The 144,179-nt window shown below is 41.5% G+C and overlaps 2 protein-coding genes across 3 annotated transcripts; both read right to left on the bottom strand.

Moving 5' to 3' along the window:
* Nucleotides 1-6,922: 6,922 nt before the first annotated feature.
* Nucleotides 6,923-16,757, bottom strand: CHRNA1 (cholinergic receptor nicotinic alpha 1 subunit). 2 transcript variants are annotated; one of them, XM_069861789.1, is made up of 9 exons: nt 16,609-16,757; nt 14,586-14,731; nt 14,392-14,436; nt 13,873-13,982; nt 13,441-13,636; nt 12,592-12,829; nt 11,260-11,483; nt 9,712-9,951; nt 6,923-7,792 (listed from the first exon to the last, which is right to left on the bottom strand). In XM_069861789.1, exons 1-9 carry the CDS (start codon nt 16,670-16,672, stop codon nt 7,661-7,663), a joined length of 1,395 nt encoding a protein of 464 aa, XP_069717890.1. In that variant the 5' UTR covers nt 16,673-16,757; the 3' UTR covers nt 6,923-7,660. The 2 variants fall into 2 exon arrangements, with proteins under 2 accessions (XP_069717890.1, XP_069717891.1); XM_069861790.1 differs by lacking the exon at nt 14,586-14,731.
* Nucleotides 16,758-31,683: 14,926 nt separating this feature from the next.
* Nucleotides 31,684-138,185, bottom strand: CHN1 (chimerin 1). Its single transcript, XM_069861098.1, has 13 exons — nt 138,119-138,185; nt 113,263-113,301; nt 110,262-110,317; nt 102,631-102,662; nt 101,638-101,751; nt 84,051-84,339; nt 63,956-64,033; nt 49,363-49,447; nt 37,760-37,933; nt 36,982-37,059; nt 35,643-35,780; nt 34,192-34,297; nt 31,684-32,605 (listed from the first exon to the last, which is right to left on the bottom strand). The coding sequence occupies exons 1-13, from the start codon at nt 138,135-138,137 to the stop codon at nt 32,434-32,436; spliced, it is 1,380 nt and encodes a 459-aa protein (XP_069717199.1). The 5' UTR covers nt 138,138-138,185; the 3' UTR covers nt 31,684-32,433.
* Nucleotides 138,186-144,179: the final 5,994 nt, after the last annotated feature.

Below are 144,179 nucleotides of genomic sequence, written 5' to 3'. Positions count from 1 at the left end.
AAACTATACGTTGGACAGGCAGATGCCAAGGGCAAGTACCTGCTAAGCTTGAGGTCAGAGGATCCTGAAGACACTGAAGAGTGAGGCAGAAAGACACACCTAACGCTTGAGGAATGAAAAGCAGCACTTTTCTGGAAGCACAGTAACAGGGACTGAAGAGATACAATCTTATATTTTTAGGATATTTGCTCTTCCCCTAGCTAAACAGTTCTTTAAACAGCATTTGTGCATTTATAAAAAGCTTTTCCTCTCCATTTCTAACCTTCCTCTGTCCTCTCAATTCTCCCTCATGCTCTCTTCCTGCATCTCCCTTTCCGCTTCTGTCCTCCCCTCACGTGCTCCTGTTGCATGGAGGGCAGAAGTGCTCTGGAACAGCTGTATTTCCTCCTCCCATGTTCCTTCCCCTCGCCCGCTCTGGCAGAGGGGAAAGTACACACCAGCTCAGCGTGTTTCATGGCACTCTGCGCTGCCAGAGCTGGTCCCACCACGGCCCCACTGCCATCCCTCCTGCCTTTACTGAAGGCAGGGCTCCCAAGCAGGGCACGCTGCGGGTAGTAACACACAGGGGCCAAACAGACTCAGAAGGCAGCTACTTTTTCAAATGGCCTCTTTGGCCTTCGCACTGTGCTCCCAAATTGGGCTTGGAGTAGCTAAAGGACAGAAGAAATGAGACAAAAGACGAAAGAGAGCAAAAAAGGCTGTGAAAGAAGAGCAAAACACACTGCCCATCCTCTGGGGTCAAGACAACTGGGAAGAGCTGCTTACTTCAGCCCTCTCCCTGAGGAAGCACTTCAGGAATAAAGGAGCAATGTAGAAGTACCTCATGTGGGTTGCTACACAAGCACACCTCGGTGCCAACGAGTGCTGCATCGCTCGTGTTTTAAATAAGAAGCCTGAGCAGGGTGCGTGGAAGCAGCCACAGCACATCAACTCGCAGAAACAGGACCCAGTCCTGCACTGGAAACGTTTATTAGAAGATGAAGCACAGTCGTTAAAGTAGCAGAGGCAAATAGGCACATAAGCGAAAAGCAGGACTGTTGAAGCTCCCAAACTTTACTCCTTCAAAAGGCCCCCCCAGGAGGCAGCTCGGAGGGCAGAGACCCGCTTCCCTCGCCTCCACCAAAAGGCTAACTACAAGGTTCCCCTCCACACCGGCCACGGGTGAAAGCGCTCGGGGGAGGAGGGCAGCGACCCAGACACCCGCAGGGCGAGGGGACAGAGGCGAAGGCCGCCGGGCAGCCCTCGCGGGAGCGGGGAGAGGCACCCCTCGAGGCACAAGAGCGGCCCCGGGGGGGCGATGCCAGCCCCGCGGCTCCGGGAGGCAGGAGGAGCGCGTCGCAGACCCGAGACGGAGCGGCCCGGAAGAAAAGAGAGAGAAAGAGGCACGAAGCGAGGCACGAAGCGAGCCTCGACCCGGCGCCGCCCCGGCCCCCCCTTACCGCGCTCCGGGCGGGGATGCGACTGCCGCGGGCGCCGGGACACGCTGGGCCGGGCGGGTCTTTATAGCGGCAGGAAGCGGCGCGGGGGCCGCACATGCGGAGCGGGGCGCGGGCGGGGCCGGCCCCGGGCGGGGCCCCGCACCCCCCCCTCCCGGCGGCGGCTCCGGCGTTCGAGGGAGGGGACGGCGGGACCCGAACCGTCGGCCCCGGTCGCGCTGCCAGGGGCTCAGCGGGCTCCCCGCTCAGGGGCCGGCAGCTCCGCTCGCTGCACACCCTTGCGCCGCCGGCAGGGGGCGCGAGCCCCAAGGGCTGTGGGGGCGTCCCTTGCCCCCGCCCCGAGGCGCGATTGGGGCGCGGAGCTCGTGAGGCGCTTCGCCTTCCCCACGTGCCTCCGGCGGGCTCGGTGGCGGTGTGCAGGGCACACACAGTGGAGCACAAATATAATTAAACAGTGGGAAAGGCGTGCTTGCTTTTCCCCTCTTCAAGTCTGCGGTACGCCTAGGTATGGCAAGGTTAATTACCCCTCTCTACGTGATCCCCCCAAAAGCATTTGTGTGTCTTGCCTCAGTTACCTCGCGTGGAGGTTGCTTTGCCAGACAAACAGTAGGTTCTGCTTCTGTTTTCCCCTCTTGGCTTGACTAAGTTTACTAGAAACAAAATTTCTATTCCTGTTTTTGGGACCAGCGCTGACATCTTGAATGGAAAAATGCCCCAAGTATACGTAACGGAGTAGCCTGGGCCGACAGGAGCGAGGTTTGAAGGGCGAGCCGTGTTTCGAGTGCCTGTTTGATCTGATACATTCGTACCACATGCTCTTATCTCTGTAGGATTTCACATTCGGATGTGTGTTTACTCCACGCATGGACACGATCCAGCCCAGAACCTGTGTGACACTGTTGTATAAGATACATGAATGTTAGAGATGGGTTTACTGAAAAATATGTTCTTGATTTACTTGTAGAAACACATCCTGGCAAGGTCAAAGACTGAATAATTTGTGTGCTGAGCTAGCGTGCTACAGCTTACTTTCATGTTTTGACCAGGGGATGACCAGTTGCCAAAGACAGAACCTCATGATGAGACATGCTGTCCTGACAGCGATGGCATTACCCTCTCAGTGCAGGGTTTCACACTTTGCCAGGTTTTTTATGTAGGTCATTTATCTGTCTATGGAGTGCTTGGAGCACTATGAGATGGACACAAAAACAGGTACAATTTTTTTCTCTACTCTCTTCTGACCCATGCACACAACCTAGATTAGCCTGGAGGCAAAAATTATGGAGCTCACAAATGGAAAAACTGCAGGTACTCTGTGTTTATTGTCTTTACAGACTTGTACCTCCCTAAAGAGGGTCACAAATCCACATGAGGCTCCTAAGCATGGCACACTGAATTTAGGTCATTGGTTACCTGAAAAGTCACGTAGAGGCAAACATCTTCCTCTTGACTAGGCACTGGAGAAATACCATGTGGTGTGTTTATTCCAGTCTCCATATGGGATAAATAACAAACTCTGATACAGATCTGCTCGACTGTTAAAAGTTGGGAAGACGTGCTGTAGTGGGAGAACTGTGCTGGGATGACAGGAAACAATGTCAGCCTTTGCCAGGAAAGAGTTCACCCTTTATGGGAAATCCACGGAGTGATCCATCATCACCTTGTGGCGGTGACCTATAAACTACATTGAATTCTTGCCTGCTGGTCAGTCTGGCTTGTTGCATGGTAACAAGTGAAATTATCCTTATTGTAGATAAACCACCTACAACCAACAGGACTCAGCAGGACTCTTGGAATGAGCATGGAAATGGTTGCTTACAGGTCGGCTGCTTTCCATGTCTTTGCCAGTCTTTAATTCTTTATCAGGCACTGAAGTTTTGATTGTTTTAGAGAATCTTTTGCAAAGCAGTGTGTGATTGTTCTGCCTGTAGTTGGGGGTTGATTTCTAGGAAGGGAGAAAGTGCTCCAAAGCTTTGTTAGAAGTGAATGTCTGCACAGTAATCTGAGGTGAGCTTGGGAGACGGTACCAATTTACAATTTTTCAGGAAGAAAAAGAGGGAAGGAATTAACACCCAGGAGGTTGTTAACACACCTGGGGGCGTAAAGGTGGTGCCTGTCTTTGTCTAGCATTAGTAAACATATGAAAATGTGAGATTTTGCGACTGTGTCCAAGCACAGCAACCTTCTGAAGTGTTCAAAGTTAAAAGTATTTTTGATGTGCTAAACTATTAGTTACTTTAAAAGCGACATCTTGTATGCCACCATACTATAAAACAAAGGGAGGTAATATGCTTCCTTTCTCCAACAGCAGCACAGTGTTTATACTCTTGGGCGGTCCTGTGTTACAAGGACTCTCTTGCCCTGCTGTCCCTACCCAGCTGTGGTTTGCTTCAGCTGTGGAAAGAGGAACTGTGGAGTCAGCATGATGATGAAACTCACACGGCTTTCGCACCTCTCTGGAGAGATGGCCACAGCAAGGAGGTTGGCAGCAATTTGTATCACAGAGGAAAAAAATGAGGACTGAAATTGTCTTATGGTTGCCTGAAACAATATCCTAGTCTCTTAAAAATGCTCAAACTGAAGAAAACTTCAGTACCCAAGCATGATTTACTGGTGAACAGTTGCCCCTGGCATATGCGAGCTCATGATCAACCGTTTAGAACTTAGCAAATGTCATTTTTCTGCTTGTTCTGTTGATCACCTCAACTATGCTTTACAAAGCTGAGATATAGCTGGCTGAATAGACATAATAAAGCCATCAACTTTACCTCATTTGCCTTGTGACAATGGAGACCATGAGCTTGTTCTGATTACAGATTCATGCAGAGGCGAAATTGCTCCCTTGGAGCTGGTATAGAGTAATGGACTTTTCAAAATTCACATAAGCTCCTCAGAAGGGTCAGGTTTCCTGAACAACATAAGTGCCATAGGGGAAAAAGATTTGGGGGTGGCTGTATCTCTGAGAGCAAGATATCCATCCACAGGACAAAGTAGCTGAAGGGCAGCAAAAGGGATGGGAAAGGGCAAGTTAATTGCCAAATTATTTAAAACTTGAAAAGAGAATCAGACTGAAGAAGATGATGTTCCAGAGAGCTATTCTATCACTAGTGTGTTATAAACAAGCTCAAGTGAGCAAAAGCAGCTTTAATAGTAAGATAGCGGTTAAAAAGGGGACATGTTAACTGCTCGGAGTGCCATCACTGTCAAAGCGACACCATCACACCCAGATGCTCCTGGTCTGCCTTCATTTAAATGAGGTCTGCTTACTTCAGCACCTGTTTCATGTTTTGCTTATCATGATAATTGTTAGTCAAAGCTCAGAGCCAAAATTTGCCTGTTGGAGGCCATGAGGCAGCAGAGGTGCATGTGTGGGTTGCAAGAGTATTACCCAGGACCAGCTCCCTGGGGATGCTGGTGCTACCTGTGTAGGCAGAGGAGAGTTTCCTGATAAAACTGCAGGGAAAGACTACAGTGCTGTAAATGAGAAATCATTAGACAATAGGTACTTACACACTGACAGCAAATTGGCTTTGACAGTGACTGAGACAGCATATTTACAACCTCCAAAGCTACTATTTTAGCAGGTGTACAGATGTGCTGACATATTAAAAGGACAGTAGCAGATGAGAAGAAATAGTTTGTGTGTAGGTAAGAGTAATTTCTTTCAGCAGATGGATACTGGTAACAGGGGATGTTAATGGTATGTAGGAAAAATATATCACAAACGTGAGCTAGGAAGAGAGAATAAAGAAGACTGGAACAGTCTGAGTATCCAAAGCAATGCAAAAAAAAGATGCAGATGAACTGTCTTCTGAAATGTGCTAGTTGATATTTGGAGGACCATCTATTTGGAGAGTCAGAGTACAATGCCTGGATTCTGCAGCCTAAGAAGGGAAGTTGTTAGCATTTATTTTTGCCTAGTGTCACATCTTTTGAGATGTGAGTCTCAAGTCTCATCAAGTCTCAAGAGTGCTAGGAAGGCAGATTTGCTGTGCCAGTAAGATAGATCAGACTATCACAAATTAAAAAAAAAAATCAAATAAATATTTTCAAAACTTTTTCTGAGGAAGTAGAAGAAAAACACTGCAACGTGGTACCTAATTGTGTATGAAGAGAGCTGGAGCTGGAAAAGCGAGCTGGCAGGTATGTATCTGTCCACACACACACAGAGGCACACAAATAGGTGGAATTTGGAAGCTGAGACCCAGATCTGCCTTGAGGAAGCCGGGGAAGCTGAGCAAAGATACTGCGGGTGCTCACCATGAATCTTGTTAGTTCATGTTTATTTTTAATGCTAAGATTCAACCATATGCTTCTCTAAGAGGATTATTCTGGCAGTTTTAGTGCCAATCACAGTCTCCCAAATTAAGTCCCAGGCACTGATGTGCTGCAGCTTAGCTCATTGTGAGCCAGAGAACTGCACGACTCTCTCCAAGGGCTGAGAGCTGAGAACTTACATTGAAGATAAACAGAGCTGCAGCAAGTACTCCATCTCTCAGCAGAGATGTTGCACAGCATACATCCCTTACAGGGTTAATGATCATCCAGGGAGGCAAAGATTACCATCATCTAAACTGTTAGGGCTGAGCAAAGTGTTACAAGTGATTGGCTGCCCCAGACAAAGCTTTGCTTAGGGCTGCAGCTCACCAAAACGTTGTCCAGCCAACAGTATGCAATGCTGGAAGTAATGCAAAAGTGCCTGATTTTCTCTATAGAGCATTTAAAATGCCTGTCCTCTGCAGACATGACACACTCCTGTAGAGCATAACATAATACAAATTACTTTATTAAACTCACAGCAAGTTATTTACAGCTGTTAGTAAAACAGTCCTTGGCTTGGACAACCAGCTGGGAAAGATGACTTGTATCAGTTGCCCCACCTCTCCTTATTTATTTTTGAGAAAAACAGGCTGCACTCCTGGTATTTCTGCTCTGTTTTACTGAAACACATATAGGTTTGTTGCTTATGTTGAATATTTACTGAAACCCAGATGCCTGTGGGCAAAAGCAGTACTACTTTGTTTTAACCACTAGAGTGAGCTGCTGACCAACATTTGAATGAAGCCTGGGTAATTATTTGTGTTGCTCAGAGTAGGTTGTGTCCTGTCATTTTGTCATGCATAAGAAAAACTGAGATCCACGCTTTTCCTGGGAATGATCTTTGTAATGCTGTGTCTGACTTCAATGCTCATGTTCTATTTCAGCAGCACAGGAGACAGTTTTCGGGGAACAGAGAGGACCATGTTTAAGGTGTCATACTGAGTGCCCCCACATTTGAAGTTTCCCCCCACACTAGCCAAAATGGAGAGTGGAAACCAGTCTTCCTGGAGCAGAGCAGGCTGAGCACAGAGGTTACCTTATGTATACCATCCTTTCATCTCTGGCTTAAACTTCTCACTTCGAATGCAACTGCAGAATAGCTTGTTGACAACTGAAAATCTTCAGCGTTAATACATAGTAAATGTGGGGCTTCTTTTAATAAGTATTAGCAGGTAAATATAAGGGGGCAGCAAGCCTCACAGGGATGTCTGATGGTCACAGATCATGGTTTGATGATTAAACAGGGCAAAAAAAATTTCCTCTCCCTTTTCCATAGGACTTAATAGCAAATAATGCCCATGGGACCCAGCTAGTTGAGACCAGATGCTTCCTACAGTAGGGAACATTCCCTCCTCTTAGCTGCATCAAGAATTCCCACAGGTAGTCTCACATATGACAGTCAGTTATTTCATATAACTGCGTGAAAATCACGTGCTTAAGAATGGAGTTTGAGATATTTCTGCTAGTGTTACAAGAGGAGTCATTTGTGATTCTGCCAATACAAAAACCACAGAGCAGATATTGAAACCAGCTTGAATGCTAAAGTTGGATACAGATTTACAGCTCAGCTAAAGCTTATTACGCTGCTATTGATTTCACTGGAATTGTAGCTGTGGGTTATAAAGTCAGACAGTCTTATTAATGCATTAACATTTTTAATAAATGGTGAATGGGTCAAAACCTGGTTGGCAGCCTTCAGTATACCAAGTGTTTCTTTTTGGCCATGAAATGCCATGAAGCAGCAGCTCAGAAGTGCTAAGTATGGAGCCTTCCATTTTATTATCCCTGCTCTTTCCCAGCAGGAACAGATTCCTGTCTATGAAACTTTCGGAAGCTGGCCAGGTTTTGATGGTTAAGATGCTTTCAGATGCTGACCAGGGTAGCAAATAGTTTCCAGTTGATGTTCATCCTTGCTGATTTAATTCAATAAGGCGACCAGCAAATACAGCTAATGTTCCTATAATACAAACTAGCATAAATATGCCAAGAAGAACATGATCGAGCACCATCGCAACAAACTTCCACTCTTCTGCAGCCTGGGAAAGAAACAAAGGAGATGGTAAAATCTCTGCATAGGCACATTTGTTCTGGGCATTCCTATAATTTACTGTCTTGAACAAGCGAAAGACTCTTTCCTAAGTTCCAATATTATTGTGGAAAAAGCAGATCAGTGCTTGAGAAAGCCTAAGCTACCTGGACATGCAAGTTTCAAGACTAAAAAACCCTGGAAATGTGGTGGAAGATTTCATTTGAAATACTGTTGAAAAGCTTAATTTCTAGTCAAATGGTAACTTTTGAAAAAGAGTTTAAAACATAGAAAGCAAAACACTTAGTTTGACCCAACTGCCTTCTATTTTTCTATAGCTTTTTCTTTTCTTGGGATACCTGAGCAATTGGCATTAATTTAGGCCTAGTTCCTGCTTTGCATGCTTAGTTATCCTCTAAGGTTTGGGAAAACTTTCTCAGTATCCCCCTTCATCCTTTTTCCAGTTGTAAGATACCATGAACCACTTGATCTGTGACTGTGTTTTTACTGGCTGTGTTTGTGGGAATCCAGGACTGTAAGGTAGAGCAGTGTGAGGTGCTAAGTGCAGCAAGGTCAGGATTTTCACCCTGTATCTCTGCCTTATGGAGTGACTCATACTGGCCTAGGGCACTCTCTACTTCTGCCTTGGTAGCCCCACGAGTAGGAGAGGCTGTTGTAAATTCTCTAGAGAACAGTAATTAAACAATACTGTTTTGAGGTGGTGCATAAGTGCATAAGTGAATGCCATGAATTGGCAGCCTTCAGAAGCCACACCTTCAGTATGGTGAGCTTGTCTTCTGAACCCCCCTGCAAGTGGTATCAGTGGTGCCCAGATGACACAAGCAGCTGGGCTCCACTTCCGAAGGGAACACTTGCTGGTAACCTGAAGACCCTCCTTGTAAGCCTAGGAGGAAGTGAAGCCCAGAGAGGCGCTGAAGCCACGCCAGCCCTGCTGAAGGTAACACTTTATCTGCAGAAAGGCATAGGAGTCATGGGGAACATGAGACTACAGCCAGAGCCATTCCACATGCTCCAGGAATTTGGTCACAGGAACAAACACCATGGTGTAAATCCTGTCCATGGGAAGGAGGGGCTTTTTTTGCCAGAGCATGGGCCAAATTATTGTCTTGGAGAACTCTCATCCTGTCTCCAGGCTAGCCTGAAGCTCAGCAGGTAAAGTCTATCATAATTTAGAAAGGTGAAGTATTGTGACTGAATTACACATGCAAAAGATGTGTGGGTTATGATAACCAAAGTAAAAGAAGGGGTTAATTGCAATGACTATGCTAGAAGAGGCAGAGCTAGGTTTTCCTGGGGAGCACTGCCATGTGTGACTCTACATGTATTTATCCTTCCTTTGGCTGGCAGTGTGGAAAAAGTCAGTAATCAGAGTAGCTTATGACATGCTTCACTTGCAGAGACTACTTGTAGCATTCAGGAATAAACAAAAAACTTATCAAAACTGACATTATAATTTTAAGTGACATTTAACTCTTCTCAGATAAAACTATTAGCCTTTTGGAACTTGGCTTGCTTCCTGGCTTTTCAAAAGTGACAGAAGCCTGCTTACTGCAGGGGGAAGATGCCTGAGCAGGAGACAGGAGGAATGTGTTTTGGAACTTACTTGCAGTTCTCAAAACTGCTTTGCTGCTCACAGGTCCTCCATCTCTATGGCTTGACATACCACATTAAGAAAACCTTAGCACTGACGCTTCTTTGCCCCTTTTCTTTTTCTGGGGCCAAGATTCAATTGTCATCTGCAACAACTATCTGTCGCTCCTTGTTCACTGCACCAAGGGGAGAAAATTGTCCCCTGCTAAAGCCAAACCAGAGCTTGGAGTGTTTTTGTGAGGTGGGGATATTTTGTCAAAAAAACAAGCTGTAGTAATTTGAAAGCAAGAAATGAATCATGCACAAAAAATGCCTTACATTACTGGCTTCTTGGTCTGATTTCATCGTTTCCGCAATATATTTGATTCCCTCTATAGCATTTTTCACATCTGGATTTTTGGTAAGCGGGGAGTAGAAGTTGACAGGCACAGATCCTGGCTTCCCAGAAATTTCAGAAATATCAATATCTTCTGCAAAAATATTTTTGTCTTGTTTATCCCTGGATGGTCGTTTCATTGTAGAGAAAAACATGATGTTTGGGATTGTGTCAATAAAGATCTGAAAACAAAGAGGGAGAAGATGACAGTTGCTGGTCTGCGGGGCTGTGTTACAGATGCAGCTGTGTTCTGAACAAAGGCAGGCCTCTCCAGTCCTAAATTGCTTCCTGCGCTGTATCAGCTGCAGATTCCCTCTTAGAGTATGTCACAGCCCATGCGCCTCAGCCACACTGGGGCTTTTGTCAGCCTCATGTCCTGTGGCAGATAAAGTCACCCGCAGGCCTGTCACACATCTTCTGGAAACCATTTCCCCCTTCCATGTAGCAAACATCTCTATATAAAGGGGGGGTACGACATTCTCGATCTAGTATGTCAGCTAGTGTGAGCTGACAGAGCTCTTTCGGCCTCATCTAATTTGGAACACATTGCTTACAAATCTGGCTTGAAGAATGGACTACAAAGGAACTCCTTTGGCTATTTACATTTGACTTTGCTATCACAAATGTTTATAATACATGCATATAAGGTTTACAATAATTTCCTTTGCAGTAACAGAGGCTTGTTGCCAAAGCAATTTTAAGGACATGCAGTGTTTGCCTTTTGAAATTTCCCTTCTGCAGGGACTGTTTGTGCTGCAGAGTGAATCTGATTTAAGCTGTAGCCTTAAAACTATAACTAGGAATACACAGAACAGTCTCCTACTTACGTCATGGTTTAATATGAACCCAGGCTAGCTTAAAAAAGGCAAGAATAAGTGAATGGATTCTCTTTGATACTGTCTCCCTGGCAAAGAACTTGTAATGACAAACATTCAATTTTTTCTACATCTTATAGTTACCATTTAGACTACTGTGCATGGATCTCCTTGCTTCCCAAGTACTGTAAAGCAACTGTATTTACTGGGAAAGTACAGAGAAGATCATAGCTTTTCCTGAACTGCCTTTTGCAAAACAGGATGCTGAACACAAGTATCCCCAGTGGCCTTTGTGCTCTGCACTCACACAGGCTGGCAAACTTGGCCACTGGCTGGTAACAGTGCTTTGCAGTCAGATGGAGAATTAGACCAGGAAACATAATTTGAGCCCAGCTGGACATCTTCTTTTCCCTGTACCTTCAGCTGCTTGTGTTTTGCCTCATCTGTTCCCTACAAGACTAAACCAGTGGACGATTTTGTTAGAAAAACAAGCCCTTTAGCAGTCTTGCTAAGTAGTAAACACAGCTAAGTAGTAAATGCTGGCTCTTGTGCCCAGAGAGATTTAACATGATGCATTTGCTTTCCCGATTCTTGTTGACTTTTATTAGAAAACCTGCCAATAAAATATGGAGTGCTCAGTGGAAACCAGGAAACATGCAAAGCCATAGAGCTCACCTTCCTGACCCAGTGTGGCATGGTGTGAGTGCTTGGGGAGCGGTGGTGGGTGTTGATGACGATGACTGTGATAATGATTGAAGCGATGACAAACACCATTGTAAACAACATATATTTGCCTATCAGAGGCACTGCGCTGGAGGTGGAGGGAATCAGCTCCACAATGACCAGAAGGAACACAGTCAAAGACAGCAGGACAGAGATGCTGAGAGTCATTTTCTCACCTGCAGCCCAGAAAAAAAAAAACCAACAAAACCCAAACAAAATCATTGTTGCTTCTATCATTCAGCACAGAGAGTATTTCAGCTAGGATGTGGCTGATGGTTATTCACACAAGCTCATGTGTGTGCCTCTGGAGTGCTAACATCTCTCCTAACATCCAAAGAGATAACTAAACTGGCCAGACCTGAGAGCCTAACATAGCATCAGCTCCAGGTTAAAATGAGAATCACTAGGCTGAGGTATGGGTGATGGATATGGAAAGCTTACTTGCCAGGAGCACTTCATGGGCTGTGCATTTTGAAAGACGAAGTATATGCACCTGACTAATGCTTGCTGCACAGCCTCCTGGGGGTTCACTTGCCTTACTCTCTGGCAGGCTCATGCTGGGCTGAGTGGGCAGAAAAAAATCACATCTGACACCAGAGGTCAGTTTCTATTTGAGATCTTCCAGTATGTAGGATGTCAAAACTGAACCACAAAACATGATTCATGCATCTTTTTTCTATCCAGTTCAACTATCTATAAAGTTTTCCACTGGAAAATATTACCTCAAGTATTTCATAGAAGGGCCTTAATGAAATTAAGCAGTATAAAAAGCTGACACAAGGTAAAAGGAATGAAGCAGAGGAAATGGTTGCAGACAAGAGCTGCTCAGGGATAAAGGAGACCAGAACAGGCCATGATTATTCTTTTTGTCTCACAAGGTGATCTGTGTGAACAGACAACAAACTCTTTGCTCTAACATGGTGCAGAAGGCCTCAGTCAGCTGATTGTGTTCTCACTTACTGTGTGATGTACTAACACACTGACTACCTACCTATGGCAAAACACAAAAATCAACTCGATAAAACTGTGTTTTGCAGAATTTAACTGGATAGGTAATCAGGGATTTTTGTGTGAAATCAGCCCAATTCATTCATGTAAATAGTTTCAGCTTTCAGTGCTTACCCTTTATTTGCAGAATTTTTAGGGCTATTATCTTCAGCTGAAGTGTCCAGCTTTACTAAGCACTGCCCTTCAAGTTGACTGGTAATTTAAAATACTCAGAATTTCACAGAAACTTATCAGAAGAGCGAATTCTGTAGCAGTAGAATGAATAAATTTAAGTACCTGAGTCTGTGGGTAGGTAAAAAACGAACCCAGTTAAAAAGGAGAAGAGCAGGCAGGGAATGATGACATTCATGATGAAGTAGAGAGGCAGGCGCTGCATGAGGAAGTGGTAGGTGATATCCAGATATGGGGTGTCAGGGCAGCAAGCGTAGTAAACCCAGTGCTTCCAGCCGCGATAGTCCTTCATCACCCACTCTCCACTCTCCATGAAGTTACTCAGATCTGGACGGTCGCTCTCCTGTCAGCAAAAAAAAATACAGATTCTTAGTATTAGTTGCTCTGAACAAAATCAAAACTTGGCAGTCGCTCAGGAACAGGATTCCCAATGAGGCACTTCATGAACTTTTGTGAGCAAACTACTCTTGCCTGTGTTATTTTGTCTTAGAATATCATCCTCAACACAGCATTCAACTAAATATTTACAGAAACTGTCAAGGATAGCAGACTAAAGAGATTAAATATTTACAGATGGGAGACATACCTGAGAGGACAGGGAAAGAGTCCTTGGAAATGGGAAGCCATGAACAGAGTTAGAACACCCCTCAAAAAATAAGAAAACAAACAAAAGCAGAACAGACAACACCATAAGGAGTGCTGTGAAGCTGTTAGAAGATAAATGGGTTGGAGACTGTTAAGGCACAGGAATTATGCATACACATTATGCATATACATTAGCAGCCAAACTAGGAAATTCTGTGCTAGATCTACAAAGAGTGCTTTTATATTTTACAGGTAGTGCCTGCTTGTTTTGCAGCTGAAACAAGGTTATGTTCCACCCTAAGATTGAAATTTCCCTAAAAATATATCCAGATCTTTACTGCTTTTCACAATCACAAACTCCTTGCTTACCGGGTTAATAACAACCATCGTGCCATCATATGTCCAAGTTCCCAACTTCATACTGCAATTCTGCTGGTCAAATGGGAAGTATGTAACTATAATTTCACAGTAACTTTTAAAAATAGCTGGTGGCGTCCAGGTGATCAGGCCTGTGTGCTCCAGAAGCACTTTGGTGTATTTAACTATGGCAAAATCACCATCTGCGCTGCAAAAGGAAAAAGACATTAACAGCAATATGGGCAGCATAATTAACATAGTCACAAAAGGATTCTTCTAGATATGGATCATCTGGTTCCCCCAGTGCCATTGCACCTGCTTCTGGAGAAGCTTGCTCTGAGGCAGCTACCCACTGGCCCAGATGTTGTGGGAAAACAACCCCACCGTAGTGGTGCCATTGGGGCAGAGCAACCCCTCCCTCCCCAGGCAGCTGGAACCCCTTACTTGTTGTAAAGAACAAGGTCTGGCCGCCAGATATCATCTGAGGGGATGCGGATTTTTTTCACGCCGCCATAGTCGTCTGGATTCCACTTGAGGTTGACGTCTATCCATTGCTAAAGAGGGATTATTTCAGCCATTGAGATCCTCTTCCAGCACTTCTGGGGTTAGTTTTGGTATGGCCTAGAGACATGCATCTCCCTTGCTTTAGGACATGCAGCTAAGCATAAACATATGCTGGTGGGACTCCCAGCTACTTTTTTACATTAGCTTACATTTTGGTTGGAGAAGCTTATAAAAATATATAGAAAAGATAAATATACTAGAAGTCTACAGTTTGAAATACAAAGCAAAATGCCTTTCTTAAGGCTCTTAGTGTCTAGCACAGTCTGCTGAAATCCCATAAAGAAGAAATGCTCTGCTAGCTGATCTACTTGCCCCTGAAAGTATAACAGGGTAGTTCATTCCTATCTGTGTCCAGTACATTTATTTTACTTAGATGGAACACTTAACATTTAGAGTTACCTGTTTCAGGCGTACATTGGTTGTCACAATCTGATTTACTTCATCCTTTGAAAAAAAAAAAAAGGAAAGAAAAGAAGGCAGTAGCAGCAAACATGAGGATTAAAGGAGAAAAAGTGCTTCCTTATCAAAACGACACTGTTTGGCACTAACATGTAAGCCAGCGGTTCAACATGAGCCACACATTCATACCATACCACACTAATAAGCTGAATGAGCTGCAGCCCAACGGTGACGACAACGGCATCCCGATGGTCCTCCACTGGGCGCACCACCTTGTTGTAGTCCTTGAACAAGTCCTCAACAAGGCGACTCTCATCTTCGTAGCACAGGGCCAGCCCAGCTGCAGAACAGCAAGGATGGCATCAGGGACAGGGAAAAGGCTATAGCACTCTCAGTTCAAGGTAGACATGAAGGAAATACTGTCAACAGCAAGCAGCCAGTTTTGGGTTAACACCGAGTCCTCTATGTGACTCCTCATTTCAGGTGTGCATTATGTGCATTGCAAACACTATTAGGAGGGGTAACCACCCATCTGATCTGAAGGTCAGTTTAAGATTAAGGCAATGACAGCCTTCAACTGGGGAATGAACAAAACCAAACAGCCATGATGGTGGACATCAGTCTGAGCATTAGGAGTCTCCTCCAGGCTCTCCCAGCCTGCAGATATGCTTATGTGCAATACTTGTGGACAGCTAAGTCCAGAAAACACTCATAATCAGGAACTTCTAACGTTGTCTTCTCTACCTTCAGTTCCATGGACTTGCATGCAACAGCAATGTTAAAGGACAAGGCCAAGCACAACAGGCATTGAGGTGAAAGCACCATCCAGACTCCTTGCATCTGGAGCCTAACGAGAAGAAGAGCTCCTCTCCATGATGGGAGTTGCTCAGGTTGTGTTCATGGTTGGAGAGAAGGAAACCATTAACCAAGAGTTATCATATTTCCCTCTCCTGGCAGAAGGTCTCAATCTGTTCTTGAAGAGCTCTGCCCACAGACTACTCAGCACGTCTCGGCAATGCTGCCCAAAAAAACCCTCGTAAGAAGAGCATCACAAGTCAGAATGGCAGTTAGCAGATTTGTTTCAGTGCAGGTTTAGCAGTTCATGTGCATAGAATTGTACTCCCAAGGGATGAGGGCTCAGATTCCCACCTCAGAAAAACAGATGAACCCCATTTCCAGATAGCTCGTTGCGGAGCAAGCAGGCACATCATGTGCTCAGATCGTACTCACTTCACTGTTACAGAGCAGTAAAGCAAATGGAAGAGGGGTTTGTGGAACAGAACAGCTCAGCAAGCATTTTTGGCAGGTGCATCCTTGCCTTCCCTTCTCTTAGTTTGAATCCTGGGCCATTGAAGTCAACAGGAATTTTGCTGCTGACTCCAACCCAAGCCAGGATGTCCCCTTGTTTCCTAACTGACTTTTCATCAGCTCCTTTTATATAGTTGAACAGAGATGCCTAGGATTCTGTCTTGGCCTTGTCCTATCATGAGATACTTGGATGCCATTGAGAAAAGCTGTCTGCTGCAGACAAGCACTGCTTGCTTCCCCTGCCAGCAGGCTGGGCTGGAGTGGGCAGGAGTCATCTTTCAATTTTTAAATGAAGATCATAACATCATAGCTAGTCAAGCTCTTTGCTATGCTTTATTAATCCAATTAAAATCCTTCACCTTGCTACCTTCTGATGTAGCTGGGTAGGAATTTAGTATACTGTTTGAATTTGATGAAAAGTTTTTAGGATCATGGAATATTTATTCTTTTAAGGGCTAGTTAATTTTTAAGAATTATCCTGATACAACACATGTAGCTGCAAATCAATTCTGCTTCCTTGCCACTAGTCCCACAACATAATGAAATTTCTCTTAATGAATTTTTACATTTCAAGCCATGTTTACTAGATCCTTTCACACATTTTTGAAATACACATAGCACCAGAATGAATAGGAGCATGGCAAAAAGATGACAGAGAGAAAAGCAATTAAGCCCAAAAATTCCTCATTTCAAAATAACTTGTGTCTGAAATTACAAATATCAGACCTGTTACCAATGCACCCCAAAGCTCTCATTTAAATGATTTTCTGTGTGCGTAAAACCTTATCAGCAGGACAAGCACTTCCCAGAACAGACATTCACTCATATGGATGTATATGCAAAGCCCTGGTCCTGCACACTCAGGTAGGAGCCAACCCCCATGCAAGGCAATGGCTGGAACACCTTTACCTGTGCAGACGAGGAGGAGTACATGATGGACCTTCATCATCTCAACTTCTTGCTGCACAGTCATACAAATGGAAGCACACACAAAGCGCCTTTAAGGTCGCTTCAAAGGAGGGCTGTGCTGCCTCCTGCCAGGGCGCTGGTGAAATATAACCATTGAGGTATTGATTTACAGCACCTGTTTTTGGGAATGACAGCTGAGGGCCACTGCGCTGCCTGGTTAGAAATGGGAGCTCAATGTCAAGTATCTTCTGCAGTTTACAAAAGGTCATTTTTTCTAATTGGTAATGTGATCTGTGCCTTAGTAAACAGCTAAATATTCAAATATTTATAAGAAGTAATTATTTGTAGTGTAACTGACTATCTCAGTGAGATCTCAGAAACTTTCAAGCTGGAGACCCAAAGCTGTGCATCACCTTTTGTAAATAGAGCAATTTGCTGGATTTGGGATTTTGTTTCTCTGAGGGAAAACAGATCACAGTCATTCATTCCTGATGCACCCTCACCAGTGTACAGACCGTGCTGGGATGAGGCTGTTCCCCTTTGCTTCACAGATGGATGAGAAATCTTTGAAGAAGTGAACAAATATGTTTGAGAGAGATCCATCTCCTTAAATCTACCGGGACTTTCAGAAAGTATTTGGTAGAGCTTCCCCACCCCTTGAAAACTGTTAACTAATCTACTAAGTAACTTGAAGTAAGAGGGTAAAACCCTCCCAAAAATATCTATAGACTTACTGAATTTTCAAAGGCAAATGGTAGGAATACAATTGGTTTCTATAGCAGGGCAGATCCAGTGGATTCCTGCAAGGTATGCTAGTGTTTGCTCATTATTGTCATAAATCACCTGGAAAAGTGGTGGAAGTGAGGTGTTTGATAAGAATGCTCAGTTATTCAGGCTATTCATATATATGTATATCTATATTATATATATACACATCTATATTATATACAGATATACATATATATATACATATATATCTATATATATATAATATAGATACACATGTGCGTGTATATATATATAAAAATATGATGACCTCCTCTGAACTCACCAATATCACTCAGAGACAAAATCTTGAGACAAATAGTTCTGTGAAGTGCTCAACAGCATGAGGGAAGCAAGTCCATCTGTTCCTAGGAAAGGAGATGAAGTAAACAGGAAAGATGCTGCTATAAATCCATGGTGTCCAGAGCGCTCTTTGCAGTTCTGATCATCTGATTTCAAAAAGTAGACTTGGAAAAGGCCCGTGAAAAAGTTACAACAACATCCACAGTACAAACTGGCTTCTATACCTGGAAGAGATAGATAGTACGAATGTTCAGTCTGGAAGAGAAGCCAGAGAGAGAAAGAGTTTTTGTTAGGTCTGTAAAATCCCAAACATTCTGGCAGTCAGATTTGGATTCATTTGCTGTCCCAGTGCAAAAAAGTAGAGGGCATCAAGGGAGACTTAGAGTTGGCAGGTTTAACCAAGAGACTCCTTCACACAGCATGGCTGAAGCGGAACTCAATGCCACAGGAGGGTCTGGTTGTCAGAAGTTTGTGCGTATTCAGAAAAACTAGTTTGATAAATTAATCTTATGCTATTAAATAATGAAAAAAAAATTTCAACAAAACCCAAGAAGTCTGTCACAGAAGTTCCAGAGTCACAAGTCACAGGAGCCTGGGTTAGTGTTCTGGGGCAATATTGGCTAATGCTCAAGCTATTCCTGCGCTTACCCCTAGGCACCTGCTGTCTGGAGACAGGACACTGCACGAAGTGGCTTGCCACAACCATTCTTACATGCTGCTCCAAATGCCCTTCTTCAGAAAACATTTCCCAGAAAATCCCTTCTTAGCTTTGCCTCTGGGTGATACCAGATGTATTTTTTATTTCTTCTGGATACCCGTTGTGCAGTCTGCCAGCTGGTTTGGGGTTTCACACTAGATGCCTTTACTATGAATGGATTTTTATTTTTTTTTTAAAAATCACTCCCTCTCACCTACCACCTCCACTAACTCAACATTCAGCCTCCACATTTACATTTATCTTCCAGTAAAATCTCTCCATCTACCTAACTCTGGCCCTGTCCCTGGCCCGTGCCTTGGCCAGCAGCTCCCATTGTTGCAGCTATCTTATTTCAAACAAACTGCTGGTTGCTTCCAACCTTTATCCCAGGCCGGGCAGCTGCTGTGCTCAGAAGAGATACAATTGCACGCAGGCATTGCAGGAACGCTGACAATGCTCCTCCGGATCCTCTTGGGGTCTCTCAAAGCATTTCTGCCCACCCAAGCCAGGACTGACAGGTTAACTCCTAAACAGATGGGGGAGAGTGTTACCATGCTCTTTGGTAACTCGAATGCCTGTCCTCCCATAAAATAATAATGGAAAAAAGGTCTAGCTGCTTGGATTTGCAGGGTGTAGAATCTATTGGAGCCCCAGAAATGCTGCAGCCGTAAAGGTGGGTGATTTTCTTCCAGCTGGGCTGGGCTGGGAGCAGCCCCCTGACCTGGGAGCCAGCTCCACCTCACTGACTGGGAGACAGAGCTCCTGCTGGAAGAGGCAACAGCAGCTATTTGCAGAAGAGCTTTGGGGAGAGACAGCCTGGCAGCAAGGAATGTTCACTGGCAGAAACACAAGACTATTTCTCTCTCAAAAAAGTCAAGGCGACCTGAGCTCATGTGGTTAAATACAGACAGGGAAGTGAATGCTACTTTTTGTTAACTGGGGAATGTGACCAGTAGTGATCAAAGTGAAGAAGCAAGAGGAAGGCACAAGCTATATTGAGTACCTGAGTTTGATCTGTTGCTAAGAAGGTGGGTTGTGGTTTTTGCTTTGCTTTTTTGCCTTCAGAGTATTCAGAGATTTTTTTTAACAGATGTTCTGTTCTCACACAGAAATTCTCTTTTCATGCCTATCTCAACTCCAAAGTTTCTGGCCTGGTTTGTGAGGTCCCCTCTAGACCTCAGATGAATCTACTTCCCACCATGATAATTGCAGACCAGGTCTCATTCGTATTGATTGCAAAGAAGCAAAACTCATTGCTAGCTGTATTTAGGAAATTGCTCTTTTCATTCACGTACCAGGAACAAGCGCTGAGAGGGCTTGTGCCCTCTCCAGCATGAAGGAAGTCAGCTGCAAACAAGTACTACCTCGGATAAGTCTTTTTGGCAGGGTGATACTATAGAGTCAGGTTACAAGTAAGCAGAAAACCTAGTGCTTTTGACAGAGCGCGGAATACAAGATTTGCACTTTGTCACAGAATTGCATGCAAAATGGAATACTCCACTAAAAAGTGCAGATACAGGAGGCTCCAATGACTGCGGGGCCTGCATGGGGGAAGGGAGGCAGAAGGGAAATTAAAAAAGAATAGAGAAAAGATAGATATTATGTCAGGGAAATTAAGGGTACAGAAGCTGAAAAATAATAGCAGTGTTTATTTAGGCATTTTTTAGCTTCCAAATGCAGTATATGCACATTTTCATGCATTTTGATATCAGAAAAATGGCATTGCTGGTGACAGTAGATTATGGCAGTACTGTATAAGAGAAGGCATATGGTTAGACAAGTAATTTGTGAATTACCATGTGTTTGTTACCAGATTGCCCCTAGTTACAGACGGTATGTCACGCATTTCCCGCTGGAAGGCATCTCACAGGAGTCTGGCAGCTCAAGCCCATTGCCACCAGATGGCAACAGATGGCTGGGAAAGATGCAGTGGGCACCGACGGGCACTTGAGCGAGAGCCATGGCAAACAATTCACAGCAAGAGCAAAACAGAGGGAGTAAATATTTTCACGAAGAAGTGCATTCAAGGAGTTAACGACAATCTTGAGATGCTAACAGACTGTACTTCTCCTGTTTATTCCACTGCCCATAAGAATATGCCGAGCATCAATATACACAGCAGTACATACTGATGGAGAGGATTTAATTCCACATATTAAGAAATTCAGAGTTGTAGTTTTCCATACTGGGATGCACCTCAGCCATCCTGTAAATATACTTTATCCTCTTGAATAGCAGTTTGTAGCAGATTTGTTTCCAGCACATCTTCCCTTTGTTTTCTCTCACACAGACCAAAGTAAGTAAAAATGCCAAACCCTCACTCAAAACTGCTGATCTGCGTTTCTCTGATCTCTGCAGTTACACGGCTTGCATACCATAGCATAGACATGGTGGATATTTTTCTAATCAGAAGGATACTTCTGAAGAAAGGACTTGAATCTGGAAAGAAGGAGAAGAGCAACAAAAAGGTCCACAGTAGAACAGAGAAACCACAGTCACAAAACGTGGTTAGATCAGTGACACAAGTGTTAACTTATGGCAGATGAGGAGAAACACTGCATCCCTGTAAACAAGCATCTGCCCTCATGGTCACACTGCTCAGACAAATATGACGCTGGCAACAGAGACTCATTTACCCAGCCTGAGCAGGCAGGTGTGGCAGCAAGAATGGAGACCAGCAATAAATGAAAACACAGTCCAGTAAGATGATGGGTGACCAGCTACAAAGTGCGAGATGAATAGGTAAGATGATTGCTTTTCTGTTATGGAAACTCCAGGAAACCAATCCTGGAGCTAAATAAAGTAGTGGTAAATTCAACTCTAGCTATCATCTCTGACCAGGTTGTTTCTAGAGCTCCTATCTGAGTACTAGCACTTATCTCTGGGACCTATATGAGTCGTGCTGGACAGCTAAAGAAGACAGCAAAATAGGACAAGTCCATTAGACGTTAAGGTTTACTCTGCCGTGCTCCTGTGTGCTGCTCTGTCAGGACTGCAGCTTGCATGAGCTATGCTAGAGTGGTGACAGCAAAGGAACAGTTTTGCTCTCCATCTCCTCATGAAGACTTCCCTGCACAGCAGGACTCCTCAGATACTCTGCTTCTGTGGTCAGGAAAATCTCACTCATTCTTGGATGTAGATGTGACACCTGTGTTTAATAAAAACTCTGCCCTTTCCCAGCAGCATAAGTCACCATCTGGAAAATACACTCAGCCTGGTACAGGCCAGTACTGCTACCTGTTCTGAACTTTTTCTGCAACCACCAGGCATGAGTTCTCTCTCTGCGCGTGCAGAAAAATCTCCACAAAACACAAAAGTCTGGCACCTCATCGTAAAACTGGGCAGAGAATGTGGCCCAAATGTCAAAAAACTGGGATCCAGAAGGGCACTGGCAGTTCTACCACATCCTGACAGTGGAGACATCCAAGGCAATGTTTAAACAAGTATTGGGTACCTGACTGCTCTCCTGGAAGTGTCTGCCCCTGGAGATGATATTATATCATCGCTTTACATTTTAGGTATGTTTTCTGATGCTCGTTCACATTTGTAAATATGTAGTTGAGTTAATCAGTTAAGCCTGACTTCTGGAAATGCATGTATATCATGTCATACTGCTACCCCACTTCATATAGTGGCTTTAATGAGTGAGACCGCAGACAGCATTTGGCCTGGAGCGTATTTCTGGATGCTCACATTTACATATTTAAATGCATACATCTGTTTTTAAATGCAGATGATTCTCTATTGGAATAACTGCAGTGCAGACTGTTCATGTTTAGCCTTACACAAAAGCAAACTTCTTGTTCAGCTCCTGTGAGGTCCAACACATTTTGGTCAGTATTCTATAGTTCAGAGTTGTCCTGAAGACACAGCCAGTGGAAAGAAGAACTGGCCATGTGAGAAGAATGATGTAGTGCTTAAAAGTGCCTGCACTATTAACTACCTCTCTTATCCAGTTCAAGGAAAAAAAAAAAAAAGACAAAAAGCACATTTTAGCGCTTAACTGACACTGGCTCTTCTCTGCTGGCCTATGAGGTTATATTGACAACAAGCCTTTTGCAATGTCATTGCTCACAAATACAAAGGCATCTAACTCCTGGAACATGGAACACCCACAGAACATTACTCACACAGCCCCAGCTATGGGATAAGAGCACAAACATCCAGCTGGAGGTCACCTGCTCCCCATGGAGTGCTTGTACCACAGTGAGAAGCAGGCGTGCTTAACTATCCCACTTCACACCTGTAGTAAGTGCTACTAGGGTAAACTTTTGCCACCTTGAGAATGCCTGTCTGACCCTGCGAGAGCCCCAGGATATCTAGTTTTGTGGTGCTGGTATTAGTTGGATAAACACGTAGAAACAAGTTTATTTGATTTTTAATTCTGCAACTAGGCTGTGTGGCAGAGCACTCTCTCCCTTCACACACAGTGCTTCCCCTCCCTAAGCCTTTGCTGGTCCCAGAAAACACTTAACACAGATCTCTGCAAAGCATCCCCTTCACCTAGAGCTGCAGTGGTTGCCTTTAAAAAGCGAACACTTACCTTACTGTGCTGTCTGAACCACAACAGTGTTTTAGAGCAGGAAATACCGTCCTCTGTGCATGCTGTCCATTAGCTCCCAGGGACAGGTTTCTGCTCTTGCACACGGATTTGTTGATGTGTGCTTTACCCAGGACTGACCTCATGGCAAAAAATGCACTTTTATTGCTTACGTTGGGATCTTTGCCAGCACACACAGGATTTTATTGGTAATTAATGGAAAACACTGACTTCTGTGGTTCCTGGTGTGTAGCTCTCACCTGTCACACAAAGTTTATTTTGCCTCCTTGGCAGACTGCAAGATCTTTGCCATGTTCCTCTTGTGTTGGACAACAGGGAACTTAGAAGCTTGTGTTTATAACTGACAAAACAGAAAACCAAAAACATAGCCTCAATTCAAGAAACACCTTTGAAGTGATAACTAAAATATTTTTTAAACCCCACTTTTGGAGTATATTTTGCAGTGCATGGTGGCTCTGGGTTCCTGCAGGAGGGTAGGGGGTCTGCAGTGGTGAGGCACATTTGGGTTGGACTGAAGGCCAGAGAAAAGTCAGGAGGTGGTTCCTATTCCTCTGACGGCCCACACTAACTTTGTAGTTGGGAATGCATATAAAGCTAAATTCCAGGTTTCCCTGCTCGCTGATATTTGGAGTTTGATAACAGTTCAATCCACCACATTGAAAACAGTTGAGGGAATATTGCAGCGAGGGGAGCAATGTAGATCTAGCACAAGTAGTGCAGGAGTGAAAGCAGTACAAGTAACAGCCGCGTAAAAGAAACCGGCACTGAAACAAAAAGAGTTCCAGCTTACCTATTCTCAATGATGTCTAGTTTTCAGATCAGCCTAGTTGTGCAGTTCATCCTCCCAGCAGACAATGGCCACATCAACACTGACTTGTCACACAACCCTCGAGTTTGCTTTTTGTTTTCAAGCAGACGAACTGTGTTCACACACAGCAGCTTAGAGCATGCTGAAGTGCAGCATGGCAAGTGGATTTGTGGTGCCAGCAGCCTTTTGCGTCCAGATAATAGGCGTCATTCTGCAGTGTCCAGCCAGTCCATACTGCCTTCACTACAAAGGCAGAGAAAACTCCACATGACCATTTCACTTGGTCAGTTTTCCCAGCTGCTTTAGGCAATTAATTCTGAAAACTACATGATATCTTTCCTTTCTTCCCTTTATGCACCCTCTGCACTTGCAGGTCACTGATGGTGTAGTGGGATGGGTACTGGGAAGGATGCTGTATTGACTACTGGCTCTCTAGAAAGGCTACAGCAGCAGCAAGAGCTTTATTTCTCTGACTGCTTCTGGTGTAGTCCTGTGCCAGCATAATGAGGAAAAAAAGAAAAAAAAAATCAATCAACATGCCACTGTCGGTACACAGGCCATTGGTGCCATCCCACAGAGACAGGTGGAGAGAAGACAGTGTTTGCATTCCTCGATTCTTCTTAGTTATCTCTGAGTAAATATAAGCGGACTAAACAGAACCAAGGAGGTTGAGAGGAAGTTTAGGGCATTTAACTCTTTTTATGATGTGGAGGATACAGTTTCCATGTACATTGCAAACATTCACCATCAGACAAACTACTTTCCATCCTGTTACAAAATTAACACACCTACAAGAAATGGGCAGGTGGAGGTAGGTGCTGCACTGGCACCGCGCTAGCTTCTTTCAGACCACTAAGGGAGACAGCAATGGGTGGTGCCACTATACCCCACCACTTCTGATCCCTGCTTACCGGCAGCAAACGCCACTTGGGAAGCTCTCAGACTGCACTGTTAGGTGAAGCAAAGTGTTCAGTTTGTTACTTTCACCTTCTAAAGTGTATTTGCCTCTTCATTTGTGGTACTGAAAGGAGTCTTCGACTGAAGTCAAGGAAGCTTTAGGAGTGGGGTTTCACTAGGTCAAGGCTCACTGTTGAAGCCTCATAACAGAAGGAGACTCGGATGTTGGTGCACTGGTAGATCAGTTTTCTCTTCTTAATTAACAGTAGTAGCAAACTGACATGATGGGTTAGGAGTGAGGCTAAATCTGATACCAGAGCTGCAGATGGAAAACGGAACATTGGTGGGTTTTTTCCTCTCAGCAGAGTGAGAGAAGGAGAATGTCAGATCCCTCTAAATGCTGGGAGAGATTTCCAACCCAAGGGTGAGAAGAGACCATAGAACAAGCCAGCCTATGCTTTCCACAACACTATCTCCAGCTCCTCCTTTGCCCTTCTCCACCACCAATATCCTCACCAGGCAACACCAAGTCACTTTTTTTCAGTAACTTCACTTTAGACCAACCATTTTTGATTATATTATGTAGAGAGAACTTCAACGTAAGCCATAGGCAGACCACAACTCTTTCTCCAGCAAGGGGGCACGAAGAAAGTTGTAGAGACTCAGCATCACACCATACTTGAAAATAAATGAAGGAGGGGAAAGCATTTGGTTTGCAGCAGGTGGAGTATTTTTATCAGATTGAAAACCAATGTATCCACTGTATTGTAACACATTTGGATATTATGTGTGGGTTGGGGAACTACTTGCAGAAGTTCACAGTTTTCTGTGAAGTTCGCAAGTCTACTTGCACCTCACCTGGGAACAGCTTGTGACAGGTGCTACAACTCCCCCATGTATGTTTGATTCCTGGACTGTGCCTACTTTTAATAAAGGTGTTCAGATGGGCTTTGGACCTATTTTTTTGTGAAGTATCTTGTGCTGCACTGTGCTGGTGTTGTCTAACCCACCTTGCAGCAAGTGTGTCTCAGTGTGTTAAAATACAGTACCTGCATTTCAGTAAATTACTGGAAGATGCCATGTTAGACTTATTGCATGCTACAAACAACATATGTCCAGTATCATGATGCTGGAGAACATCAATGAGGCTACAAGGACAAAAAGCAATTAAAGGCATCTGTCCCCTCCCTTTTTGAGAACAGGGTAGTGCTGGGGATGAGCAGTGAGCTACAGCATCCTGTTGTGCTAAGTTCTTCTGTGTTTAGTGAGTGATCCATCAAGTAAAATTTAGGATACACCACCATATGAATATTAATCTACTAAATGAGTATTTTTAATAGTTTGAATAATCCTGTTTGCACTACTGACACAATTGATAATAAGGCATAGAAGAAAGTGGCAAAGAGAAAAAAACTTAGCATTGAAACTCTAGGCTTGACAGCAGGAAACAGAAATTACAGGCAACATAGTGCTTGAAAATGAATCTTGGTTGGCTGCCAAATCTATTTTTCAAAACAATGCCTAATTGCCTCAGGAAATACATTAATCAAAGGGTCCCAGAGGCCTAAGAACCATTTGCTCTAATCCACTGAGGCAGAGTAGTGATAAAGACCTGCATAATACAAGGAGCTACACATGTCCTTGAGACAAAATATTTGTATGAGAAATAGGCAAAGATACCGAACTAAAATCTCTTGAACAAATTCCTTGAGCAATTTATTGACACTACCCTAGGGAGAGATCAAATAAGAAAAAAAATGGTACTCTGACCCAAGGAAGCCAGCAATAGGAATTAGAGAAGTTCATGAACTGTGCTGTCCAAATTGATAAACAGAAGGCGATGTCAGGAAGAGTGTCTCTGTGGTGGAGCCCAGATCATGCAGAGAGCAAATGAGGCCAGCATGAAGAAATAATCAGTCTGTGCAAGGGCTCTGCATAACAGCATAATTTGAAATGCCCATGACCAGAGACAGAAGAAAAACATGCCAAGGAACTGAGGAAGAGTTGGATCACTTGGTGTGTACACATAGGGCTTCCTCCTCTGCATATGAACCTAGTGTTCTTGATTCTGTTGGCGATAGAGCTTGCAGTGCTAACCCCCTGCTGCAGAGAGGCGACCCTGGGGAGATTTGCTGGGGGTGCAATAACAAGCCCCACACCCTGCTCTCTGGCACGTGTCTGCTGCTGTTTGCTTACACACTTGCTATAGCGCATGAACAAAGCAGAAGGCACTCTTGCCTTGTATGGTTTGCTCAGCAATCAATTTAAACCACAACACACCTCCTAACTTTCCTTCTCTTGCATTACATAAGCTTTCTAGAGCTGATGCAGTCGCTAAGCAGTAATTTTGCATGACTAAAAAAGAAATCCATGATTGCTAGGTTCACTTAATGTTTTTTTTTTTCCCTTATTGCTGTATAATTATAGCTATAATAAAAACATTGCAGAACATTCATCAGCATGCAAAAATTAGGTCAGGAATAGAGCAAGTATATCATATACATACATTTTAGAAACCTTTAGTTATTTCTTTGCCATTGGAGGGGGAAGGGCGGGAAAAAGTTTGGTATTGCATATAATCATGACAGGTCTTTTCCATCCTGTTTGCTGATCTGGCACAAACAGAAGTTTGCATTCTTGTTTTGGAAGGCAGCGTGCTTTGCCCATCACAGAGCTCTTCTCGAGCTTTGCCACAGCTCCCTATTTACGGCTGCAGCACACAGCATTTTGCCTTCTGTCCTGAAGTCTGAAATAGGGATGGCAAAGCATCCATCCCTCTGGCAGGCAGGTGGAGGCAGCCCGCACCCCAGGAAGGAGCCCTGCACCCAGGCTGCAGATGTGGGGGGCACGTGTGCTGCTCTTCCGAGGGGCACACCTGTCCCACACACCATTGTAGAAGGTCCAACGCACTGAGCTGCCTCGCACCACTGTGGGTCTGCCAGGACGGAGGCCTGGACCAAAAGGTGCTGTGCCCATCCTGCCTCCAGCTGGGATATCCTTCCCCCTGGAGGCCGGGCCCAGCTGATATGAGGTCAAGTAAACCTGTGCTAAACCACCGAGCTAATTCACTGCTGGGACATTTTCCTAAAATTGCTGCAAGATTTTTTTCCCTTTTCCCCTTTTCATCCTAAAGCTCCTAATTATGCTCCAAGCACAGTTCTAAATATTCTCCAATAGTTCTGATATTTAACTTTTACCAGACATATGTTTTTGACAGTTATTCACTACCTCCATAATTTTGATAATTACGCCTTCCTTTATCCACATTGATGACTGAGGGACGGCCAACTGCCTTTTGATAAGATGTTGCCAGTGAGGTGGCTCCGGTGTCTGCACAGCCGCACGTTGCGATGTGCACATGTACCCAGCAGTGCTGGAGACAATAAGGTCAACCCCTGAACTGCAGATAACATGCATTCATCACGGTAATTATTTGTTTAGAGAACAAATCAGCTTAGTGAAAACCTTTACTTTTCAGAGACCTAATGTTATTTATTCTATTGCCATTTAACTAACACAAATGCTAAAAATCCTACTTTTCTCTATTTAATTAAGAATTTGAATAAATGTAACTTAAATAAATAATTGTTTATATGCTCATGCAACGTATCCTCCTAGTTAGCAAAAAGAAGTGTCAAATTTACTACAAAACCAACATTTTTTTTTCTGTACTACCTTCTTTAACGGTTGCCACTCAGGAAAGATCAGAGTTCCATTAGCACAATAAGAAAAACAAAAGCAAGAGTATAATGGAGACTTCACACACTTAATTAAAAATCACAATTAAATTAAAAAGATTTAAGAAAATAGTCACTAGATACAGATTCCAGGTGTTTGAAGTCAAGTAGATATTTCATTGACTTTTGGGGTCCTCCATCCCACTTTCCTGTCCCTAACATGGCACACGACCTTTGTACTTGGCTCCAAGACACTCGTGCTCTGCAGGGGCAGTTTTGTCCTTGGGAAAGCAGAGTGATTATCAGACGCTGTCAGCCTTAATTATTTTAATGTTGAGATTATTTGGTGTTAAACACATACTGAAGTTTTATCATCACTTGGCACGCAGTTTCCTTCACATCTCATCAGAACGTGAGGCTCAGGGAAAATAAAGTGTGCTTATTATGGCAGGGACTCAGCTGCCCAACCTCCGAGCTCCCACGCCTGCCAGCTGCAGCAGCTCCTCGTGAGGGAGCTCTCAGGGAGTGGGGTGCACAGGCATTAAGGAGAAGTTACATTTCTTTAGCTGGGTTTTTGGGGGTGTATTTTTTTTGGCGGCGGGTGTGTGTGTGCGTGTGCCAGGGGCTATTTTTGTTTGCTGGGTTTTTTTTTTTTTTTGGTTCTGTTTTGCCTTTCTTTGTTTTTTATTTTGTTTTTTTTAATTGGTCAGCAAACTGACTGCTCTTCTCTCAGAAGTGGCTCCCCATTAGGTTTTCTCCTTTCCTGCAGGAACTTTCATGATCATAGTCACTTGTTAAACTCTGCTGGAAAAAAGATCTCTCCAGCAGGAGACCAGTGCTCTGTGGCAGTTAACAAACCTCATTGGCCCTGCACACAAGGGAAAGACTGACTATGCCCGGAGTGAATCTAGGCTTGCTGTTCTTGATGGTTTTTCTCTGACTCTGATCTAGCTTTGCATCTATCATCGCTGCTTCTGATGGAAGTATCTGTACAGTGGGGAGAGCAACTGTTACTGTCAGCAGCACCCACCTACTGGTGCACTGGGACAGAGGAACAGGACGTTTCATGCAAGAAGAAAATATAATTATTCTAATTACTCCTGTTTACAACATGCTTCCTACCATACACTGTAGAAGTGGAACTTTAAGCACCTGGCTCAGGTTTGCTTGCATAGCAATGAGGAACAGCAGACAGTTTTGCTCAGGTGAGCTGAGTGCTCCCTTGGCTCCCTAGGGCTGCCCAAGCACACAGGGCGCCACCACTACAGCCAGAGCTGCTGAGGCAGAGCTACACCTTTATCTGGCTCTTCCCCATACCGGCTGCTGAGAGATGCTTTGAGAAAATGGTGGTTTTGCCGCGGCTGACTGTGGTGGCATTAGGAAGGAAATGCAGTTATATTTGGAAGCTTGTTGGAACAAGGTAGTAGTAAACATATGTGGCTGCTGGAAAGTGCAAGGCAGATGTGACTAGAGAGCATATGGGCCACTGCTTTGGGGCTGGGGGGAAAGACAGTGGGTCAGAGACACACAGTTTTCCAGCTGTCAGTTCATCAGGATATATACTGATAACACACACTAATTAATATAGGAGTTACAGCAGCAAGTCACTTTTAGTATTACAAAATGCTTAATAAAAATTAAAAAAGATAATACTTTAGATTCTCTGAAAATCTCCCCCAGCTCCAGCAGCCAACCCCCACGAGCTGTGCTCCCCGCATGCTTACCAGTGTGAATCCCCGGCTTCACCCTTTTTCTTCCAGGGATCCTTCATTCCCTATTTAAAGGTAAACTGTAGGGGAGAGCTTCCTTTTCCCCTCTCCCCTCCTGTGAGGGCATGCAAGGAAAGGAGTATGGTGCAGGGAGGCACCTTATTGCTGACAGGAAAGGAGCACAATCAGCTGCAACTGCTCAGGGATTCCTCCTCTCCTCTGGATGTTGTCAGTTGCTTGAGAGGAGGGAAAAGATGAAACCTCCAAACTGCCAAAGCAGCCTCACCTGGCTGCTATCGTTTGGGGCTGCCATTAGGGAAGGTGCCCAACCAAAGCACCTTCCTACTCCTTGTATCTCATTATGCCCTCCCTGCAGGTCACTCACTCACTTTCTTATTTTTCTGTTATTGCTAGCCCTTCACACCAGGACTTTTGCCAGTCCTTGTCTTGCCAAGGGCAGCTACACTCATCTGGGACCTGCTGTTTCCCTCTTACATCTCTCGTCCATCTCTGTTTACTCCAGTTCCTCCCCTCTGACTTGTGTCACAGGTTTCTGCTTTCCTTGACAGACATTTCCACTGTTGATCAAAAGAGTCTCCAAAGCATTCCTGCAAAGTTTGGAATTGAATCAGTGTGCCATTTGCAATTGATCTTCTCGGATGTTAGTATTTTCCCATGCGTGAAACAATGAAGAATGAGAACCAGGTGGGTGATGTAGACCGTTTGATCACAGGTAATGCCACTGCCTTGTCTGCTGCTCTTGGCGGCAGCAGTGCTGCCAGAAACCCTAACAGGAGAGGGAATGTTTAGAATTAGGACAATTACAGCACAGAAAATGGTAACGATACTAAACCAAACTCTCTGGCAATACCAATTTTTCTTGGTCAGAAATTGCAGTAACTGAATTAACTGGGACTGCAAACCATCCCAGTGTGAAACAACACATGCACCCACCTAGGGGTAGCTCCTCTACTGGGGGGATGTTTCTGTCGTGCTAGGAAGTGCTCCTGAAGACAGATCATCAATGGATGGAGCGTCTCCATCCGAGGGGCTGCAGCAAGGCTGATGAGAAATGTTTTTTTATACATTGCTTTATCAAACAAATAAATTGTTTATAACTTTGGTCATTTTCCCTTCACAGCTAAACACCAGTAGGCAGCTAAAAAACATTTGCAGTGCAGGCCAAAGCGCTCGTACCAGTGTTGAACACTCTAAGTGCCAAGCAAGTGTTCTGTGATACATCTGCATTGGAAACTCAATGGTGTATCCATCTATTCTGGGCAGCTACAACTTTCTAATGGAAAACTACAATTCCAGTCCCTATACAGATAATTCTAACTATATATATATAATATGAAGTAGCAGATGGCTTAAAAATATTTTTTTGATTAGTCTAGAGCTCTGAAGCATTCTCGAAAGGCATCTTGGACACTTCGGAAAAATTTTCAAATCAGAAAGGAATTTGTGGGAACCTTAGCAAAGTGTCAAGCCCTAAAATATTTATATCAGAACGATCTTGTCTAAACTGCTGAACTAACTTACTCTTAAGTCAGAGGTTGTTCAGGGTTCAAGTGCCAATGGAAACAATGAAACAAAGTATTTTTGAAACATGTTTGTTAAGGAAAAATAAGTAGCTTAATGTTAGATTTCTAAAAGCAAATTTAATAAATTAATATATGCATGCCAGATAAAAATACAAAATTACAATTGAAATAGCAATAATAATAAAGGAACACTGCTCAGCATTGCAGGTTTCACTGCAACCGCCATAAACATCATGGAGAATTACTTAAAGTAACATTTAAAGTACACATTTTTTTTCCGTTAAAAACAAATTACTATATGATGAAAAAACTGAAAGAAATCCAAGAAGAAATCCAAGAAGAAATCAGCCCCCAAAGTGGCAGAGAATGATATGAAATGTGAATAAACTTCCGGAGGCTCCATTTCACATAAGTCATCCTTCTTTTTAGTATCAGAAACCAATTACATAAAACATAAAAGCAAATTCACAACAGGTTTACACGGAGAAACATGCTGAATTACAATCACAAACTATCCAGAACAAAGATGCTGCACCAGTTCAGTTGTTTTCTTCATGGAATGAGTCTCACCAGAACAGGGAGAACAGGGAGCAAATCATGCAATAGCTTTAGGCTTTTTGTTTTTTATTTCAACATGATAAACACCCATAATTAATAGTACTGGAAAGTATGTGTTAACCTTTTTCAACATTGGCTGAATGGCACTACAGAAACGACAAAGAGTTCCTTCATTTTTATCCTGAATACATCGAAAGCTCTAGCAAATATGGAATTCAGTGACAAGAGCCATTAAATTACTTTAAAATATTCCTTCATCCATAGAACACTGTTACTTCCTTTTTTATTACAAAACCCCCAAAATATTCAAAATAAAATGTCTTCATTTTTTATAAGCATCTCCACCACAAGTCTCTGATAACGGATGTCATTCAACGCAGCCATTGCATCCAGTTCTGGCGCTCTCATAAGAGTTGGTCCAAAAACTATGCCCAAATTCTCTGCACTCATCAGGTTTTCTTTTTCATGGAGTGTTACTCTGTAAAAAAAAAAGGACAGCGTTTTTCACATTCCTTCAGTGCCACACTATGCCTGCATATGCTTGAAAATCAGGGAAACTGGATGGAAATGTCTGCCTTTCCCCAAAGCCAAGGAGAGGCTGCCATTTCCAGCAGGATGGATATGGAGGTATTGTAGGATGAAACACTCAGAAGTTGGTGAGTGCAAATGCTGTGCAGGTTTATGGTGAGTTAGATGTTTCTGTCCTCCTACCGCGTGCACACATCACGTTTACTGGCAGGAGGGGTCACTTCTCGACAGTGAGGGAGTGGGATGAGGGTAGAATTCAGACAAATTGGAAGAATTTTGCTTTTGCTCTTTACCGTGGCACCATTTGAAGGCTGTTCCTACAGGGAGCAGACCATGTTTCTTATTGTTAGCAGTTTTATGCTCACTAGAGATGTGCCCACCCAGGTGGGATTCTGCCCAGGTTACCCTGGTGGCACGGCTACATAGAATCATAGAATTACCAGGTTGGACAAACTGAAATGGATACCCTAACACACCACACTGACTTTTTCCCTACTTTCTTGAAAGAAATAAAGTCTGCGCTGTTTTACTGGATATTCATCTGTTAGTCCCTCTCCTAACATTTTTTCAACCTACTGACTAACTTCAGTCATATCTAGGGGAGAAGGAGAAATCTTAGACAGAATTTATGGTCCTATGTTTTTGAGAAGGCTGCAGGTGGAACAAAGAGCTCCATGCTGATAGGGAATAGATGGCAGACCATAGTAGACATGTGGTTGGTGGGACAATTAACACTGCCTAATTGGCATCAGCTCAAGCCTAGCATATGTTGTCTTATTTAGGGTGCCAGGGATGACCAGGTTAGCTGAGACTTAGCAGAAAAAGGCACTGAAGTGATGATACTAGTTCCTTGCCCACAGAGTTACTTATTACTCCTAGAGGTAACTAAAGGCTTTTTTTTTTTTTTTGCCATAGATCACAGAATCCCTAGGTCGGGAAAGACCTTTGACATCATCAAGTCCAACTGTACCTGTCCACTACTGAATCGTATCCCGAAGCACCTCATCTACCTGTCTTAAATACCTCCAGGGATGATGACTCAATCACCTCCCGGCGCACCCGGTTCCAGTGCTCAATAACTATTTCAGTGAAGAAATTTTTCTAATGTCCAATCTGAACTTCTCCTGGTGCAGCTTGAGGCCATTCCCTCTGGTCCTATCACTTATCATTCGGGAGAAGAGACCAACACCCACCTCGCTATAACCTCCTTTCAGGTAGGTGTAGACAGTGATAAGGTCTCCCCTCAGCCTCCTCTTCTCCAGACTAAATATATATTCACCAAAACCTTAAATGCAGGGCAAATTTGTTAGACATAAGACTTTTGTTCTTCAAAACTGTGGGTTTTTTGGTTTATTTCCTTTGGAAGGAAGTGCTTTGTGAGTGTTTGGGTATTCACTGTTGTGCAGACTACCATTCCCTGCCACAGACTGTCTCCAGGATTTGGTGCCTTCCTTGCCCAGACTTTTCTGGACGTCCTAACACTGTCTTTGCTAAAAACGAGTTTAGCTTAGACTTCTTTCCAGCTAGTCCACCTACCTCTTCAGATGTGCCATGAGATACCGTAATGTTTCACAGTGTGCAGGCGGCAGCAGTTTCAGTGCCTCATGGAGAATTTCCAGCTGTTCATCCGGATCGGTGGTTTCTGAAACACAGAATTTCAACTGTCACCCATATGTACAGCTAGAATTCACCCACAGAAGGACAAGAACGGTGGCCTGCAGAGGAGACAGGGTCTCACAGCTCTGCTGGATTACTGATTTCCAGAACCTATCCAAGCCTCATTTGCCTGTCCAAAAAACGTGCTGAGAGTACAGTCAGGATGTGACTGGTTTTGTACAGAGAAAATTCCCAAAGCAAACTGAAATCCCCTGAAAGATTCCCTGCAGCCTACCAAAAAAAAAAAAATTCCCCTCGCAACTCTTGCTGACCAGCGTAATTTTGCACAAATCATCTGCAGATGCAACCCCAGGACAGCAGAAGGTACTGGGAACCTTGCCATCAGTGTCTTTGGCTGTGTCTATACTGCCTGGAACAAGCTTTCTCTAGAGGAGTGGTAAGTCCAACATCCACCCCCTGTTTTCTACCCATGGCTATTTCACATCTTTCCAGGTGTGGCTGGTGTGACTGCTACACTGCAGAGATGCTTCAGGCAGCCAGGATGCTCGGGGGAGATGTTCCAGCTGGGTTTACTGCCAGGCTTGCAGACTCACTGTATGCAAGGCCAGCCTTGAAGGTGTCCTTAGGGATGAGTGCTTATCAGCTTATGAAAACACTCAAAATGGACACCTCTAAAAATAATTGACATCTTATTACTAAACCTTTTCATAAGTCATCTTATTTCTGGCAATATAAAACCAAGAGACTTTAAATGTCACTGTCAAGTACCAGGGATTAATGTAACACATACAAAGGAATGAAACCCATAATGTGTGATGAAAAGGAATCATTCCTGGTGACAAAGGCAAATAAAAATGTAACCATGACCACACAGCACCATGTGGTCATGTTGTAATGTGCAGTGAGTATTTACTCCTGCAATCCTTCTTAAACAGGGCATGCTGTTGACAGGCTGAGAGAGTTTGGGCTATTCAGCCTCGAGAAGAGAAGGCTCCGAGGAGACCTTATAGCCACCTTCCAATACCTGAATTTCTTCCTACAAGAAAGCTGGGGAGGGGCTGTTTACAAAGACTTGTAGTGATAGGACTAGGGGCAATGGGTATAAACTGGAGAGGGGCAGATTTAGATCAGACATAAGGAAGAATTTCTTCACTATGAGAGTGGTGAGGCCCTGGAACAGGTTGCCTAGGAAGTTGGGTAGGGGGGTTGGAACTAGATGATCTTTATGGTCCTCTCTGACCTGAACTACTCTATGATTCTATGCAGGCTAAGTGCTACGGGACAGCTATTAAATCAACAGGCAAGTACTGCACAAAAAGGAGAAGAAAATGTCATTAAGGAAAACCAGGAGGAAAAGGTGTTATACTTACTTGCAGACTCTATAAACTTTGGGTAGGCATCATATGTGATGAGTGGAATTGGCAAATCCCTGAAGTACAGTTTAAGTGCACCAGTGATAATATTGATATCTTCATACATATTCACAGAAATATCAGCTTTTTCCCCATCTGTGTGGAGAAGGCACTGACATTAAAGCCTTGGAAATGTAAACAAATGTAAAACAACATTCAAAAGAAAAATAATAACTTGCTTAAGCAAACATTATTAAAAAGGACACAATTGCAGACTTTGGCTTTTATAGAATCATAGAATAACCAGGTTGGAAGAGACCCACCGGATCATTGAGTCCAACCATTCCTAAGCAAAACAAAGTTACTGGGCTGAGGGTGAAAACCTCAAGCACTTTATAAAGAAACCTATCCTTTCTTCATTTCAAATGATTACCAAAAATGCAGGGTTTTTTTCCTGCCTGTCTGATTTAGCAGTATCTATCTTGTGGAAATGTGTGAAGTTTAGGTATTTCTGAACACATTGCTTTGCCAAACGACACATTTGTCAGCACTGACTGAAACATCTGGGGAGTCTGGGAAAATAGGTAAAAGAAAGAAAACTAACTTAGTCCACAGCCTCCTCATTTTATAGGAAAAACAGGTGTTCATCATTTAGCTACAGCAGACTATCTACTCGTGACCGCAGTGGACACAGATCCAGAACTTGGCTTCTCCAGCACATCCCCACCCTGCTAGCGCTGCAGAGGAGGCAGATGTTGTCTGAATAGGTCAAGTCCTTGGGAGTAACAGGAGAGAGTTTCCAGCACAGATTTTGGGCTTGACTTCTACCATGGTAAGGGGGACTGCAGCTGGAAAGCCTTTAATTTTCCCACTACCTTTTCTCAGAGAGAAGAGCGTGTTCCCACTGACCTTCTTTTAGACTGTAGTAACTCCAAACTTTCTTTGCATTATTGTATTCATCTTATTACTTTGGAGCTTTCATCCAGAATGATGGATTTAGGTTGCACAGCCCTCTTAAGGCACTTCACCACTTACCCTCTAACCCCCTCCCCCATCCTCCTGAGCGCAGTTTTACTTGCAAACTAGGGCAGTAGTTCAGAAAGCTTTGTCCTTTCCTATGCTCATCATTACTGAAGCACAGATACTGACGGAAGGAGAAAAGTAGATTTTGAAAATAAGGGCCAAAGTGAAGCTGATACGCTTTTCTGATGGGGGGAACTCCTCTCTTGCTAGCACAGCTGCCAGACTCCTTCAGCCACTGATGCAGCGGGGCATGAGACAGGCAGAGTTTGTGCAGAAAAGACTGTATATATTTAATACATCAGGACAAAGTTTCAGCACACAGGAAAGACTGTACCTCTGTCAAATGCCATTTTGACATCTTCAATAAGATCACTAAATCCTGAGACTCTGTATAGTCCTTCAGAATTAAGACCTGCAATGAACATTTCAACAAGATTAAAATCAGTTATAATTTTAGTGTTTCGTTCCACCCAGTTCTTCCTTTGCCAGGTTCTTAATTTAAGGAAGAAATAGCAGACATGTTTTAAAAGCCTTATCAGGCTTTTCTTTCAAAATGAAACCTTATCCTGGCCTTTTAACCCTGACCCTTGCATTAGCTGCCTTATTATATCAGATTAAATTATGTTTACACAAATGATTTCAGAGCTGAAGAAACATATTAAACCAATTACAACATTTAAAAACTGAGATTAGCATACTTGATGTTCAGTCACTATCTCAGAATGAAAATAAATGCTTTAATTCCAGAAAAGGATACTCAATGTGGGCTAGGGGAACTATCAAGAGGAAACATATCAATACTGTCTTTGTTTTAGCACATTTACTTGAATTTTTAAATAAAAATATTACTGGAAAGATAGGTGCCAATATATAACTATAAAGCAGTAATTGTCCATTAAGCAATTGCAAGCTAATCTATATAACTTATAAATGGGTATGAACCAAGAAATAAAGCAAAGTACAATATTAGCTGCGCGGGGTAATTGGGAGTCATAAAATGTCTTGCACAAATCTGTTTTGAGCAATCACACATTCAGCAGAAACCCAGATGACCCAGATCAATCTAAACGGATTATCAGTAAAGCAATGAAAGTCCATTAACTATGCCTTACCTCTAGATTCAATTTCCCTAATGCACATATCTACTACCATTGGTCTCTTAGTGAAGTGTGCTTTTACTAGCGTCGTAAGGTCACAGCTGTACACTTTCTTGACATGCTTCAGGTCTGGCTTGCAGTCATTTGGGACCATCTTGGAACATTGCTTGTGCACATTTAAACCACAATCTGAGAGAAAAATGAAAAGACAATTAAGCTGGTGTTTGGTGAAAATGGTCCCGAGGTCAGCACTGCAGCCTACGCGTGGCTCCTGCAGGATATGGCCTGATCTCACAACTACTACTCCTGTTTAGACTCTTTAACCATCAAATGTGTGAGGTAGGGACAGACCTGAAGCAAGACAGATTTCCTACCCAAGACATTTCTTCTATCCCTAAAAGATCTAACACAAACTGATGAACTTTCCATATGTTTTTTCGATTCAGGATTTAATGGTCAATTATGTTCCCTACCACTATTATATATGTTCCTATCACAATCTAAACCTTCTTCCCAAGTTGTTGCAGGTTTCCAAACACAGTTTTAATGTAGTGCTGAACTGCAGCACTGGAGACACCTCCTTGGGGAGATGAAGGCAGGGACTGGGGTCTCAGAATGCTACAATCCCTCTGCAGCAAGCACTGGTAGGGCAGCCTCGAGGTCTGAGCCCCTTCAGGGACTCCTATGCTCTTGCCAGGTGTGACAACCCACTCCCCAGCATGGAGGGGAGCAGAAAAGCAGGCACAGGAGTCACCAAGCTGGTTAGTGGTTTCTTCCTACTGTGCAGTTTACAAAGGCCTTTGCTAAGTCACAGCAGCTGCAATTTTGATGCCATTTCACAGGGTGTTTCTGAAACAAAGTTTTCACATGCACCAAACCAATTCTATTCTCTTTAAAAATTACTTGAGGAAGAATTGTTGTGTTTTTTTTTTTTTTAAAAAACAAACAACTTCACAGCTTTATTGTAAACATAGTGAGAATGAGATTTAGTTTAAGTGAAACTTAACTGAAATCAGGTTACGGAAAAATGTTTGTTCTGCCCCAAACCATTAAAAAATGTAATACTCTGTTTGGGAAAAAAACCCCACCCCAAACTTGGAAAACACCACCGATTATACAGTGACAATGGGAAAAGCAATATAGCCTTTAAGCTAAGCACACACTGCAGTCAACACTACCAGGTAGCCTCCTGCACTGCCAAGGGCCCTGGGCAGACCCCAGTTACCCTGTTTTCACTGTCATTCCTCTGGCCTTGCAATGCGAACTCACAAGAGCTTATGAAGAAATAAGAACAAGCAAGAAAGGCAGTAATTTGCAGTCAGGGAATTTGCCATGCTCTGACATGCACTTGGTGTACAGACAGATTCCAGTTCTGCAAGCGTTTCTCCACGCTGCTGCATTGCTATGCAAAGTCCCCTGGATTTCTGCAGAATTAAGGGATGTAGGAACTTGAAGGATCAATGCCTTCTGTATTTTCCTCTCCCACTGCAGTACTGAGTACCTGTCTACATAGATTCCCTTTGTATTTAATTCCTGCTGATTTTGCCAATGCTTACATTTCCATTAATGTTCTATAGATTGACATTCTTCTTTCCAAAACAGTAAACCCAACAATTCATCACAATTCATCAATTAATTTCCACTAAGTCAGCTGCAGCCTGGTGCTAAAAGCACTTTGTTTACTTAACAGGCCTGTAAAGCACCCAGCTTTGTCACTCAGGATCCTCTGTAAAACATCCAGTCTCTGGTTGCAATTCAAGTTCCGCACATCACCTTCTATCAGTCGAAACTCACAGATCCTGAACCAGATGAAATGGCTGATTAAAGTCCTCTTTAGCTATTTCTGTGCAGGAGTGACTCCCTTCCTTGTGATGAGCAGTTAACAAGCAAGACGGAGCTGTGAATGCTGAATTTCCCACCTGGATGTGACGCTGCGTTGCAAATCCACCTTGGACAAAGTGATGCAATGCAACACCCGGCCCCTGCAAATGAGCAGTACCATGGGTGGTACCACGGGGACCCACCCTCAGTGGCTTGTTTTGACCCACAGCCCTCTCCTGGGCTAGCCAAGAAGGTGCCCATCACGGATGGCTGTCCCAGAGCCCCAGGCTCAACTGCTGTCCCTCCTGGCCTGGAGAAGCTCAGTTCAGTCACCGGGATTTCTTCAGTGTTTGCTCAGTTGCCTTATTCATGACAGAGAGGGAACAGTAACAGCCACAGCACTTGCCTTCCCCTGACCCTTTAGTTAAATTCCATGTTTAATCAACTGCCCTAAAAGCCTGAGTTGATGGTGCACAGTCACAGAACCTCTTCATGCACAGCACCTGTGCTGCCTGCGGTTCTGGGGTGGGGAATGAAGAAACCCCAAGCACACCAGCCAGTGCAGGCACAGGGAGCTGCAGCTACACTTTAAATATCTATTACCAGAACCACATTTTGTCTGAACTTAAACAGGGAACTCCAAAATCACTGGAAACATGTGACCCAAATCCCTTAGTATCACAGTGCTTCAGCTGTAAAAGGGGAAGGAGAAACTGTTGTCTCCTCCAGGTCTTGTAGAAAAAAAATTCAGTAAATGTTTGTGGAAACACAGAGGAGAAATTACTCAGCTTTGTTATAACGTCTGAATATTGTGCCACTAATAAGACCAATGGCTACACTTTTAACAAGGAGAAAAATATTAAATACGTGCTATAAAGCAAGTACCACCTATTCTGTTTTCAGAAAAAGGACGAAATTGGGGAGTAAAAATAATAAGTTGTCCAGTAATCAGAGGCAACATCTTACACAACAACTTATACACAGAAGGGAAGCTCGTTAAGACCACATAGGAAATATTAATTCTTGGTTGCCTTTATTTTGAAACCCAAACTTTCTTACAATTGCTGAAAGAAGCATGTATTCCAACATGCCTGAAAAGGTCTAGTATGTTCGTCAAAAATAATGTCTAGAAGACTGGAATGGCAGCATCTTGTTCACTAGCAATTTTTTCAATGCAAATTAGCTGCTTCACACTGACAGCAATATAGATCAGTTATGTTTCCTGGAATTCAAGGAAAATTAAAACTAAAATATACAAAAAATGTGCTTCCAAGTATCGTATTCTTGACTTAAAATAATAAGTGCATTCACGGAGATCATCCTAATTATATTTATAAAAAAGAAAGTTAAATTTCATTAAAATATCTAACTTCAGAGAAGTTTTCAATGCGGAAACCTTGCTTCTGAAAATAATTGTGTCATTGCTAATCCTACAGATTCAAATAGACTTTGGATGTGACCTTATTAATACCAGAATAATTACAAATGCAAAAGTCAGTTTTCCTCTTCTATCGTTTGTTCTTTGCATTTGATTAGATGTTATGCACCAACCCACTGCTTAAGGGCTTACAAACACTCCCGTGAAACATTTAAAACCTAGAAATATTTCAGATACTTAATGCTTAGAAAATACATGAGCACTAGGTTAAATATGATTGGGCTGTGTGGTATCCTCCTAACAATCAATGCTCTTCACCTCTTAAGGAAGCACAGGAGAGCACCTCTCTGTAGCAGTTCTGCATCAATATATACTTTTAGAAGATTTTAGTCAATTTGCAACAGAAAAATAGTATCTTTTCTAATAAAGAAGCTGAAACTCACCAGCAGCATGCTTTCTACCCGGTGAGCCTGTCTCCTGACCTAAAAAGACTTTGTGAAAGGCAGCACAGCCAGGTCTCAATCACTGATCTCCAGCTCAGCTGATAACCAGAGCCACACATGGATGAAGGATGACAATCTGTCTTGCTAACTCCACCAAAGGGAAAGGCACGTGGGCATAAGGTCAGTCCTCCTTTCCACTGAGCACTCAGAACGTGCCAACCTTCTACTCTATACTCAGCTTACTTGTTAGTACTAAAACACAGAAATTATGCTGCAAATTGCATATTATTAAAAAAATGCCCTCTGTTCCCATCGCAAATGCTTCATAAAAGCTTCAAAACCCATTATTGTAGAATCGACTAGGAAGGAACAAGGAAGCAGGGTCCTGAATCTCTGCATGCTGCTACGTGGCGAAGCTTCAGGACTGCTTGCTTTGTTCACACACAAGATTCATGATGTGGTTGGGTTCATTAAAACCACGAGGATTAATTTGATTTCAAGTTTAAGGTCTATTTACTTTTTGTTATATCAAAATAAATCCAGAATAGCTGAGTTGCCATTAGCAGCTTTATTCTAGATCTAAAGTAACCAGGAGTCTTACTAATCTCTTACAGAAGTTCATCACAGTTTATCTGCTGACTGGCTATACAAATTGGAGTATTTATAATTATATATAGCATATATAATAATAGATATGTATTATATATAATAGTATATATAATAATACAGGACATATTTAGAAGATGTAGTCATGAACCATTGCAGGTCAACAGGAAAACTTCTACTGACTTCAGTTCATCAGAATTTCACGTTATACAGAGCTGATTTGTCAGGACTAGAATTGTTAAATCACACACACATTTCCTTTTTACGGTGCTATCAAACTCTGGTCATGTTTCAAGTATACCAAAAGTGACCAAAACAAATCTAGTCATAAACTGAAGAGTTTATAACTAGTTTTGAAATTTAGAATTAAAAAAAGTGATTTTAGATGACATGTTTAAAAGTCTGTAATAAGCCACTCTGAATTTAATAGCATATTGATTTAGGAGTTCAGGTGGGATGTGACATTACTTCTGTTGAGAGGTATTACATTAAAAACCAGCCTGACAATACTTTCCTTTACCTAGAAAAAGGTTTGGTAGTGCTTTAGAAAAAGCTAATACTGATGTTAGTCCACTGGGCTGAAAGAACAAATAACGTGTTTATATTAATGCATGAGCAGAGCCAAAAGATATATGTACGTTAATACCACCCCATGAGCACACATTATAAATATTTGCAGAGACTAAAATATACTTAGCTGTCACTTTTTGTTATGCTGCTGATTTGATTTTAGTCAGTTTTAGATTTCCTTTGTTTCATGATTTACTGGCTAACATGGCAGCTGATCACGCTCCATTGGAACAATACCGTATGCTACATACATCACTCTAATTATATTTTTGAATTATCCCAAAGAAAATTTATGCATTTTGTCATTCTGAGGAGCAGCTTTAAAAGCTAGAAGGTAGATTTACATTATCTGCAAAAAGTTCTGAAAGACTCTTCAGGGGTTTATGGTAAGCATGGGAGGTTGGGAAGCGTGGAGCTGGGGCACTGGCACTGCGTGTTGCCTCGGGCAGAACCACTGCGGCACCTGCCAGATGGGGTAACGCCGCTGCCTTTCCAAGCTGACATACGACGATGACAGGTTCCACACAAGTGCAAAGTATTGGCATCATTACTTTTGCAAGGGTGAAAAGGTTAGAAAGGAATTTGCTCTCATAAATCAATCATGAGCTAGTAGCTTTCCTTTAATAATTTAACGCTCTTTTCTGCAGCAGATGAAGGGACGTTTTCTGTTCCCTAGGGTGGAGAGTCTGTGAACAAGCATGTGAACGTAGCCACCTCCCTGCCCCACGTGCTGCACTTTGTGCTTCCAAGCACAAGGCAGAAGCGCCATAAAGGTCTGCCCTCTTTCTCCTCCTTGGCAGAGCTGCTACAGCCTGCTGGCAACCCTGGATCTGCTTCACTGCCTTATACACACACCTTTTATTAATGCAGAGTGCACAGCTGGAAACAACCTTGGTCCAGTGCCAGGGCAAAAACTGCTTCCAAACATATGCATAAGATCTAAAACCTGCTATTATCCATTCTGCTATATCAGGTACTATAGGGTACATTCTTCTTTACGAAGGAATTTCTAGAGGGCAGCTAGTTACTTGGCAACAAAATTACCTAGTACTACAGAAAAAACAGGGCTCATGAATTAAAAAGCAAAACACCCCATCTAACAAGCCAATCCTCCTTTATCCGATATCAAAAGAACATATGTCTGCACCTCCAAAAGCTGGTTGGGAAACACAGATGAAATGCTCCTTACATGTTCATTCAGCAGAATGCGTTTGGTGACGATAGTTAGATTTTATGGAAGTTCTGAAAGATCACAGACAACTTGTTCAAAAACATCCTTGGCTTCCTGCCACAACACCTGCCTACCCCTGCCTGACAGCTTCTCTGATGGGCCACTGGTTTGCCCAAGGCTTCCAGGTCTGCGTGGGCTTACAGATAAAGATGCTTTTAGGATTTACAGTTTCAGGAATATATAGCTCCAGAATAGTTTTTCCCCATGGGAACAACTCTGAAGCAAGGCTCAGCTGCTTGATTAGCATTTCAAAATTTTGGAGCTCATTCCTCACAGGAACACTATCAGATTCTGAGCTGGTGAAACAGCCTGTCAGGAGCGCACATCTCCTCCAACAGCATCACCACTTGCCTGCAGTAGGCAGAGACTGTTCTCCAAACAGTCCCCTTCTCCAGTCTGCCCCTGACCTCTATGGCTTTGCTCTGCTCTTGTTCCCTTTTTGTCTGGCTGACTGCACCCTACGCCGTCAGGGAAACCAGCACAACCTGGGTGCACACCTGAGAAGAAGCTTGCTTGTGTTTTTAAGATGCAGGCAGAATGGGAGCGTGTCATGACCAAGGCTCGCAAAATACCTTGAGAGAGGGCAACACAATGAGAACACCTTGCCCTCCTCTTTTCTGAGGGGATCAGCTGTTCTTTCAGGCACTACAACTGTGAGCACTGTGCCTGCATAACTCATGCCTGAGGATGGGCAGGCTCCTTTGTGCTCCTGTGTGCTCCTCACACACCAGCAGAGCAACATGGGGCTATGTAACACAAGGGATTTAATAGCAAGGCAAAACAAAATGGCAAAGGAAATGGGGCAGTTGCACATTTTCCAGCTGCCGGAGAAAGAAATGGATGAAATGGGGAAATTAAACATTTATGCAGCAATTCACAAAACAATCCTGTTTTGAGACTCTACTTTAACTCCCCTGAAAATGAACTTACTGGCGTCAGGGCTGGCAGCAATATTGCTTAGGCTCACCCAGTGGCAGCTAATAGTACAGCTGCAAGTTTATTTCATATCAGTTCTTCAGAGAGGAGCTACCTACTCTTAAGGGAAACAACAGAGAGGCAACTGCTACGTGGGTGGCAGGCTGAGACACTTCAGGATACACCTATCACAGCAGCAGAAATGGTGTTGCACATACAGCCTCAGAGGGTGGTGTTGCCTGGTGTTAAAAGGAGCAGCCCAAAACAGTATCAAAACCATCTAGTGAAATACAAATTAAAAAAATATTTCTCCTTTAAGATAAGCTAATTAATGCTCTTGAAACAGCCTGTTCAAAAATAAAAATTTTCTAATTAAATATTTGCTCATTAAGAACAACTTAAACAGTTCTGATGGGCGAGGGAAGGGGACAGGACACCCACAGCAGTTTGACGAGTCTAGCAGTCTGCTTGTCTACAAGTCTGCTCGGATAGTACAGCAGTAGTGTCAATGCCATGCTCTGGTCTCTGACAACACACTAGTCTCCGTTAATGCTACCAGGTGCTATGTGCTTGTACCATTCATAAAATGAACTCCTTGGTGCTTATCTGTGAATTTTCTCTGGATATTGTTATGGTTTCTCTCCTCAATACATTCTGGGCAACGAGATGAGCCCTGTGAGCACAAGGGAGCCTTACGTAAGAGGAATATAATTAAGAATACATTTTTTTAAGTTCATCCATTGGATTTTGAACTGGAGTAAGCTCTTATATCTTCATTAGCTTCTGCTGGACTTCAACGTTTACACAAGCTGCTCGCATTATAATTTCAAACACTTCTTCAGTCATTTCTACTTGTGGCAAAAGCCTCCAAGAAAGCATGCTAGAGAAGCAGTACGCTGTCAGGAAAGGCAGATTCCTTGCATACAGATAAATGTTCATCTGAAAAATTTTAAGGGCTTGTGGTTAGGATGCAAAAATTGGAAGTATGACCCTTTGAGGCAGCGGTGCAGATGCCTAGTGTAAAAATTCACTCTAAGGAAGCAAATCAGTCTCTAAAAAAGTTGATGAAATAAAGACCAAATTTGAAAGAATAACACTCAAGGACAAATAAATTATTCCTGTTCTGCTCGATATACCTCTAGAAGAAGTCAGGCTAAGCCCATCAATCCATTTCCTACAAGATCCAAACCCTGGACAACACCCTAAGTCTTAATTTTGGAAGACAATAGTCCTTCCAGGTTTGGTGGCTTGCATTAATCCCAAATCCTTTGCAGTCAAGACGACAGCCAAATTCTTAGTGCAAACAATAAACACCCTTAAGGTGGCAAACACAGTGCCTACCTTTACCTCCCAACTTTATGGAAGGAAAAGACGTACTCCTTTGTCTGCCACAAAACCTGAACAAGGATAAGCTACAGAGAACCATCTTCCAGGGGTTAATTGTACAAGATTGTACTTACCAAGATACTGAACGCCCTCAAGGCTGTATTTTGGCAGAGGGACACATTCAGTCATGCTAGGCTGCAACAAAGCATGAGTCAAGGCAGCTCAAGTTGCTAAGGCATCCTCGCTGGTTGCTATGGCATGTGTACTGTTACAAACGTTTGCTTCTGGTTTATTATTTTTCAAAGGATCGGCTTAGTTTGTCTAACATAAACTAATCTATCAGCTATTAGAAATAAACTGTGCATTTTTTCTTCAGCTCCTCCTCCTCTTTTCTAAAATGGTTGACACTTATCTTTGTTGTCCAGTCGGACTGTCCCACACTTCTCTTCTTGCCTGCTTTTGTACTTCTGCAGAGTAGAGGATTTAACATGGCAGAGAGTACGCCAGGTAGTAATCAATCTGTATTTGTTAAACTTATCAGTTCTGTACAGCAGAGTCTTCTTAATTGCTCACTATAAAAAGCAAATGCTTTAAAAAGTATAGAATTACATATGATTAGTGCAGTTTTGCTCATAGGTATTGTCAATGAAGTGATTATACAGACCACCATACAGATTCTGTGGATTTCCCTGGAGGAGCATTGAACCACATTTGAATGCAAGTGGGCTGCCTCCTGCTAAGAGCTGTAATTTTTCTGAAGTATGAATCTGCTCTGAAAAGCAATGGCCTCATGTGGCTCCTTGTTTATTGTGCCTCATTGTTTCCACGTTAGAATGGCTCAGTTCAGAAGCAAAATTATTTTTTAAAAAGAAACAACAACAAAACCGAAACCACTCCAAGATACATGTAAACTTGGCCAAATTTATGGCACTTAAGCCTGAGCAATTCCATGCTAGTACGTTAACACACATTACACAGGTCCTCACTATCTGCGCATCTCCAACTTTCCTCTGAAATGCCCGGTCTGTACAGCTTCTGGCACTGACAGCTTGTACAGCCTCAGCTGACAAGAACAGGTAGACACTGCTGAAGCGGAGGAAGAGACAAGGCAGACCAGGGAACTGCTGAACCTGTCCTGTTGTCTCGTTCTCTGCAAGTCTCTGCCTGGAGTCCCTCTCCTCTACCCAGCTGCTGATTTCTATGAAATCTGACCAGTGGCTAAAAGCGAGCCTTGTGGTGAGGGGACGACAAGCGAGGTGGGTCGGCTACAACTCATGCCCTTGAGAAAGAACAACTCTCCTGCTCCTCAAACCCAAGCAGACCAAGCCAAACACACTGCAGGAACCAGACTTGCTTCTCGGCAGCCTCGCCACTGCGTGGCTCATTGCCTGCTCCTCCCCACACCCCAGCTGACAATGCCCCCAGCAGCTTGCCTGGCTGTGCCCAATGACCTCGAGTGTGGCCCAAAAAACCTCAGCCTCCCCCTGCCCCAACACCTTGCTGACACTTCAGCAAGCAAGAACAGTCATATGACATGGGATTTAAAAATATAAATAAGATCATAGAAATTACTGGAAGCTACCAACAGCGATACAAAACCTTACACAAGATAGGATGCCCTAATTATAGTTCCTGAACCTATGAAGTCATCCAACACACATATGTTCCTCTACACTGCAAGGATGAAAAATAAGACATGCAGTACTTACTAACATCCTCATAAGGAGAAAAGAAAACCAGACTTTGAAAGCTTTTGGAAACTCATCATGTAGAAAAATCTGTATAAAACCAGAAATGCAGCTCTTCTTTAGTTAAAAAAAAAGGCAGTACATTGTCATAACCACTTCGGTTTTAATTATAAAAGCAATATTACTTGTTCATTCCACAGCGCCATGCAGCACTACAAACCTTCATACTATTTGTTTTTATCGATTTTGTGGATCAAAGTTACTTAACATAAATCTGAAAAATACTTTATTTGTCTCCTAAATGCCAAAACAGAGAAATCTACTTCAGGCAAGGAAGGAGGATGGCATGCATACTGGCTCATATGTCATCAAAAAATTACTACTTTAACTAGAAAACAACTAAAAAACAAAACTAGGATTCCTCTTTCTTTTCTAGCACTGTACATTGTACTGCATGCAAAATCAGTAGCAGTAAAAGATACTAACCATCTTCATGCATAAATGAAGGATATGGCTGCAACCCAAAATACTTATGGGAAAACACTGAGAAAGTAAAAGCAATTTTTACCTAATCATTTCTTTAAAAAACCCTGCACTCCCTAATACATGCTGAACAGTGCAGAGTCCATAAATAACAACAGAACATTGCATTCAAATTATTTAAAATATTTCAATCCTATCTGGCTATAAATTGTTTTAAGTTTTACATTATTTTGCAGTTCCGTGATAAAAAGCCCTCCTATTTACTAGAGACAAGACTTCAGAAAGCTTTAGACAGAGCAGATTTTCTTAAATTAGCTTGAAAATTCAGTTTCCAGGGCAACATACGCAGGTCTTCATACATCAACATTTCTTTGCACCATTTTTATAAGTGTGGTTGCTTGCTAGAATGTCATAAAATACTTTTTAAATACAGTAAACTATTTTGATCACTTTGATCCTTTTTTTGCCTTTGAAAAAAGCCGACCGTCCATCCTTTTCAGAAGAATCATATCAATAAAACTGTCAAATTGGTTTACTTCAGAGAGGCTTTATCCTAGAAATGCCTGCAGTGACAGCCATGCGTGTAATACATTTCTACCAGCACCTGAATGTTTATGTAACGTTTCAGTACGCATCCCTTATTCATCATTCCTTTTCTGACTTTCTTATCAGCTTGCAAGCAGAAGACTTGACTTCAGGTCTATGGCACGCTGGGAGTCTGCTGGCTTACACATAAAATTAACTGAATGCCTGTTTCACAGCATCAATATGAAATTTGCTGATGACCACCTTGCACATTGAAACCCTCATTGAGGGTCTCACAGCTACCAATACATGCAAGCGGTATAAACGAAATAAAGCTAACAATGTATCTACCTGTGTTCTCCTTCATCTAAATTGGAAGAAAAAATAAACCCCTTGACGGTGATTATCATTTCCCCTCTTTGTGTGCTGGAGAAGTGCTCCGCATCACTGCAATAACATTACTGTAACAAGTACCTGAAACCATCAGCAGCAGAGTGGATACGTTTCCTTCTTCGGTTTTAACAGGGGCCAGATCAGACCCTTGCCACGTGGCATTACAGTGGAGCCGGTAGCACATTAAATACTTACAACATTAGGACTATCTTAGGAAAAGACAACTGAATGACTGTTACCTGCACATTTTACTCCCTGAGCAATGAGGCCCCACATAAAGTTGGCACAGTATTCACACCAGTGCGGGCCCCTGAACGTGTGCACCTGGAAGACAGTAGCAGAAAGGAAAATTACAGAAAATGACCCAACTATTTCATAGACATCAATACCAATGTGTCTAAACAAGGCAGAATTCCTCTTCTTTGAAGGCACCACATGCAGTTGCTGGAAGCTTCCCTTTATCACCACAGGAAAGGAAGAAAGAAATGTAAGACTTAACTGCCAAGACTCTTGCAGACCCGTGGAAAAACAGGAGCTCTCCATCCCAAACTGTCCAGAGCAGCAGAACTGGATGTGGAGGAGTCTGCTCCCAAACCGTGTGGGGCAGAGAGAGGAATGGCAGGTCACAGCCCTCCTCCCACCTCTTGGCATCCCTTCATTTGGGCAGCATTACAGCCACGAGGTGAGACTTTTGCAGCAACAGTGCAAGAGTTCACCTCTCAATTTAAACTGTCTTCTGCTTTGCCCTCTCCTCCAGAAGGTGAAACACGTAGGGGGCTGCAAGATTTCATCTCAGGTGGAGGGAGTTCTGCCAGGCAAAACACCAAACACAGAAATACTGCAAATACGCTTTCCAGTTTAGAATAACTCTAAAAGGAAATTAATTCTCTTCAGACTAACGCTACATATTGAAAATCCAGATCAATTTAGGAAGTGGAAAAAAGAATCCACTGAACTAGGAAAAACCTCAAAGCTAAAGAAGAAAAAAAACACCGCTGTGTTCAATTTCAGCTCACATGCTTGTTACAAATCCTGCAAACACCAGTAGCTGCTTCCGATTTTATTCTGATAAAGCTCCTGCTGTAGGAAACCACAGGACTCTTTAAAGAGAAAATCATCGCTTCCTTCGACAGTGTAAGAGGCTTTGGGCCTCTCTTTAGAATAGACAGGCTGACAAAAAAAAAATCAGTAACCAATGACCATAAAAAAAGACAAAAATTTGCAGTGAAATGTAGCAAAAATATTTTAGGATTAAATCACTCAGTTCTCCAGTTACTGAGTGGGCATAAGGGCAGGCATACTTGCACTGACACACGTGCACTGCCTGGTCAGATCAGTGTGGAGCAGAGAAGAGAAGGAGCTGGTGGAAATGCAAATGCCTGACATCCACAGAGAGCTCTGGTTATAAACAGCAAAATGTGAAGAGACCCAACTGAGGTGGTGAGCACCCCCTTTGCCACTGATCTAAGCAGCAGCTGGATTCCAGGTGACACTTACCTCGAAAAGTGACAACCCAGAGCAGCACCCAGCAATTCAGACCACTTGCAGCTTTGGCTACAGGAAGGTCTGCAGCCTCCTTGGCATTTGCTGCCCACAAAGCAGCAGTAAGGTAGTTGCTGTGCTAGTCTGTGAAGTTACTCCTGTAATTCATTGAGTAGTTCATGTGCACATCTGTACTAATATATACTGTGCTAATACTACACTGCTTATAATCACCTCTAGCCCTGTGCTGCTAAGCATCTCTGGAGGAAGTATAAGGGTGTGAAGTGTCACACTCGCCCAGTGCTGGCACAGGCTGTCTCCCCCCAGCTATGCTCGCTGCCGTTTGCACCCACTCCCACACACCTTTTGAAGGTGTTATGTGCTCCACGAGCCCCCTTCTCCCTGCAGCTCCAGCTGACTTCTACAAAGCAAATGATGGCAAGACTGTCAGCAGCTGTAATATCTCCATTTTCTCTTTTCCTCTCACCACAAAGAGATTTTTCACACCTTCTTCTCCGTTACCCACCTGCACTACCCACATCTTCTTGGCTTTCTTCCTCAGCCTTGCGGTTTTTTCCAGGTCTTTGGCAGTGTTCCCTTCCCAGAATAAGCGCATTCTAATATCCTCAAGCAAAAACCACTGTGCTTTAATGCCTGCAGGACTAACAGAACTTTTTCAGGGGACAAAAATGCTTCCTTTCAGTCATCATCTCTTTTTTTCAGTCAAAGGAACCCTCCCCAAATACTTATTAAGCAGTTCAAAAGTTTGAGCAAAAACTAACTCTTTTTCAGGATCCTTCCCAGGTTTATAGAGAATTTTTTTTAGTATCATGATTGTAAATGAAGGGGAATTTTGTCTTATTCTTTGAAATGTTGGTATTTTAACTTCTTTCCTTAGGCAGAACAAGAACAAATTCTGATACATTAATATTTCTTGCCAAAGAATAAATGATACTATCCTTTCCCTTTATGTCTGCCGATTTCAATTCATCATCAAGTGCAGCATTTGCTAAAGCACTTCTTAATGCTTCCCCTGGGTGCTGGGGTCCTATCCTGGCCTCCCCAGGGCCATCTCCAGCACTGATACTCACCAGACCTCAGGAGCCCAATCTCTAACTGGCTGTTCGTTTAGCAGTGAACATTTCTCCTTCTTGGCATCTTTCCCCCCACCATGGTCTGCACCTTTGCACCTTCTATCAAGAAGAAAAGAAATGTTTATGGCCTCTGGAAGAAGGGACAGGCCTCTTGGGTGGACTACAGGAGGGAAGTGAGATTGTGTAGGGAAAAAATCAGAAGGGCTAAGGCTCAGCTAGAAATTGGATTGGCCAAGTCTGTGAAAGATAACAAAAAATCTTTCTACAAATATATAAATAATAAAAGGCGGACTAGGGAGACCATACAGTCCCTATTGGACACAGAAGGGACAACAGTAACAGGGGATGAGGAAAAGGCTGAGGTACTTAATGCCTTCTTTGCCTCAGTCTTTAGTCGTAAGGAGGGTCGTTCCATCTGTGTACAAACCCAGGAGCTAGAGGAGCATAATGAGGCTCCCGTGATCCAAGAGGAGGTGGTCAGAGCCTTGCTAGCCCGACTGGACAGTCACAAGTCTATGGGGCCGGACGGGATTCACCCTAGGGTACTGAAGGAGCTGGCGGATGTGCTGGCCAAACCCCTTTCCATCATCTTCCAACAGTCCTGGAAGACTGGGGAAGTCCCACTGGACTGGAGGCTGGCTGATGTTGTGCCCATCTACAAAAAGGGCCGCAGGGAGGACCCAGGAAACTACAGGCCTGTCAGTCTGACCTCAGTGCCAGGGAAAGTCATGGAACAGGTGATCTTGAGTGCTATCATGAAGCACATGCAAGAGAACCGGGTGATCAGGCCCAGTCAACATGGGTTCACAAAAGGCAGGTCTTGCCAGACTAACCTGATCGCCTTCTATGACAAAGTGACCCGGCTACTGGATGAGGGAAAGGCTGTGGATGTGGTCTTCCTGGACTTCAGCAAAGCCTTTGACACAGTTTCTCACAGCGTTCTGCTTGAGAAACTGTCAGCCTCTGGGCTGGACAGGCGCACACTCTCCTGGGTGGAAAACTGGTTGGATGGCCGGGCCCAGAGAGTGGTGGTAAATGGTGTGAAATCCAGCTGGAGGCCAGTGACAAGTGGGGTTCCCCAGGGCTCAGTGCTGGGTCCAGCCCTGTTCAATGTCTTCATCAATGACCTGGATGAAGGCATCGAGTGCACCCTGAGCAAGTTTGCGGACGACACTAAGCTGGGTGGAAGTGTCGATCTGCTGGAGGGTCGGGAGGCTCTGCAAAGGGATCTGAACAGGCTGGACCGCTGGGCAGAGTCCAATGGCATGAGGTTTAACAAGGCCAAATGCCGGGTCCTGCACTTGGGGCACAACAACCCTATGCAGTGCTACAGACTGGGAGAAGTCTGTCTAGAAAGCTGCCTGGAGGAGAGGGACCTGGGTGTGTTGGTTGACAGCCGACTGAATATGAGCCAGCAGTGTGCCCAGGTGGCCAAGAAGGCCAATGGCATCTTGGCTTGTATCAGAAACGGCGTGACCAGCAGGTCCAGGGAGGTTATCCTCCCTCTGTACTCGGCACTGGTGAGACCGCTCCTCGAATACTGTGTTCAGTTCTGGGCCCCTCACCACAAGAAGGATGTTGAGGCTCTGGAGAGAGTCCAGAGAAGAGCAACAAAGCTGGTGAAAGGGCTGGAGAACAGGCCTTATGAGGAGCGGCTGAGAGAGCTGGGGTTGTTTAGCCTGGAGAAGAGGAGGCTGAGGGGAGACCTCATTGCTCTCTACAACTACCTGAAAGGACGTTGTAGAGAGGAGGGTGCTGGCCTCTTCTCCCAAGTGACAGGGGACAGGACAAGAGGGAATGGCTTCAAGCTCCGCCAGGGGAGGTTTAGGCTAGACGTTAGGAAAAAATTCTTTACAGAAAGGGTCATTGGGCACTGGAACAGGCTGCCCAGGGAGGTGGTTGAGTCACCTTCCCTGGAGGTGTTTAAGGCACGGGTGGACGAGGTGCTGAGGGATATGGTTTAGTGTTTGGTAGGAACGGTTGGACTCGGTGATCCGGTGGGTCTCTTCCAACCTGGTTATTCTGTGATTCTGTGATTCTGTGATTCTCCTGACTCTCCCTAAGAACTTTTCTGCAGGGTCTACCATATCTCAAATTTATCACTTCAACCATCTGCCTCCCTTCACTTTATTTATTTATTTTTATGAGCTCAGGTTCTCTTACGTTTCTAATAACTATTAGCCACTTAGGTGAAAAAAAAGAATTTAATTACCTTTCTTCTACAGCCAGTTCCCCTGACATTATCCTGGTTCTCAACTCACCTCTAGGAGAATTTTATATGACTCATCATCAACTTAAAAATGACAAGGACAAAACAGACGTTCCTCTTTCATACCAGAAGTGCATGTATTGGACACCTTTCAAAAGATAAAGATTGACTTTGCCCTTCAGGTTCACCATCACCACTGTTCTCTCGTCCCACGCATCCAGGCTGCATCCAAATACTGAAATGCCTTTTCATATCATCAGTTAAGAAATTAACTTCTCTGTCAGAAGACTTATCTGGACTTTGCTCAGCTTTACAGTGCACCATACAAATTATTCTTTCTCATCCATTATTCTGATTACAAAGTAAAACAAATTAAAAGGAGAGGGTAGGTTTTGCTATATTCCATAATGGTCTACCTTGCTTCGTCCTTTATCTGACATGCAATAGAGAGGTTCTCTGGCAATTTTAATGAGGAGGCCCAAAGGTCATAATGTCCTGCCATCCCTGGTGTACACAACCCCGCAGGATCAGCTCTGAAGCCTCTTTTGGGTTTTCTAAGCGGTGCTGTCTTTTTCCAGAGCTCAGTGGTGCCGGAGTGTTAATCTTCCCACTACCATGGAGCGGAACTGGACATCTAACCCTCCGCTGGTCAGAATACACACCATCTCTGGAAATGAAATCAGACACAGTAAGTAATGCCAGAAAATAGTGAAAAATTGGTCTTCTGAGGTCAGAACAGCCTCTAATCCCACAGAGCAGAGCCTGGCAGCATGCTAAGAAGAAACACGTTTGCATCCCTTTGCTAGTTCAAGAGCCAGCACCTGCAAACAATACTGCACTTATTACAAAACACTGCTTAATAAAGCGTTCTGATTTTTATATTTAATTCCCCATTCAAAAAATCTGCCAAGTGACTTGCTTGTTTTCAAAACTAGAACACGCTTTCCAGAAAAAATGCTGAAAACACACCCAGCAGAGTCTCAGAGATCCTGACTTAAACTACAAGGAGTTTCTTTCCCCTTATAAAAAGAGCATCTGCCATATGCAGATTTTACTGTCTTATAAAATGTGAGAAAGCAGGATTGCCAACTGTGGCTTTATATCTCCCAGCCCTTCCATTCTCACTCCTACTCCAGAACTCTTTTTCCCTCTCCTTCCGTAAGGTTTCAATTGCAAGTGATTTTTGAGGAATGTGGAACGTGGGTGAGTCGGAGAGAACAATAAATTGGTTTTAATCTTAATTTGTAAAATTGCAGGGGGAATATTCAAAGAAAAAAATCTAGAGAAAATCTTATTACTAAGCTGTCCTTCAATCTGAGATAAGAGGAGAGTCTTCACTGGGCTTACACCTAGGTACTTCTATTATGAACTCTCCTGCAACATAAGCAAGGTGTAACAAACATTTAACTACTGTGATCTTATATAGGAGGAGTTTTTTACTTAGGCTTGAAAGACATTTTCTTACATATAGGAAAAAATAGCTTAACTCCTGTGATTGATAAGTGTTATAGAAATAATTTATTTTTTATTTTGAATTGAATTAAAACATTTCTTAGAAAAAGAGACGACGTTTTAGGAGAACCAAATAATAAAAAAAAAGATCCAATGGCTCTGACAACAGATTATACCACAAGCTGTGAACGTCCCAAGCAGATTTCTCATCATTATTTCTGAAGCTCTATAAAGGTCACTGTTGAAGTTAGTTACCCATGTATCTCATAACTCCACTTACTTTTTACGCTTTTGGTTTTTACTAGGCAGCTGTTCATCTAGCCTTGATTGCTATCTGAAAACCAAGAATGAGCCAGCAGATTATTAGTATTAGTAACTGGGACACTTAACATTATATCACTCATCAGGGCAGGGAAGAAGAGGCTGAGGAAATATCAGCAAAGTGCTGTTCAAACGTGATATGAGAGAACATGATAGATCAGCAGAGCTTTAGCCAAGCTACTGCTGGGAAGAAAGCAGGGCTGGATCTGACAAACTACAGTCATGCAAAATCAACACCAAACACAGAAAGCAAAAGTCTCTGTGACAGTACACAAAAACACTTTCCTTCGTTGAGAGGCTGCTGCCATGGTCTCCCTGAATGCCACTCCATCAACACCTTGCTCCATACAGAGCACCTCCTTTATAGCTCTCCACACTGAACTGATGATGAGAATAATGCATTTTTGGAAAAAACAGGTATTACCATCGGTATTGGGATCAAATTCATCAACTTGAAAAAAGGATGGAAAAAAACCTGTTAATCTATCTATCCTTTTGGGCTACTAGAGTCCTACAGTCTAGGGTAGAAGCCTTGCTGGTGCATGAAGAGGAGACCAAGCCGACCAGGGACTGAATAAATGGCACACATTGAGCATTTGTACTGCACGGTGCTCCAAAGGTACAGTATTGCTGGCTATACTGTCTTTCAAATAAATTCCCAAGGATGATGGGACACTGCTGATGGCTCTCAGCCCAGTGGTCCTAGCTGATCTGCAATTCTATCAACTGAACTGTGCCTGTTGGGACTCTACCAAACTTTTAATTGGATATGGGAGGCATTCTAAGTCTGAATAAAACAATGAACTCAGCCTGTATTATTAATGTCTGCCTCCCTGTCACAGTTGATTTTATCAGGCACTGAGCAGACCCATGCTGGCACCCAACAGGCGTGCCTGTTTTGTCCATCCTTGGTCGAGGCAGAGATTGCCTGGATGGGAACGTACAGAAGAGATGCCAATGAGAAAGTCAATTGGCTCAACTATCAGTTTGAACAATGGTTCAATTTAATCCTTGCATACATTACAATGATTAGATAGTGCCTCTGAAACAAGGGTCTCAAGCACTCCCAACATTTCAGCACATGATATTCCTTCTGTGAGGCAAACATTGCTGCTGATGAGTAATCCGAGAAGAGGAAAAAAAGCCATGGCAACCCACGCAGCAGAGCTGCAAGATAATTGCTTTCATGCAAAGGTGTAACAGAAATGAAAGTAACTGAGACCATTGGAAAATACCTTCTGCAAAACTGGAGCTGACTTTGCCTAGACCAGCTGGGGTGTTAATGTGTGGAGCCAGCCTGGGACTGCTCCGATGACTTTGACCAGCAGCTCTTCAGAGGAGAGATGCTGGCTGAACGCTGCCGCATCGTTCAGAGCATGGAGTATAAATAGCATAGTTATTGCCAGTGGATACACTGACATGAATGTTGAGCAGGCAAACCTTCCTCCAGGTCCTAATCCACTTGGAGGCAGAAACACTGTCATGTTTTGTTTACTTTGTGGTTTGCACTGATCATGTCAGCAGAGACTGGAACAACTGGAAATTAACGTCTGGTTAAGCACTATGAGAGCCAAACCAAAAAAATGAAGGTTGTTTGCTGTTTTGGCTTGTGGATTCAATGAAAACAGGCATCTTCCTTTAAGAATGGAATAGCAAATTTTCTTTAAATTGGTATCTGGAAATTGGAACATTGTCTATTTAATTCCAGGTCCACTTTACTCGATACCTGTGTTCATACAGAAAAAAAATCTGAAACTAGAGGTGAGAATTGAATAAAATCCTTATATTTAAAATTGTATACATATACACACACCTCATATATGCTATATGTAATGATGTAAATACAATATACGTAATAACATAGACAGAATATAAACCCTAAGAGATTCCTAAAGGAACACTTTTGCAATGATGCTAAGGATAAGTCAGAGGAAAAGCTGTTGATGATGAGAGAGCATGACAAGCACTACAAGATGCCCAAGGCAAACTCCCAGCCCTCCCCAGCACAGCACTTCTAAGCTTCACCACAGACATAAGCTGGTCTGTTCTTGGGGCTGTGCACATGGAAAACTCACAAGATCCACAACTGGAGACTAATAAAATCACTGGTATAGTGGGAAGGATTTACAGCTTAAATAAACTAAGGATTTAGAAAGAAAGCTTTTTATTTTTTTATAAACAGAGGGAAAGCTTGAATTCAGGGACTTGCATCAAGAAACCAAAAAGGATTAAATAACATTGTGGTATTTGGAATCTGCTTTGGAAAAGTGCTGGTCTTCCAAAAAAAAGCAAAAAAGTAGAAGTAACATTAAATAAATACCTTAGGAGACTAAAATCCATCAATGCCTAAAACCTTTTCTGGCTTGAACTGTTCTATAATGCACTATAAGTTCCAGAAGCAACAACATAGGGCTGATGAGATCTTCTCAGAAGTTTTGTGGAAGTTTTTCTCTAGTTTTATTCTCCAGATATTTTCCAGGCCTTTGAACATTTTTTTCCCCCGCAAGTACTTGGAGTCTAAAAGAAACATCAAATTTCCTGGGGTTTTCTTATCTGTGAGAACACGCAGAGACTATCCCCAGGGACTGTACTAGAGGCACCTAAGCTCTCTTTCTGAATATTCATTTGAGTGTAGTGACTCACTTAAAAATGTTTTGCAAATACATTCAGTGCCAGGTCTGTACCTAATAAAAAAAAAAAAAAAACAGCATCCTCTTTTCAACAGAGCTAGACCAATTTACCCCAAATCGGCATCTGCCCCAGTTTTCAGAAGATCAGAAATAGAAAGGAGTTCATGTTAGAAGCCAGAGAAAAATGGCTGTGCTTAATATAGCAAGAGTTTGTGGCAGTTTCTGGTCTTTTTGCAGCAATTTTTTCGTGCTTTCTATCTCCCCGTTCCCAATAATCAGACACAGCTTTCCTGAGCAGTTCTTGTTAGAATAATATGATTTGGCACAGAAGGAGTTTGCTACGAGTTTTCACACTACCAAAATACCTAGCACAGATGCAATTACACCAGTAAATTGCGGGCCAGGACCAGGGTAGCTTATTTGTTTCAAAGTAGTAGTACAAATTTCACTAGCAGAATAACTTGTGTTAAAATCATCAGCCCCTGCATTAAAGTGATCCATGAATCTGTCTATACTGGCAAAGCCTATCCAGCAGAGACCAGTTCTCAACTGAGCCTTCACTTTTAATGCACATTTAAGGCTATATCCTGCCCCCAGTCAATTCTGGAAAAGTATGTTGTTTCTACTCTGAAGCTCCCCCTTTGGTCTTTCAAATGGGTCACCCTCAAAGAGGAGGCAGGACATTGCTTCGGCTGAGGAGGGCGATGAGGAACCACAGTCAACAAAATCCATCAGCATCTCTGCTGACTTAAGCTGGTGTGGAAAAACATCTCTCCTTTCTGGAAGCAGTGCTGGCTTGAAAGGCTGTTATGTTCTCAGTGTTCACCAACTCACCAAGTAGCCTTGCAACTGTTATTTATTACAATTAATTGACTGTGCCATCTCAGGCATTAATAAGACAACGACTAAGAAACTGTGTGATGCTTCCAAATACTGCACAGAAGGATAGTAAAAAATAGTCTTCTGGAGGCATATCTATTTTGTGAAGAGCGAGAGAAAAAAGAGACAATATCCTGGGGAAAATGATGCATGGCAACACAGACTTCAGCGCAGTTCTGACAGGCACGGACACCTTCTTGCTTCAGTGAAGCACCACCACACTAATCTAGGCAGAAGAGTGGTTTTATGCTTTGGACTATAGCACTTATGAGACACCTGCAGAGTGCTCCGCCAGCTCAAGTCATCAGGAGCCACAGGTGTCTGAAAGAATACATATAATCAGCCAAGGGAGCTAAGAATTCCCCAGGGCCCATGAGTCACAAAAGCTGGAGGGGAGTGAAGACCTTCAAGGTGTTTTGCCGGGCTAATTTTAAATTTGACAAGCAATGGCAAGGTTATTGCACTGACTAACAAGTTTCACTAAGCAGGAGATTTCTTGCTGTAATCTCAATTTTTTTCCCTTTCCTTCTTCCTTTTAATCTATCATCCCAATGCACCACTTACATAACTGCCCCCCAGCCATTAACATTTCAAGCATAGTTTTACTATTTTCTCCAACCCCACACAAACAGCAGGCAAAGGAGCAAGGTCAGTGCCCAAGTCCAAAGCACGGCACCAGGTGGGGAGGACGTGCAGGGCTCAGGGCAGAAGGCACCTCATTAGGCATATCTGGGTTTTTTAACAGCAAAAAAATGACGGGATGTAGGGGCGCAATGGAGAGATGAGGAGATGCAGACAGAGAAATTCCAGAGGACTGAGGAAGGGGAGCCCTTTGCGTTCAGTGCCCTAATAAAAAAATTGCCTCACCTGAGAGAAAAGAGGGCATTACTTTAAACCCAACTCATATACCCCTGCTTTGGCCTAATGCTCACCTCACACATCCCAAACCAGAGCTCCTCCTGGTCCTCCTTTAAATAACCAACCTGGAACATTCCAATCCACATGGCATTTTGCCACAGGCTCCTCTTCCCATCAAATCTGAGGTTCCTGCTGTTGCTTGAAGCTCGTCCTTCAGCTGCCTGCCCAGGAGGTGCCCAGCTGCTTAAAATTATTGAGCGGATAACATATCAGCTAGGTAAGAAACCATATTTTAATTGATTTCCATCACACACACATCCATATACATAGGTTTGTACCAGAAAGCGTGAGGAGATTTATTCCATTTAATGGGCAAGAAACTGAAAGACAGTAAAAGCCTTTCTGTGAAAGAAGGTGGTGCTGAAATTTTGAGGATGGTGAAGTGACTGTCCTGATTTGGTCTCATGATTCATTTTACAAGAGATCTCATTGGGTGTGCTGGACTTCAGAAAAGCAGAGTATACAGAAGGAAAGCAAAAGAAATCAAATATGCAAATAGACAGATTCAATCAAGTCACACTCACAGTCCTACCTCAAATACCTTCAAATCCCATTATTCAATTTGATCTAAATAAAATGCTGTGTCAAACAACGTAGATCTCTCTTGGCTGATACACTTCAATTAATATAAAATGATTTTTTTTATATGAGATTTATAGAGAAGAAAACAGAACTATGAAGTGAAAACTTCTTACAAATTAGAAAAAGGCAAAATATGCGTAAATCCTCCATCATTTTTAATTCCTAGCTCTCATCCTGTGGAATAGGCTCAAGTGAGAACAGCATTAAAAACTCCGACAGAGCAGACATTCCTTTCTTTACTTATGGAGATTATTTAAGAGAATTCAGCCACTCTGTATTTGCATTTGAGATGCGCTCATGAAAGACCAGACCTCCCCAGTCAGAGGAATATTACAGAGCTGGAGATCATTACCAGCCAGCTCTGCCTGCAGAGCACCCCGTCACCCCAGCTGGCCAGCCTGCTCGCTTCAGGCAGGAGGCAACCCACAGTCCAACTGATTTAAGTAAGATCAAAATGCTTTCAAAAACCCAGCTGTGTCAGCACTCCTAGCAGAACTGCCTTCACATTCTTCTTTCAAACAACCCTTGGAGCAAACCATAGATGAACAGATTTATTCAGGAGACCTCTCCATGATTTAAAGAGTTAAAAGCAGCTTTCATATTCACTCCTTGCCTAGGCACCTGTGCTCCTGTGAAGACCATCACTACACTGCTTCTCTGTCACAGTGTTCATCTACCTGAATTTTGCTGGAGGCAACAGAATCAGAGGGTCCCCACCTTCCTACCCCACAGGAACAGGAGACGCAGAGGAAGGACTGAGGTCTCCTAACCTCTGGCCAAGCCTCTTAGGTGTTTGCTAACCCCAGCTTGCCTCTGGAGTGGCTGCTGCTGTCTTCTTCCCTTCTCGAAGACAACAGCACTAGTTGTTGTGCATTAATGATTCTCCACTTCTCCTTCCTCTGCTGGGATGCTACAGCATTCCCAGTGTTAAAAGACTTCTAAGACTCCTTCATTTCTGTGACTAGCAACGTGCCTGATCAAAGAAGCAGCCGGGAAAGGGTTAGGGGTCCCTGTCTGCTGCCTCGTGCTTGTATAAAGAAAAGAAGATTAACTGCAGAGGTACAAACAGCATGCGTCCTCCTTTTTGCTGATGGAGCCTCCGGGGACAGCAGTCACTAATGGTTAGCTGAACTATACAAATTTATTTAATTTCTGGGTTGTTGTTTCTTGTTTTGTTTCAGAGTCTAGCTTCAAGACCCTGGGATTGACATTTCCTTCCTTCCCACATGGGTGGCACATTTGCTGCTTGGCAGGCAACCTAGGAGCTGTAGACATTTTAAAGGATGACGTCTATACATGTGAGAAGAAAAATTTGACAGATGCAAGGAATGAGAAAGGAGAGAAGCACATGACTTAATGATGGCCATTCATTTCAGATCCATAATGCAATAATTATGAAGGCTTATGGTCCCTTCAAATGTGACAGTGGCTACATTCAGAGCTTGTGAACACCAGCTGCATTCCTTCAGCGGGTAGGTTGGTTGCTGTGTATCCTTTAAGGGGTATGGGGCTTGTTCCTTTCTACTTTTTCATAGCACAAATTACCTGCATAAGGTGACTCCAATTCACTGACTTCAGAAAAGAGTAACTTTTTGAGGTATATGTTTCTGGAAATTGTATGCATAAAGGAACTACAGTACAAATAATATTAAGAAAACAATCTATGTGGAAAGTTTGTGCTGTAGTTATAACCTTGGATCAGCCCATACATACAGCTTCCAAACTTTCCAGAAACAGTTTCTGGAAGAAAAACAAATAAACAAACCCAAACGAATGAAAATCAAGTTACTGGATTAATTTCAAAACAGATGTGTTCCAGGTTGCTAAAGGAAAGCAGCTAAGGAATACAGATGTGTGCAAAATTAAATGCACATTATCCTACATACACTCTAGTACATGGAAATTCTCTATCTGCTGGCATCTGCAAGAATTAGCTTCAAACTCTAAAGAACAGGTGAAAGTTGAAAGACATTTCAGACTTCTAGGATACCTCTGGAGCCTGTGAAAAAATGCTCTGCATTTAACTGACAGCCGGCAGGATTATTTTATGCCATGTTTTACATAACATTTTTTCACGGTTTTCAAATCCGTACTTTATTGAAAAATTAAGACATATAAACCATCCTGATCATATAAAGCTTCCAATTTTAGTGGTTATCTGAACTCAAAAGACAGAAAGTGATTTAAATAAAATCAGAAGGATAATAGGTAAATATACGTATGTGCACACACATGTACACAGTTGATGGAAATCAAAACCAAAAATGAGACAATTAACAGATACTTGTATCACCAGATGCCTGTACTATATTAATGATTTCCCCTTCTCCTAGAATAAAAGCAGAAGCTACAAGGGGGCTGGGGGGTGGTATTAAAGATAAAATCTGGGCTTCAGGAACTACATTTGAAGTTTGTACTGTCATCTACAGGAATGCAGTATAACATCAATTCACTTAGTCTTTACAGATAAAGACTGCCTATTATACAATGCATCTGACTGCCAAAAGGTTAAATTACTAAATCCTTACTGGACACTTATTACAGATACAGACACAAACCATGGGTATGTTGTATTGGCATGTACCTCTCTTTGCAAAGAGCATCATTTATTTAAAATAATTAAAACAACAATTAGAAGCTACATAGAAGACTAAGTAAATTTTATTAAAACACAAGGTAGTTGCTAATGCCAGCAGCTCCAGTAGCCCCACAGTGTGAGCCATGCTGCTTTCAACACGCTCAATTCATTAACACAGGAGAAAAGCCAGAAACTAAGGGAAACGCAGACCATCTGCTCAATCCAGATGCAGCAGAACATACTTCTTACCTCGAAAGCTATTTACCAGTGACAAACTGAGATAAGATCAGTTTAATCCTCTAATCACAGATCTAAAAGATTTTTTGGCATCGTATCATCATAAGTAAAACAGAACTGTGTTCATTTGAGTGGAAAGAAACTTTGCCCGTTTTTCTCACCTTTAGCATTTCTCTCACCTAAAACAATTATAAATAAAAGAGACAACCTAGGTACGGCAAATATTATTGAAAGAAATACATGCACGCATGCAATCAACAACAAAATTCTTGTTACTGTGCTGCTATGTGCTAAAGATGTTATGATTGATTTAACCGGCAACGAGATTTAATCAAAGCGTTTAAATTCCCAGAAAGTCACATTCTGAGGATGTATTATACACCGGACTGTTTTAAAATAAAAACTATAGACCCCGTACCTTAAAAACAAATAAGCGGCACGATTTCTTACCTTGAAGTTATGGATCTTCTCATATTTTGGAATATGTTCATTTTCTTTCAGAGTGGCTCTTCTGACGAGCGACGTCAGCTGCGAATAAGCAAAGAGTTTCAGAGGTTGCCAGATGGTCACGGACTTCTGCGCCCCCAGTTTCATCCCCAAGGCTGCCAGCAGCAAGTCTGGCTGGCGGCCCCCCCGCCTCGAGCTCTGCCCCGACCAGGACTCCTTGGAGGGCATCTCGGAGCCGCCGGGAAGGAGGCACAGCCCCCCCAGTGCCGTGGGTCTACGAGGCTCGGAGGGAAGCAGCAGAAGGGAGCATCTCGGGGAGCGGAGCGGCTCGGGAGGGCTCCCTGGGCGGCGGGAGCGGGAGCGGCTCCGCCCCGGCTGCCAGCGCCCCGCCCGGCGCCCGCGGGGCAGCCCCGGCCCCCCCCGCCCGGGCACGGCGGCCGGCGGCGCTCGGCGCTCTTCCTTTAAAATTACGTTTCTCCAATGCCTTTCGTACAGTAAGAGGCTCGTCGCGCTCCTCGAGTAGCGAGGTGAACGCAAACGCTGCCCAAAGTTCACCACCGTTTCTGCCCCGCCCGGCTGCGGCGCCTCTCGCTGGGGATTTAGGAATGTTAATAGGTGAATGACGCGCGGCCCTAAATGAGAGTGAGACCTTCTGCCTGGAGCGATGCGAATGACGTGGAAACGTGCACGGGACAGCCCGGTCCTCGCTACCCTTCCCGCGAGCCGAAGGAGCTAGGCTTGCACCCCGACGTCCCTAAAGCGAGGCCGCGGGGCGCAGCAGAGCCGGCAGGGCACGGGCTCTCGCAGAGCCAGGGCAGGCGAGGCCGCAGCCACCCGGAGCTGCTGACGGGGCAGCCCGGCCCAGGGAGGCTCTCCCCAGCGACACGGTGATGGGAGGGGACACCCTGAGGGCCACACATCCTGCCCTTTTACTTCTAGCGCTCTCCAAGCATTTAGGAACAGTCTTTGTCAGAGACTGCACGAACGGGCCTTTGGTCTGACTTCCACGGCAGCGATTTATCCGTGGGGCTGACACCAGCCCGACACTGAGGCCGCAACAGCTTCGCCTGTGCAGCTGGGCAGGGCACGGCCCTCCCTTCTCTCCCCGCAGGCTGCAGCACCACAACCGCTCTCCCTTCTGCAGCAAAGGTATTTTTATCTCTCATGACTCAGTAACAACCGAGACAAGCACAGTTTGTCGCAGTCTTCTGGGTGGAATTGGTGTGTGTTTTGCAGCTGGATCACAGCATTAGCATTTAGCTCAATCTTGCCAACACAGCTGAGAGCAATGCTCACCGTGAGCCCCTTCCCTAGGCCCTTGCATGGCCACCAGTACCTTCTCTACAGGTTTCAAAAATCATCTGCGTCAGGTCACAGAGATTAAGGATCAGCATATGTGCTTCACCAACCGCTAATCTGCAATGCAAGTTAATAGCTAATAATCGAAATGCCGGCTATAGATTATACAGGATGAAGCTGTTGGGCATTAGGGGCTCATACAGGGGCCTTAGGAGCATCTGGCTCAGTTCCCAGTTTCACTACAAACAGGAGGCTAGTTGGTCCATCCTACTGAGAAATAATCCTCCAACAGCTACCTCAATCTGCCTGTCTTGCTTTTAACCACTCATTTTTGGTGCAGGTAAATAAATGCTCCTCTCTCGCATTTTTCTGCATGTCCGTCTAAGTGTAACACTTCACACCAGTAGGAGATCAAGAAAAATGAGGTCAGGCAAAACCTGACCGGCTCATCTATGTGAAGTGTGAGAATAGTAGGGACTTGATGATGAGGAAGCAGAGAGACTTTTCAATTTATTCTCTCCTTTCTTTCCAGCTAAAGCCGCTTAATGGTTTCATTCCCATGGGCTACATCTGATAAATGTCCTCAAGGAACAAGGTGGACCTCAGCTTGCCCCAGAGCAGTCATCCTCTCGAGACAGTCTGAGTGACAACAAGCTCTGGAAGCAAATTGTGGAGTTCTGGAAATGTAGGTTCACTACATGCTACTTTGGAACTTGAAACTTATTTTTTAAAGGGCCAGAATAAATCATGAAACATCCATACTAGGAAATAAAATCTTTGAAAATGGAGTTTGTTGGAAATATATAACCCAGCGATTTTCAAGAGCACATTTACTATTTGAAACAACCCTTTTTATTCTGTATAATCCTGCTAAGGAAGCAAGATAAAACACTCTGAATTTTCCTTTCAATTGCTGGTAGACTGCATATTTGTTTTTTGACATACTCATTCCTTAATTGTCAGCTTCCTTTTTCCTAATTCTGAAGAACTGATTTATTTTCAACTGCACTTCAGAGTCACGTTAGTAGGAAAGGATCTCAGGATCCTGGAAAATTAAATCTTAAGAATGCCGATAAAAAGGTAAGCAAAATTACCCAATAGGGAAAGGTCCTGTCTCATGGCTGTAATTATGGAAATGCATTATAATCTGGAAAGTAGTTATAGGATTATGAATATTAATTCTAACATTACTTTGCGTTACAATAATCTAACTCAGGCTGCGTATTGGTTTTACATAAATCAGCTTCCCATTGCTCACTGCAAAGCATTTTCTGCTGTTTACCAATACAGGAATACTTGGCTCACCTATACTCACAGCGGGTCACATGTGCCATATGCATTACAGTTGTGCACAGTAGAGGAACCTCAACTGAAAGTAAGTCAAAGCCATGAAACTAGCTAACTGAAAAAATTATGAATAATATATATTTGTTATCTATTTCTTACATATATTTCCCCAACACAAATCAGTGTTGTGATAAAATTCATACAACTGCTTTCAGATAACTTAATTCTATAATGCATATATGCTCATTCTTCTGTAATTACGTGACTTCGGGAGTTTGGCATTGCAAGCTAGTGCACTTCTTAATGCAGCACACCTTCTTTCTTTTGAAAACCAAAACAAAGAACGAAATTTCTGTTGTACACAACTTCCTGACCACAGTTTGGGTCATGAGGCAGGTCCAGATCTTTAGCTTACCAGAACGTGAGTGAATAAAGGAAGAGAGAGCAAGCCACTGTCCTCAGGTAGCCCTAGTCATTGCAGAGATAAGTCACCACCCCTGAAGACAAACAAATGAAGTTATGGACCTGGGGTTTCAACTCAAATCCCGCAGGAGGCTCTTAAGTCCCAATGCGCTCTCCTGCTCCAGGTGCCCTACGCTGTCTCTATTCCCAGCTTGAAAGTCCTGCTCTACACCAGTGGCTCCTACTCTCCCACTCATCAGCAAAGTCTCCTCTCCATAGCCCTTTCATTTTCCAACAGTTATCTTTAAGACTCACTCTGCCTGGAGGCTACCTTGATGGGGACAACTATTAGATACTGTCTGCTACATACTGGATAAAAAAAAAAGAAGTAGAAAACTGAGGAGGAGAGCAATATTTCTTCCACTTTCCTAAATAAAGTCTTGATTTTATTTTTTTAAATTAATTTTTTTCTGACAGACATTTGCAACCATTGCACACGTAGGAAGCAATACGCTGTGCAGACTCCAGGAGGAAGGAAACTGCAGGGCTGTCTTTTCTAAATTTAATTTAAGGACATGATTTCACAGGACTGAGGTGAACTGAAAATGGAATGATTTGAAGTAATAGCCAAGCAACATCTCAGCAGAGCATGCAACCAGAGCAGCCTCTGAGTCCTGTACCTCTTAGTGACTTAAACAAGCACTAAAAAAACCAAACCCAGCAACACAACAACCCTTAAACCAGGACATCTGTTTAGAGGTTCTGCATTGTACATGCAGTGGACTAAAGGAAAACCAAACAAACCTAACCTGCTATTTCAAATGTTGTCATTTGTTCTAAAACTGCAACCATAAGAGTATTTCAGTCTAGGTCCTACCAGGATTCTGCTCTCCTTACTTTTCCCTGGTGTAGCCCTTCAGAGTGTGGGAAAAACAGCTGTTTTCTTGAGCATTATTTGCTCTCGGTGTTGGCGGTATAATGTGTGTGTATTTTCTGCTACCAGTCTCGCAATCAGTAGGTCTTATTATGAAGACTCCACAGAATTAATTTTAAAGTCATCCATGGCTTGCAGTAAATTCCAATTAGTCACACTCTGAAAGACATATTATGTAAGTTTAATCCAGTCACAATTCAGTCAACATTGGACAAGCTGTCTTTCTAAAAAGGCAAATCAATGCATTTCCCATTCGTTGAGCAATAAACCAAAATCACTTCAGAAAAAAAAAACCCAAACCCCAACAAAACAGAAAATTCAAGTGTCACGTTAAGCTCACAACTCCTAAAGTGCCCAGGTTAGATTTGATCAGACCTCCTGAAGCCCATGTGCATTTCCAATACAGTGTAGTGTTCAGTTTCATGACCACCTGGCTCTTCTCTCAAACACAGTATCATGTTTGCTCCAGTCTCCGGAACGCACTGCAGGTTTTTAATTCTCATACAGTACTTTCATGTTGTTATGACTAATTACACCTTTGTTGTTTCAGACTTCATATATAATAAAATCCCTTCCCTCTAAGGAACGTAGTTTAATAATAATAATAACCATCAGTTATATTGCACACTTCTTTAAAAATTAAGATGATGCCCTATTGTATATATCTCAAAACCCAAGATATTTGGGTTATTATGTGGTTAGCCACTGTATATTTTGTCATGCACTGTTTCACTGTATAGCTAACTTAGCCAAATGTATATGCTCAAAAAAATCTTTCCTTGCCTGAACACTTTATGAGCGTATTTTATGGTTTCAGTACATGATTTTCAAAAGCTAATCAGTCAGATTGTGAAACTGAGCCCAGTTTCCTCAATGTAGTTCTTGGTGGAGGCTCGTTCCATGCTAAATATAATTTTCCCAAGTCGTATCTGTCACAAAATTGTTCCCAGGAAGGAAGGGGAGCCCAGAATTTTACTTTTTTATTTAAAATTGGTGATAAGCTCTTTTCATTGGATTTTCTTCACTTGTAGACATGCTGATGCCAGGCATAGCCTCTGTCCAGAGAGAGATAGTGTGAGCAGAGGGTAGGAATGCTGTTCAAAGAGAAGTTCTGCCTGAAAGCTGACATTTCAGGAGCTGGATGGGAAGGACCATCATGCAGTCTCAGCTACCAAAGTAAGACTGCTCTTGCTGCCATTCCAACACAGCCACACTTACCTGGCACATGGACAGCATCAGGCTCACACAATGCTCAAAGTATACTGGGATCCTCAGGCAACACACAACCCTGCTTTGAGTCTGCAGTTACCCACAGGGGAGCTGCGCTTTAAGACATGGCTGAATGATGAAAACTTACTGCTGAGAAAAGTTCTATTTTTTATAACAAAATTTTCCAAATGGGCTGACTTCTAATGAAATCAGTTCTCCCCACCCCCGCCCTCCCAATGAAATACTTATTGCAAAATCTAAAGGTATTTACATTTTTTAATTTTTATTTCTGATAGAAGTGCACGTGATTTTAATATAAGATAATGAACATTTTTACATCTAGAATTTAAAAAGAAGTTTTTTAAAAAATGTTTTAATTAAAACCTTAATCAAATAAATTCAGCCAAAGCATTGCCTTGGTTTAAACTATGGTTGTTAAATTTAAAAAATAAAGACTCTAAACCAAGATTTAAATCATGGAAAAAACGTTGCCCAATATTCCTGCTAGAAATTAACACATAAAAAGCAAATTCACTTGCTACCCTATTGTGTAATACAATTAGCATTATTTGGGAAGGTTTTATGTTCACACTGATGTACTTACCAGAAATACTCTGAAGTAGCATGCTTATAAAAAAGCAGAGATATATTAGGGGAAGCCAACAGAAAAGTTGTTTTTCTGTAGCTTTAGTCCTATAATCTACCAGTCACTGCAGCTGATTCGAATCTAGGTCAGCTGGTTTATTTTGTTCCTAGTGGCATGATGGGTTGTAGATTTGCTCCTGGCAGTTACCAATATGGGTCTTTGGAAATGACAAGTCAAAACTGTGCACTGGCAAAAAACACCCACTGTGACTGCCCCCCCTTTTCAATAACTGATGAGACAAAACCAATTAACAATTCCTCTTCTGGGTAGTAGCACAGAAGCAAGGCACTTTTCAGTGGCAAACACCACATTTCTTTTCTTAGGGAGGGAGCTATTGTGATATATAACCATGGACCTGGCCGTGGCAAAATAAAATAAAAAAAATCTCACAGTACCTGCAGTAGAAAGTTCTGCTTTTGTTTTGGTTCTGGAGGATTTTGCTAACATCAAACAACTTAGCTTTTAGTGAGGTCAGCAAGTGGTCCTCTGCGTCCATGGAAGGAGGGGAGGTAATTCTGGGGATTCCCTTCACACTCCATAGGTATAGGTAGCACCACAGGGGTGTATGTGGGCATGAGAGAATGAACACAGGCAGGGAAGTGGATGTTGCAATCAATAATGCTGGTAAGCTGGGTTTTACAAGCAATAACTACAACTTCATTTATACTGATAAATAATAATATGCTTCCTCATGAGGTCGTGATCTGGGTGGGTGAGAGACGGTGTAGTCCTGCCCCACTCCCAGGGGAGGAATCTTGTTCTGGTTCAGTCCTGAGGTAGCAAAAGCTATAAGGCTGTGCCCCACAGACACCACTGCAGGATGTCCCTGTGTCTCCCGGCTGCCTCTGTTAAAATAACCAACTGCTCCAGGCCTTCCCTTAAAGTCAGAGACTACCAGCCTGCTCGCAAGGGGCAAGATATGACTGCACAACAAAAGCAGTGCTGCTACCAAGCTATGTGACACTGAGTCAGGATGTGCCAATCAAACACCAGGATAAAAGCTACCCAGAAAGCTAAGACATGAGCTCTTTTCATCCCTAACTCTGACTGCATTGAGGAAAGCAGTTTCTCATGACCATGAGTTCAAGCTGAGGTATCAGCCTCAGCAATTCTCTCCTTGCTTTGCAGTAGCTTATTACCACAACCCCTTTCTTTCCTCGGGAAAACAAGCTGCCGTAGAAGGAAGCCAAACCAGCCAGACTTGGGAAGTATGGAAGGGGACCAGGAGCTAGTATAACACAGAAGATACCACCTCCCTAGCTCAGGGGGCTAGCAGCATCACTGTTCCCCAGGCAGAGTGTGCAAGACTGTTCACGAGCACGGAACGGAACACATGAGCATCATGGAACACCAGAATTTGTCTTCAGTAAACCTTCAAATGAAGCCTGTCCTTTACAGCTTTGCTTCCAGTCCTTTCCATCCTTCATAGCTTTGGTTTTTGTCCATCCTACCTTCCTCTTCTCCTATCAGGAGCCTGCACCATGGTGGTGGCAAGCTAAACAGTGAGTTAAAGCAGCTGCCTGTGCCAGGTACTCCTCTCCCAGGGCAAGGCAAAAGCAGAGAGAGTGGAAGGACTACTCAGCATCGTTTTAGTTAAGTATTATGTATGGCTAAATCAGGGCCAGAGAGGTCTGTCTTGCAGCTATGAGACCTATGGAAAGAGGACTTGATGGAGCAAGGAGGTTTGTCTAAGGGATTAACCCTCACACTGGCCAGCAACATGCAAAGGCTGTTCCTCAGCAGCTTCTTCATCTCACCTCTGTTTAAGTCAGCATTTTCTGTTTCAGCTAACATCACATTTTCTTCCCTTCTCTGGTCTGTGGTGCATCTCCTTGCTGCCCTGCAGGGAGTTGTACCATTGCGACCGAGGCATGACTGACGTTTGTTGCAGCAAGGGGTCACTCCAGCAGAAGCCTTGTCTTGATGTGTCAATGCATACTGTATTCCAAAAAGACCTTCAAAGTCGTTTATAAATAACACAAGACAATGTGCTCTATAGGAGTGATAACAGTCAAAATGTAGTGCAAATTGGCAGCTGCATGAATGCCACTCTTTTGGAAAAGAAAGAACAACAAAATGCTTAACCATACTCTTTGCTGAGGAACCTTAGCTGTTCCCTCATAAGGAAACACTGATGGTGGCCAAACCTTATGAAATAAATAATTTACAACACTACTTTAATGATAACCACCTAAAAATGATATTGATAAAAGCTGTTTTTACAATAAGCCTGTATATCTTCTTGTAACTGGAAAGTGGGATAATGACAATCATACAATCCACCAGCTCTTTCTATTACTGTATTTATGAGGGTTTTTTTCATTTATTCCCCATGAAATAGGAGCTTTGGCTATTGGTACAACAGGGGAAAACAGTATAGAAATCTCTTTTTATGTCTTATTAATATTTTTTACCTGATGCGTAATATTCACTTCACATTAATCTTGTCTGGCAGTCTAATGCCTCTAATACTAGCCTTTTTTGTTCTACGCAGTAATTCAATCTAGAATAATTCAATGTATGTTATAATTGAAAACTGCAGCTCATTAATTTCTAAACACTCTTTGTATTTTAGACTACACCTGCTCCTTTGGCACATCCTCTATTTTGAATCCATCCACTTCTTCCTGAATAAGCTATGTTGCTATGATACATGTACTGTCACAATTTCTTTCTTCAACATACTTTCAGTCCATAATCATACTTATTTAGGATAAATAAGATTAAGAGAGATCCTAACCCATCCTTAATTATCGCTTGATTCAACCTTATGAATTAAGGTGAAAACAGTTTTTAACCTAAATGAATACTAAAACTGGGACATGGATGTGCAACATTCTTGCAAAATTTGTAACGGTGAAAACCTGCTTATGGACCACCTCACTGCAGAAAAATTACAAAATGGGATAACCCCCAGTGTCCATTAGCAGTCCTTGCATTCCCTGATTACCAGTTTTCTAGGTGCATGTGTGTCCATGGGCATAGCTGCACCACTGCTGTGAGTCAAGGCCTACATTTATTTTATACAATGCAGTTAGGCAGACTCAGAAAATGAGGTAGGCTGATCATCCTTCAAATGAGTCTCTCATGTACGCTCCCACTACCCTTGCATAAATTTCTATTTCAATCAGCACTGATATGAAACCTGCAATGAATGAAAACAGAGTGGAATTGGCAGTGGAATTGGCAGTGGAATCATACTACGTTCCAAAGACAAAGTATCGGTTATTATCAAATTATCAGTTTATTGCCACCCATAAAATCTTCTAATCCCTGATCACATTCTCAGAAATTACTCACTTTGCATTCTGTTGACCAGTGTTCCAATTTTCTCATTTCTCCTTTTCCACATATGGTTCATCTTTCCTATTTATTCTCTCTTAGTTTCCTAATTAACATTTTAAAATGCCTCTGTCATGAAAATTTTCATGTAAGGGCAGGGACTTCTCATTTCCCTAGAGAAAGCTATAACTGTTAAAAATTCTTACTTGAGTCAGGCACTCAAGAAACCATTGTCTCAAATGGTCAAATCCAGCATCTTTGAAACAAATTTAAATAATGTCTTCATTTGAAAACTGAATCATTTAAAAGTATTCAAAATGAGGCTGGCAATGCAACTCCCTATCATAAATTGCGCCATGCAGATTATTTACCTTTCAGGGGAGAAGCACACGGACAGGTTATACAACTTCTGTTACACAGAAGGAACTTTGGGGTTTTCTATTCTGGACTTCTCTTCCCTCACCTGCCCCCGTAAGTCTGCGTTTCCTTGCACATAATGTTTAGTTGATGACTGTTTTCAGTTGAACTACGCTAGCCCTTGATCCAAATCAGGAACTCATTGACCTGATGTTTGTGGCTTCAGAGGTATGTATGTGATCTTTGGACAGAAGCTCTTCATTTCAGTATTAGGCACATTCAAGCTGAAAGTCTGGGGAGTACAGTTTCATATATATATATATATAAAAAAGTTTGGGGTATAGTTTCATTTCTTAAATTCATTGCCAATGACCAAAATGTTTATCCACACCTGCTTTCTTCTTATTTAGTTACTTTTTTTCATCTCATCTTACAGGACAACTTTTCATTTGTACAGCCACCATCAACTAGCACTTTCAGGGACACTGCTGATAAGATTTCTAACACTGAGGTTGTTTGGATTTTCAACAATAAAAATAGCTCAAGAGAATTGATCCACAAGGCCCCTAAAAAAAACCCCACCAAACTACAGAGTAAGCTCTCAGCATTACCAGCTTGCTGAGCAGTGAGTCTGCCTTATGAACTCCAGCGTGTGACAAGCGTGACTGGCAGCTTCCAAGCACCAGGCTGCAGTGCTGCGACAAATAGTAGCAAGGATTCGGAGGCTGGAGTGAATGAGAAGCTGTCACATAAGAGACTGAACACTTCAAATTCTCTATAAGATAACAACACATGGTACTTAAAGCAATTTTTGTGCATTTGTACTAAAAACATAGTTATTGTAGTCATCAGCCAGTTCACAGAAATGCCTGAATGCAAATGTAATTCACTATCATATTAACTTCAGTAAATGGTTTAGGACTGTTCCGGCAATGTAAAATTATCAGAAACCTTCAACCAATAAACTATTTGATACATGATATAAAACATAGAGCTTTTAACATATCTCACCTTTACATGCAAGATGGAAATTGGGAATACAGCCTACTTCTCACAGTATTTTTCCACTCTTCTCTCAGGAAGGGGAAAAGCTGCTTGCCTTTAAGTGCTAATAATCTAACACATGAATTGGAAATCTTTAAAATAAATTACTAAACCACATATATATATGACTAAGGTATAGCAGAGGACATTAAACTTTGTGATCCTAGCTCTAATGTTCCTTAGGTAAACTGTTTCAAACTGCTTTAGCTCTAAACCAAATGCAATAATAATCCCCACTAAAAAGCAATACAGTAAGTGTATTATAATGTGAATGTCACTATCAGAAACACATCATTGTGCAGTTAATCTTCAAAGTTATATGGATGCAAGGAATACTAGTCCTAAAATGACAAGGATTAGAGCAACAGCTGTTCATCAACCGAGAATCAGACTTTTCAGCATGGTGATTCTTGTTTCCCTAAATATTAGGGCTGCAGGAACAGTGAATGCCAGAAGCAACACTGTTTCTAACTGCTGATGCCAGGCACAAAAAAGGCTAAATATGGAAAAGTTTAATGTTCTAAAAGTTAATGATCAAAGGAAGACTTTGCAAAACTGTCAAGAGTTGCTGTCTTTGCTGGTGACGAGTATGACAGTTTTGAAGTAATAAGAGCGAGCAGTTTATTGAGCTTAGTAACAAAACTGCTCTCCTTACTTTGTTCAAATTCAGAAAACATTCCACTAGAGACTAAGCAAGAGAAATTTTATCTGAAAATATCTTTTTTCTTGTGAAATGTTAAAAGGAAGAAAACAAAGGCTAGAATAAATCAGCTTCTGCGACATTAGCTACAGGATAAATGAGTGTTCTTGTTTTTTCCACAGTCCAATACTTCATTTAGGCACCTCTAACTACTCTTTCTGCTACCACTTTTAAAACAAGCATTTTACTCTTCATGGGTCTTAAGGTTTTGGTAACGACTTATGAATGGACAATTATCAGTGAGGCAGATGTGCTTGTCTGTCAGGGGATTCTCTAACCAAATGGGGGCAACACACCAGACCGCTGCAGCTCCCTGTACTTTCCTTTGTGCAGAAGCCAAATGACATGTATTTCTGCTTGCAAGCATGCAAATAGTGACCAATGTCAAATGCTTTCCCCTCTCCCATCTAAATAAAAAACACCACACCCCTCGCTGCAAATGGTTAGCAGAAAAAGGAACTTCTCTGAATAATTATAGAGGTAAGCAGAGAAAACCCTTGGTAGTTGGACTCTAAGCACAGATTTATGCAGGCTATAGAGTTGCTGAGAGTATAAAATACAAGACACGTCAAGTATTAGTTCACAGCCAGAGTTGCCACTTCCTGCAGCCCTGGCTTTTCCTTGGGACTCCCATGTTCAACTAGTGACCAGACCTGACCCTGCCTAGTTTATGAGATTGGACACAATGGTAGCCCAAGGTGATTATCACCAGCTATAGAGTGTCACGTTATAAAGTCTAAGTGAGGTAAGAAACTTGTAAATAATGAAATTATCCTTTAATAGGGCTCTTAATTCAACAGTCCAGTCTGTTTCCTGTAGAAGCGATTAGTAATAGAAAATAATTAGGAGATGCCAGATGGGAGGAGGAGTTTAAAAAAAAAAAAAAAAAGACCCCAAACTCACACAACTAAGGAAAGAGAACAACAAACCAGGGAGCTGTCAGCTAGTAACCCACTGCAGTCCCTCACTGTCCAGAAAGCTCTTTGCATAAGCAATAAATGATAACCACATGCCTGCTTTAGAGACTGCTCTGCAAGAGACCCACCTTCTTCTTTCTTTGGCCACTGCATGGATTATTCAGTTGTGAGAAGGCATACAAAATCAAGGGAAACCACAGTTTAAAAAAAAAATAAATTCCTTATATATGGCAATGAGACTTTCCCACCTTACATCTAAGCAGCCTTTTTGGAAACCTCAAGTTTAAGTCCCATAGGGAAGGTATGCAGCAGACTCCCACAGTGTGTTAGGACTGAAGCCACAAGAGCTCTCTGCTGCTCACTGGGAGTTGAGCTGGACCTCTGTGATCCTTGTGCTAGCCTATCCCAGTTAAAAAGGAAGGAAACTTCTGCCAGTACACAGAAGCTAAGGTTATATGGTATATTTTGAAGGGCATTAAAATGGAACCAGATCCAAAGCACCAAGCATTAGAAACCCTGGAAAGAACTGGTGGTGAGGGCTTTACACTGACTTAAAACACTGAGAAACACAGGAAAAGAATAACAGCTTATTCATTGCTAATGGTTTTACTTTATCAGTAACAACACAACCTGTATTCTTCAGATTTAATTGCACAGCAACTGTACTGCTTTACAGCCATTTTAACAGTTATGTACACTATTCTTTTCACAAAGGCTCGATCAGGCACAGGGCGTACACTGAGGGTAATTACTCCCCACGCTTTTGTTGAGAGACCAGACTCTCCCTATTACACTTGGCAGCTGCCTGTCTCAGTTTAATTAGACACTGGACTTGCTGAAGACCGTTATCTTTGTTTACACATCTCACATGCCAGATAATAAAAGAGTCCCACTTATATGAAAAAGCATAAAGTAACATGAAAGGTCATGTCAATGAGCACTCAAGTGACTTCTACCCATGAGAAAAAGGCTGAAGCAGGATACTGATCCTCAACTGCACTTACAGAATAGGGAAAACGTCTCTACAGGAGCTGCATCATGACAGGAGCACTGTCCATTTGAAATGCAACCTGCCCTAAGCTGCTCCTCACTGTCTGAAGATCATGGAGCCTTATTTATTTTGAACCTTGTAATATGCAATCAGGCTACCAACACAAGCATGCGACTTTCATTTCACATTAAACCCACACATTATTGTGTCAGCATTAAATCAATGTGCTCTGGAGGCACAGGCGCACACACACAGAGGCAAGCAGGTGAGGTCCTGCAAGGCTAACTAGAATCAGCTGGGATGTCATTTGTAATCCATAGGAAGTAATAGAGCACAGCTGAGCACCAATCAGAGCTGGCACAGAGAGAAGATGAAAGAATTTGGCCTGGAAGAAACAGGAGAGTTACAGGACCATGTTTAGCACTGGAGCTGAGCTACAGGTCCAGTAAGAAACCCTTAAAATACAAATATGGCTTGTTAATTTATCCTTTATAAGCACGAGATACTAACAAGGGAAAAACTAGATATTTTGTCACCTGGGGATTAAATTAAAAAAGTTTATGCTGCATTTGGAAGCTCTGAATCTCTAAAACAAGATCAGTTTATATAATCTTTTTAGTGTATCAATTTTACTGCCACACTGAACATAAATAAGGGCTTAGGTTAGTCCCAGTGATTATGAATAGAAAAAGCACCCTACAGTTTGGAGAAAAGAATTTTCTTTGTGCTCATGTCTGCACACTGGACAGCACATGCAATTAGCTTGCCTTTCTCAGGTCTTAATAAACATACAGTTAAGTTAAAAATGTATATGCTTATAAAAAAAGCATCATAGCCACTTGCAGTCTTAGTTTCAACTGCATGTTCCATATATTCTGGCATATATGGCATTAGATCCCTATCACCATAAATGCTAGTGCACAGAAAAGGAAGATGAAGAAGACAGAGGCTGGGGCAATCTCTGCTAAGTACAATGTTGCCAAGATGCTGGAGCAGCTACCTAAAAAGTCAGCTTGTCTTTCATCTTCCTAGGAACTTCCTTGGAATTGACAAAATTGTCTGTGCTTTGAAATCTCTGCTGAAAGGTGGGCTAAACCCAGAATTAAAACATAAGTTTTTGCCTTCCACAGAGTTATGTTTTATTTATAAATTACATTACAAACTTACAAAGCGATTGTCATGGACCCCCATGCAGGGACTGCAAAGGAGCATTTGTGAGAAGAGTTGACAACCTCCTCAAGTTAAACCATGGGACTCTTCAGTGCCCAGTCTCCGGTGTCTTTAAATGTACTTCAAGGTAAATGTTTATTAATTGTACTTTTAAAAACATTATTGTCTTGTTGCTACCCTTGCTACAGCTATGGCTTGTCTAGAGTTTTATACATTACAAGCCCATCCCTTCTAACAAAATTAAGTTAATTTTTGTAAACGGGAATTATGGAATCATAGAATGGTTTTGGTTGGAAGGGATCTTAAAGGTCATCTAATTCCAACTCCCCTGTGATGGGGGACTACATTGCACTAGATCAGGCTGCCCAAGGCCCCATCCCACCTGGCCTTGAACAGCTCCAGGGATGGGGCAGCCACAGCTTCCCTGTGCCAGGGCCTCACCACTCATGGTGAAGAAATTCCTCCTTATGTCTAGCTTAAATCTGCCCCTCTCCAATTTAAAGCTACTCCCCCTAGTCCTATCGCTACATGCCTTTGTAAAAAGTCCCTCCCCAGCTTTCTTGTAGGCCCCCTTCACCTTCTAGCATGAAAATGTCTTCCTCTCAAAGTGAACTTTCCTCCCTGATAATTAAGAGCATGTCTTTTTAGTTCCTACTGGTCCCAGCATTGGCATTACTAGGCACCAAAGAGTGTTCTTTAAAGAAGTCCTCCACCACAGACCTTGTTAAGAGGGATTATGCTTCTATAACAGCCTACTGTAACTCCCCTGGCTACATTTTCTGATGTCCTTTCACTGAAGATAAAATAAGCTTTGGTGAAGGAGGGTTTAAAGCAAATCTTACTAACAGATTTGACTAAGGGCAAACGTAGAAAAGTAGCAGCATCATTAATGAAAATATCAGTGTCAGTTCAAGGTTGGAAAGTGAGATGGGTCCCTCTGCAAGCACCTGTAAATATGACCCTTAATTTTGTATGTGGAGACTGTTACAAATGTATTAGAAATGTACACAGAGATTGCAATTAACTTTGTGATCTGGATTATCTTCAGAGGCAGGCTTAGAAACAAGTTTCCTACTAAAATGACACAGATTTACATTTCCAGATCTCCTTGCACAGGGTTGCAGACAATCAGCCTTCATCACGATGGAGAAAATAATGGTATCACCACTAAGGTCATTAAAAACAGAAAAAAGAGTTGTTTTGTTAGGTGACAACTACCACAAACTTCTCTTGATTCTTTCTGTCTGTCGGAACTGAACTGAATGTAGTATAGTCTGGAAGGGGTCTTTAAGTGATTTGCAGTCACTGAAGTTTCTTGAAGAAATAGCACTTACCACCTAAGAAAACATGAATAAATATGATTCAGTTTCTATCCTAACATTAACCTCAGCATTTCATTCTGAAAGATGGAACAACACACAACTGATTATTTCATTTTCTCATAAGAAATATTAAATCTTCAATAAATCACTCATACAACTTCTTACATAAATATCTCAAAAGCATGTCAAAATTAAAATAAAAATTGCAGGGCTTTCAAGAAGACTTTAATATATTTATCTAGTTATTTAATAATTTCTGAGAGTTTCCATTTTCATAAGGTATTTATCCAAATCTGCTTGAAGGCCATAATTACCTTAGAGAATGGAGAATATTAGGAGATCCATCAGTACTCAAGGCACGTGAGGAACAGTAAATCTTGTGATACTGGGTATTATTTCCACTTCCACACTAGGCCATACAGACTGAATACACATGGGAATCCACCTTTCAAATGAATCTTAGCCTTCTCTTAACACACAGACCACGATGGCTGCACAATTGAGTTCTGAACAATTTACAGACTGTTTTGAGAACCAGCATTACTTTTTTAGCACTATTCAGGGCATTCAAGCATGACAATCATTCTCCTGTTTCCAACGTCCAGTCCTTCAGTTATCTCTGACTATTTATTATTTGTTTCATAGGTTATGAAAATTTTAATTTTAACTTTTGATATATATGGTGAACAGTCAAATTCCTTCTCATAATCAGTGAAGAGCATGCTATGCAGTAGATTATATTCTCATGCTCTTCCTATTAAAAACTGCATCTTAAATCATATCACAATATAGTCTGATGCAGGACTCAAGAATATTGTGATTTATGTCTTACAATCCTCATCTAACGATTGCATAAGTTTTGTCTTTTCATCTTTTATGGTCTTTAAATCCTTCTCCTTTACTAAGGCTCATTTTTAATGTATTACATATGACAAACCCACACTGAATTCTTCTGCTATAAAGTAATTGCTGAAAAGGCTGGGGAACAAATGAAGTATCATTAGTGCATGCTGGAAGGCATCTAATAGAAATCTGTGGCATTCCCTGCTACTGCTCCACACTAAATTCAAGGCTAGGTTAAATGCTTTTTAATGTTTAATTCTCCAGTTGAGGGGTGTTCTTTAGTTGCCCAATTTCCTACACTTGATGTTGTGGCTGAAAGCAAAACTACATTCCCACCAGCTATTCCCAGTCAGAGCCTGTGCTTCTTTCCTTACCTTCTTCTGAGGGATTTATCTTTCAGATATCACCCACACAGGACTGGGCAGCAGTCACAGGCACAAACTTTAGATTCGGATCTGAGCAGCCTCAAAGTCTGCAAATCTGGGAATGTATTTTGGCTTAAGATGATCAATGTTAAAGACCCAGACTTCTTCCTCTTTTTATGGAGCACGCAGCATAGGAAGAAACTGTGTAGCTACAGTATAAAACTGATAAAGACGCATTGTACCCTCACCAAGGGGCTAATGGGCCAATCTTGTAGCACACAGATTCTGCTAGTTGGCTCATATGACAATTTTTTTTTCTTGTTGGATTTTGGTCAATTTTCTTTGTCACAATTGTCAGCATCGATTCAGTGATACTCTCCTTATATTGGAAAACAGGAATCTGCAATCCTCACCACCAAAGTAAAGGAAAAAGTACTTGACCTATCAATAGACGTCCTATAAGAAAGCTTGTTAATATCATGGTTAAATGATCCATAATAAGGTAAGTACTATATTACTATTAATAAAAATTTTCAAGCAAGTAAGAAGCAAAAGCCTGCACAAAAAGGGTAAAATGAACTTCTGAGCAATTTTGTAGAGGCTGTGTATACTTTTCTTATTTCATTATTATTATTTTACCAAAGACAGCTTAGAAACTAGCAGGGAGCATGAGTCTTTTGTTTAAGTGGAGATGTAATCTCTTCTGTGTTCCTCACTGTTAGCATGTTCCTTTCATTCAGTACTCATGCTTTCAATGCAATTTTTTTGTCAAACAAGTATATACCTCTTTATTTCAATGGTTTTTTTTAATAAAACTAACCACCAGATGTGATTCAGTCACCTGCCTGTGCAGTCCTCCAGTCAGTCAGTTACGTTCACCCCACTGAACCTTGAACAGCTCTCTCAGACAGTCAAGGTGACAGCTTTAGTGGATGCGCAAATAGTCGAGTACCCCAGATGGTTATGTGAGACACTTGGGAAAGCCCTCCGAGGCCTCATCTCCTTACCACTCCTATGTTTCATACAGCCAGCACCCCTGCCATGAGACATTCAGCAAGGCTGCAATCATATCTCTCGCATTTCCTATGCTCCCTTCCTGCTCAGAGGAGGCAGAAATGTTTTGACAAGCCTTAGCTGGACAATGGGGCTTGTTCCAAATGCTGATGTTGCTACTAGGATCAGGTGTTAGTCATGGGGTTGAACGCCTTAGTCCCCTTGGAGATTTGCTGAGTGAAGTGACACTCAGGATTGTGTCATCTTCCAGCAAAGGCCTTGGGATGTGTAAAAGCAGCAAAGACATCACCTCTGCGCCACTCCACAATAAGAAGATCACATCATGCCTTCCCCTCGCAGCCATGGGTGGTAATCCCAACTGGATAATGACTTGAAAATTAAACCAAAATTCCCACATTTAACTGTATTGTGATGTCTGTGTGCCTCCTTGTATCCACATCCACATAGATCCAAGACAAATAAAGATAAAAGACTCAAAAGCTGGGCTTCAGGCCAGTAAACAGCACTACTGTTGAACCATGTTACAGATGAAGCCACTTGAGTTGCTTATAACTTAAGATAAATGGAGTGGGAAGTTTGAATTACATGACTAACCTCTCTAAAAGTTTTTCACCTAAAATTTCCATCTGTGAGAAATATTTAATAGTTCTTGAGCTATTAATGAAAAACGTTTCAAAACAATAGGCTTATCTTGATTATGAGTCTGACATAACACCATGTAATCTACAGAACAAACATTATTCTTCAATAATAATCACTGAAACCTGTTTACTATGAAAACTTTTTCATCAGTCTAAAAAATGTTGTGACAGGGTTCTCTTGCCACTTTAAAGTAGCTAACTGCAAGAAGAGTTAATTTTACCAAAGAAACCCAAAGCGGTGACTTCCAAAACTCTTACAGAGGATTTATAACCAGGCTTTGCATTATAATGAATTCTATGATAACATGCAAAAAAATCCTTTTGAATCAGCCTGCAGCAAGTCAGTGGCTGTCAGGAACTGTAACTGATAACTAACCCCTCTACTACTGATGCCTAACAGGCAAGAAATTGGATATTTAATGTGGTAAGCTAGCATCAATATCCCCACTGCTACTTCTTTTGTCAAAATAATCTGATAACAGTGAAGCAAAGTTCTGCAAAATCAGTGCAGGATGACAAACTCATCTGGAGAAGGATCCGAAGGACCAAAACTATGAGCCTTCTCTCTCTGTGGACTCCATATGGAGTTTCACTATAATAATCATGTATATTAGAAATTGTCAGTGAGATCTCTCCTCCACCTCATAAAAAACTGAAATCGCAGACATAATTCTAACTGGAAAAGCAAACAGATGATCCCAAGTAAGGTTAGCATTTTTTTTCTGAGCACTATAAACATATTAGATATTCAACATCATTCTGAAGTTTCTGAAAGAAGAGAGCATATCAGACTATTACACATGCATTAACACCTACACATACATAAAAAATACACTTTAAAATGACTTTCATATGTCAGCTTTTCAATAAACAAAACGTTTAATTTAACACAACAGAACTTACATTATGTTTTCTTTTTAAGTTTAGTCTCTGTCACACAAATGAAGTTTCAGGCAACTGCTTTGTCTGCCCAATACATTCCCAACCTACTTTAATATTTCTGTTTTCTCTAGTTCTAAGATATCTTTGTTATTCAATTTTCTTTTATAATCCAGGATGCAGTTAGTTCTCAGCTGATACTGCAACTCTCTGAAGAGAGCAATCCTTCTTCATAAGTCTGACTGAGGCCAAAAATAGCTCTGTCAGCTTCTGACAAGCTGAACATAGCCAAGTGAAATGTTTTAACATTTTATCATCTTAATGAACAGGCTTATTTATAATGTGGCCGACTTTACTGTCATTGTAAGCAGACTGCTGAATAGATTATGAAATGCATTTGTTTGGGGAATGCTCAGTATATAAAGAATTATAAATTTTTTACCAAAGGGCAGTTGTCTTAGACACTGTAAACAATTTTAGAGATGAAATTATCTTAGCCCATTTGAAATAAAGGAGTATCTTAACAGTAACATCACTAACTGAAAATACCAAAAGAAAGGTGCATCACAATGATAAATAACTAACCTCAAAATCATCAAAATTTGAAATATACAAAAATTACCATTAAAAAAAATCCCATAACCAGTTTAAGTATTACCATTAATGCAATACTGGAAATAAATATGTAGACTAAATATCTGCAGATACCTTTCACACTTTATAGTAGAGGGGGAGGGTTAAAAGTGCAAAATAAGAAGTCTAACAGAAAAAAGAGTGTGGGTTAACAATTGCTTACCCTTTTTTCTGCTACCTCATCCTCTCCTGTAGACTCTCTGCCATCATGTTCATCTCTCAGGGTTGGCATATGTTTTTTGTGTGCTGGCTCTCTGTTTAAAGTTGTATATCCTATATGTTCATAAATTGGATTTATTGTCATCTTGGCAATGTATTCAGCTGCCTTCGTTTCAATATAAAGAGTAATCAATCCATCTGTCACCAGGTCATGGATGGACTCAAAACGTTTCTCCCCAACAAAGTGTTTTCCATCGTAGTAGAGTCTGAAGTTTCTGGTTTGACTTCCAAATCTGCCTCAATGAAATGGGAAAGGTTTTTTTTTAAGAACAGTAAGCAGAATAAAGAAGAGTAAGCAAGTCTTTGCAAACAATAAAAAACACTTTATGACTTAAAGCTCTGACTATGCTCTGTGTCTGGTCCAGACAAGAATGAAAATCTCAACTACTACGTAGCACAGATAGGAAGGAGAGATCAACAATAACTGCAGATAGATAGCCAAAACAATGACTGTCCCAGAAGGAGCTGTTTGTTCTCTTATTCTTTTACCTCCTCCCCCCATTATCCCACAGAAAAACTTAAAATTACTTCACACTCTTTGTGGCTTTTTTTAGTACTTTACTACTGAAGTGCTGTAGTCAATTTTCTTGGCTCTGATACGAAGAGTTCTCATAATAGAGTCCTCTATTACAGTTGATCAATACAGAGTTTTGATGCCGTTTTGGACCTCTGTGCCCCTGCTTGCTTGCAGGAAGAGGCCATTCAGGGTTCAGCTGAGATTCAGTGCCAACACTTACACTGATGCAGAACTGCTGCCAGAACTGGAGCAGCACAGGACAAAATGGCACAAGGGCAAGCATTCTTTATTCCTGGCCAAAGGCCAAGGACTAACTCTTCAAGCTTTGTACAAAAGTCCTTCTGTGTTATGCTGGTTAAGTCCTGAGCTTCAAGCAAATCTTTGTAATATACAGGATATATAATGCGTAAGCTGTCTGATGCTAGCAATTCTGCAGTTGGAATGGAATAGGATTTTGATACTGCCTCTTAGCAACCCTAAGACTGCCCATTTTACTTGAATACTAGCATATTTTCAAAACCCATACTTTGGATCTGAAACAATTTTCTGCCTGAAAGCAATCTAATCATGTGAAAACACACCAGTGTGTGCACTTGGCAACAACCAATGCATCTCCTGCAGAGAAGACGGAGGCAAGAAGCTGCTTTCACAGCTCACTCCAGTGTTATTCTTTGGTTGGACAGCAGCAAGGGTGGCTGCTCAGGGCTCCCTTGTGAGGTTAGATCTGTCAAATAAATATTAAAAACTGAATTTGAAAAGATTTATTGCTTTCATTTTACAATCAAATGCTTCATAGGAGATGTTAAGGAATAAAGTAAACACTGGTGCTTTCCTGAAGTGGCTCCTTCTCAATGAGGCCTTGCCAAACAGGGGAAAGCATAATTTTAGACCCTGCCTAAGGTGAAATATTGCACTTGTCTTGCAATTACAGGCAAAACCACTTGTTCAGTGATGATTTTTTTTCCTCATGTTCTGAATCAAAATGCCAAACTTTTTCATCCTCCCATCCACCCTATCAACAATCTGACAACAATGGTAACTTCAGGAGCTGCTATTTTACACAACACTCAAATGTGAGGGGGCACAGGGGAGTCCGCATCCTGCTCAGTAAGAAAAGAGGATATGATGTGTAGGAACTACTCGGGCATTTTTCTGGAACTGATTTGGTACTTCTGCACACATTTTTATGCCATACAAACTATAAGTTCACTGAATCAAACAGACAACCAAGAAATTACAAAATGACAGAAAGAAATAAATTTTTACTGAACGTTAATTTCATTACAAGATGCAATTCTGAGTGAATACATGTCATTCAGAAAGTAGAAAGATAATGTCCTAAATTACAGCAGAACAGGTAGGAACATGTTCAGGCTCATTTTTCAAAGCATCTTTCTACTAAGTGTAGTGTGTGGCAAACAAGCTTTGACCATGAGACCTATTCCTTGCATACCCTCCACTGCCAGAGCAGGCAACTTGAGCCAAGAGCGCTCAGCACTTCACAGTGCCAAACTGAGCGACCTTCACTGTCTTTTGCTCAAGACAGTGGGAATAATGCACATGAAGCACATACAAGCAATATGATGTTAAAATTTGACAGAACCAAAAACATTTGAAGGTGAAGAATAATGGGCCTTACGTGACAAAATGCATTAGATTTACTTTTTTAAGAGATGTAGCAGGTGAACTGCTGCTCTAATCAGTAACATATGCTTTGACAGTACTTATAGCAGAGTTTTAAACAAGCTGAAGGTCACTTACTGCTCTTAGCCTTCTAGAAGAGAAAGTATTACACTAATCTTATCAAGATAAGGCACAGAAAAGCTTCTCAAGGCCTAATACTAAGCACACATGGTGTCTTGATTTTAGGAACATCCTTCATAGTCTAAAATAAAGTTCAAAAGAACAAGACAACCAAATGCAGAGAACAAACAAAAGTTCTTGAAGGATTCACCCTCTTCCCATCAGGGTCAGTAGGTGCAGGTCTCTATGTTGTACTGAGCAGCCCTAAGCAGCACTTCTGTTCAAACTGCTGAGCATCAAGCATGTCTTTGAGAGATACTATACGGAATAGGATTCCCAAAAGTACATAATCTTTATTCCACTAGGCCCAATCCACATTTTATCATGAGTATCTCATAGGTGACATTCCCCAGTTTTAATTCTTTAACAGTATCCCATGCCTAAATTCATCTCTCTCCTAAATCCCACAAACAGACTGAAACTTCCTCCTGTATAGGTCTAGGGAAATGCACCTTAATTTCTTTTGGTATGTGTGATCTTCTAAAGGTCCATTCAGTTTTCTCAGTTTAAAATATATTAGGATAAATGAACAATTACCACTTAAAGAAAGGTATCTAGATAAATAAATTACTCCACATCACTGTCATAATCACCTGGAAAAGCTGCTTTGCATATCAGCTGCAAGAGGTGAAAATTGAATGGTTTGCCTGTATTTCATTTGCCATGTGTTCCACATCAAACTTTTTCCTCTACATTAATTTCTTACTGGATACATTACACTGTGGGAAAACGTATTGTTTTTCAAATTGAATCCTATTAGCAATAAGTAGGAAACAAAAAGCCACAAAACCTCAAAAAATCAATGAAACACCTATCGAAGACTATCATCAATAATGTGTCTCAGAATTCTGTTTTATTTCTTTCAAATTCATTTGCATTTCTTTCTGACCACACAAAGATACTGTTTTGATCAAATTATAATGTAAATGCAAACATACATGTCCAAGTGCAAATGACCAATTAAAATATAATCTTTAGTTCCTTCAGTCTTACTTAAAACTATAGTTTTAATTTTTCCCTTAGCAAGAATATTTCCTTATATTTACTTTCTGTAACATTACTGCAGCCTGGTTAATTCTACGTCACCGTGGCAACTAAGCAGAGCCAGGATTTGATATTTCAACTTCCTGATGGTCTCTTCCTAATGGCAAGCACTAGTACCAGCTGCTTTTTGTTTAAGAAATAGAAAGCAGGACACAGATAATGTATGTTCTCTTCTGGTCGAAACAGGGGAACATTAGATGTTTTTCCAAGAAAAAGAAATAGACCTCTGACATGTCAAACAGTCTCATTGTGTCCATTGTGCATTTGTTTGCAAGCAGCAGGACTACAGATAAAAGACTTTTTATTCCAAATTGTCTGAAAAGCAATCACTCTGTCTAGTCCCTTTGGTTACCAGTGGGGCAGAGTGGATAACAACGTGGGAAAACGGATTAAATGGTAGAGCAAATGTGGCTTGTAATAAAGGACTAAGGAGTTGAATTAGGTATCGTAGTCTGAGAGAGACAGACTTCAGACTCGGCCACCTACTCTGTATGCAGCATTCACTGATGAAACAAAAGGAAGAAGTAAAGTACTGAGAACCCATCCACAGTTTCTTACCATCTACAAAGATGGAGTTTACAGTCCACATACAGAATTGTACGGTAGCTATTCACCTCTTTCACACTATTTCACTATTTTATAATGAGAAGAGTATCTAGACAAAGGCATTATTTTAAATGTGTAGCTGCAACTAAACTGCCAAATTAACGCCTCTTGGGGCTACTCATGCCCTCATTAGTTTAATGCATTTTCATACATTCAGTTGGGAAATCTTAAGTTCTCTATGTGCACCGGAAGGTCACTTGGACTTAATCTTCCCCTGGAGAAGAAGTGTCTTAAAGTGCTTTTTGGTCAGAAGGTAGAAGTCTCACTTAAAACTAGGTGCCAGAATTTCAGCTCTAACTCCTAAAAACTTTCTATGAACAGTTAAGATTTGAGTCTTGACACTCCATAAAAAGCCACAGACATATATGCAATCATGCAGTCAGGAATGTCTCCTAATCATGCTGTGTTCACGTGAAAGAAAACAAATTATTCCACAGATCCTCTTTTGGCCCATTTCAAAAAAACACAAGTCTTGCATGCAGCCAAAACCTCTTCCACACATTTATACCTGAAGGTCTCCAGCTCCTGAGAGCAGCTAATTTAGGTTTGAGGGGGTTTTTTTTGTTATCTATTGGCATATATATATGAGGACACACACACACACATATATGTTGACAACATATATATACATGAGGATAGTCAGGGAATTGCAGAACTTGCCATCTTCTCAGAATACCTGCCTGAAAATTAGCACCATCTCTAAAATCTTAGCAGCAGTTTACAAGAACACAACAAATGAAATCAAATACATTAGGCATTGAAAGTAAAGGTGCGTTTTATGTAAATGGAGATAAAAAATCCTCATTGCCTTATGTGACTGAAAAAGGCAGAAGAGCACAGTCATTATAGACTTTTCCTGTGTCATCTGGAAGGGCAGCATTAGCTGCCTGGCTGCCTGTTTCTTGATGAATGTTAATTAGGTATGAAGTTATCTCTAAGACCTTATCAGACAAATGCACTACCTGAATTCACTATAGTTTAGTTTAGCATGGAAAAAGTGTGGCATCCTTCAGAACAGAAACCAAATCTGAGAGCTGGAACTGAAACACGTCTTCCCCACGCCAATGCAGAGACAGCCTTCAACTCACTCTGTCAAATCAGGATCGAGTTAAAAAATTCAGAGCTGGTCCTCTATCAGTGACAACAGCCTCTCAGCAGTCTCTCTCAGTTGAGACAGAAAATCGGTTACCTGCATCACTGCCTGGACTTCCTTGTCCAAGAGGGAAACAATATTGCACACACAGTAAGCTGCAAACAGCAAGCAGTGAGGACCAGAGCAATGGCACTTTCCTGTGGTTTGAGAGTGCTACCAGGGAACACGCGGGTGAGAGAGACAACTGCTCTAGGGCACTGGCAGTATGTAACAGCTGCTGAACACAATTAAAGTGTTACCAGCCCTTGGTACCTGTAACAGTGTGTTTCACAAATAAATCTAAGAAAATAATAAAAAAAGTCCTCATTTGTCTTAATGGCTTATTTTACTTTTAACATCTTTTAAGGGCTGACTTTCACCATTTCAAGCTCTGAAAAAATGTCAGACCTGTGTATGCTATTAACATGCAATAAGATCACTCTTAATATTCTTGATCAGTGACAGATCATTTGCAAATCTGTTTGGTTCTGAAAAGAGGCTTTTGTACAGATCTATTGCCTCTTCTTCATGCTGTACTTGTGCACTCTATTCCATTTGAACTTGACATAAGTCCTTGGAACTGATTTGATGACTGAATTCGAATCAATGCCAATGTTTTGGGCAATGTTTTACTGCTTTTTCTACCTGATAAAACCTTTGTGCTTCCTGGGAAAAGACTCACTGTGGTTAGTAATTACAACACATTTGAAGTCTACATAAATATGGGAAAGTAATAAAAGACTGGTATCTTCTCTTTAAATGAAAGCAGTATTTGGAAATCTATGCCAACATGCCTGGAATAAACACCTTCTGCAAATATTATTTGCAGGAATATTAGTAACTTTTGCAGTTTCAAATTAAGCAAATGTTATGTTATGTTTCTATACCATAAATTTTGAAGAAATGTTCTCCAAGAGTTAATTTTACAGTGAGAGCTCTCATATTACTTTAAAGCAGAACTGTCTTTTAATTCTTGTAAGCTATCAACCCTCACCAGTGTCTGCTCAGCTAACTGCAAAATATCTGTGCAAATTTTACCCTGCCTAGGTGTAATATTTTCATTTTAACTCATGTATGACAATGTTTTTCTGGTAAATTTAGAAGTAGAACAACATCAGATCTGTAATGGAAATTCCACTGCAGTCACGTGTACTATAGAGAAAGAACTGCATTAGCAAAATGCTCAAACATGTTCAATTTTATTTCACTTAAACCCTTGTAGTAAAAGCAGCTGCAAGTTACTCATGACTGTCACATTTCTTTTTTGCTCTTATAGGTTTTCTCACACTAAAAGCAACTTGCTCTTAATTTATCTTACTAAGACAATATGCATATTTCACAGAATCACTAAGTTGGAAAAGGCCTCTTAGATCATCAAGTCCAACCATTCCCATCAAACACTAAACCATGCCCCTCAACACCTTATCTACCCGTCTTTTAAACATCTCCAGGGCAACCAACTCCCTGGGCAGCCTGTTCCAGATGATCCCTTCTGTGAAATTTTTTTTTCTGATGTCCAGCCTGAACCTCCCCTGGTGGAGCTTGAGGCCATTCCCTCTTGTCCTGTCCCCTGTCACCTGGGAGAAGAAGCCAGCTCCCTCCTCTCCATAACCTCCTTTCAGGTAGTTGTAGAGAGCAATGAGGTCTCCTCTCAGCCTCCTCTTCTCCAGGCTAAACAACCCCAGTTCCGTTGGCTGCTGCTCCTCGTAAGACTTGTTCTCCAGCCCCTTCACCAGCTTCGTTGCTCTTCTCTGGACTCGCTCCAGAGCCTTCTTGTGGTGAGGGGCCCAGAACTGAACACAGTGCCCCAAGTTGTGCCCCAAGTGCAGGACCTGGCACTTGGCCTTGTTAAACCTCATCCCACTGGACTCAGCCCAGCAGTCCAGCCTGTTCAGATCCCTTTGCAGAGCCTCCCTGCCCTCCAGCAGATCAACACTTCCACCCAGCTTAGTGTCGTCTGCAAACTTGCTAAGGGTGCACTCAATGCCTTCATCCAGGTCATTGATAAAGACATTGAACAGGGCTGGACCCAGCACTGAGCCCTGGGGAACCCCACTTGTCACTGGCCTCCAGCTGGATTTAACACCATTTCCCACCACTCTCTCGGCCCGGCCATCCAACCAGTTTTCCACCCAGGAGAGTGTGCGCCTGTCCAGGCCAGAGGCTGACAGTTTCCTAAGCAGAATGCTGTGAGAAACTGTGTCAAAGGCTTTACTGAAGTCCAGGAAGACCACATCCACAGCCTTTCCCTTGTCCAGCAGCCGAGTCACTTTGTCATAGAAGGTGATCAGGTTAGTTTGGCAAGACCTGCCTTTTGTGAACCCGTGTTGACTGGGCCTGATCACGCGGTCCTCTTGCATGTGCTTCATGATAGCACTCAAGATCACCTGTTCCATGACTTTCCCCAGCACTGAGGTCAGACTGACAGGCTTGTAGTTCCCTGGATCCTCCCTGCGACCCTTCTTGTAGATGGGCACAATATCAGCCAGCCTCCAGTCAAGTGGAACCTCCAGTCAGCCAGGACTGCTGGAAGATGATGGAAAAGGGGTTTGCAAGCACTTCGGCCAGCTCCCTCAATATTCTTGCGTGGGTCCCATCAATTCAGTATGTCAAGAAAACCTGACTGGAAGACATCAAGTGAAAACCCAAAGATAATGTCGTTACCATAAAATTAGCTTTGCAAGTGAAAAAAGGGGTTTTGGAGGGCAGAGTGGGAAAACATTGTTTTGTCATTGTTTCTGTTCTGGTCTTGTGTTTTCATCTACATTCTACAGATTGTTTTTCAAGGTGTCAAAGTTTATATCTTAAAAAAATCCCTTAGACTGAAAATGACTACAGTAACATTTCTGTTCCAGAGATTTTGTCAAAGCTGATTTTTCTTAAACCACTGTTAATTCCAACCTTACAATGCAGATTTACTTAACTTAAAGATATTACACAATTTGCTACTTATTTAAATTGTTTTCTCTATATAGTCTATCTCTGATCTTCTAATAATCATTCACCATCTTTTCACTAACAAGGTATTCATCCTGCTCTATAAAATGATTTTTCCTCAAAGATGCATTCCTTAACAACAAACAAGCATAATCATGCAAAATGAAATGGTTCCTCTATATGCAGTGTTAGAATTTCTGGGGTTACTAACAGCCCATCAATAAAGATCAATAGCTTTCTATTATTACATTCAGTTTTTCTAGAACACAATTTCTTCCTTCACGCAAGTGCAGCAGTAGGTGGGGTAGATGTCAATTTATTACTGAAACTTTTAGAGTTCATTTACTCATTTCAAGTTTTAAAAGAAAAAAAAAAAAAAGAAGCTTGATTCTCTTCCTAGCAGCTATCAAATCAGGAGGAACTATACTTAGCTGTGCTGCAACACGTATAAAAAGAGGGAGAAGGAAGAGGAGAACTGGGCCAGATAACATTTATTGCTGTCAGTTGTTTTAGTGTGTGAATAATTCATAAATGTTTTGATGTAAACAATCATGATATTAAACAGCAATATAACGCTATTGTGTGTTATTTTGAAAACATATTTATAGAGTACCCATAGTATCTGACTCTTTTTGCTTCTTGATGAAGTACGGGAAGAAAGTTATTTCTCCAAACAAAAATTGATAAATAGATACTTCAAAAGCATACAAAAGAAGAGGCCAACCAAAAGTACTAACATAAAGATATACTTCTAACAAGCATTTTCTAAAAGCAATAAAGCAAAAAGGCATTCTAGTAGAACCTGCAGAAGACAGGAAGAAGAAAAGACATGTATCCTTTTGACAGGGGAGGGAACAGGGAAGAAAAGCGCACAATGTATGCTATGTACATATATATACACAGTTTAATTATCAACTGATTGCATTATAATAATATATTACTTATATAATAATATATTATTTTTACTACCAACAGTGCCTAGAAGCTTCAAACCAGACAGACTATATACCATAAAAATAGCACAATACAACACAGATTCCTGCTCAGGAGCTGTGACCGAGGGTAGTCTGAATGATGAGGTACAACTTTCTATTTGGCTGGGCCACTTTTAAGAGATCCTAGACTTTTGTACTGAACAGGCATGTGATACAATATGGGAAAGAACACATCCTCTTGAATGGAGAAACAAGGCATGGAAAACTTAAAGCCTCAAGCCAAGTCATATGTGAAGCCAAGAAGTGAGTCCAGATCTTCTGAGCTCTACCACAGAGTCTCATCACAAGCCCAATGCCTCAACTGTGCCCCAGATTACAGTCGATCTCTATGACACAGCAGGAGCTATAGACAAAGGTGAAGGACACGGCAAAAAATGAACATGAGCTATATGCACCGAGCACAGACAGCTCTTAGACAAGTTACCAAAAAGTTCACACCACTGCCAAAGCACAGAATATGCCTCTGAGAAGTGCTGAACTTAGATGTGCAGGAGCAAACTGAATTGCAGCAAACTGAATTGCCAAAGACAAATTAGACACTCTAGCCAAAAGAAAACAGAGCTGACAACAACAACAGATGGGAAGAGGAGGGAAGGAGAACAGGAACACAGCAAGAAGACGTGAACCATAAGGAATAAAGCATTCTAGTCTGTGGGAGGGCCTAGGTAGCCAGTTAATTACTCATTAAGGTTAGTAGCTATTTATTATTGTTCTAAATACTTAAGTGAAGCCATCTCAGCAGTACCCAGATGCACTTACATAAGGCAGATGAAAGGCAGGACAACTATGCTGTTTACTGGTAGCTGAACCTTCCATGATATTGACAAAGTAACAGAGTATACCACTTACTATGAAATTTTATACAGGAAAATAAACTTCTTTTACATGGGAGATCATTTAAATAGAGGTCCAATTATTTCACTTTAGAGCAGAAATGCAGGCTCAAAAATCATCACCATACCTTCCCCTGGAGCTAGCACTAGCTCATGCGATGCACCACCAACAGAACGACATCTTTAGTTTCAGCGGAATTTCAGCTTTCATACAAGAAATATTTGGCTCTTCACAAAAGGAAAAAAAAAAAAAGCCCAGCATATTAGCTGGCATACTTGTTGTATTAACCTATTAAACCAGCTTTAAGAGTGAACTGCATGTTTCATCTAAAATAAGCTGCAGATACCAGAGTGGCAAATTTTTGAAACTCACCTGAATTCTGCACTTACAGAAGTGTGACAGGCTAAGCCTGGGGGAGAAGGAACTGCTCCTCCCTGAGAGCTTCAGCTGGCCACTGAGGAAGGAGCATTCTTTTGCCATCTCATGCAGAAAAAAGAAAACTAATCAAAATGGGTCAGGCTAAAACATATTTATCCCACAGGTATATTTGATCACATTTTGTAGCAATTCTATTTAACTCAGCTAAGCTTTAAAGCTGGTGTGTATCCATATGTATACATCTATGTACACACAAACATATAGGTAATATACAGTTTCCCAGGTTTCTGAGCTGGTGACCAAGGAATATCGTGTAAATATTTTAGAAAGATTTCTAGGAACTGAACTTAGTCCTTGCTACTGCCGATCAGTGCCTGGCAATGGTTGCATGGAGTTGCAAATCAGGTAAAAAATATACAGACAGAAAGATATTTGACTGCCAGCCTTTGAAAACGTTCTCTATACTTTCTTCCTACCAACCAACATGATGCCACAACACTGTTGCCAAGGCAAAAGTGAAGAGATGCAGTCAGCTACTGTTTTGCAGGACTCTCTCTGATTACTTGCAGGTCAGCTGTGGATTCAGGTGAAGTATGACCAAGTTTTGCTACAGTTATGATACCCACCCACCCCCCGCCCAGTTCAGTTATTAGCACACAGAACCTTATTTCTAACAACTCTTCTTTACCCAGTTCCTCTCCCATATCCCAGCATGTAGAACTAGGTTTTCGAGCAGAATGCAGATGCACCAATTTAACCTCTGAAATCAAGATGCCTTTTGCAGATGTTGAATTTTACATGTGTAAGTAATCCCAGGGCAATCAACGTGTGTTCTGGAAGAGCACTAAATGTGTTCTAAAAGACCCCTCTGAAAATGAACAGCGTTTGGCTACAAAAGCAACTGCCCTCTGAAATTAAAAAGGTTCATTTGCAGTGTTATGCTCTAACAGCCTGCCAATTATGTCTCCTTTTAAAATATCAGTGCCTAGTTTCTTAATGCAATTTCACAATTTAGGGAGAGAGTACATATGTGTCAATTGTAACTGCACAATATGTACAGTACATATGTATCAATTGTAACTGCACAATACATGCAGTTGATCAACTAAACTAAGGATTACTAATTTTTGATATTTATTTCACCCCAGGAATTTTCTCCTGATGTCACATAATCTTGAATGTGCCCTAACTTCCAAACATACAGAAAACACGACTCATGATCACAGCTAACATTATTACTTTTGTTTTTTTTTTAAAATCATGCTGCAGAACCTTATTTTGACTCATTTTCAGTATCACAACAATAGAATTTGCAGGAAGGGAAACCATGGTAACCACCTAAACGTGGTACAGCAGATATCTGCTCAAAAGAACATGCAGTACCATCACACTTCAACGCCTACCACTAGTACAATCTCTACCCATTTCTTCTTTAGCCTCATCCTAATTATTAAACAAGCTCTCAGCCACAAAAGACTACACTGCGAATCATGTCTTATTGTTACTGTCATTTGCTATAGGTCATAGCATTAAGCACTGTATTACTCTCTAGCCAAATTTAAAAGCAGATCTAATAGCTTGAGGAGCTAATTAGGAATTTTCAGTTCTTTTTATTCATTTGGAACATCTAATTACCACTACCATATACTTTATCTATTTTTATTGTCAAAGAGACTCGCTGATATGTATGGACACATAGACACCTACAATAATTTGTCTTGTTACCCTTTTTAAAAAAAAAATTTCAGTGGCACTCTCTGATTAATTAATTGGTAAACGTTGGTGAATTCTGCTGTGTTTTTTTTTTAAAAAAAAACAAGCCACAAGCTAAAAGAAACCACATCCATGATTAAGTACCAGCATTAAATATAGTAGAGTGCTGATATGCTGCTTTCATTTGTGTTTATGCTTCATTGTCTTTTATCTAGTGTCTGAACTTATACAATTTCACAGGCCTCCTTAGGCTCTGAACATCACTTTTTTTTGAAGGACAGCTCTGAACATATAGTGAAACTGCCACACTTAAACTAACATTTAAATCATCATTTTTTTTCCCAAGAAACATACTTCTACCTCTGTTAAAAACTCTGAGAAAATTGTTTTCTGAAAACAAAATCTCTTTTGTTTCAAACTTAGATTGAAAACACAGTCTATCTCCAAAAAAAGTCACAACGCAAATTAATTGCGTAGTAATGGACAAAACCAGACAAAACCAGCCCATCAGAAGGTGATCAGAATGCAGCTGCTTAAGTATGTGAAAAGCAGATCTTACAGTAACTCACCAATAACCTTAATAACTGAAAAGGGGTTTTTTGGATAAGAATCACTTTTTCTACCTTAATAAAGAAGAAATATTCAAAATCTTCACTTTGAACTCAGTTAACTGTTCTGTAGCATTGCACTATAAATATCTGACTGCCTTAGTTAAACTTGCAAAAGCTATTATTTGTCCTGTCCTATATTTGGTCATTTAATCAGTGCTAGACTATATCTGTAGCTATTGCAGCACAGGAATAAGATCTTTAAATTTACTAAAGCTAGTTCTGCAAAAGCATCAGAGCCTAAGGTCACAAACTCATTTAGAAAGGTTTAGAGAACAAAGAAAGAAAACACCATGGCTCCTTTCAACCTGAACAGTATATGCAGTCTTGGTCCCTTCATCTCCAAAAGATCACCACGGAGTTAAGAGAAAGGCATGGAGATGATAATAGGTATGGAAAAGCTTCACTACAAAACCTGAATGTACAGCCTAGGACTTACCTACCTGTAAAGGGAACAAGAAGGGGGACATAAGTGGCATGGAAAAGGTACTGAAGATAATTGTTCACTGTTTCTCATAATACAAAAACGAAGGAGCAACGAATAAAACTGTGAAAAAACTTTTTCTTCAGAAAAAGGCATGCTGCTTCACATAAAACCAGTTAAGGCACAGAACTCATGCTTTAATTGCAAACAGCAAAGTCTATGAGGGTTCAAAAATGTGCTCAGAAAGCCACTAGACAAAAATAAAAAATCTCTCCATCTAAAGTCTGAAAAAATAGCAAAGATAACAATTCTGATAACAGACCCTAAACTGCAAAGGTTCAGAGGCTGGGAGAGCACATCAGAGAACTACCACTACATGTTCATCTTGCTCTTACACTTTTCTTGCAACGTCTGCTATTAGTAGCTATCAGAGAGTGGACAGTGGACTGGACTACGAACTGGACTTTTGATATGACCCAATGCGTTCATAGTTAGAGAACTTGCTAATGCAATAACAGAGATACGTAACTAGGGAGAAACTCTTTGCAATCAATTACACAGATTTCTTCCCAGATCTGCCTATTTTATGATGACTTAAGGCACCCCTTAGAATAAATTGGAAAGAAAGGAGATGCAGAAGGGCCGGGTTAGGAGTAGAACAGTCCACAGAAGAACCTTCATGCATCAGCTGCATTTGCATTCTGCGCATTTTGGCTGTAGCTGAAGGCTGTAGTTTAGTGTGATTGTCCAATCTGTTCCAGATTTCATGAAAACAAGTTTTTTTATAACTGTGAGTTCTGTCTGCCCACAAAGGAGTTATGATTTGTGATGTTAACAGTTTATTCTTTATCATCTAGCAAGATTAAGTTGTTTAACAGGTAGAAATCTTCAGTGAACAGCAAAGACAATCTGAGTATCTCTGGAAGCGAGCCACTATAAGTACAGTATAGAAATGAATAAGCAATGAGGACAGAGACAGAACAAGAGAGAATGTTGTTTTTCCCCTATAATATAACCCTCTGTGAGGTGATCTTTTTTTTAACAATTCCAGAAGAAGACAAATACTTACTCTACAAAGTTGATCTAGGTTTCATTAATCTCTATCAGATTTGCAGCATAGAGAATGATGAATTCACAAATATAATGTTTGGGCAGTCATAATAAGGACTCTGAGTTCTATCTTTATCTCTCACTTAGCTTGTTTAGTAGCCAAAAGTGCTTTTTCTAACTTCCAATTTAACAATGTTAGAAACTTCACCAACACAGCATATACCTGATGTTGAAGTTGATTAAATAAACTGTAATATAAAACAAATAAATCAAACAATTAACACTAGGATATCTTCCTTTTTGAATTCCAAGGATGCAAGTGGATGCTGTGCCTTCACTTAATTTAGTAAAACAAAACCAAAATATTAGATAAAACAGAACTACAATTGGAACTAAATTCAAAAGAACTTCACCAATGGCTGGTACGAACATACCATAGAGATTTTAGACATCAGCTACAATAGCTGGTGGAATCAAACGTAGCATTCAGATTGTTCCATGATGATTTGAGGAGCTGGCTGGTTTGGGTCCTTAGGACAAAGAACAAAAAGCTTCTTTTATCCATTGCAGAAATGAAGACTGGAAATATTTCATTACACAGACATCACACCTTGCCACAGGAAGGGTTACGATCCTGTTTCACTAAACTGCTCTTAACGACTGGATGTACTGGGTTTTTCAGGGTTCCCAGGCACACTGACTCAAATGCAGGAAGAAGACATCTGTGAGAGCTGGGCATGCTGAGCCATCTGCATAACTGAATTGCCTGCCCCTCACAAGAAGAATTGGTAACTACAGGCCAGGAAATAACCCTGTCACAGCCTCAACAGCAGCTGATCCTACAAGACATTTAGGTCTCAATGAACTGTGATCTTACCATGCAATTACACTCTATAGGTAGCTTTCAATTGGTCCTAATCACAATTGACAGACTTATCAAAGACAGACAAGTCCAGCAACAAACACACACAGTGAGAGACAGATTGAGTAGACACACAGAATTCAGAGGGATCCAAGTATTTACATCAAGAGACAATAGGTATCCTCAAACATCTGAATTTTTCTCTATATTTTCCATTTGTTTCCAAAGCATGCCTAAAAAGCAATCAGAAATCATGGATATTCTGTTTTATACTTCCTCATTATGTTATTTATTGCAGGATTAGAACACTTCTTCAGCACTGCTGGGTTAACTTTATCAAATGCTGTGAAACCTGTTCTGTCTGCATTTCTTTACATAAAACTAACAGCTGACCAAGTGTTCTTTCTTCCCACACCTTCTAAAGGGTAAAACAAAGGTAAAGAAGGAAAAGCAAAAATTGTACAGAAGTGATCTTAAAATTCATGTGACTGCTTGAATGACAGAGCGGCATTTAAGCAGTACAAAAACATCAAATTGATTCACACAGTTAGAAAAGAAAGGACGAAATTCGAGACCCTAAGGTCATTCAAAGTCTTCCATCAAACTTGGAAAGGTTCTGCCTGTACATATCACCCTACTGACAAGCTCTGTTTCTGGACACGGAGATGACATTCTGAAATTCCTACTGGGATTATCTAAACTGCAGACAGATCTACTTTTGCCATCTGGCAGTGCAGTGACACAAACACAAATGATGATCTCAAAAATGCTATAAATTACAGGGAAAACTGCATAAACTATTCACACAATCACAGCAATCTTCTCACAGTTAGGATGAACACAAAGACCACAGAAATTACGCAGTCTTTAAGAGATGCTATAATATCAGCAACATGCTGGGTGGGAACACTGGCTAACAGGTATATTCTGCACATATAATTCCAGGGAGAGGAAAAATGGAAACTGAGCAAAACTCTGCCTTCAGTCAATGAAAACACAGACTCATGATACACTTCCTAGTAGGGAGAAAAAAAATGCAGTGGTAAAATTCCCACGTGTGAAAGACACGGTGCTGCAGTTCACAAAGAACTTTCAGCTCGGGTATAACAGCAAAGACCCTCATTTGTATACTTTAAAGGCCAACAGCAAGACACCAGAGTATTACTTAATGTGGGATGAAAAGCAGCAACCTAAACCACTGCCCTTAACATACAAGTCCAGCTAGTGCTTAAACATAAGGCAATGGCTGCAACATGCTGCAGTTTCAGATTCTGAGGTGTTTTGCCAAATGCTGAGTTTCCTCAAAATGAATCAATGATAATAGCTTTGGTATCATTTGAAACTGTTTCCCAAACTGATCACCAACAATTATCCATTCTCTTTTCTATTTGGTATAAAAATAGATTTTCTTGCCCTCCAAGAGGTTTTCTGGTTTGAAAGAGATACCATCAAACCTAAAGAAGACTTGCAGGACTTGAGGAGTCTTTGTAAAACAAGCGATTTCAATACATCCTGCAAGACACTCAGCAGCTTCATCATTCACAGCCTATAGGTCCTGTGCCTTCTGCACCATGAGAAGCAAGGGGCAGGACGTTTTTTCTTCAAGCCAAGTGTTAAGATAACTGTTTTCTTTTTAGATTTAAATTAATATTGCAAGAGCAGAAGTAGATTAAATGAATATTACACCCTAATAAGCAACACCAATTTATTTACACTTTTAATGCAAACCAGTGTAAATACCAATAGTGGCACCTATTTGGTATCTTAGTAATACAGAAACAAATATCTCAGTAAAACCACCTTCCTTCCCTTCTCCCTGCCCTCTCTCCCATCCCTGGAAAAGAAAACTAATTCACCACAATCCATTATTTCATTATATTCCTATTTTAGTCATAGACTTATTTTACCCACATAAAACTTACAGTAACTGCATCTTCTCCTTCAATTTTTTTTCTGTCCCACTTAGATTTAAAACATTCCTAATAATCACCACTTCCCACTTGAATACTTAGGCGTACAGCCCAAGACAAAATAACCTCCATTACCTTAAAAGTGATTAAACTATTTAAAACTTAAAAGTATTTAAGTAATTTTTTTATTTATATCCAATCCGCTTGCCAAAATTTTACAGACTGAGGAAAGAGATCTGCAAATACTGTTAGCTGACAGGTGTCTGGACAAAAACACCTCCTGGTTTGTTGGCCAGCCCACAGAGGGACTAGAGAGAGTTCACTGCTCTTCAGCAACAGCTTGCTAGCTAGTAATCAACCGACACAATAGACTAACTCATAAGAAGGCTTTTTGCCCACTCTCCCAATTTCTACATTGGGTCACATTTGTAACACAGCAGGAGAAGAGCAAAACAAAACCACCACCAACAAAATCACACTTGCCATTATCCTGGTGGTGCAAACAATAAGGAACATTAGCACTTCGGAAGGGGTTAGGGAAGGTTAAATTGGTTAAATACCAAATCTGTAACTAGGGTAAAAAAGCACAGGTTTATTAAATGCTTGATTCTTTAAAAATATTAAAACAACCACAAGGAAGTTTAAGTGCTAAAGTTGACAACACAGTACAATCTCTTGAATATTTTATAAATTTAAAAATGAAATATTAATTACCAACCTTAATGCCAAAGTGTAGGTTCCAGGTTGCCGTTGGCTTTCACGAATGAGATAGCTCCCCTCTGCAACACTTAATAATTGGTCAGTTTCCTCCCTTGAGATCATCCCATGGAATCTAAGGAACAAAGACTTTTTGAAACACACACTTTTTCACTTTCAAATCACCTTTTCCTCTTCTTTTAAAAAGCACCAACCATAGTAATTAAAAAAAAAAACAACCCACAAAAACGTCTGATTTGCAGGAATCTACAGCTTAAATTAACGTTCCTTTCTGCCTGCTTCTGAAGTCACTTTAAATGGTTTAGAAAGGCTTCTATGAAACAGTATCTATGAAACAAGTATATTGCTTTTTAAGTCTGAATTTATCAATCTAATATATAGAAATATACCCATTTTCTCCTGCTAGTTTCACATGTATTGTACCAGTAGCATTCAATCCAATGTTTTGCAGCAGGGATATTATGGCAATTTGCTAAAATCTTAGGGACTGCATATAATCTCAGTAATTACTGGTGTAATAGCCTAGCAATACTACACATCTTTTCCCAAGATAAGCACAAATAAGATCTGCTTTGTTTCCCCACACGAAATCTAATCATATTTACTCTGGTAAAGAAACAGGTCTGAAACAGAAGACGCATCTACTGTACACTTGTCTTGCATTTGTGATCCAAATCTTTCTTTTTTCCTTGAACACAAGCATCTTTAACAAAAGCCAAATGAAACTGGAGGCAGAAAGGGACAACCCTCTGGAAGTAGAGAAATATTTTATTTTCACACTTAAGGTAGCACCCAGTGATATCCATATCCATCAGAAAATGCAGCTGTAATTTTAGGCTGATAAAACTAGTGACAGTAATAATCTGATGGTGAGCACTGCTGTAAAACACCTAGAAGAAACAAAGGGCCCACAGCAGATGCTTGCAACCTTTACTGTAACTTGTATCTATCACCATATTTGAACAAATTACTTCCAGAGATGTATGTTACTTACTCTCTTCCATAATATTTCGGTCTGTTTTCTACCTAGAAGAAATAACAGAAATTGTAATGTTTCATAACATGTGAACCCATACAGTAAATACTGTCTGTAACATGGTACTAAAAATAGAAAGGGATATAATGTGAAAATACAGACAAAAATAATCTACTACCTTAGGATTTTCCTTGTCAGTGAAATATAGGGAAACCAAATGTAGACCTTTGGGAAACATCGCACTTTCAAATAGCTTAGAATGGACTAGGAAAGAATAAGCCGCTTGGATCAAGTCATCCTCAAACTCTGCTAATACAAACTGACGGCATTAAGTTTTGCTTATACAAACTGCCAAAAAGGGGAAACAAAAGATTAATTTAATGGGTGTAAGTGTATTACATTGTTCAGTGCACTTTTACAGTGAAATATCTACAAAACTCAAATTTTCTAGTTATCTTCCATCACGGAGCTGTTGGCACCAGTGCTGTGAGAGATTAAGCCACTACCATATTCCCTCAGGGTAAAGGCAAGTGGTAAAGGATCATTAGTAAGTGCTCAAGCCTTGCACTTCTTGACTTCATTAAACTATAGGATCTGTACTATCATCTAAAAGACCTCAACAACAGGTATGCATGCGTTATGCTGTGTAACACAAGTCTGTCCCTGCTCTAGAGACCACACAGTGTAAACACACACCACATGAAAGCATGTTGGAACACAATTTGACTGCTAAGTAATTCAGATGAAGTTACATATCTGCAATTCTCATGGAAGTTTATAGACATGAGGAACTGCAGATCTCCCAGGAGTCAGCTCAGTAATCTAACCACCAGATTACCCCTCTTTGCTAAATTTAAAGGAGGAAACTCTTTGGGGAGTAAAATTCAACAGTTATACAACCTGAACTACAAGAGCATAAAATAAGCCAGCTATAATAAAACACAAAATACAGTAAACCGGCACTTCAGTTTCTTTTTTCTATCTTTTCAGAAAAAAAGCCTATTAAAATCATCACTTCTCTCCAGTTATCTCAGTGGAGTATAAATAAAGATTCCAGATGTTCAAAACAACAAGACAACGACAATATATCCCAGTATATAGTCTAATAAAAACTCTTACACATTCCTAGCAAACAAAAAGTTATTGTGATGGTTCATCACTTTTGAAAAAAACATTCCATCACTGGAAAGATCTATAATGTTCTAAAAGATTACCTCTTCCTACATAATAGCAAACAAGAGTTGACAGGTGTGATAACTGTATTCAAAGGGCCTGAAGAGACTGGATCATTGCAAAAAAACCCAAACCACTTAAATATTTTTTGTTAAATGTAGGCTATTTCTTCAATAGGAAGACAGCAACATGAATAGAGAAAAAGTGAAAACATTTTATTGTCGTTGAAGAAATTTGCAACAATTCCTAATTAATAGCATCATGACAAGACATAACTCTGAGGCAGTTGTTAAAAAAAAGAATCCTATTGTCTCCTTATTGAGATTTTATATTTATCTCAGTGAATACAGTAAATTTATATGACAGAACTGGAAAATTTATATAGGCAAAAGTATTTCATTTCAGAAATGGATTTGTAATGCGACAGGGCATCTTCAGAGCACTTGCAAATCCTAAGACAAATTATAATTTTATACTCTGTGAGCAAACCTCTGAAAATGTGAACTGGCAGATGACTGGAGTGAAGCATAAGAGAAAAGGTCCACTGGACTTCCAGACAGTTGTAGCTGGGTTTGCATTTCATCTTGGCAGAAGATGATTTAAAAGGAAAAATAACTACTTAAGTTAACTCTGATTCTCTACTGATCAGTTTTATCAACTCATAAAAACCTCAGTATAAATGCTGTAACATGGCTTGGCTGTGTAAGACTCAGTGCAACTGGAACCCCCATTGACTGAGGTTTTTCACTTGGGTTTTGGTATTTTTTTTATTATTATTACTTTTAAAAATTATGATAATACTAGGTGATATTGACACTTGGACTGAATCACAGAATCACTGAATCACAGAATCACAGAATAACCAGGTTGGAAGAGACCCACCGGATCATCGAGTCCAACATTTGAATGCAAACATTTAGACTCTAAGGGAACTCCATCAGAACTCAGCAGGGGCTGAGTTCAGTCAGAATTAGCTGGGCTACATACACATTTATTAGTGCAGTTCACGTGAACTTCATGAAACACAGGTTCCCCTTAAGCCAAATTTACCATCTAAGACAGTCAACACTGTTCTCTAGCTTTCTGTAATGCTTCCTCCAAGTACCTTTAGGCCAACTTTTCTCATAGCAACCTCAGCATAAAAGGCAGTGTATCATTTTCTTCTTATTTCAAGTATTCTTAATTGCACCAGAACTAGAAGTGATATGCATTTTTCTTGATCTTTTGTGGCTGTCTAGACTTGACAAATTTCCTGCCAGATTTTATTTCTACAAATTACAGTTGCAGGGACCCATGTATTCTCCAGTTGTATGTGGCACTGAAAGCCAAATCAGTTCAGTTCAGAAGTTGCATAAGCCCAGCTTTCACACGCGGTCTGCCTTAAGTTAAGGAGACAAAACCAAAAGATCTATCTGGACCGGAACTAAAACCCATTGAAGAATGGAAATACATTTTTTTATAAAATCAAAGCAGTAGCAAGAAACGAGTCATTTTAACTAAAGCTGTTAGCTGAAAATAGTGTAATTACCCTCTGCAGTTTCTTTCTGATTTGGTAGTATTTTTGGACTAAAGTATAGTTGAGCATGAGTAAAGGCAGCCTTAGCTAATTTTCCAGCAAAGATCAGCTGAATGTCAAGTCTTTTGACTTCTCAGGACTTTTTATTTTTTATGAAAAATTTCCTGTTGTGCTTTGTTTAGCCCATGCTTGGCACAGTTTTTCAAATGGCTTCTAACAGAAAAAATAAATAAATTGTGAGATATTTGTTTTCAATGTGCTCATTTGTATACCACTGGTGCAAAGGCCACAAGAAAGATTCAGGTTTCACTATGATACCTTCGAGAAACACAAAGGTCAGTGGGATACCCATCATTGCTTCATTTCCAGTTTTCTCAAACTGAGGAGTGACACAAATGAAACCAAGTTTACAAAGCGATAAATGGGACAGACTTGGCAAGTACCTTGCAGTACCCATTCCTTCAGAAAAGATCTTAGTTACCTTGAAAGTCAAAAGTCACTCTGGTTGAATATCATACAGGAAAAGCCATCTTTGAGAACAGCTCTAACAAGGACGTGTATTATATATGCCCAGTCTACACTACGTTTCTTGACTACCCACAGAGGCCGTTTTCACAAGACTACATAAAGATGCTGTTTAACAGGCTTGTTAACTACTAGCACTGAATCAGGATGAAGCCTTGTAATAGGATGGAAAAGATCTACGATTTTAATTATCTCCATCATTTGTCTGCTTGATATTTTTTCATACACAGTTATTTAAAATGTATCACGGAGTGCCTTCTACAAAGCAGTCAAGGATGCCCTAAATATGCCTCCACGTGCACACGTTTACATAAAAGATTATACGCACAACAAATAGAAATTCAGGGAGGTAATACAATATTAATTGGACAAACAACATTACAATTTGGATGCAAGCCTCATGAAGAAGTCAAACATCCTTAAAACGTTATGAAATCATCAACTTTACAAATGAACACCATATAGTGTTAAAAGCCTTAGCTCTGCTGCACCTTCACAATAAAGAATCCCAAATGAATGCAATCAATGCTCTTTTTTACCTCAGTGTAACTCCACTGATCTGTGCTGCTCTGTCAGGAAACTGGCATAACACAGCAGAAACTCAAATTCTCTGTACTCGAGAAGCATTTCATGTAAGTAGGTCATTCTGTTGAATATAACTCTCACTTGTAAAACACGTGCCTTTGCACCTTAAATAAAAGGTAAGGGTTTTTTATGGTGTGATTTCCAATTATTCTTTAACAAGTGCTTTTTTCCCCAATCATCACTGTTGCTTATGTCAACAAGTGGAATACAATAAGGGAAGAGGAACAATCGATGTGCGAATACCTTATCAAATTACACATTGTTCGCTCCCACTGACCTCTTTGATGTTCTCTGGACCAAAATTTTCTTCTTAAAAGTTATAAATTTGTTTATACCGCTGAATAATTCAACCACTTAGGAAAAGATTCTGCTCCCCACTGACTCGTGCATGGCTGCTAATAGAAACCCAGCTGAGAAAGAGCAGATTGCAAAGCTCAACACTAGTAGAGGAGGCTGAGACCAGAGAAAAAGGTTAAACACGTTACTGCTCACTGAATATATTTTCACTCAAATCTGGCTCAGCTGCATAAATTTTTCAATGTTTATAATGAAAAACACTTATCTACATTATAATGAATTAACGCAAGAGTAGGAAAAGGCACATTAGTGATATATCCTTTCAATTTTACCTTTACTAGGTAAAAATAAGCTTCAAAAAGCTTTTTTGGTAAATGGATTTTTTAATGAGAAAACGTGTATTTAATATGTTCTGTTGTGCACCTAAATACCTGCAACTGACTGATCCTTTCATCGCTCTATTTTATTTAGTTCAATCCTCACTAGTTTCTAAAAACTGCAGATTTTATTTCTCAGTTTCTAGAACAACGTTCATGGTGCAGACACAGGTTTACTCTGCAGTTCAGGGTCTGGGATGAAACTATTTTAAAATACAGAATGTCACTCTTCTTCTATTTTTGTTCCCTCTGGCAGAGGACAAGTTTTACACTTAATTTTTTTCATATGTTAAAATCCTGTTTTGAAAGATATTAATACAAATACGATATTATAGACACACGTGTTGCTTTTCTTTCTTCAGTGATGACAGGACTTAGCTGAGTGCTTCGATTGCTTGTGGTACTTATGCCAACCTCCCATTGACTCTAACAGACTGTTTGTTCACAGAATAAGAACAGGAGGACCTCTCTATGTAGGGATGCAGTATGTTCAGATACCCTCCAAAGAGCTTGGATGATTAGTCCATGAATTTTCTTACCTAAATGGGTCTAACTTTTCAATTTTCCACCCATGTAATAGCAAATAAAATTATATCATTAAAAGTAAGTGAAAATAAGGAAGAGAAAATGATAGTGGTCAGTGTGATTCCTGTTTGAATGAGCTTTACTCAGATGCTTTTATATTTGGCTTGCAAGAGTAGGTCTCTTGTTTGATTCTAAAAAGAAGACAATCTAGATCTGATCAACAGCTGAAGGATTTCCAGCACTCCAGAGGCAGGAGACATTTTTAATTTTCAGATACTGTACACACATTTATTTCTCTGCTTATTTGACTGGGTAGGCTAATAGCATTCTAAGAAATACTACGAGGGAGAACTTAGTATAAAATTTGCCTGTGACTTCTTATCACTTACAGCAAAAAGACCCCAATGCACTTCTCTGTGGTCAAACTAGCATGAGATATAACGCCAAAAGATCTTATTGACCCTTTGGTCAGTTTACAGTTTCTCCCTGACTACAGGGTACTTATGCATTGTGCAGTTCACATGCAAAGCTATTACAATCATTACATTATCTTCAACAAGATTTCCTTATCTGTGTTGTTACTTTCCTGCTCCTTACTCTTCTGTTAGGGAGGTGGCCCTGTGTTTGTTTGGTTGGTTTTTGTTGTTGTTTTTTTTAAAAAACCTAAAAGTTATATGGAAAAATCAAGGTTCTAATTCTATAAGAATTAAAAAATTCACAGCTGAGGCTCTCAAAGCATCTAATTGAAGAAACTGAAGAATTGCTGCTCATTGCAAGAGCCAGGCAATGCTAAAAGCATACGCTATAAGGATCTGTCATTAAATGAGTAAATCATAGCAGGTTCTGAGATAAAACTCAGCAAATAAGACTACAGTGAACTGTCAGCACCCTAATGAACATTGTCAGGAGGCTACCAAAAATCCCTCATACATTGTTTTACAATAGCCATATGTACATATACCTGTAAACATACCAGCGCTTCTTCCATCAGTGAAATACTTCTGAGAGGAAAGAAAAAGGAACTATTCAACAGCACTTATCAGCAATAAACACAATCCATTGGAGGCAGGGAGTGAAATACGTCATCCTGTACAGGACAGCATCCTGTACAATATCTGTACAATCACAAACCTGTATTACAAAACTCAGCTCTGACAAGGCTTCAGATATTTTGTATATTAATGTAATATAATGAAAAACCCTATCATAGGGAACACAAAACAAAAAGAACCTTCCTAAAAATGTTGCAATAGCAATAAAAAAAAAACAGAAAACGTCCCCTTTTTTCACATCTCCAATCTTTTCTTCTATAGATCTTTCCTTCAAATCTCCATTCCACCTTATTTGGTGTACATCAAATATCTGCACAACCACCTTAATGATTATACCCCTACATGGGGGTCTACTAACAGTAGACACACACCTGTTCAAACAAGACTTTTTGCTACAATGCTTCTTGTAAAATTCATGTATTGTTCTCTCCTATAGCTCTGTCTTACTGAAGTACCATTAACTATAGCTAAATGTTTTTTTAAAAAAATCAAATCTATCAAATTAACAAAAGAAAACAAGAGTGCTTCCACTAAACACAATTTCACTTCTGTTAAACCCTCACTTTTGAACTTAAAATTGACAGATTACTTCATAGAATCACAACTGGGTATTTGAAAAGACGACAGCAAAATGCCTGTTTAATTCTGTATAGTAATCCTCTTTGTGATCTACAGTGTAAGCTATTCATGTTCCTGACAGTGTTATGTCCCTCTGCATCCAATACTACATTGAAGTGACTAACATATTTCAAAGATTAATTTCCTTTCTCTTGGCACATGATAAAAATGCTTAAGTTTTATTGCAGCAATGTAATATCTTTCTGTGGTCATTCAGCAAGAGCTGTGTTTTGTAATACTGCTTAACAAGTCAAGTCTAACATTCGGCACTTTTGATATTGTAATTAATGTTTCCCACGTTCCTAACTGAAGCTGCAAGAGAGATGCAATTATGAATAAAATCTTGCTGGCACTGATGTTTGGTATCAGTTAAACCCTCCAGCACTACAGCTTTTGAGAGGTGCTGCTCTGCTGAATGGCAGCTCAGAGCACACTAGCAGTTTTGGGTCTGCATTTAAAACTCACCCCATGAGCAGGTGCTTCTGGATCACTGTGTATCAATAGGACCTTGTTGTTACTGTTTGGATCTTTAAAAGCTGAGGCTCTGTACAGCTTAGCTACTAGTATTAATGAGTCTTAAGTACTAAAACTCAAATAACAGCATGAGGGGAGGTTTCAGCCTTCCTCCTGTTGATACACTACGCACAACCAGCAGTGATGTGTGTGCAGGTGTGTAGTTTCCCTGTACAGCTCTGCTCTTGCTTATGTGAATTTCTGACACAAAAAGGAGGAGCAAATTAATGTTTCCATTTATCTAAGAATTAAAAACCAGTAAATGATTTTCAGGTATACATATCATATTCAAAATGCTTTTTAATTCAATTTTTACATTAATTGGACTGCCAGGTAACAGTGTCCCCAAGGCTACTTATTCTGATCAGCGTACCAAGTCTCTCAAGGAACCATTGTTTGGGTTGGACACCATTAAGTACAGACGTGGAATTACTGGACTCAGTGAAATGGAACCTTTATAATACCCACCTCACAAGTGCAGGTTATCCTTCTAGGATGGGGAGCTTCCTGTTGCAACTGATACACTGAGAGAAGGCAGAAGTTAAATTCTGATTAATATAGAATCATTGTACAAATTAGGCATTTTAACATTAAATCTGCTGTTTAAACAAAAAGAAGACTTTCTGCAAGATTTAATGTGGGGATACATACATCAAGGTCTCAAAAATTACTTACAAGTGGTCAGAAAAAGGAATGTTGCTAGCCAAACAATGATTATTTGATCATCTTTACAATTAATTCCCCAAGTACTAGGGAGTCATGGGGTTAGGATCAGTCAACTTTGCAAAAAGCAGATCAGAAAAGGCATCATGATAAATGCAAATTAAATTTTACTAAACATCAAATCAGGCTGCAGTCAGACTTTCTTCAGTAAGCGATGGAGCTAGGCTATTGAGTCATCTGAAATACGTCAAGACTTTACAAGAATCATTCAGAACATCACAGAATCAAACCCTCTGCTTTTGCCACTACTGAGTGATGACCTTTCTGAAAAAAAGAGAAGAATGGCCTTTGCATTTGCATTAGTAGTTTAGTAGTAGTAGTAGTTTAGTGGCAGGGGAAAACAGTTAGGGCCTGAATTATGACACACACTTACAAGTATCTTCACTCCCCCTCCCTCTCTTTTTTTCTTTAAATAAGTCTCATCAAGCCAGAACAAATCTTAGGAGCCAGTTGTAAATTTAATGATGCTAATGTGTGGACTTATATAATACCAAAGGAGCGACTTTCAACTTCTATCCCAAAAAGAGTTTGGGTTGTCAAGTCACCTACAAAATAAGGCTGTCAACATTAAGTATTTGAATAGCACTCAAAACTGATAAAATGGACATTTGGAATTGTAGTCTTTCAAAATTAAATTATCTTTCAACCATTAGTACTAACAACAAGGTCTAACAGCATGGCCTGTCACCTTCTTCAGGTAATAAGACCATACACTGATTTATCCAGCAAGATTTGGCTTCATTACACTTCTCATTTGATCACAAATCCTTTCCACTAACAAATGCTGTATTTATGTGCTAAGTTACATGAGAATGAAGGAAATGGCTAGATGTCCAATGATAAGGTAATCATAAGACAAACTGGAAAAAATCACTTACTTTGTTCCAAACAACAACAAAAAAATTTTCCTGATGTTACTAAAAATCAGTCCTTTCTGTTCTGTGTACTGGTATTGCAAAAATTATTTCTGAAAGCGATGAAAACCAGCACACTAGTATATACGCCAGCAATTTTAATTTAAAGAATAGCATGACCATTTATTTGCCAGTACACAGATTTCATAGCTTCCGTTGTAAAAGTAATATTTGATGGCACCAGTCTTATCTATGTCCAATTCTCAGAACTGTACAGTCAAGTTCAAAGGAAAAAATTCTCTGAATTTTACAGAAGAGCAGCAGAGACTCATAATCGCCATGTTAGACAGAAATTCCCTGAAAACTGAGATTTGTTTCCCATCTTACTTCAAACCAGGCTGGAAAGCTTTTCTGGAAGGAAATTCTTCTCCAAAGGCAGTATCATCCTCCTCTTCCATTCAGAAGCATAGCAGGTAGACTAGTTAAGCTACAAATCAGGATGCTCATTCCTCTTCCTTTAACTGACATATGCAATTCAACACCAGTTTCCTTGCTCTAATTATTGCCAGTGAAGTCAAACAAGACATTCCTCTTCATCCATCATGAGACAGAAATATAATCAAACTCCATGATTCTGCGCTTAGTTCTGAACCACTGGAAGGGTTCATTATGGCCTAGGAGAGCGAGTGCATCCACATTTGTAGGTGCCCAAGCCTTCAGCTTCTGGCAAGCTGCCAGAGTTTTAGTATTAGACAGATTGGACCCCCTGTTACACGTTGTGGCATGGCATAAACTGAACAACGAGGGCAGCATTCCCTGAATTCACAGAAGGTACAGAGCTGTGATTCACTGTTAATGCTTACATATGGGAACAAATACAGAGATCTCAGTAACAAGTGTAAAAATGTATTGTAATCATAACTAATGACGTTTTAATACCATGGAGCTAAGTGTCTCAGTTTTATCTCTTAGCCCTCCACTGCAAGAAAAAAACTTGTTCAAATCATTCTGTGTGCAAATTCTTACTATTAAGTGGCTGACTTGGCATATGACAAGTTACTGGCATAATGAATGATGATTCAACAGACAAACTTTGCCACCAGATTCACAAAGAGACCAAGGTCCCAGCAGTCTCAGTTACATGACAGCAATTGCATATGTTGGCAATTCTTAAAAAACATACAAAGAAAACACTGAAGATGGACAAATTAAAAGTCTTCAGCCTTTTTTTAGACACTGCCTTTCTATTTTCTTCAATTAACATAAATGCATTTTAAGAGACCCTGACATTCCTAGACTGTTAAGGCATAGGCAGTTTTGCCAACTCCTGTAATTTTTACCACCCCTTTTACAATATATGACTATTTACTTACAGCCTAAGCTCTTTGAAATTTCTTGAGACATGTTCTCATTTACAGAAGTCATCTAATGCTCATATTGCATAGAATATCTTGACTATGTAACTCATGATTACTTTAACAACTCAAAAATTGGAAATGAAACCCAAACAAGATTGATTTACGAGTTTAAGGCCTAACTGATTTTTGAATGCATCAGGGTGGCAATGGCAGGGACAGAACACAAACAACTCACCTCTGTGAGCCATTAAAATAAGACTGGTCTAGGTGACAAAAAAGCTGGTTTTTTAATGCTCTTTTAATTCTAGTATGCACACTTTTGCTGACAAAAGTACTTCAATCTGCTCTCTTACACTTACTCTCTAAAATTGTTTTCAACAAGCCAAAATCTCTGATTGAAAAGATTGTCCCATTGCAGGATGGAAACTTTCTTGAAATAAATACATTCTCTCAGGTGCTAAATCTCCCTAGTCTCTACGGAGCAACAAAACCAAAACCAGCCAAATCAATCCAAAAAAACGTTGAGATACTTACAGTAAGATTTCCAAACAGGTGGCCTGTATTCATCAGTATCTGAAAGAAAATGACAATTCTTAAAGTTGCATTGGAAACATTTTAAACTCAGAAATAACCCTGCAGAAGTATTTGCAGATTTATTAAGATATTGTACCAGGATTCTAAATTTTCTTTTTTTACTATCACAGTACAGAACAACCTGTTAAAAGTTCCCCTTCTTTATTGAGACTGAAAATAAGAAAAGCGTTTTCTTTAGCCAGACAGAATAAAAGCTATAGAAACATATTTACAAAACTTCAAACATACAGATCAGAAGCCAAATACTGTGGAGGGAAGATGAATGCATATTATTTTAGTGTTTATTTATCTGTAAGTTCCCCTTTAAATTACACTAGAAAGATTTTTTTTAATCTCAATTTATACACCAATAAATCAATTTTCATCCAATTTATTCCTGCCATTAACTTTTTCCTCTTCTGGATAGCAATTAACAGCTCTTAAAACAAAACCAAAGTATGTAAGTGTTATGAAATATTTTGAAAAAAAGGAGGGTTTTTTCATGCTGAGCGCAAGCTCTACGTAGAAGCAAACAGTCTATAATAAAATTACTAGCATATTTCTAAATCCAAACTTAAATTCTCAAATAATTTAAACAAACAAACGAACAAACCCCAGTGTATTCTAAGTTCTGTCTCCCTTATGACCTGCCGACAACTGATCTGACATTCTGAGCTCAGGGCTCTGTTGCAAATTTTGTCTCTGTGCCACTGTTTTACTACTCTGACCAACTTCAGTTCTTATTCTACGAGGTATAAAGGCCTTCTGCAAGACGCTGTGCTTATCTGGTGGGAGTTACTCAGTACACCACAGGGTCACAAGCTGAGACAACCACACAGCCAGTCCTGCTGTTCTTGCTGCAGCATTCATTTCTGAGCACTCTTTACAACTGTCTGCTCACAGGAACCACCTGCTGCATCCAACAATAGCCCGAACGTCTCAGTTTTATTATGAGGCTATATAAAGATCAAGTAATCTGGGAACCTGTTGCTTGAATTCTGGTCTGAGTGGCATCTCCACTCCAGAGTCCTTAGGGCCTCCAAAACTGAGCCTGAAGCTGGGAAAAGATATTGTTTTGCCTCCCCTTGGGATAAGCAATCTGCCTTCCTCATATACTTGTTTTAGTCCATCTCTGCCACCTACAGTCACGTCAAAACATCTCTAAATTAGAGCTCAGTGGAATTCGATATTTTCCATTTTAATAGGTACAGACTTCCTCAGACTCACCCAATACATTCTCCACCCCACTGAGCTAACATTTTGCTCAATTTTTTACCCTGTATTTTAGCACTATGCATGAAGAGGGTGCAATCGTAGAATGATCTGAGTTGGAAGGAACCTTTAAAGACCATCCAATCCCAACCCCTCTGCCAGGAGCAGGGATACCTTCCACTGGATCAGGTTGCTCAAAGCCTCATCCAACCTGGCCTTGAACACCTACAAGGATGAAACATCCACGACTTCCTGGACAACCTGTTCCAGTTCCTCACCGCCCTCATAGTAAACAAATTCTTCCTAATATCTAATCTAAATCTCCCCTCTTTTAGCTTAAAACCAATACCCCTCATTATATTACTGCACTCTTTATTAAAGAGCCCCTCCCCAGCTTTTCTCTAGACTATTGTAAGTAGTGGAAGGCTACTCTGAGGTCTCCCCAGAGCCTTCTCTAGGTTAAACAAGACCAACTCTCTCAGCTTCTCCTCATATGGGTGTGCTCCATCCTCTGATCATCTTCATGGCCCTCCTCTGGACTCTTTCTAAAAGACCCATTCCCTTCCTGTGCAGAGGACACCAGAATCCCCACACACTACCTCAGTGGTAGTCGGTTTTATAAATACAACTCATTATGACTTTCTTATTAAAGCAGCACTTGGTCAAACAGCCGTTGCCCAGAATACGATGGGATTTGATCTTTGGGAAGTCCTGCAAATGCGCTACCACATCACAGGGATCAGCCAGAGCACCTCGAAACCGCACAGAGCCCTTCAGCAGCCCACACTTACTACGGCAGTGAAAGAAAATCAGCAGCAACAGAGGCAGCCATGGTTATTCATTCCTACTTCAATAGTTTTAATTAAGGCAGTGCCAGTCGATTCATTCCAGAAGCACTGTAACGTGATCCCTTAGCACTGCAATGTCACATGGAAAAAGGGCAAAAGGTGTAAGTAAAAATAATGAGTTTAGTCCCAGAAGACAACTCCTCCCCCACGAGCTGAATTTTCATTTGCTGCAGTCTGGTTTTGGCAATATATGCACCAGCTGAATTTACAAATAAATAATTTTAGGAAACGACAACACACTGTATTTGTAAAATATGAACTGACTATTATGAAAATACAGATATCTTGGCAGTCTAATCTATACTTGCTCGCACTCAAGCTATATAATTGTTATGACTAAGGGCAGCAGGATTATAAAACTGGGAAGCAAAAATATTTGTGCCAAACAAAAAACCCCAAACCTTGTTAAAGGCGGGCAAGAACAGCAGTAACTTTCATACAACAAACATTTAACATTCAGAAATTGGAAGGAATGATTTATGTTGTGCAGCTGTGCACAAGGATTTTGTTAGAAAAATCTATCAGTGAGCTTTACTGCCTTTACAAGTATGAGAATACCCTCTGGCCATCCCACATGAGGCAATGAAAAAACAAAAGGTCATTTCTATCCTGATCTTAAAAAAAAAAGTTATCTGATATAAAATACTGTAGCAGCAACTACAGCGCACTAGTAAGAGTGAAGCAGATGGCCTGTAATGTTTGTTTCCGTGCAAGAATGTTTCTGTTACTAAAACCACCCCACTACACAAAGATGAAATAGAATAAGCATAAACATCAGACCCAGCTGTTAACTACCCATTTTTAAAGATTAATCAATGTGGTCCCATTTAACACATCATCAGTATTTTGAAATGCGTTATTAGGAAAACGCCTTGATAGTGCAGGCTTCCACATACAGCATCTCCAATTAGGCACCCAATGTACCCAAAAAGCACTTTAAGGCATGATAAAAAAAATACTGAAAATGCTGAACCCAAAATACATTTTCTCACTAACGCTGCACCACTTTCTAATTAATGCAATAAACTCTGTGCTGTCAATTCTCATATTTCTGTATAGCTCCCATCAGCACAGTATCTCAGCTCTGCTAAATGTTTCTGTGATAAAATAAAATCGTTTTCTACAAGCTGTGCATTATGTTTTATCTTAACTGTATTTTCTGCCTTAAGTGAGATGCAATTCAGCTTAAGGCTGCTGTGCTCCAAAGGTCTAAAGCAGTATAGAAAACATAAATGCATGAATTGATCCTACCAGCACTGGTGAGACTTCTGCCACTATGACTCACTCTCAGCAGCAAGTACATTTTAGATCAGGCACTCTGTCCATGTACACAAACTGTAATATCAAACAGACAGATTTTGGCGCTGAATAGTCTTCCTAAGCTTAAAGTGAAAAATGTTTGATCGTTGCCCATTATCTCAAGCAATGACAGATTTTTTTATTTCTCCAGAATTTCGTTCTGATTAGAAGGGTATAAAAGCATATTTTTACATAATATAATGGGACAACTTCAAATTCTCTACCCTGAACACATACTGATATCTAATAATTTTCCAGCCTGGCATGCATCAGAAAAGAAACAGCTGCCTGCCCAAAGTAGTACTTTCAAGCTCCTTTCTGTACTTTCAAGCTCCTAAATAGACCTGTGATAGTATAAATATATATGTAAGTGTAAAGGTAAGAGTAAGAGTTCCTTAAACTGATGTATCACTGGAAATCTGACTGAGACCCAAAGCTGTAAGCAAGGTTATGGAGTGGGGGCAATAATGCTGCAGGACACATGAAAATACATTTATAATCCTTTACCCTGCAGAATTAGTTTTTGCTCTTGAACCTGCAGCAAAATCAAACTCATCTTTGAAGCAAGCGTCCTATTACAGACCTGTAAGAGCTGGAACCTCCAGTTCAGGCATGGACCTACATTTTTTACACACCTTACATGGCAGGTTATGTCTCTCCCTCTCTCTCTCTCCAATGAGGGAGGACGGGAGTGGGCCCTAACTACTCCTTAAACAATTCTCAGTACTTTCTAGCCACTACTTCTTTCCTCCCAAACACTCTCTTTCTCTCTTCTGCAGAACTTCACTTTCCCCTGCCTGAGCAATCTTCATCAGCACACGAGACCTCTGCTCTCATGCTTAAGCTACACTTTAGTTTGTTCCCCATTGCTATTCTGCTAGGACTTACCTACCTATTGGCTCAGTAACTCATCCTCGAGCCTTCTCATCTCTACTCAAGACTTCCTTGAAATTTATCTGAACACAGAAAACAAAGGCAGAAAAGCCCAGAACAGCACAACAAGCAGCTTCTGGCAATAGCACAGACAGAAATGTCACACTGGGGCAGGAGTTTTTCCAGGCCCAGCATGCTCTCCTTTAAGCACACAAATTAATGAAGAAACAGGGAACTATGCATCTTGGGCATGAACTATCTGCAACTGAGAATTGAAAAGCACAAAGTGATTGTCAGAAATACACCCTTCCACAAGAAAGAGCTTCTACCAATAGGAAATCCCACAGCCATTTATGAGAAGTTCATATACAGACACAAATGCTAGGAGAGCATCTCAGAAGTTTCCATAAACACAAATCTGACTAATTGTGACATTAAAATGTAGCATTTCCCTTTGCTCTTTTCCTTCTTTTTTACCCATTTCCATTTCATCCCTCCTATAAATCTGGACAACTGTAGTACTTCCAGTGTGCATTTAAAAGGCAAATATGAGAACGGTTACTATTGCATCAAACTGTTTAGACTGCTTGTCTCTGTGTATTCCTTTTATAGAAAGAATAAAAATGTTTTTCTCTGCTTGAAATGGTTCTTTCTCTCTCCCCACTGAAGATCAGCCAGCTTGCTCTACAGTAGTGCAGCAGCAGCTTAACTATGCATGGTAACCCCATAAAGCAATTGAGGACTCTCCATGAGGTTTCCTGTAGATAATTCAGTTTTATTTTTCTTTTACTCTGTGTCATACCCTGCAGCATGGTGATCTGTAGCATCGTGCTGGAAATTAGCTTAATGCTGTCTGGATGGAAATAATCAGCTACCTACAGACACAGCAGCTCTTTCCCCAAACTTTGATTTTATTTAGCAATAACCCTGTTGAACACAGGTGAGGTCTCAGGTGGTGAACTTTGTGGAAGAGGCCAGTTTTTTCCCATGTGGACAAAACACCAACATGAGAAGGAGGAAAAAAAAATCCTATTTTATGTTTTCTGAACCAATCTATGACCAAGGAATGCTGTAAGTCATAAATATTAAAAGTTGCAAGAAAGTATAAAACATTCTTCTGTAAGCTATGGCCCAGGCACTAACCGGTAAGTCTTAACATGTGTTTTAAGATGATAATCTTGCTTTGTTTGGCAGCAGCATGTGTCAAAATGTAACTCCTGGAGAGATGCGTGACCAGCAGATGTGGCCATTTGCTGACCCATACAACAGACTCCTCTTTGTGCCCAAAAACCAACCTAGAAAATTCCTCCTCAGTCTCAAAATCTTGCTTGTTAGCACCTTCTCTATGCCCAAAGGATGCACAAAAAAAATCACACGATTTACAGAAATAAAGCCAATGTTTTATTGCTGGTGAGAATCTCAAGCCACAAAACCAGCGCAGTTGAACAGAAAAAGTCATTTCATCTCATTTTTCTGAGTAGAAGTGCCAACAGCATTTCAGAAACTAAGTTCAAGCCATCATGAAACATTTTATGCAGCAGCCAAGCAGGCCCTAGCAGGAAGGGCTTTTATGCATTCCAACCAAAATAAAACTCAAACAGCATTAAGGTAATTAAAGGATGAATACAGCCACCGCCCCAGGCAACAGTAGTATAACAGATGGGCTACAAATACTGTGGTGTCAGGGTAAAAAGGAGAAGCTGACTGCTGGCTGTGGCAGCACCCAGAAATGCTGGAAGCATTTTGCGGAAGTCCTGCTGCAGCAGGTGGCAGAAGGAGGAGACAGCGGTGGCAGGCAGCTCCTGGAGAGGGGTAGCAGGAGGGAAGTGAGATTGTGTAGACTACAGGAGGGAAGTGAGATTGTGTAGGGAAAAAATCAGAAGGGCTAAGGCTCAGCTAGAAATTGGATTGGCCAAGTCAGTGAAAGATAACAAAAAATCTTTCTACAAATATATAAATAATAAAAGGAGGACTAGGGAGACCATACAGTCCCTATTGGACACAGAAGGGACAACAGTAACAGGGGATGAGGAAAAGGCTGAGGTACTTAATGCCTTCTTTGCCTCAGTCTTTAGTCGTAAGGAGGGTCGTTCCGTCTGTGTACAAACCCAGGAGCTAGAGGAGCATAATGAGGCTCCCGTGATCCAAGAGGAGGTGGTCAGAGCCTTGCTAGCCCGACTGGACAGTCACAAGTCTATGGGGCCGGACGGGATTCACCCTAGGGTACTGAAGGAGCTGGCGGATGTGCTGGCCAAACCCCTTTCCATCATCTTCCAACAGTCCTGGAAGACTGGGGAAGTCCCACTGGACTGGAGGCTGGCTGATGTTGTGCCCATCTACAAAAAGGGCCGCAGGGAGGACCCAGGAAACTACAGGCCTGTCAGTCTGACCTCAGTGCCAGGGAAAGTCATGGAACAGGTGATCTTGAGTGCTATCATGAAGCACATGCAAGAGAACCGGGTGATCAGGCCCAGTCAACATGGATTCACAAAAGGCAGGTCTTGCCAGACTAACCTGATCGCCTTCTATGACAAAGTGACCCGGCTACTGGATGAGGGAAAGGCTGTGGATGTGGTCTTCCTGGACTTCAGCAAAGCCTTTGACACAGTTTCTCACAGCGTTCTGCTTGAGAAACTGTCAGCCTCTGGGCTGGACAGGCACACACTCTCCTGGGTGGAAAACTGGTTGGATGGCCGGGCCCAGAGAGTGGTGGTAAATGGTGTGAAATCCAGCTGGAGGCCAGTGACAAGTGGGGTTCCCCAGGGCTCAGTGCTGGGTCCAGCCCTGTTCAATGTCTTCATCAATGATCTGGATGAAGGCATCGAGTGCACCCTGAGCAAGTTTGCGGACGACACTAAGCTGGGTGGAAGTGTCGATCTGCTGGAGGGTCGGGAGGCTCTGCAAAGGGATCTGAACAGGCTGGACCGCTGGGCAGAGTCCAACGGCATGAGGTTTAACAAGGCCAAATGCCGGGTCCTGCACTTGGGGCACAACAACCCTATGCAGTGCTACAGACTGGGAGAAGTCTGTCTAGAAAGCTGCCTGGAGGAGAGGGACCTGGGTGTGTTGGTTGACAGCCGACTGAATATGAGCCAGCAGTGTGCCCAGGTGGCCAAGAAGGCCAATGGCATCTTGGCTTGTATCAGAAACGGCGTGACCAGCAGGTCCAGGGAGGTTATCCTCCCTCTGTACTCGGCACTGGTGAGACCGCTCCTCGAATACTGTGTTCAGTTCTGGGCCCCTCACCACAAGAAGGATGTTGAGGCTCTGGAGAGAGTCCAGAGAAGAGCAACAAAGCTGGTGAAAGGGCTGGAGAACAGGCCTTATGAGGAGCGGCTGAGAGAGCTGGGGTTGTTTAGCCTGGAGAAGAGGAGGCTGAGGGGTGACCTCATTGCTCTCTACAACTACTTGAAAGGACGTTGTAGAGAGGAGGGTGCTGGCCTCTTCTCCCAAGTGACAGGGGACAGGACAAGAGGGAATGGCTTCAAGCTCCGCCAGGGGAGGTTTAGGCTAGACGTTAGGAAAAAATTCTTTACAGAAAGGGTCATTGGGCACTGGAACAGGCTGCCCAGGGAGGTGGTTGAGTCACCTTCCCTGGAGGTGTTTAAGGCACGGGTGGACGAGGTGCTGAGGGATATGGTTTAGTGTTTGGTAGGAACGGTTGGACTCGGTGATCCGGTGGGTCTCTTCCAACCTGGTTATTCTGTGATTCTGTGATTCTGTGTAAGGTGCAGAGAATAGCCAAAATATTCCTGTCTATTGCATATGTCCTGAATAAGGAAGGGCATACACCAAAGGTCCTTTGTTGCTCCTAGATGAGATCTTTTTCTTTCCACAAAGCCTCTCTCCACCTCTCTGCTACCAGCAGCCAGCAAGATAAACAATGGTCTATAGTGGGGTAGTGGACAGAGGCAGAGTTGTGATGCAGAGTAAGAAGCACCATGGGTGGCTCCCAGCCTGTCACACTGAGACCTGCAGAAACTAACCCATCCCCACCCTGGCAAGCAGAGTACCACACACACTGCTGCCAAAAGCGGCAGAGAAGTTCATTTCAGCCCATGCTTGGTAAACAAGAGAGAAAGCCATGGACAACCCTTCTTGCCTTGCATGGAATGTTTTCTTGGAAACAAACACTTCTTCAGCATTTGGGTCCTCCACATGAATATAAAAAGGGAAATCATCCTCTGGCTCAGTCTTGTCCTACCTTCACCTCTCCACAGCTCAGAGGTAACAAATTATTTTACCAACTAAAATACCTTGCGCAGACTTACACCATGCCTTTTAAGAGACCTTGGGCAACTATATTCTCTTTTTTAAAATAAAAACTATTATATTGTTAATTTACAAAAGAAGTTAGTGTTTAAAAGTGACTAACATTTTAAATTATGTTAATCCAAAAGTAATATGGTTCTATTAGTCCCTAAAACCAAAGACAACAATGACAAGAACCTGATGGCATACATGGCCTGGGCACATGTGGAAAACATGCAGCGTTTTACAACTAGGGCACAACAGCATTTCCTTTGTTTATGGGAAGATCCTTGCAGAGATGAGAACATCGCAGGCACTCAGCACCACATTTTCTCCCAATTCATGAATATACAATATGCTATGTATGACACACAGCAATGACAGCTGCTAATTCTAGACTGTTACTGAGTCTTTGATGCTACTTCAGTGTTATCCTTGGCACATGATTTCCTTCAAATTAAAGAAAAAAAAACAACATAACAACAATGAACAAACAACTTTGAAAACTTTTAGACATGTCAAGGCTCTTCCGTAGGCAGGCAGACACCATTATGTCATGAAAGGAACTCCAGTGCAAAAGCTCCCAAATAATCCACCATCTTTTTTTGTCCACCTTCCCATACCCGTAGGATGCCAGACAGGCCTCCACTTTTAGTATGTAGCCAGACGTGACAGCTCTGCACACATCCTGGCTGCATGTGGAGAGCCAACCCTCCCAGTGGAGGGTCCCCTGCTCCAAACTTGCTGTGCTGCAGACACAACCCACTGTGGTGGGGAGACGGAATGGGGTAGCTGGTAGGTGTTAAATTAAAACCCAGTCTGATCTGAGACAAATGGCTTGTAGGTCCAAAAAGGAGCTATTACCACCTGACATGGTTCACCTCCTGCCAGGGGATGGCAACTTGCAGGTTGCCTGCTTAACTGCACCCAACTGTTTCCTCGGAGAAGCTGGCACACCAGAAAGTCACTCTACCACTAAAGCCACCCACCCACAGGGACATGCCCAAGCCCATGGGCAGAGGGGACAGTCACCAGCCACAAGTCCCCTTACACAAAGTTTTACTCATTTGGTCTGAACTTGGATGCAGGTAGCTCCCTATTCCTTAATGCTCATAAAACCTCACATACATGGTCAGCTTTGGATTTTAAAAATGAAATTGTGTTCAAGTTATTTAAGCAAGAAAAAAGCTTCACATTTTCCGAAGGCATTCCCATCTGGGAGAAGAACCAGATGTGCAATACAATCTAATGGAAAGACACAAACCAGTGAGAACAGGCACTTCCAATGAAAGCATCCCTTGGGCTGCAGCACGGCACTGCATCACACACACTGCACCCTAGAAATTTTTTTAATGCAACAGAATGTACTTTTCTCTGCTCTTTCATCCTTACACGTTTTTTGCTTATATCACTCCAAAGAAATACAATTAGATTTCTAATTATTACTGGAGTAAAAATGATTAAGAGAAAGCTAGTGCAAATGATGCCTCAAAATGCTACAAGGGCTACTGCCATTTCTGTAATGCAACCAAGCAGGACACAAGAGAACACTTGTAGCAAATGTGAAGGGGCTTAAAGAAGGGCATGCTCTGAAGAATTCCATCAGTCTTGGAGAGGGAGGAGAGGTTGGGGGGAGTAGGGGGGAAGATAACACTACTGTCCTGGTTTATCCCAGAGTCTACAAAGGTCTGATCTAGCAACAATGAATTCCGGGGGAATGCTTCTAATGGTGTTGAACGAGAGACCCACTGAAAACAGCTCATTTAATGCCTTTTATGAGCAGATCTACTATTATTGCCTCTTTATGAATGATAGGAAAATTTTAATAAGTAATATTCTGCCCATCACAGGCACTGCTACTGTTAAATGAACTCGTCTTCGAAGTCATTATTAGGGCAGGTTGCAAACAATTTGTTTCTAGATTTTCATTTACCCAAAGCAAGGGAAGGAAGTACTCATTTTTTTTTCCTCTTTGCCAGATAAATAGTGGTATCTGACTACATAAGTGATGACAAATAAAAATTTTAAAAATATTCTATAACAAAAAAAATAAATTAGTTTTTAATTTGAAGCTGAAATTTTCACATGTGCAATGGTAACAAGCAAAACACAGTTGTCCTCTGCCTCTTTCCTGTAGTTTAATGGAGGGGTGGGAAATACCTCTCCCATGAAAGCACAGTTAACTTACTGTTAAAGAAAAGTTTCAAAACCTCTAAAATTATTTCTTTATGTTGCTGCAAGTATAAAAATTTAGACCTCAAAGAGGTAAAAAGACGACAAGTGCCACCTTGTGGGCATTTAACAAAGACAGCATTTAATACTGCTTTCCATTTCCAGCAGGTTATCTCACCTCCAGATAGCAGGCTGCAGCTGATTTTCAGCATTTCTGGGAACCTTATCTTTGCTTCCCAAGAAAAGATAGATACAATGGGAACCGCTACCTGGCTATCATGGCTCTGTGGTTTGCTGTAGATACAACAACAGCTGTCTGTAACTCTCTGATTTATCTTGCTACAGGAGTTACGACAGCTCTACAGACTCACAGGTATCCTGAAATGTCTGTTTTACATAGTAAACAACTTTGAATTGAAAATGTTGTTGAAATCAAATATGCCTCTTCAATTTATCCATTTCAAAGAAAAACAGCCTTTATTTATTTATTTGCTTATTTATTTATTTAGTTTTAAACTCATTGTGGCAAAACTGACAGTGGCTGGCTGCAGCCCTGAAGTGCTGGACCAATGAGGTAGGCAGTTTCTCATCCTCCCTAGGGTTTATTTGAAACATCTTTTGCAAGTTCAAAATTGACAGAAATATGCCTTCATTGGGTGAACTGCACCTTTTAGATTTGCCAGATAATTTGTCCAATTATCTTCTATATCAGTACAGTGAAATCTTGGAGCAATTCAGAGTAATATCACATAGGACAAGCTTGAACATTGTAATCAAACTTCCCTGGTTTAAATCCAGACTGATTTTCACTGGAGATGCTGTTTAGGTCACAGTCAGCAAAGTTTGCTTGGAAGCCAGGAGAAATACCTGTCAAGGTATTGCTGTTTTACTGCTCTCATTCCAACAGCTGCAAGGGATAATGTAGAAGAAAACATTTACCCTTTGACATTTCCTTGCCTAGTTTCCACAAATCCTTCATTATCTCCTATTTTAAAAGTCTGCCTGCAGAGAGACCAAGCTCATCTCCCATCACTTGTTTTACTTCTTCCAAACATTAATACCAACAACAGCGTAACAGATTTACCAAAATTTCAAGCCAATGGCAACTGTTACAGCCACAGACTCAAGTATTTCCAAAAATGCATTTTTGTCTTTGTTTCTCTAACACATCCAACAGGTAATATTGATTGGAGCTTGATTACACAAATATTCTGAGTAGCCAATAAGAACAATATGATATGGTATGGTATAAAAGGTGTCTTCTAGCTGTAAATTAATCACCTGCCCTGAGAAAGAAGTCTGTCCAGGCAAAATTGAACAGAAAAGACCCTAAATAAAGGATGAGCTTTTGGGCATTTCTGAAATACAACCCCTCCACCCATTGCATAATGGCCTAATTTGCTGAATGGGGAAGCTTATTCTATCAGTTTGATTTTTTTTTGCACACACAGCACTGAAATAATGAACTTGCATTCACTTTCATGCTCTAAAATCCTTTTTTAAATAGAGGGTTGTGGTTTTACCAAAAGCTGAACCACAATGAAAGAGCACAACACAGACCCTGCCTCCCTAGCCATTGGTTAAAATCTGCATAGAACTTGCTCTCAGTTGCATTTTAGACCAAGATAGCTGCTACACATTCATTAGCCTCCTGGGGAAAAACACAAAGCAAAATAAAACAAAGCCACCCATTGGCAGCCCAGGCAAAATCAGAATCATCTGGAGAAAATTAAGAGCAGATCTGATTTTTGACTGCTGTTATAACTGGCTTCAAGATGGACTCAAATGTTCCAAAGCACGTCTCTGTGTCAGATGGTCTAATAGATGCTGTTGCCTACCCTTTCCCAAACTCAACCCATTTAAATTCTTAGACCATCACAGTTATAACAAACCTATTATGAGTCTTATTACAAACAGATTTTTCATTTTCTAAAACAGTCATCAATAACACACACCATTGCTCATGCAAAAATATGGCTGGTATTTATGTCCTTATTTCCAGAACAGATGCAATACATCAACACTCATTGCTGGAAGGAGGAAGACAGACTACCAAGTAAAGTACCTTTGCCTGGAACCATGATCATTTTTTATAGTACCATGAAAGAAACTCCTAAAAAAACATTATTGGCAGGGTCAGAGAAAGGGGAATGGACACAACGTGCTAGGATGCCTTTTTTGAATTAGAATTAAGTTTTCACTCCAAAAGACGTTCTCTGCTTACTGTGCTTTTCCCTCAGTCTGAAAGCTGCAAGCGTCATTTCTTCCCTTCCTGTTTTCATATAAAACCTCCAGGAGGCCTCCGATGTCACAAGGTAGGATGGCTCCAGGTAGAAGAGCTGAACACTTCATATTCCTTTTTGGCAACACCCTGGCTCGCTATTGTAACTGCAAAGAACTACGGTGAAAAGTACTAACACACCAGCCTCTCCCTATTTATAGCATTAAATCCACCTTTTTCATAACTCTTCCTCCTTGGCAGTGCTGCACTAGGCAGGAACCAGAGAAAGCAGACAGAGTAGGTGCAAGTTCCAGTTTGTGCAGAAGCTGTGCTCCAGGTCCACTCCTGCACCACCCAGCTCATTGTGAGGCTGTAACAACAGCCAAATGATAGTCTCAAAGGTGGTTTAGCAGGTGTGCAAGCACTGAGAGGTTGTCTGCATAGGCCCTCCGTTTGTCCTCAGTACTATCTGCATTTGGGAGGCTGCTGGAAGGAGAGCTGAACACTAAGGTTTGTCACCACCCAGCAGGAACTGGAGAGCGGCCGGAAAGCTCAGTATTATCAATGCTTGGAGATAACCTCCAAGTCCTTTTCTGGGTAACTCCATATGGTTTTTTTTCCTCCTCCAGGACATTAATTTAGATGGTTTTCTTGTCTCAGTTTTGAAGTTCTTTCTCCTTTTCCCCGCTAATTAGAAAAAAAAATCAAATTGGTCCACAAATAATGGAAACTTGGGTTACTATCTCTCACTTTATCATGGCACCGTGTTAAACACGAGGCTTTCAAAAATTCTTAGCTGCATTTCTGGGATATTGATGCATCTGTACTGGAACTGGGATCCCATGAGAATGTCCACAAGGGAAAAGCAGACTCTGTCCTACAGAACAAGACATCGAAACAGAAAATAAGAACAGTTGCTGGCAAGAGAAACACAGGCCCATGGAGAAGAGATCACCCTACAGATCAAAGATCAGTACCTCTATTCCCAAGTCTTGTTGACCCAGCCAGCACTGCCTCTCTGGGTAGCAGCTCTTTTGGTACCCTTAGTTTCACAGAATCACAGAATAACCAGGTTGGAAGAGACCCACCGGATCATCGAGTCCAACCGTTCCCATCAAACACTAAACCATATCCCTCAGCACCTCATCCACCCGTGCCTTAAACACCTCCAGGGAAGGTGACTCAACCACCTCCCTGGGCAGCCTGTTCCAGTGCCCAATGACCCTTTCTGTAAAGAATTTTTTCCTAACATCTAGCCTAAACCTCCCCTGGCGGAGCTTGAGGCCATTCCCTCTTGTCCTGTCCCCTGTCACTTGGGAGAAGAGGCCAGCACCCTCCTCTCTACAACCTCCTTTCAGGTAGTTGTAGAGAGCAATGAGGTCTCCCCTCAGCCTCCTCTTCTCCAGGCTAAACAACCCCAGCTCTCTCAGCCGTTCCTCATAAGGCCTGTTCTCCAGCCCCTTCACCAGCTTTGTTGCTCTTCTCTGGACTCTCTCCAGAGCCTCAACATCCTTCTTATGGTGAGGGGCCCAGAACTGAACACAGGATTCGAGGAGCGGTCTCACCAGTGCCGAGTACAGAGGGAGAATAACCTCCCTGGACCTGCTGGTCACGCTGTTTCTGATACAAGCCAAGATGCCATTGGCCTTCTTGGCCACCTGGGCCACTGCTGGCTCATATTCAGTCGTCTGTCAACCAACACCCCCAGGTCCCTCTCCTCCAGGCAGCTTTCTAGACAGACTTCTCCTAGTCTGTAGCACTGCACAGGGTTGTTGTGCCCCAAGTGCAGGACCCGGCATTTGGCCTTGTTAAACCTCATGCCATTGGACTCAGCCCAGCGGTCCAGCCTGTTCAGATCCCTTTGCAGAGCCTCCCGACCCTCCAGCAGATCGACACTTCCACCCAGCTTAGTGTCGTCCGCAAACTTGCTCAGGGTGCACTCGATGCCTTCATCCAGATCATTGATGAAGACATTGAACAGGGCTGGACCCAGCACTGAGCCCTGGGGAACCCCACTTGTCACTGTGAACACAGCTTACTTAGAAACCATGTGGAAGTAGAGAGATGTGCAGTGCAGCCAGGACCGCCTCAGGAAGCACTATAAAGCAGCAGCACAGCTACACAAGGAACTCAACTGCTGGAAAAAAAGGAACAATCTCCTCCCCTTCTCTTGTTTTTTTTTTGGGTTGGTAATTTTCCTTTACACACTTGCAAATATTTACCTTGTTACACAACTAATATTATTTCTTAAAAAAAAGTAGCCAATGCAATTCCTTTACTGTATAAATTTTGGCATTGAAATAATATGCAACACAAAGTTTCTGAATGTTTTCACACCAGGAAGAAGAATCACTATTTTATTTTGAAATATTCCCTTGCTTCTATTAAACGAGTGAAGATTTTTTGAATGCTTTCAAGTCCCATTTATAAATATACCCTTTAAAAACAAACTGAAAAGGAAATAAGTAAAATAAACTGCTGTGTCAAAGCCATCCTTCCTCTACTGGAAGGATATACACATGTGTGCATGTTCAGCCACTAAGGCAGAGGTGAGGAAGAGCTACATCCTGTTTGGGGTTTTTTTGTGGATTGGGCTTTTGTTTTGTTTGTTGGGGTTTTTTGGTGGTAGTTTTTTTTTGTTTGTTTGGGTTTTTTTAACAAAAAATGAGCCAAGATTGCACTGAAGCATTGTGTCCAGATTCCTATGGAAACCATAAAGAACAGATGAAGAAGTATGGAAGACTGGCCCTACCAAAGAATTATCAGCAAATTTTATAGTCTCCTCTGAATTATGTATGTATCAGATAATTCAGCATTGCAGAGACTGACTTAATAGAGTCATAGAACTGTTTAGATTTGAAGGAACCTTAAGTTCCATCAAGTTCCAGGCCCTCTGCCATGACTTGTGCCCTGCCAATATGACAGCAGCAAGGAACAGTTAGGTACTGCACTGAAACAGTCTTTTTCTCAACTGTACTATCACTCCACTTTTCACAGTTCCCCATTTACTCTGCACAAGGAATAATTCCATACCTCCTCCTCCACTGGCGCAGCAGTACTCAAAGACTTTGCTACATGACGCTCATTGTACTTGCTATATAATTTAAACAGTTGCAGTCGTGGCTTTGCTGGTCACTGTACCATACCACTGTGCAGTGGGAAACAGAACAATTCCAGTATTTAGGAAACAGTGTTTCCCCTTCACTTTTGGAGGAGGAATTTCCCACAAGCAAGCAGGACATTCAGTTTCTGATCAAGGTAAGAAAGCACATTTTTATCTGAGTTTCCAGAATGGCAAGGCTACCTATAAGCAGTCGTTCTTGCAGTGAAAGAAGCAGGAAGGAGATTCACAGCAGGAGTGCAGCAGAGAGGCAACCACCACATCCTATGAGCACCAGAAGCACGCAGCCATGCAGTGCATTCAACACAGCCAGGTCCTGCCACCTGTACCAAGCATGGATGTGACAGTGGGCTTCCTCACAGAGATGACCAAGACCAAAAGCACAGTCACCTGCTGCTCCCTGTCAGCAGCCAGGTCTAGCTTGCAACCTTAGGCAGTGGTCCACAGACTCGGTCATGTGAAAAGTCAGGCCACATTATCACACCCCACCAGCATTAAACAAAATCTTAACCAGAAGCTCTAACCAGCCCTGATGGTCACAGCCCCAGGTCTCCCTGTGATACTCATTGCAGAAATGCTAGCAAAAGACAACAATATACTTGGGGACCAGTGTATCTATACTTATCAGGGAAATCGGACTCTCACAGGAATAAATGGGATTATACAAGCACATTTTCCAGAAACCACAAAATCATTTCACAAATGTTACCTTTTTCATTCAGACAGAGGATGAACACATATTCTAAGTGCTGGAAATGTGAGATGTCAATTGGCACTCTCGCAGTCACAGAGGCTGGTGCAGACACAGCGAGTACTCCTGGCTTTCCACCTGGGTATGATCAACCCTCCTCCCCCTGACTGAAACTGGGACATCGACCCACCACAATGGCAGCTAACCCCTTGGGAATGGCATGGAGAGCTGCAGGAAGTCTCCCCAGCATCTTCCTGGGTCTGGCCAACAAGGGCTTGAGGCCCAGAAGCCAAGCAATTAGAAAGTCCTGGCAGAACCATTAAATGCTTTAGGAGACCAACTATTTCAGTGACTTTAAATGCCACTTTTCACTGTTTTAAGACAGACTCAAAAAAACATCAATGAAGATGTACAAGGCAAATGCAAACCAACCCACTGAAACGACAATCAAGGCAGCTTTTTATTTTACAAGGGAGCAGGAAGCATCTCACATTCCATTAATAACTACAAAACTGCACTTGGGCTAAGCCTTGGTCTGCTTTGCTTTGTTTCCTCTGAAGACACCTTTCTGCAGAACGGTGTGATCTCTGTCCACAAGGTGGAGTAGCTAAATAGCCTGAGATGCAGATGCTAAGCTCCAAGTTCTGAAAAAGGAGAAAGAATTGTCTAACAATGGGCAGCTGACTGTTGAGACTGCACTAAGCAGTTACCTATGCCTGCACCCTTGGAGGATCCCGATTAATGCGCTTTTATTTGACAAAAGTTACATAGTTTTGCAAAAGGCTTGTATTAGGTTTATGCTTTGGGTTCGCTGATTATAGTAGTATTTAAGTCACACCTACAACAGAGACATTACATGGAAATATATTATTTTCTTAACATAAGACATGGTTTCTATCACACAGAAATCTCTTAGCACATCTGAAAAATGGTTAAGAGCTCTTAGAGAGAATTAGTAAAAAAATAAAGTTCCCAAATCTGACAAGGCAAAAAGATCAGCTGAATCCAAAATAAACAGAAGAAAACCCAGACTTAGACCTGAAACATCAGTCCTTGACTGGCTGACACAAAGTGTGCATCAGTAAAGCCTGGGAACTCTACCTGGATCCTCAGGTCCAGAGTGTATTTCACTTCAGCATTGTCAGATGAGATTCTGTGCTACACAGACTGTCTCCACTTCCTAGCAGGTCACTTGATGCCAAGGAGGAAAGAGATACGTTTGTTCAACGCTGTGCTTGAGCTGATGGTATCACAAAAGAACCTCTTTGGAGAAAATTCCAAACCCCCATCTTAATTCATTACTTGTGCACACAACTGCACAAGCCCTTTCCAGCTTTAGCAACAGTCCTCAAATCTCTGATTTTTTTAAGATTCTTAAACAATATACACACTTCACAGAAAACACAATTTTAAAGCAGCCACTGCATAAAGCACATTCTAAGTACTATGACTGAAATTTTTTCATCCTTGTTTGTAAGTGTGTCACTTCTCTGATATTTGATCAATTGATACCAATTTACTGGTTAATAGATCCATCTTCTTTTCCCAGTTTCTATGCACGCTTCCCTTTTGATTTTTTTCTTGAGATTGCATTGTCAGCAAAACCTTTTCAAGGTTGCTCTCCTTACTTGCTTCATTAGGTTCTATAAATTAGGTAAGGTTAACACAGCATCTAGGAGAAAATAATCTTGTGGTTCTCAGCACTTGGTCACTTTCCCTCCCAGATGCAAGAGCAGGAGTTGGAAGACTGAGTTCATCTCCAGCACAGTTTCCATTTTTAACAAACTCCCTTAATTCTTATAACCTTGTTTAAAATAAAACTAAAATCCAACATTATACTAATGTCCCTAGATTGTTCTGTCAAATTGCTTAAATGTCCTTTAAAACTAGCCTGTCTCAGTCAATATTGAATGAAGCCGAAGTTTTTTAAGCAAGGCCTGAAAATTTCAAGGGTATCTACTGTAACAGGGTTTAAAAAAACACTTTGAATTCACTGCTTTACTAGTGAAAAGGATCTAGCATAGGCAGAGCAACACGTGGTATGTATGCTCTTTGAAAAGATGGGCATTGAAGTTCTTTATGCATTTTTTTTTTGGCCCAGAAGCATCAGTGATGGGTACCATTCTTATAGGACTCCACATTTATGTTCCCTGTAGCAACAACAGCCCTACTATAAGTGCTCTGATTCCATGAACATACTTCCATTGCCTACTTCAATTAAGGAACGGATTCAAAGAACACTTTTCTGACACAGACTGATACTTTAGCTAAGGGGCTGGGCCAGTAAACTTTCACCATCGCAGCTAGCCACAAGTTTTAAGCATAGTTGAGGGCCAAATATAAAAATACAAAGGAAAACAACGGAAATTGTAGGCAATCTTCTTACTTCCTGCTCTTAGAAGACTCTGCACATAAGACAAGAAATAAGCAGATTAATTTTTTAGTGTTTCCTATCCTGCAGAGAACCCACGGGCACAACCTCTTATGAGCCATTTTTAGAGGAACATTTATTTTCTATGTACTTTTCTATGACTAAGCTAACCAAACACTCTAAAATTTAAAAGCCTTCTTTAAGCAAGCAAAACATGTATTTAGAGAACAATTAATTGATTTCTCTCTAAGACTGTCACATTAGAAAATATGTGTTTGTACCAACATAAGCACACCCTACCTTTCAAAGCAGCTGTGAGACAGTAAGTACAGTTTGCATGCAGAACAGTAATCACAGGTGCACAGAACTTAAAACAGTCATTTGTTAATCAGTATTTCAAGTATGGAAGAACTTATTTCAAAAGGTTTGCTTTACACTCATAGTAGTAAATAGATTAATAGAAAATTACTTCTGTGCGGTATAACACCAGAGCTCACAGCTGTGGGAAGGAATTCCATTAAGCGGACAAGTTAATATTTGTGGGCTCTTTGAACAATGTATGGATACCTGAAATGGAAGTATAATTGGTTTCTTTGTCCCTACCCTTCCTGCCTGTTGCAGTGTATGGCTTGTTTCTTTTCATCTGATATTTTCCCTATAAATTTCCCTAAAACTGCCCTTGTTCATCATCTCCTTGAATAACCATATCTGTCATGCTGACTACAGCTCTGTCGCTAATCCCATTCATCTGCAGCCACTCAGAGCGCAAGCACTTCAAAGATTAAAAAAGAATTGCTTCCCTTCTTAGTTGTTAACCACCAGTATTCAGGGAGGGTGACTTTTCATCCATCGGCAGACTCTGAGCAAGAAGGCAAGAGCATGAATAACTAATGACAAATATGTCCATGAAGATTTCTCCTGGCCGCTTTGAAATGTCTTCTTTTGTTCACACAAGAGAGCTGATGAGCAAACAAATGAACAGAAAGAGCATTCATAAAACATAAGGACAACTCACAAGCATTAAAACATAACAAAAATATTTTTCTTTCAGAAGTACAACACTGACTTTCTTCAAACACTTCTCAGGACATCCAGAGACAAAAGCAAGTGGCCTTAGCAATAGGTTAACTTGACACTTCCCTTCTTTTTCCCCTCATTGTTTGTTATCTTTTCTATACTTGAGTCATCCAAGCGGAATGACAGCACACACCTCAGCCATGTCACTGGAGATCTCACAGTTTAGGGTATTAACAGATGTAGGAAGTCTAGCCATAGAAACATAACTGATTGCTCTTCCTGTCTCTGCGAAGCTGCTACCCCTAACAGGGATTCAGCAGTGCAAAACTGGTAGGTATCCCTTTAGCTGCTCCCCTGCTAAACCAGGCAAGTGGCTTCAGCCCAGCTCCATGAAGGCTGGGCAGGAAGCCACTGGATTTTGTGCTGTAGTTAGAGAAAGAGGAGAAAAAAAAAAAAAAAAAAAAAAAAGAGGCTACATCTGCAACCACCACAGCCTTTTGTAAGGGAATGTGAATCTGCTGTAGGATGAAAAACAGCATTAGAACTGGACATCTACTCAAGTTTCAGACATTTGTACACACCAGGTGTGAAATTCTGCACTGTTTTATGGACAAAGACATTTTTAAAATCCCTGCCAACTCTTGGTAGGTAATTCACAAATATGGATATAAAATTCATTGCATCTGTTATTTGCAACAAGCAAGCAGATCAGACAGCATTTGATTCTTCACTTCTCAGATATATTGACTGCCTTCCAGTCTTTACTAATGCGGTTCTAGTAAAGGATCTCCTTTTCTCAGTTAGATCAAACGAAGAGGACATGTCACATGTGAGTGACCACCTGGGGCCACAGCAGACCATTCCTGCCACCATACCTTTGTGTAACTATGAACCCTTTTGGGATGACACTCTTGTCTGAGGTAGCCAAACCAGCTGATACATAGCAGAGGTACATTTTCAGCCAACAACTTCTGTGCTCTCCCATCTCTGACTGCTTCCAATAGGGGTTGCTCTTTCACTCCGCTTCTGTGGAGTAGTTGACCTCCTCTGTCTCATAATCCACACCATGCACGGCCTCGTCAGCTGTACCACTGTGCTGTAGAAACATGGGCAACTCCCTGCCACGTTCCATACAACCAACAGTCAGCACAGGATGCCTTGGGAGGTCATGACTGGGAGAATATGACAAGACGAAGGAAAGAATTTTAAAAATAACTAAGACTGAGAAAGTGAAGAATCTTGACATTTTCTTCCTATATGCTTTAATGTTGCACTATAATCTAGACAATAAACTGTAACTGAAAAAGAAGAATGAGTCAGAAGACCCATAGAGCCAAATAGCAACAGTCTTTTTCTGCAGCATAAAAATGTTGCTGAAACGTGTTGCTGAAAATGTTGTTGTGAGCTCTCTTCTTCAATCAACTTTCTGGAAAGTCTCCAGATGCCACCTCAAAGGTGCAAATGGCAGTTAGTGCTCTAGCAGCTATGTGGTGCTGCTCTGAGGACAGCAGCAATGGGCAACCTCCAACAGGAACAGGAAACTCCTGGCCACTCTGCCAAGTAGAAAATATAAGGCATGCCTAACCTTTCAATTATCTGATAACTGTGTGTCTGTTTTAATCCAGAGTCCATGACAGTGACACCCTGCTCTCATGTTCTGTTCCCTTCTACTACAGCCTTTGGACTATGCACCAAAATGGCTATAAAGCAGTACCAAGAGCACGGAGAAAGCATGTTATGACATTTCCTATTGCTTCCTATCCAACTCCTCCCTCTTGCTGTGCTCTAACACATACACATATTAATTGAAAAGGACCCAGTAAACTCAGTGGATTTTCCTCCCAAACTGACACTGTAATTTATTTCAAGTTTTATATGCTTTCACAGAATCAACTAGGTTGGAAAAGACCCACAGGATCATTGAGTCCAACCACTCCTATCAATCACCAAACCATGCCCCTCAGCACCTCATCCACACATCTTTTAAACACCTCCAGGGAAGGCGACTCAACCACCTCCCTGGGCAGCCTGTTCCAGTGCCCAATGACCCTTCGCGTGGAAAATGTTTTTTCTGATGTCCAGCCTGAACCTCCCCTGGCGGAGCTTGAGGCCATTCCCTCTTGTTCTGTCACCTGTCACTTGGGAGAAGAGGCCAGTTCCCTCCTCTCTACAACCTCCTTTCAGGTAGTTGTAGAGAGCAATGAGGTCTCCCCTCAGCATCCTCTTCTGCAGGCTAAACAACCCCAGTTCCCTCAGCTGCTCCTCGTATAGCACATCCTATTAGGAGAAGCCCTAGAAAATGTGGAATTTGATTCATTGTGATATACCATAAGTGGTTAGAAAAAAGATGCAATACTGAGCCTAGAATTTATGTAAATGAGCAGAACCAAGCAAACTCCTCCCACAGTGCCTGTTTGCTCAGGAAAGTTTTACTGGCATAAGACAGGTGCAAATTTTCAATACTACAATTATAGCTGTTTAATCCCTCAAAACAGAAACATTAATTCAGGCACATATATTCTGCCTTTCCCTGCATTTGCTAACATTGCTTTGGTAGGGGATTGCACTGAAACAAATCAAAAAACATTCTTTCATAAGTTATATTTTTAATGGATCAGCTGTGGTGTGGTAACTGAAAACACGACTATCCACAGGCAGCCAAAATTCAAGATAAAGGCTGAAGGCTGCTGCTGAAGTTCAAATCAAGCGTGCGTTTGTTCCGTCTTTGTTAGAGGCTTAGAGGCAATGTGTGGCAAGCTATCTCAGCTCAGGGGACGCACAGCAACACAAGAAGCTGTAGTAACTCAACTGTAAGTTAAACATGACCACATCTGCAAACATACTGCACGTTTTCTCCATTCACTCAGCTCACACACTCTGGCATTTGTAGCTTATGACATAGTCTGAAGCATCTGCATTTATGAAAGACATTACATTCATTTATTAAACATCCATTAGCCTTATTTGTTGCATCACTTTATTGTCACTTTGTATCTTCTTAAAAGGGTGAAACCTTGAGGTTTTACTTGTGGCATGACATTATTTAAAAGCTACACATAGCCAGGCACCCCACTCTATCTTACCTTTGCTCATCAGTTTTCACATGAATCAATGTCGTTTACTCCAACAACTCTAAAAACTAATTCAATTTACTTTGCAATGCAAATTTATATTAGTAATGTCATTAAGCAGGTAAAATACACATTAAATAAAAAAAAGAAGTCACATAAGTGTAAAAACAGGTTCCTGACTCAGGAATGCCACTTTATTTAAAAGATAAAGTAGAATTTTCTTAATTTTGCTGCCAAAGATTATAGTGACACATTAACTACTCATCATTGGATAAGTGTGTATTTTCAGTAGCCTAAAAATTTAGAGGCAGCTACAACATTCACCTTGAGTACCTGTGTAACAACCATCACCTTTTCTTAATAAGCTGCAGTAACAATGATGCAATGCAATGCAATGCAGCAGAGTGGGCTGTTCCACAAAGAGCCAATCTGCCATTCGAGTACTCCCCATGCTCATCCCCAAGCTGAAAGGCTCAAAGCCCACTCTGTGAGTGACAGGCACCTGCCGTACCTGCACCGGCTCCCCGAAAGCGCTTGGGTTCACAGGAACAACACCAGGCCTGTAATGACGGAGATGGTTTGCTCCACTGTGAACTATGATTTACCCAGTTGTATCCTGAAAAACTCGAGCAGGAAATATAAATTTAAACGATGGCACGTAACTAAATCCAATACCACAAAGATTTTATCTACAGAGAGTTGTTTTGCCAACATGTGCAAACCTTGTTTGTAGACAGGGCTTAACGTGCCACAATAACACAACAGGTGTCAAACCTTAAGAAAACTCATGGGAATGCTTTTATTTCTGAAAGAAATTTACAAGCCCGGGACTAACCATAGAACGATAGAGTCACAGAATAGTTTGGGTTGGAAGGAACCTTAAAGATAATCCAGTTCCAAGCCCCCTGCCATGGGCAGGGACACCTCCCACCAGCCCAGGCTGCCCAGGGCCCATCCAGCCTGGCCTTGAACACCCCCAGGGATGGGGCAGCCACAGCCTCCCTGGGCAGCCTGGGACAGTGTCTCACCGCCCTCATCGTGAAGAAATTCCTCCTTATGTCTCGTCTAAATCTGCCCCTCTCCAGCTTATACCCACTGCCCCTAATGAAAGCAAACAATTCGTTTACACAGGAAGTAATATCCACAGGCTAAACGCTACAAAGAGACTTCATATTATCACTTAAACCTGTCCACTAGAAACCACTTCTAGTGCACAAGCTTCTTAGAAGACAGAGCATCCCGATTATCCTGTTAACACTGTGCTGATGTTAGTCACTGGCTGTAACTCTCCCCTCGGTTTTCTTTTGCTTAAAAGGTGCATCGATGTCTCTCTACACTTAATTATTACCCTGCTAATTTCTGCTTTGCAGAAGCCAATTTCCGCAGCTAATTTCTCCTTTGCTTTGCGCTGTTGCATTTACCCAACGTTGCTGGCAGCGGTTTGCAGCTCTTTTTCCCCCTCCCCGCTGTCCAATTAAGCACCTTACGCGCAAAAAAACCCGCTCGATAACCCTCCCGAGGGGAGCCCCCCCCGCCCAAGAGTTGAACTCCAGGTTTCGCACGCCCGTTTCGGGCTGCGCCGCCGACCCGCGCTCGAAGCCCCGGGAATCGCCCCGCCGCCCGCTCCCTCCCCGCCCGGCGCCGCAGACAATGGGGCGGCCGCCACTCACCGAACAAGGTCAGAGCCATCGCGGCGGCGGCGGCGGCGGCGGCGGCGGGGGGCGGCGGGGCGGGGACGCGGGGCGGGGGGGGACGGGACACGCCGGGGTGGGGGGGGGGGCGGCCCTGCCCCGCCCCGCCCCGCGGAGCCATCTTTGCCGCCCGCCCCGCCCCGCGCGGTTCCCATGGCAACGCGGCACAAAGAGCGTCCGGCAGCCCGGCGGGCTCTGGAGGGAGGGAGGAATCCTTGTGTGGAGGGAGGGAACGAGCTGAAGCCATAATAAGGGTAATAAGAGTCGAACCCCGGTCAGCCTGCAGTTAGAAAGGCTGGGGTTGTAACAGGAGTTGAGTTTATTTACTGGTTGAAACGAGGAACAAATCGAGTATTGGAAGGACAGTCCCGCAGCAGGAACAAAGGAGGGACCTGAGCTCACCAAGGGGACACAGTGAGGAAGGAGAAAAGAGAACGACAGTCAGAGACACAAAGACACTGTGATGTGCGTACAAGAGTGGGTGATAAACTAAATAAGTTCCAGGAAAAACAATAGCATAGAGTAATAGAATCACCAGGTTGGAAAAGACCCACTGGATCATCGAGTCCAACCATTCCCATCAATCACTAAACCATGTCCCTCAGCACCTCATCCATACATCTTTTAAACACCTCCAGGGAAGGCGACTCAACCACCTCCCTGGGCAGCCTGTTCCAGTGCCCAATGACCCTTTCTGTGAAAAATTTTTTCCTGGTGTCCAGCCTGAACCTCCCCTGGCGGAGCTTGAGGCCATTCCCTCTTGTCCTGTGCCCTGTCACCTGGGAGAAGAGGCCAGCACCCTCCTCTCCACAACCTCCTTTCAGGTAGGTATAGAGAACAATGAGGTCTCCCCTCAGCCTCCTCTTCTCCAGGCTAAACACCCCCAGCTCTCTCAGCCGTTCCTCATAAGGCCTGTTCTCCAGCCCCTTCACCAGCTTTGTTGCTCTTCTCTGGACTCGCTCCAGAGCCTCAACATCCTTCTTGTGGTGAGGGGCCCAGAACTGAACACAGGATTCGAGGAGCGGTCTCACCAGTGCCGAGTACAGAGGGAGAATAACCTCCCTGGACCTGCTGGTCACGCCGTTTCTGATACAAGCCAAGATGCCATTGGCCTTCTTGGCCACCTGGGCACACTGCTGGCTCATGTTCAGTCAGCTAAACACATAACCTATTTCCGGCCATCTATATGGATATGTATGTTTAACCAGTATTTCCTGGAATCTATATGAATATCTATATTTAACCAGCATAAAAGTCATGTAACCAACCTCAATAGTTGGACACATTGGGTGGGTTACCCCGTGTGTACCCTGGCGCCGTTTATTGAAGGAATACCTGCTTAATAACCAAATTGGCATTGATTATTGAGTTTGGCTTTTCATGGCATCAATTTAAATGTGATCCATTACAGTTGTGCAAAGAAGAGGAGGCTGAGGGGAGGCCTTGTCGCTCTCTACAATTGACTGAAAGGAGGTTGCAGAGAGGTGGATGTTGGTCTCTTCTCCCGAGTGATGAGTCAAGGGGGAATGGCCTCAAGCTGTGTCATGGGAAGTTTAGATGGGATGTTAGGAAAAATTTCTTCACTGAAAGGGTTATCGAGCACTGGAACAAGCTGCCCAGGGAGGTGGTTGAGTCGTCATCCCTGGAAATATTGATGCTATGATTATTCTTATTATTGCTTAAGCTAATTCATTCCCTTAATGTAATTATTTCTTCCTTCCTTCTGTATTTAAAAGGCAGGTAGATGAGTTGCTTGGGGACGTGATTTAGTGGTGGACAGGTATGGTTGGAGTTGATGATCTCAAAGGTCTTTTCCAACCTAATGATTCTATGATTCTAAATCAACCTTGACCAGTGGATTTGGAGACATCAGCCAGGGCATGCATGTAGCGCAGGTGTTTTTATGAGCATCATTGCTCCTGCAGGGGCACCTGTAAAAGGTGACCTGTAAAAGTCCCTTCCAACCCAAAACACTCTATGATTCTATGATTGTGCAGTCTGTGATACTGAAAAAGGCAGCAAGTACAATTCTTGTTTTGGAGTTCTAGAAAGCGAGCATCCTTTATCAGGCCCGGGCAACATGCGGGGATAATCTCCATCAATCATGTGCCACGAGACAAAGGCTGGTTACAGAATACATTTCCCAGTTACATGCCAGTGTATAAATTTCCCCAGAAATCTTATGCATATTCTATTACTTTCCAAGGTCTAATTTTAGTGTTATGAAACTTCACAACAGTCAAAAGTCTTGCTAATTTGGAGCTGGCTTCAGCTCTCTACTTGACCTTGCCTTTCAGATTAGTTAGGATTCCAAACAGAGGTGATTACAGAAGAAGAGACATCTGTTTAGCACAAATAGTTCCTCACACAATATGTTATAATTTTCAAAGAAAAGGCAGTGTCTAAAAAGCACCATTTTAAGGAAAACATCCTATCAGAGAAAGAAAACATGCTATAAGATGGACCTTCTGTCTAACTTTCAAAAACCGTAACTGCTTAGACAAAACTTAACTGTATTTTAGTTTAAATCAAAATAGTCCACTTTGAAGTATTCCACATATTGTATCACTGTCCCACCTCCCAGGGCACCGTGGTGGCTACCACAGCAGGCAGACAATGGGAGGCACACGTCCAAAACAAGGGGTTTTGCCATGGGACAGTCTGAAGGAAGAAGAGCATGTACATCAGCTACATATACAGCCCCTGCAATTAATTGTTCCACTTGTGTGAATACAGGTCAGGACCAGCAAGAACGTAAATTACATTTTCTTTCAATACAGCAGCTAAAACATGAAGGTCTGCCTGAAAAAAATGGGTGGTGTATGTATTTAGTTGCATGTGGGTTTTCATACTCTGAATTCTACCTAGTCTTTTTATAGAGAACAAAAGGGAAAGATTGCGTGGGAAAGTTTTCAGTATCTTTAAATCTTGTTTAATACAACAAGAAAAACATGGGGTTTTGTTATGTCTGTCATATTTAAAAACATAGGTTTTTTTGTCGATACATTTTGCTTATTGGGCAAAGTTAAAAAAAATAAACATTTTTTCCCAGAGTGATCATTTAGTAAATTTCATTCCCTCCCAAATGAATTCCAGCACATTTTCAGAAAACATTTTCATTCTGTATGTATAAAGTGCAAAAGTTTATTGAGCAACTGGACTACCAAGAAATAATATTTTAGTTGCAGGACTAAAAAGGGGTTAGATGGTTTGGAAAAAAGCAACACAAAAAAATCTTTTCCATTCTGCCTATATGATTTGACCTTTGTGTTCACAGTGTGTTTTGCTTTGCTCGTTGGAAATAAGTTGGATCCTCATACAATTTTGGTGGTTCTTTTTTTCTCTTAAATTTCCTGGAATTAAATCCCAAGATATCACTCCAACTTCCTTTAATTAAATAGCCAGGTTTTACTCTTCCACTACTCCAAAAACTTTATTGCTGTCTAGCAAGCTAGTTGTTTGCATTAGAATTATTTTCCTGTCCAGGGAGAGTAACACTGTTTTTCATAATAGGCATTATCAGCACTGGAGTTGTTAAGATCAGCCTGAGTAATCTGATTAGTCATTTTAATTGTCTAATAATGCCTTTGCTAATAATGCAGTTATGGTTAAAACCTTGGACAGTGTGTTGCTAATTTCACAGTTAGTTAGTAGAGTTGTATTTTACCGTGGTAGGAAGAGTTCTGCAGCTGATCTGAGTTTTCAAAACAACCTAAGCTCAGTCATTATTTCTGAATAGATTAATTGCGTGGTTTGGGGGGATGTTCTGGCCCAGGCTCCAGCAGCATGCAGAGAACAGCAGCAGCTTCGGGAAGGACTTACTTGCAGGCTCATACTCAGAGTTTCTAACCTGCCTTCACAGGTGTTGGCACAGGAGAGGTGCTGGGGGTTGCAAGGAGAGTGGCCGTGCATGGTATATGCCTCTAACCAGATACCAACTCTGCCTTTGATGGAGGCTGATAGCCTTGACACAGCAGGAAGAAATCATAGGTGCAAATTAGAAAAATAATTAACTCGAAGTTCACTTGGCTATGGTCCCTTCCCCCACACCCTGCCCTTTGAATAGGCCTAAAATCCTCATGGCAATGTCTGTTTAACAACAACATTATCTTAAAATTGCATAATGCCTTATCAGGTCAGCACATCTTACTGCACCAGCAATAACAATGATTTAGGTACAAATCTGGGAATTTTTTTAGAAGAGAGCTGAGCACTGACCCTCTGCTGCCTTGTGCAGGGGCGAGGGCAGGAAACATGGGTGCTCCTGAGCAGCTAACACAAAGGGCCAGCCTGGTCCTGTTCAGCCCAGAGGGGGTGTTACTTTGGAGAGACCCCAGCTCATAGGTTTGCTCTTTTGCTGGGGAGAGCACAAAAGAGGACTCTGTTTTGCATGACCTTGATTTAAATTACAGCAAGGGTGAGCCTGGTGTCTTGTTTCCCTGGATCTTTAGTCCTTGAAAAGCCCTCCTTTTCAGAATTGTCTCGTTAGCATCACATTCTATAGAAAAAGCACTATTATAATTGCTGCCTGGTAGGAATAGTTGGGAGTGTATATCAAGTATATCTCAAGAATGAAGTCTCCAGAAGAGAAATATATACATAGCACGCTGTTTTCTGGCTTGCTTGTCCTTCGGTACGTTTCTTGCCTCATCTCCCAAATCTTTAAATACTGCAGCCAGTTATGCCTGGATTTGGGACTGGTTTCCAGTGTTTAGGGCTTTTTTTTTTTTTTTTTTTTTTGCCTCTCCCCTTTTGCCCCCTTGCTCTGGGTGCTATGCGCCATGGAACAGTAGCCTGTTTTCCACAGTGACCTTTCTTTGATCCATCACCTTGTCTGAGGGTCTGGTACACAATTGCTTCTAATTACCTGACATTTATTCTTTAACCCTTAACTAATTCACTAATCATAATTTTAAAATTAATCACTGACATTTTTAAAGATTTATATGCAACTGCAAAGAAAGGTTGCCAGTGAGTAAATATGTTGTGTGGAGAAAAAAAGCCCTATAAATCAAAACTGTCCTGTATTAATGGGAAATAGTACAAGTGAAGACACAGTGAGGTGCTACCTGATGAATAGAGGTAGCATCTTATCACAGTTAGCGTCTTCCTGCAACAGACTCCCTTGACAGCACGAAAACAGTTCTGTAGAAGTCTTATCATGTGCAGAAATTAATTCTAATTAATTAATTCTAGATTCTAATTTGTAATTGCTGGGAGTTTGTGGGGCAGGGTGGGGGGGTGTGTGCAGCCAAGGGCTGCATTACCGAGCATATTTGGAGTTCACAGTACTTGCAATGGAAGATTTACTCCTTGGAAAAAGGCAAGGCAGATTTCTACTACTTGTTCAGTAAGATAAATTCAGTTGTTCTATCCAATTTAAAAGTCATCAATAAAAAGTTTGAAGACTGACTACTGAGCTTGCTAGGTAAAATTAATGTTTACGTAGAGAACAGCTATTTCAACATCACATCAAGCCTGTCACCAAACCCAGAATTGTCATTGCACATTACCAGCATTTTGGATAAGATTCCACCCTTTGATGAGAGAACTGGCGTTTGAGCTTATCTTTTGGACACTATTTTTGTTCACTACGGCAAAGTCATTTAAACACATTATTACCCAACACAATACAAGCATAGAGAGAGACAGAATCCCTGCTTCAAGTACGGCAGCTTGGAGCAACCTCTGTAAACCAGACACAATCAGCGTTTTACTAGGGTCTCTGCTGGTCTGTTCATTGTGGTGGTAATTAATTTTTTTTTACCTACAAGGTACATACTGGCACAGTAATGTTACTGGGAGGAACCTGAGTGTTGAATTTGATGATCACTTCATTGCCAAAGAATGTGAGATATGTGTAACAAATCCAGCATTCCATCTGTTTTAAATCACAACTACCACATTGTAAACTCACAGTTGGCTCCTTTCTGGATCAATAAGAGTTGTGCTATATCCTATGACAACTTAGAGCTGGTTAGTACACAGTAGGTGATGTATATTAATGAAAAGAAAAATGGGCTTAACCTGCCTGCACTTG

This window comes from Phaenicophaeus curvirostris, chromosome 7 (genome assembly GCF_032191515.1).
Source record: "Phaenicophaeus curvirostris isolate KB17595 chromosome 7, BPBGC_Pcur_1.0, whole genome shotgun sequence".
In the NCBI taxonomy this organism is placed as follows: domain Eukaryota; kingdom Metazoa; phylum Chordata; class Aves; order Cuculiformes; family Cuculidae; genus Phaenicophaeus; species Phaenicophaeus curvirostris.
This window is presented reverse-complemented; position numbering and strand designations above follow the sequence as displayed.

What these genes read in the sequence shown, in the direction of transcription:
- CHN1 (XM_069861098.1), bottom strand. An exon ending in ACCTGTTTGGAAATCTTACT is followed by an intron (nt 110,318 to 113,262) that starts GTAAGTATCTCA and finishes GCCTTCTCTCAG; the next exon opens with TGTATCAGTTGCAACAGGAA. An exon ending in TAGGGAAATTGAATCTAGAG is followed by an intron (nt 37,060 to 37,759) that starts GTAAGGCATAGT and finishes TGTTCATTGCAG; the next exon opens with GTCTTAATTCTGAAGGACTA.
- CHRNA1 (XM_069861789.1), bottom strand. Translation starts at nt 16,672, where the DNA reads ATGACTGTGCAGCAAGAAGTTGAGATGATGAAGGTCCATCATGTACTC. An exon ending in ACTCCTCCTCGTCTGCACAG is followed by an intron (nt 14,732 to 16,608) that starts GTAAAGGTGTTC and finishes GCTGTTCTGCAG; the next exon opens with CTGGGCTGGCCCTGTGCTAC. An exon ending in TTACCTACCCACAGACTCAG is followed by an intron (nt 11,484 to 12,591) that starts GTACTTAAATTT and finishes TCTGGGCTGCAG; the next exon opens with GTGAGAAAATGACTCTCAGC.